At 37.8% G+C, this 104,149-nt stretch overlaps 5 protein-coding genes and 1 long non-coding RNA gene across 10 annotated transcripts; 1 reads left to right on the top strand and 5 right to left on the bottom strand.

The window, feature by feature from the left end:
• Window positions 1-8,044: 8,044 nt before the first annotated feature.
• Window positions 8,045-29,415, bottom strand: LOC144665308 (scavenger receptor cysteine-rich domain-containing protein DMBT1-like). Of its 2 annotated transcripts, XM_078526535.1 has the most exons (5): window positions 28,946-29,415; window positions 28,806-28,858; window positions 24,323-24,375; window positions 22,638-22,720; window positions 8,045-9,032 (listed from the first exon to the last, which is right to left on the bottom strand). In XM_078526535.1, the coding sequence occupies exons 4-5, from the start codon at window positions 22,693-22,695 to the stop codon at window positions 8,083-8,085; spliced, it is 1,008 nt and encodes a 335-aa protein (XP_078382661.1). In that variant the 5' UTR covers window positions 22,696-22,720; window positions 24,323-24,375; window positions 28,806-28,858; window positions 28,946-29,415; the 3' UTR covers window positions 8,045-8,082. The 2 variants fall into 2 exon arrangements, with proteins under 2 accessions (XP_078382661.1, XP_078382663.1); XM_078526537.1 differs by lacking the exons at window positions 28,806-28,858; window positions 28,946-29,415 and adding an exon at window positions 24,466-24,472.
• On the bottom strand, window positions 12,779-17,543 carry LOC144665445 (uncharacterized). The gene is made up of 5 exons (XR_013572938.1): window positions 17,344-17,543; window positions 16,886-17,018; window positions 16,201-16,278; window positions 13,851-13,897; window positions 12,779-12,877 (listed from the first exon to the last, which is right to left on the bottom strand). It is a non-coding gene; the product is annotated as an uncharacterized LOC144665445 (long non-coding RNA).
• A 9,858-nt stretch (window positions 29,416-39,273) lies between the features above and the next one.
• Window positions 39,274-57,296, bottom strand: LOC144665193 (uncharacterized). The gene is made up of 18 exons (XM_078526380.1): window positions 57,004-57,296; window positions 55,472-55,546; window positions 54,499-54,848; window positions 53,889-54,053; window positions 51,678-51,791; window positions 51,135-51,257; window positions 50,768-50,864; window positions 50,067-50,285; window positions 49,403-49,779; window positions 48,355-48,522; window positions 47,581-47,691; window positions 47,284-47,400; window positions 46,544-46,634; window positions 44,933-45,313; window positions 44,456-44,581; window positions 43,949-44,071; window positions 42,779-43,135; window positions 39,274-41,122 (listed from the first exon to the last, which is right to left on the bottom strand). Exons 1-18 carry the CDS (start codon window positions 57,065-57,067, stop codon window positions 40,476-40,478), a joined length of 3,705 nt encoding a protein of 1,234 aa, XP_078382506.1. The 5' UTR covers window positions 57,068-57,296; the 3' UTR covers window positions 39,274-40,475.
• A 15,092-nt stretch (window positions 57,297-72,388) lies between these two features.
• LOC144665274 (uncharacterized) lies at window positions 72,389-79,193 on the top strand. The gene is made up of 13 exons (XM_078526489.1): window positions 72,389-72,447; window positions 72,842-72,980; window positions 73,189-73,279; window positions 73,415-73,505; window positions 73,972-74,057; window positions 74,722-74,815; window positions 74,949-75,028; window positions 75,553-75,650; window positions 76,657-76,796; window positions 76,932-76,997; window positions 77,503-77,549; window positions 78,023-78,174; window positions 78,405-79,193. The coding sequence occupies exons 1-13, from the start codon at window positions 72,424-72,426 to the stop codon at window positions 78,617-78,619; spliced, it is 1,323 nt and encodes a 440-aa protein (XP_078382615.1). The 5' UTR covers window positions 72,389-72,423; the 3' UTR covers window positions 78,620-79,193.
• A 744-nt stretch (window positions 79,194-79,937) lies between these two features.
• LOC144666540 (uncharacterized) lies at window positions 79,938-82,454 on the bottom strand. The gene is made up of 3 exons (XM_078527960.1): window positions 82,350-82,454; window positions 81,555-81,644; window positions 79,938-81,391 (listed from the first exon to the last, which is right to left on the bottom strand). The coding sequence occupies exons 1-3, from the start codon at window positions 82,452-82,454 to the stop codon at window positions 80,606-80,608; spliced, it is 981 nt and encodes a 326-aa protein (XP_078384086.1). The 3' UTR covers window positions 79,938-80,605.
• On the bottom strand, window positions 81,998-100,417 carry LOC144665305 (uncharacterized). 4 transcript variants are annotated; one of them, XM_078526529.1, is made up of 11 exons: window positions 100,241-100,417; window positions 100,083-100,148; window positions 99,253-99,811; window positions 98,713-98,774; window positions 98,524-98,592; window positions 85,394-85,444; window positions 83,836-83,871; window positions 83,455-83,586; window positions 82,639-82,773; window positions 82,350-82,412; window positions 81,998-82,101 (listed from the first exon to the last, which is right to left on the bottom strand). In XM_078526529.1, the coding sequence occupies exons 1-9, from the start codon at window positions 100,262-100,264 to the stop codon at window positions 82,732-82,734; spliced, it is 1,041 nt and encodes a 346-aa protein (XP_078382655.1). In that variant the 5' UTR covers window positions 100,265-100,417; the 3' UTR covers window positions 81,998-82,101; window positions 82,350-82,412; window positions 82,639-82,731. The 4 variants fall into 4 exon arrangements, with proteins under 4 accessions (XP_078382655.1, XP_078382658.1, XP_078382657.1 ...); XM_078526532.1 differs by having other exon boundaries at window positions 99,253-99,880; window positions 100,241-100,308; XM_078526531.1 differs by having other exon boundaries at window positions 99,253-99,851; window positions 100,241-100,308.
• Window positions 100,418-104,149: the final 3,732 nt, after the last annotated feature.

The raw sequence follows: 104,149 nt of genomic DNA, 5'->3' as shown, positions 1-104,149 counted from the left end.
AAAACACTGGTCGGATTGACGGATTACGCCAGACAATTGCACAGATCGGTTGATTTGCATAACCCTATTTAACTTCTCGTGACACCTCGCGGAATCGCCTGACATCATTTTATTATCCTTCAATTTTCTTTAAAGTGATTAGTAAAAAAAAAAGGTTTGACCCTGTAGCTTTTTCATTGTCTCCCGGATTTGTCAGTCCCAGCAATAAGAATGTAGCGTTTGCTCTAAAACAAGTCGACAATTTTAAAGACATTTTGAAGTTATATAGCAGGGACTCGCAATTGGATAGGTTCCTGTTGCCCCAAGAGGAAACGTCCGCCAGCTTTTGTGTTTAAAAGGAAAGGGTCAAATATTGTTCCGCGAGTAAGTTCCGTCGATAATCCTCGGATAACAATATTATACCTTGTAATCTTGGATATAACCTTTTATATACATGTGCCACTAATCACGACTAACAGATCTAGAGATAAGGAGACACATAATATGTAATTTACAAGAAGTTTAACAGAGTTGGGTGCCCAGAGTATACTCCCGATTTTTAAGTCAATAAACAGCTAGATACATTTTTAATAAGTTCCCCCAGTTCTTCTGAAAACGGACATTTTTTTTAACAGTTCTTGAGCATTATAGACTGCTTTTCTTGCGGTTGGCAAAATTAACAGGGGATACATATCTGATGAGGTTCTGCCGTTTTAATTTATCTCGAAACGACAAAGAATGGTCAACACGTCTTCAAAAGCCTTTGTGATTTTTCACCGTTTAATCGGTTCTTAGTCTGACGGACAAATTAAATAAATAACATGTAGTTGACTTTGGCTGATTTCATTTGCAATTTAAAGCGAATTTATATGGAATATTAATGCCAATTTATGTGTAATATAAATTTAAGTTAATGCCACAACCATAAATGTGAGATCAGAGAAGTAAAAAGAGCACCCCAGTCAAATATACAGATCTGTCACGCAATATGCTGCAAGACTAACACTCTTGCATTACATTCAAAGGTCAAAGTCGCCTCTGCACCAGTATGTTGTGCAGTTTCGGGCTGGCCAATCATATTGCCCCTATTCTATCATGTCAATCAAGACCATGCGGTTTCATCTAGACATCATTAATTTTACTTCAAATTCTCTGAGCTCTAGAATGGTTCTGACAATAATTCCCACCCACCCAACCCTCTTTGGTTTTCTTCTAGCATAGTACTTGTAGACATCTAGGCAATGTTAAAATTCTACACACAAATACTGCCATGTAGAGGGTTGTCCTTTATTATGATTATGATTATTATTATTTTCACACATTAGCCAGAGCCAATAGACTAAAGCAGAAAGTCTGCTTATATAGACACTATTATAATTGTTACCTTTCGCATGCTTCTCAAGTTTCAGTAGAACTAATGGACTTAAGCAGCATGCCTGCTTATAGAGACATTGTGTTTATATTGTTACCATTTTGTATGCTAACTCAGGCTTAGAGCTTATGGACTGAAGCAGCATGTCTGCTTATAGAGACATTGGTTTTATATTGTTACCATTTTGTATGCTAACTTAGCCTTAGAGCTTATGGACTGAAGCAGCATGTCTGCTTATAGAGACATTGGTTTTATATTGTTACCATTTTGTATGCTAACTCAGGCTTAAAGCTTATGGACTGAAGCAGCATGTCTGCTTATTAAGATGTTACTATTGTTAACATTTTGTATGCCAACTCAAGCTTACAGCTGTTGGCCTTGAGCAATATCTCTTCTTCTCGAGACATTGATATAACTGTTTCATTAAGTGTCAAGCTGGCACATACTAACTCAACCATTCTGTTATTCGTTTACTGACCTTTATTTATGATCTTCTTCGATAGGTTTAGAACATCTTACCTAAGTGTTGTTTTTTGTTAAAGTAAATAAACCACGGGAAGGGGTGAAGTGCTCCATACAATTCGCCCTTTTGCCCCATAGCCTCACAGGGTCAGCTTTCCCTGTAGAGTGGGCCCTCAGTGTTGCTGTTGTTGGCTGTTGTGTTTGTTCCCAAGGGTCCTGGAGATTAGGACCCCAGTTTCTTGGGAACCAGGGAATGTGGTTGTGTTTGTTCCCAAGGGTCTTAGGACCCCAGTTTCTTGGGAACCAGGGAATGTGGTTGCGTTTGTTCCCAAGGGTCTTAGGACCCCAGTTGCTTGGGAACTGTTCCCAAGGGTCTTAGGACCCCAGTTGCTTGGGAACCAGGGAATGTGGTTGTGTTTCTTCCCAAGGGTCTTAGGACCCCAGTTGCTTGGGAACCAGAAATGTGGTTGTGTTTGTTCCCAAGGGTCTTTGGACCCCAGTTGCTTGGGAACCAGGGAGTGTTGTTGTGTTTGTTCCCAAGGGTCTTAGGACCCCAGTTGCTTGGGAACCAGGGAATGTTGTTGTGTTTGTTCCCAACCTCTCGTTGCCAACCAACTTACCTGTAATACTCTGCATGATTCCTATTGGCAACTCGAGCACTTCACCCCTTACCCCTTTTCTCCCACTGAACTTGTTGTCTTGTTTTCATGTCATGGGTTGGGAGCATTAAATTCACATAATCACACAATTCACATAATCTGCCAGTTTTAGCCAGTATAAGCAAAACTTAGCCAGTCAAAAGTTGATATGTTACATGCTGGACTATAACTCGCAATTATTCAATGATGGAAGTTAGATACTTCGTAGGAAAGTATTCATTGCATAAAAAACGATATGGCTTGCAGGACATTCTTCAAGAGATTTTCCTTTCAACGAAGAATTATAACTATCGCATAGTCTATATATTTTGCGTTGATCTGAAAGATGTTAATTTAAAGTTAGAGTTTCGCCCCATTACACTGTCTTGTCAATATTTTGTGCTCTGTAAAACACTACTGAGTTACCGACATTATCGAAGTTGAGACAAACATTTACTTCAAAGAAAACTACATTCTGTTCAAATAAGACAAATAAGCCGGTATCGAAAAGAAAAATGGCGAGCTTCTGAAAAAACGTTTGTCTATAAGTGAATGTGTGTCCAGCAGTAGCAATGAAATATATATATGATAGATGCAAATGCAGCCTATACTACTAAAGACCTGAAAACTATTTTCAGGCTCTAAGCGGGAGTCGAACCCACGACCTTGTTTGTTCGTTTGTTTTTTTGGTTTGTGATCCAGCTCCCGGATTATCCAACGACACGTTAAATCGCACATTGTTAGTGGTTTTTTTTTAATACAGCACTGTACGTCATGATCAGACTTCCTGAACAAAATAAATGTATTTCAGAGAAACAAAGAGAGAAAATGAAGGAATAGGAGATCCAAAATTACCGAAGTTTATTTTTGTCTTTCGAGATCAGTCACGCGACACTATCAGTTGACAGCAAAAGCGGGGATTCCCCGGCTCTTAATGGAGCAAGAGGTTAAGTGTATTACCGAAGTTTATTTTTGTCTTTCGAGATCAGTCGCGCGACACTATCAGTTGACAGCAAAAGCGGGGTTTCCCCGGCTCTTAATGTAGCAAGAGGTTAAGTGTATGAACCACACGCCAATAATTAATTACAATAAAAACAACTTCCTTTATTAACTTTCTTGCGAAATCAACATTCAAAAACTACTTTTTAGAGATATTTTCCCTACGTTTCAACTACAAGGAGGCTCAAGCATCGGTTTACAGAAACGGCAACAGTAGCGACAATGATTTACAGAAAAAAATGCAGTTAAGTGGCACGTGCGTCATACATGTGTTCATTCCTTACCAGTCTACTGGTAAAATCGCCAAATTCAAGTTCTTTGAAACGTGGAAACCTCGACTGTAAATATTTTATACAAGTATCTCTATTTGGAATTGGACGCTGCCTCTACATTTTCGCAAAGTAAAGTTCTTAAAACCATCTTCAGTAATTATGTCTTACAAAATTCCTACAAAATTACACGTCTTCTAAAATTCTAAATTCAAAATGCATTTATGTTGCACAAATGACGCGTAAAATCCCCAATGCAAACATAGTTAATTACTTAACTGATAAAAAAAGCTTCTTGCATAATATAGTAAAACTGCAAATACAATTGCAAAGGAAACATATTGACTTAAACGTTTTCTTTGTTTATCATAATTCCGTTTGTTTGAAACCTCATGGTCTTGGAGTCTTAGCGGATAGCTAAAGTTCCACTGCCTTATTTAACATTGGATTGAAATAAGCATATTAGCAAATTATATACATATAAAATGGAACTTAAACGACCTTTTTTACTTAGTTGTAAACCGAATGCGTTTCGTATTTGCTTTCTTTTACAGCAAATCACGCTAACTAAATTAAATGCAAGAACCAAAACAAAAATAATAATACAAGAAGTTCGTTCCCTTTATAACAATGCAGAAAAACAGTTAGTAATCCAATTAAATGAAAAATGTCTTTTCTGAAAGCTTTGTCGTGGTTACTGTTCAGTATGGCGTGAATGTCATTAAGGAGGCGCTTGCGTTTTGACGCTTAGCTCTAGCCTTTGCCTACTTTCAATAATGACAAACTACACTCGAGTCTTCAGGTGACCAAAAGGACATGTAACATTGAAGCCTCCGTTCCTATACAATGTATCTGATGTCGCAAGATTTCCCCAGAGGCCTGACCATAATTATGCTGCACTGCCCTGAGCGAGGGTTGAGCCAGAAAAGCCCAGTTCACGACACGCTACATTCGCATCATTTATATCCAAGTAATCATCACACACCGTGCCCCATTTCCCGTTCTCGCATATTTCAACTCGGCCATAGTTGCCCCTACCGCCCACCAAACGAATCGCAGGATAGCTATAGCTCTGAGAGCATTCTACACTGGCGTCTTCATGAAGAGTACAGTTATGTCTTTCCCATCCACCGTAGCGGCATTCAGAGACTGAGCATCATTATATCTGGCCGGATTCCTGACCATAGGTTGCGCTGCCATGAGCTTGTAATGCTTTTGAAAAACCAGTCTGTTTGCATACCACGTTGGCCTCATGTATATCCCAGTTGTCATCGCAAACTGTGCCCCACTGACCACTTTAGTAGATTTTGACTCTTCCAGATAATGGCGTACTGCCAATAAGGCGGATGTCTCCTTCTGTGGTCGCTTAATAGAAACAAAATAAATCATCACGCACAATAAACATAAGCAGAGAATGAGATAAATTCCACTGTACATTCTTTGCAAAGCAATCAAGATGCACGATTTACTAGTCGACTCTAAGAAATTCGTGCATAGACTAGCTCACGCCAAACAAGACAACAAAGACAACAAAGTCACTTAAGTCAGTCAAAGCATGCCGAAATTTGATTGGTCATCGCTTCAGCAGCAGCAGCAGCAGCAGCAGCAGTAACAACAACAACAGTAGCAGCAGAACCGGTAGCATGCAACAACAACAACAACAACAACACACCTACAACAATAAAATTTTGAACTTGTTTAACTTGTACGCTTTGTAATTTTTGAAAAAAAAAATGAGTTGATTTTCAGTCAACATATTGACAATTTAGAACAAATAGTCGCGATTTTTTTTACTGTTGCGGATAGTCATATAAAAGCAACCATTCTTGAGGCCGTTCTGACGCTTTGCAGTGTACTTTGTTACAATAAATAATATGAAACATGGCATGTCAGCTAACATTGAAGAAAACAAAAAACTTATCATGTTAGTAAACTAATGTTTCGTACTTCTTTTCAACACTGAAACGTTAAATCCCGATGATTTCTCGTAGCTTCGTTTAAATTATAAAAAAAAATTATATTTATAAGAAGTACATGATGGCTGAGCATCAGGAAGCAAACAGCAGTAACACGCTGTCCCTCGCTGAGAACATTTCCGCCGGCTGGATGTTATTTCGAAGTGGTCACTACACCGTGAAGTGAAGAATCTAACGTGGAACGGTTAAACTGGGTATAATTATACAAGTGGTAATACAATAACAGGAAATCCAAGAACTGTAGTCTAATCCTACGTGCGCGCAAACAAAGACATTCCATACTAAGTGTTTTAGCGCAAACGGAAGGTAACAGTGCTTTGACAAGGTCATGAAAGAAACGGTACAAAGAAAAAAAATATAACAATACTAAAAAAAAAAAAATACAATACTTAAAGAAACCAAGCACGCAACATAAATCAGTCTTCTTGTATGGAGATTCGACGTTTCCCCTATGTTCTATCAAAAGGAGACTGATTTCTGTTGCCTGCCTGTTTTTAGTTTAGTTATGCAGTTGTTTTTGGCTTGTATGTTTTTATCATTGCTTTCTTGACCTTGCCAAAGCAGTATTTGCTCCCGTTACGCTAAAACACTAAGTGGGCGATATCCTTGCATGCGCATACGCAGGATTTCATGCAATTGTTGGATATTTTGCAATAAGTGCTGAGTTTGTTCACGAGGTGTCTTTTTGTCAGTTGCAAGGGAGCACTTTCTTTCCTTGCTTCCTTGTTTACCCACGTACAGTATGCGCATATGATGCGTATGCTTGTTTTTTTTTTTTTTTGGATACAGACACGCTGAAACGTACAGGCAGTGTCAGTTATTGATGTTTCCATTATTTAAACTTATCGGAAACAAAGTGCTTCCTTTTAACGACAAAAATTCAGCTGCTCAAATGCTGAGTGTACACATGCAAAGCAATCAAATATTCACTCCAAGCATTAAACCCAACAAACAACGTTTTGGTGAGGTAAAAAAACAACGAATAAGCTGATAAACGCATACGGAAACGAGCCTCTTCTTGAGCCGTGTGCGCATAAACGGAAGAAAACATGCATACGTGGCTTTAGCGCGAGAATTAACCACAGCATAAAAATTAAACAAAAGTATCTTAACTTATCTTAACTTAACGCGCGTGTAGATTTTTCTAGTGAAAACCAGGCTTTAAAGACATCACTTTAAAATAGATGACGGTTGAACATTTTTTGTCTTAGCTCATTGCATTAACAGTAACAAAACTAAAAAAAGGAAAATATAGGGAAATAATAGTAACAGAACTAAAAAGGGAAAATATAGTGTAAGCTGAGGGCGATGGGAGGCTTTTGTTGCACATAAAGGCTCGACGAACTGCACAAGGTTACTTAGAAAAAACTCCAGCCCACCATTCTAACAACTGGAATCTCGAAAACACAGGGTACGACGTTTGCAGCTGAGTACTTTAAAACAAGACAAAAATAAGGCGTCGTGCGTGGTTCGCAAACCCATTTTCCCACCCCCTCCCACCACCAAAAGAAAACCCCTGCCAAATTCTGCGTAATATCATGAATAAAACTAATTGAAAAAAAAAAATCAAGTTTAAAATGAAATAATAGCAATCTTCCTTATTATACTTAAGATAGCTCTGACGGTGACTGATTGAAGGATTATTGCGAGATCCTTAAATTTAACCCTATCCAGACCGGGGGGGGGGGACGGAAAGTGCCCGCGCCGACTTTGTGACGTCATCATTCCACGTGACATATACCAAAAGATAGATTTTGGGACATTCTATATATCCTGTAAGTTTCATTTTGATTGCTTAAATATTCTGGAAGTTACGGAGGGGGGGGAATACCCCCCCCCCCCCCTCCTCCCTGTCTGAATAGGGTTAAACATTAGTTTTGCAGAAGCTGGTTCACGTTTCGCGACTAGTTTTCTGCTGTATTATTTCAAATGATATATTTCTTGGGATAGTCTCACAAAAACCGTCCAAAAGTAATAGGGGTCCTGCAAACACTACCAACACTTACAACTTACAAACACACACACTGCAGAGACTACATTTCAAATAGCACAATTGAAAGCTTATAGTCACCCCAACATAACCGTTAGGTAAAATACGTTTCTACTAACCACTGTTTTACGATTTTTCTTTACAGCTTTGTTATTAGATCAAGTTTTGATTAAAAAAGTCTAAACAGTGTTTTATCACATTATTTTTTTTTTTCATACGCGTCGAATTTCGTCAAAAATTCCCAGTCGTATTTTCAAATAATTTTGCACTGGTTGAAAACGTGATTAAACACTGTCTGTTGTGTCTGATAGTAACATTATTAGTACAATTTTTTTCAGGTAACTAGAACTATGATTGCGTGTCTATTATTGTTTTTGTAGCATTTAGCGTACATCCGCTAATAACAAACAACACTCGAGTCCTCGCTGTGAACACAGTGGCCCGGCGTAACCTGGTCAGCGGTACAACTTAATAGTGAAGCCTCCGTTCCTACACATCTTATATGATCTCTCAAGATAGGCCCACAACCTTCACCGTATGCTGCATATCTAGGGGCGGAGGTTGCACCAGAGAAACCAAGCTGACGACACGCCACATCCGCATCATTCATATCCCATGCATCATCACACACTGTGCCCCATTTTCCGTTCTCGTAAATTTCAACACGGCCAAAGTTAGCTCCCCCGCCTACCAAACGAATCACAGAACACTCTACACCGGCGTCTTCGGAGTGACCACAATTGTGGCTTCCCCATCCATACATCCATCCTCTATTTCTGCAGTCATACAGATGAGGTTCGCTTCCTGAACAGGCCAAGTTATCCAACCATATCGGACCGGTTCCTTGTCCATGCGTTGCGCTGCTGAAAGCTTGTAAAGCTTTTGGAAAACCAAGATGCCTGCACACCACGTTAGCGTCATTTATGTCCCAGCTGTCATCGCAAACTGTGCCCCATTGTCCGTTCGCACGAATTTCAACACGGCCAAAGTTAGCTCCACCGCCCACCAAACGAACCATAAAAGAGCCATAAGAACACTGCACGCTGGCGTCTTCGCTATGAGAACAACTATGGCTTCCCCATCCACGATGTCCGCAATCAGACAGACGAGACTCATTTCCTAAACATTTCACTGAATCCATCCATATCTGACCGGTTCCCTGACCATACTTGGCGCTGCCATAAGCGTTTGAAGCTGTTGGAAAACCAAGCTGTCTGCACACCACTTTAGCATCATTTGTATCCCAATAGTCATCACAAACTGTGCCCCACTGACCATTATAGTAGATTTCTACTCTTCCAGTTGATCGAGTACTGCCAATGAGGCGGATGCTTCCCTCTGTAATGGCTAAATATTAAATTATATAAATAAGTAAATTATCACGCAATTAATTAAATATATAATTGAATACAAAAGAAGTTAGCGAGTGTGTGAGTGATTAATAATTACAGTGGCAGTAGCAATAGTCGCGATGGCAGTAGCAACAGTAATACTTATAATTATAGTGATAGCGATATTAATAGTGAAAGTGATAGTATATCTCTTTAGTGCGCCTTACCCCCTCCCCCAAAGGGAGGTTGGTCTCGTTACAATAGATGTTTCAGCATTAACAAATACTAATAAGAAAAAACTTTCACTAGCTTCTAATACAATAAATTGGAAAAATTGTAATGCTCATTACAATGGTGTGTTCAGATTCTCGTTTCTTTTTTTTTGAAGAATCAAAATGGATATATATTTACCTATTAATTTTTGATGTGGTTTCATTTTCAGCTCTAAGAGTACTTAGTTATTTCGTTATCACTCAAACTTTCGTAAATTGCATCCATGGTTGTAATTTGGGAATTAATGTAACTCACGTCTTATGTTAGCATTCTCCTGGCATTACATTAAGAAAAGTTGTCTGCGTTCTATGCATCAGATCTTTCTTTGCATAATAAGCATGTTTTCTTCTCTACTCGAATAAATGCCCTCTACTTTCAGATTTTCCAAGGAAAGGGGGGAGGGGTGATGGACTTCCTAAGATTTTCGTTTTATTAAGGTGCAGCAAAATTAATTTACCCGACACATTAAAGAAAAAAAACTTCATCATGCCAGAACGCTCATTTTTTTTTTTTTAATTATTTTCTGAATAAAGCATAAAAGTTTCAACCAGATAGACAACAAGTGCAGTCTTCTGGACTGTAATGAGCATCACGTATGTCTCTTGCGTAATCATGACCTTGTATAGCAACTGTTGACAGCCAGTCTATCGCTAATACTATCGGTCATGCTACAAAATTAAAAAATATTGGTCTACGTGATTTCCATAAATCATGCCGTTTGTCCCTTAGGATATAACAAGCTATTAATTTTGATGCAAATCATTGGTTTGGTAATTAGTCCATGAGCCAGTAGGTTTGTCGGTATCATCTGGGGGGAATAACCCAAATGGTGATTTTTAGGAAGATGGAGTGGTAAATAGTCAGAAAATGCCTGATAGCAATTGATCAGTGGTAGCTTGTGGACTTGGGAGCTTTTAAAAGTTTTCTCTTAGCATGGAAACGAGGCTAAGGATGAACTGTTGAAAAAGAACCCGGTAAAAATAACAAAAAAGTTCAAAAAGCTTTATAATATCTTATATCGTATCCTAGAGACTCAATTTAAGTATATTTGCTTCTTTTAAAAGTCACATTATCTGTCACGTGATCATAAAAGGTTTTTTACGAATATACTGAGGCAGACTTTGACTGTTTGGTGTAACATTAAACTTTTGCATCCGTTTATCTTAAATTTGTAAATTATCCGTCACAATAGACATATTCCTGATAATTTAGGAAAGTTGAAAGACCTTTAATCACACCTTTTACATTAAAACTTGCCGCTTTTACAATATTGGTCCAGAAAAACTAGTCGATCTTCACAGTTGGACAGTCTACCACGTCTTTGCACCTAATTCAATTAGCTAAGCAAAGGCATCTAGAACAGATCAGTTTCTATTTGGGTTGCATGAGCACAGGTTTAAGGGGCCTCCATACTGCAGCCCGTTTTAGTACAGAATTGCTGGTTTTGCACTGTCACGCAAGTAACCATACTATCACGTGCTGCAAAAAGATAATCCAAAGCTATTGAGTCAAAAAAATCAAGAATATTACAGGTTGTGGAAAATTACTAGATATTACTCGTGTCCAAGTCTCAGGTCTGTACGGTATTCCGTACTCGAGATATCCGTTAAGATGTTCCACACAAATTTAGAGAGCACAGTATGGAGACGAAATGTTGGAGTCTGTGTGAAGGGGCCCCAAGATGGTCGCCGGAAATCAATAAAAACATCTAGCATTCACTTCTGCTATAAAAAGCGGTTAGTTCACATTCATGAACACGTAAACATAACATAAACACTTCTCGTAAAACCTCAACTGTTCAGATTGTTTAAAATAACGGGATGAGGTTTTTTTTTTAAACATACGTGACAGCCTTCAGGCGGTCATCTTGTTGCCGTGTGGCGCAAAACTCCGAAATTCAAAATGTTATATCTTAAGGACGGCGGATGCTATCGACCTGAAAACCTTCAATAAGATATATATTAAGGACGTCTAACAGCCAGTGAAGGATAAAAAGTCAGGGGTCTCGCGAGTCCGGATTTTAGAATTTTGATGACGTCACGTGAAAACCAAGAATAGCTGATATTTGAGTTCACTGACGGCTGTAGTGCTTTTTGCAGCATAAATTTGGCGGTCAAAGCAGTTAACCTTTTTAATAAGAGTTTTCACGCCCTACTAAAGGTTTTATGGCTTTCTTTTTCACTTATTTGCTAGTTTAAAAATTTATGCCTTTCCATTTTAGGCAAACGTAAGTCCAGTTTATAAGCATACGCGCATTCCAACAACAGCCTTGCAGGCGTCACAACTAAAAGCGTTAACAACCCTGTTGATGCCATACGATTTCTGTGGTTTCTGATTCCACATCTAACGAAGGCCTTTCGGCGTCTTCAGATTATAAAAAAGCCATGCTCTAATTAGCCTGTGTGAAATGCATGCTTCATCTTGCTTACATTGTATCATAAACACTTCTTTCTTCACTGGCTCTTTGTCGTCTAGCTTCTGACTGCTTCCATTCACGTACGGCAATAAAACAGACGAGACTTGCTTCATTGTTGTTTTTTGTTAGGAAACTCCGAATACTTCAGATGCTGTGCAGCTGATGCCGTTCTTCTCTTTTTGCAAAGGTTACTGTGACTCCCCGTGCGGACAATTCTTGATATTTGTCAAATTACATAATATATAGATTTAGGCAAGCCTAAAAAGCGGAGCTCCCCAGTTATTTCCCCTTAATAATTTTTAGACTGTTTTTATTCATGTTATTTACTTTATATATGATATGTATCCCTTTTCACCATGAACAACAGCACCAAATAAGAGTTAAAAAATCGATCAATCAAAAATATCATTAGTAGTCTATGCATAACCTTGGTTCTAAAGATACACTCGCAACTCTCAAAGTTAAACAAGAACAAAGAAAGGGTTGCTCTAGAACATATCCATACCCCCATCATAACTGGTATGTAACAGCTATACATAGCATACAACTGGAAAGTTTTGCATAGCTTTCCCCCTTCTCCAAATGGGGGCCCTATACGATGGAATGGTGACAATGACAGTCTTATTATTGCCTAATACCAAAAATAACAGCTTCCTGCTAGCAAACTGGAGTAAAAGGTAGTGACAAGCAAAATATTGACATTCTGTCATTCTGCCAAATATGGTACCCAAAACGATAACACCATTTTCCTTTATATGGGTCTTTTTGCCCTTTGCTTAATTACATGTAAACTTAGCAAAAATTCTGGAGAGGCATTTTTCTAAACTCAGATATAGATTGCTTGGCAAAAATTTTACCCTGCCATTTTACCATTTTACCATGCATTAAGAGATTGATGAAATGTGTATCTCATTATCATAATTATTGTTCTTTGCAGTGTGGGCACTGGGAATTAAATGTTTAGGTAGCAGGATGATTTTTTATGTACATGATTGTACCTTATCTGGCTTTATTTCATTAACTTTAAAATTACACCTGCCCTTATAAATAAATTGTATTCTACACACAGTACATTTGTACATGCAATGAAGAATATAATATAATAATCTGATTGTTCATTTATCTCTTTCTGTGTCTGCAACTCTGTGGAAATTCTGTTACTCATGTTAACCCTGAAAAAGGCAAAAAAACATAAGATTTGTTGATGATCATTGGCATCAAATGAATGTTTATAATTTTAAATTAGCTTAAATTGTCCAGAACACTCTGCAGATGCATAAAAAAGAGATATATTTTTCCAATTTTTGCCTGGTCCAGGGACTGTGTTGGGTGATATGTTCAGAACCAAAAAATCCTTTGACCTAATGAAGGCATAAATAGTGCTATCAATAAGACCTGGCACATGAATGTGCTTTGGTGGGTGTTTTGGGGTCAATCACTGGCTAAAATTCATAATTTCCCTATTAAATGAGGTGTCTTAAGACTCTTATATTGCTCTCTGACAGGTGCTGTTGAAAGCACCGTGATTAATTCCACGAAAGCTTACATATTCTCCCCTTTCTTAGCGATGTACCGGTAGCTAAGAAAACACTGCGCTGGCTCATCAACAAGCCCAACTGGCTTTTCTGACCTTAGCAGCTCTAAAAGTTTATCAACTTTTTGTTTTCATGTGAAATTTCAGCTGAGTTAAAATTCTATTTCTTTATTCGCCTAGTACCACAACAAGACAATTTATGTTAAGTTAGGGCTTAAGCTTACATGTAGATAATATGGTTAGCTGTTAACAAAATAATTACAAGTATTCCAGTAATATGTCGGGTCAGGTAGCAGATCTTGTTGGGTTTTTTGCCCTCCTACCCCTCCCCCACCCCCTCTTTTCTTGAACAATGAAAACATTACATTTTGTATGTATATTTACATGTGCTGTTACATGTAAATTGTGTATATTAAATTCCTCAGTAGGAACCACGATTTTAAGGAGACATAAACTTACCAAGCAGTTAAAACACTTATCATATTTCAAACCCCAAAATTTTACACTTAAAAAACAAGTTTCATGCACTAATGTAGATTCACATAAACTAAACTCTGTCACAGAGCATTTAAAGAAATAAAGGTATAAACTGGCACCAATGTAATGCCTACCTTTATCATCACATTAACTGCACCCCTTGAATTCCTGTTTTCCCTCGCTAAAAACAAAATGTACACATATCAAAAACCCATAAAAGGTATGGAAATCCTAATATAGCAAAATTTAGAAATGCAACAGATTTGCTTATATGAAATTAATGATAAACTCAAACTGCCTCATACAAACTCCATAAATACCGGTCACTCAATTAACCTCGTAAACCTTGATGTAAATTTGAATGTATATGTATTTTAAAGTTGCTTTAAATGATATTTTCCTCATTGCAGACAGGCACATTTTAAACTTTTTTTTTTTTATTTCAGGATCGAAAACTAACCTGCTACTCTTGTAGAAAAAATAATTCAGGCAAAAGTATCTGATAGTCACTGCTTTAGGCTGGAAAATTTTGAAAGGATTAAAAAAATGTAGCAGTCACAACCATCAAGATAGCAATGCTAATAGCCACAATTCCCCTCTGGTTGTCCGGGGCAGTAGATTTTCCTGTCAAGCAATTAATTTTTCATGCCTGCTTGCATAATGGGTAAAGGCCCAGGCATGTCATGATCATCTGACTACAAGTTAATTATACAGTCACAAGTTTGCTAATTAATACAGTGTCACATGCACCCGGGGGGGGGGGGGGCACTCAAAAAAGTTTTATACGGGGAGGCTCCGCCCCAAGCTCTTACCCCTTACCCTTTTATATACCATTTTCACAGAAATTGTACCCCTTTCGTATACCTTTTACTGAAAAAAGGTACCCCTTTCATATACCTAAAAGACTTGGCATAAACTTACAACAGGACGTTTTCTTGTCATTTTCATGTTGCGCTTTATAAATTAAAATAATACAGCCATAAAGTGCGTCTGTTCGAAATATTGTAATTCAAGGCCCTTTAAAAAACCTAAATGACGGATTTTCATACCCTTTCATATACCTAAACTTCTGAAACCCCTACCCTTTTATATACCTGAAGCCTGAAAAAGTACCCCTTTCGGGCGGAGCCTCCCCGTATAGGCCATTATATGGAGTAGCCCCCCCGGGCACATGCACTGTCCTAGGCCAGCAAAATTTGAGAGCTGCTTATCATATATTATAACTGATCAATTTGGTTGTTATAACATAAAAAAAGTTCATGATCTTACATTTAGAATCTGTGCTTTTTTCTTTATTGTAATTTATAAGAATCCAGGCATAGTCAATCGATAGAAATCGATATCTCAAATCTGTTGATACAATCGATATCTATTGATATCAATCACAAATTGATAATCGGTAATTGATAACAATAGAACTCGCAAAAAAAATATCATCGATTGTTATCAATTGAGAAAATCGATAAAAATCGATAGCAATCGACAGTAATTAATAACAATCACTAATCCCAAGGAGCCCCTGGAGGTGTAAATGTATATTTGTTTTAAGGTGATTCCCTAGTATTGCATTGCACATCCTTACTGCGCCGAATTTTACGCGTAATTAGCACACGCACATAAACGAAATGGCGGCTCTTCTCTATGTGGCTTGGCTCGCGCGCGAGAGAAATCATCATTTTCTCGTAAACGAGTTCAGTGACCTACATGTATCAATTTTTTCTCTTAGTTCGAAAGTAGCGATCAAATTTTTTCTATAAAATGAATACAGATCAATTTCTATGGCAGAATAATACATTATCACCGAAAAGGTGCACTTTCAGCAGTACGCGCAAAGGAAACGAATATGGTGACCCCCCTTTTTAATTCAAATTTCAAAATTTAACTTCCCAACTGGCAAAGTTTAGTTGGAAATCTATGAGCAGTTCTATTTCTAGGGAATTACCTTAAAGATATTAGATGGCGTTAGTATTAAGTAAAGCAATACGAAGATTGATATCGATTGCTATGGATTGTTATCGATTATCGGTTTATCGATTGTCTATGCCTGGAAAAATATGAATAAAATTATCAATTTATTCCCAGAACGGCTGTTATCAGATTATAAATACAAAACTTTCACAAAACATTTTCACTCACTAAAATAAGGAAAACTAAGCAAAGTTCTCAGTAAAAAATAGCATAGGTCATTGAGAAAACTATATTTCGCTAAGGCTGTCAGCTAGCAATGTCCCCTACTGTGTCTGACTCGAAACATTCTTACAAATTTGCAACTACACATGTAAATTTTGATCTTGTACTGTAGTGTAACTGGAAATTTGCTCTTTCCAACGTTTTAAAGTGCTGTGTTCCTCCTACTTCGGTGAATTAATTACAGGATAAACAAATTTATCGCAGTAGAAGCTGTCTGCTTTGAATACAACTCGTGTTTAAGACAAAACGAATTTCAATAAGGTAAAAGGAACATCAATAATAAGCTTAGCTTACCTTGTTTTCGTAACGGGATATAATCTTTGACCGTCTTTGCTTTAAACTCAGCAAGTAGCTTGGAAGATTTACGATAATCTATTAAAAATCACCACACCAGCTCTAATTAAAGACCCTGTTTATTAAAATAATAAACAAACATTTCTGTCTTATCTAATGGCCCATCACATATTATTAGCCTCTTCCATTTATTCACTGTTAGTGACACTTTCTACTTGGTGACGCTTTTCTACTTGGGGATTTTATTGGAATACTGGTAAACTTTTAGTTGATTTATGTTCCATTGAGCGCAACAAACCAAAAAGCCCTGTCCATTGGCCCATGACATAAAGCCATGACACCATCACTTAAAAATTAATGATAGTATTTCTTACTGAACATGTTAAGTACAGTAAGAATTTGTAAGTGTTTCATTTTATGGGCTACAAATTTATTTTTTAAGCCTTGATAAGAATTAAGTAAAGTTATAGCAACATTGACGTATTATACTAAGTTTTTCAGATGCACGTCCAACACTGATTGTAAATAACAAAAGTCAATGTATTAAAGTTTGCATACACAGCTGCATGCAGTGTCTAAAATGGTATGAATTTGCTCACAAAAATTCCAGCTTTCAGTAAAGGAATTAAGCAATGAGATAAGTAAAGCTGTTTATTTACTCTGATTAAATGAACAGTCATTTTACCTCCATCATGAATATCAATAAACTGCATGTACTGAATCTATTTCACTCGGAGTAAACAAAATCTCAGGCGCTTCTTGCAAACTGCCATCACTTTCATTTTCATCTCGAAATTCCAGCAGCTGCTCTCCCAGCACTGTAAAACAAATAATCATATCACAAACATTAAAAAATGGTAATTTTCTTTGAAATGTGTTGATATTCTTTGTGAATTCAGTCGTCCCTCAATGGCCCAATAAATATTTGTTTACAAATCAAATTCTCCTATTTCAGTAAAACTGAATTTTAAGGAATAGTATTTTTCAACAGTAGCCATGTCACAAGCAAATACTTAGTGGCAAAACCAGGGATAAACATAAGCTTTAAGCAAGTAAAATGTGCCGTAAATATAAGCTTACTTTGGATATCAAGTGAGACAAAAGGTAGAGATAATAACAAAAACACTGCAGTCTTGTACTCACCTTCACCAGTACACTGCTCGTTTTGTCTCCGTTCCTTTGTTCTCGGGAACAGTGGATTAATGGACGAAAAAAAGTGGCCGGGTATTCTGAAGTTGCTCCCAACCAAGTACAAAATACAGCTTGTTTTCGCTTCTCTCAGCTTGTCCGAATCGTACGAAAATATTTAGCCGAGCCGACAGTCTGCCGAGCATAAATGCGTACTTCCATTTTCTCACTTCCCCCTTCATGTGAATCTACAGCAAATGACCATGGAAATGTCTTTGCGCCCGCGATTCAATGGCGAAAATTTCTCGGTCAGCGGTCAACTTTAAAAAAACATTTAACCTCGATGTGGTCAACATTTGAGCCCGCGATATGGTCATGTGATACTGGTCAGCGGAATCCTTGTTTTGACAGCTGTCAATTGACCATAACAAAGACGTTCAATCATGTCAAATATCAAAGATAAAGATAAAAGCAGTCGTTGGGGAATAATAATAGGACATTCTCCTCCCTCGGTCGGGTTGCCTTGGGACTCCCCTCCCCCTCCCCGAGAGTCTGTACGCGCGGCGCGCGTACGCACCAAATTTTTTCGGCCTCCTGGGTTTACAAAAATTCTCTCGTACCCGCATTACCCATGGTGCTCCGCTATTATCTTGGAGCACCATGGGTAATGCGGGTACGAGAGAATTTTTGTAAACCCAGGAGGCCGAAAAAATTCCAAGCTAAACAGTCCAAGATAATAGCGAACAGTCCAAGCTCCGCTATTATCTTGGACTGTTCACCTTCCCTCAGCATGCAGAACTGCATTAGCAACATTAAAGAGAGTTTATCCAACAGTCACTTTCGGAACCGAGCAAACTCCGTCAAATACCGATTAAGGGCTGCCAGTTGCACATGTTTTTTTCCGTGGCGAAGTTGCCAAAGCCGCCAAAGCTTGCGAAAGAAATCAAAAAGGGTAGACAAAGCATAAGGGCAATAGTCCCAGAGGACGCGAGAGCTTTTTCCTCGTCTGGAGATTCTATCTTTGTGTCATGAGCCTATTACAATAACTCAGCCTTATAAGAGACCTACTACAACAACATTGCTTCTCCAAGACCCTTTTTCACGCTGTTATGACCTTTGTCGTGATGCGACTTTAAAGAAGCTCGTCGAACTGTTTTTGTTTTAGTTGACCCGCGCCAATTAGTCATCGACCGCATCTCCATGCATATGTTTTACACTCTTGTACGACATAGAAATAACCCACAACATCTTCAAACCTCAGATGGAGTAATGAGCCGTTGTCAAGTGATTTGACTGAAAAGGTTTGGACATATTATGGCGTCATTTCTATGATTTATAAGAGTGTACACCAAGGAAAATGTGGTTGATTTGTTTTAGGAATCTTATTGAAATTTACCACCAAACTAGATGGAGAGCTCGTAAGGTCGCAGTTCCTGACTGTGACGAGATAGGTTTCTAGTTTTGTTACTTTGGATCATCTTGTACTAATTATCTTTTCTATTTCCGGCAAATAACTTTGAAGAGAAGTGATTTTATCATTCAACAGCTACGATTTTTTTTAAAAAAGCAGCAAACAGCTAGTCAGGCTAAGATTTAGCCTAACTTCGTTTTTAGGCGGTGACGCAACGCCTATATGCTGTGGCCCGTGGACGGGCAATGTTACGATTACTCCAACCGAGTAGCACTGGGAACTAGGCACTTTGTTGTTTACTCAGTTTTGGTACGCCATCTTTGATTGTCATGAGTACTGAATCAACTTTAAGAGCATCCATCGGCAAAACGCGTTTGATTTCTAACGTACAGTTAAACAGAGTTTTGGGTTCAAGGGAGAATGATGTACTGGATAATTGTGAGCTCGCTTAAAGAACTTTTCTACCGTTATACGTGTATTCGAAGTCGGCATACGTGATGGCAGACTAACTTGACTGATGTTGAATTTGACGAGTGAAGGCCGGTTAGTGTCATAACTTTTGAAACCTTTCCAAAAGGGAGACCGATGGCAGCAGTATCTTGATTAGATTGCAAAGGTGAGCTATCTGAAATCTTTGTTTGCTTTGACGTGCATTGTTGTCGATAATATTTAAGTTTAAGTTAATTTTCTTCTCTTTTCCCTTCGCGACTCGCCATCTTCATTTTACTGCTTTTGATAATATTTATTCGGGTATTTATCTCAAGCCATTAAAAACAAAACAGTGACGGTATCCGTATTCCTATTTGTACGAGAAGCCAGAATTAAGAAGTAAGAAATTAAGAAAGAACTTCTACCCTATTTCTAGTAAGCGGTGTTGACTTCATTACATTTCAGACCATTTCAATACGGTAGTGTCACACAATCTTCAGTATCGACTAGGTGTGGAAATAAAGCCTGGGCCTTTCTGTTGCTAAATGACGAAGTTCATAATGATTTAATGTATTTATCGTATCATACTGTAAGTTTGTAATGTATTGGAGGTTCGTTTTGTAGTCAAGGCAAATAAAAATTAAAAGTGGTGGGGATATGCACACGAGTCCAGTGCATCAGCCAATGCAAGAATATCATTTCTTCTTCCAAATTGGATATCATAAATTAAATCAATAGCAAAACAAAGGAAAAGATTGTCTATGAAATTTTATTCAGAGTATTTTACCCTTACCCATAGGTTTGGGATTATTCCAAAAACAAACGAATATCAGAATCGAGAGCGGGTCACGTGATTTGTCACGTGACCTGTCTTTAAGAACTTATATATATTTAATTATTGAAACACTCAATAACCTGAGCGTCATGCAGTATTCGATCAACCTTTTTGCATGGTATAATTTTAAGGGTCGACCATTTTTTAATAAGATTTTACAGGCGTTAGGTGGGGTGGGGAAGGGCGGCACGAAAACCTTTGTAGGTCGCAGAAACTACCACCGATTGCTTGCTATCAGGCATTTTCCAACTCTGCAGTAATAGGGCTTCCTTAAAAAAAAACAATGAACCTTATTACCCCCGGATGATACCGACAACCCAATTTTGGGGCTCTGGCTCATGGACTAAATATAATGTTTAATTCTACAAGTAAAACATTTTTAAAGAGAATACATTCGCCGTATTAATCACGGTATGTCGGCAAATGGCCGTGATCGATAACAGTTAACGTGTTAGGCTGAAATGGACATCGAAAAAGAATATGAGAAGATACACCGCACCTTTTTTTTCTAAATTAGAAGTCGCCTTTACGCCTTCGAACACTAAACATTCGAAATAAACCTGAATTGATTATCCCTGCCTTTGAAAAGAGACCTACAGCACTGTAAAGAACATAATATACAAGAATGTATAAAGGCTCTGTCAAATGCCAAAATGGAAGAGTCAGTTCATTGGAGAGAATACGTACGGCAACTATCGGAAAACAGGTATCACACCTTTTTCTTACTAACACTGTTATAACAAAAGCTCAGAAAAATAGGCTTCTCGCAAGAATAGTTACCAAAGGTCTTGATAAATTGACGAGAAATCTTGTTTTTTTATCGCGAAGGCTTTTTTTCATCACATAACGTACACGAATCAGATAATCTGCGTTCAGAAGTTTCACTCGAAAGTCCGAGTTTTTGTGAAGTCTATCACGTTGTCGCGTGTATAAGTATAAATTAATGTGTAAAAGAAGCAGCTAGTGGCGAAGCCTTGTACAGTCATTTCTATCATCAAACTGGGGCGGTGCTGATGGGTAGCTTGCACAAATGGACTTATAAATGATGTGTTCAGTTGAAGTACCTCAAATCATTCATTGCTCTTAACTAACTATTTTTAAGTCCTTTAGAATGCAATGATTCTTGCTTTACTTGAAAACGCTCTTACAATTTTTTTTTTTTAATTTCGTCTACAGCTATTCTAACCGCTATAATTTAACATATCAAAACATAATACCAAGAGTCAATCAGGCTTGTTTGAAAAGAAATCGACAATCGTTTCTATGGTAACCACTGTTAATAAAAAAACGGAAAAATATCACACTTTAGACGCTTGTGACTTAATTACAAATGTGACCAAAGGTTATTACTCTTGTGACTTCATTACATTTGTGATCAGTTATTACACTTGTGCATACAACAGACCATCATAAACAGAACTTGGTTAAGAACATTAAAGGGTAGCGATCGAATCCAGATCGAAGCAGTAAGGTCCTATTTAAAAATATAAAATAACTCAGATACTACGCGGGCCGCGCTCTGAAAGGTCAAATTGGTCAAAAAACTTATGTACTATTTACCGGTAAACTCCCGCTTCGGACCCAACATGGCCGCACTACGCTCAATGAAGCTTAAGGACGACTCCCTCTGATGGTTAAATCGGAGGATATGATCCTCATTGTGAAAATTTAGTGAAGGTGGATCACAAAACTAACTTTTCCCGCCCATCACAGTTGGAGCAAAGGAACTAGGGAAAAAAACGAAAACGCAGACGAGAAATGTTGTTTGAAAGGAGTTATAACTGCATCAAATTATATTAATTTTGGCCGCTATGATAGCTTACTTGAAATATTTTGATGGCAGAAACTTACACTTAGCTCTTGTACGCGCTTGAATTATAATTTTAGTTTTAAGTGCTTTCAGTGCTTTCTGCCAAGTCATTCGGCGAAATCGAAAGAATACGGAATAAATAAATTCATAAAAAATTTCTAAAGCCGAGTTTGCGGAACTTACCTTTATTCTCAATACATGTCCCTTCGTCAGGTGTGAAGTTGCAACGTTTTCGTGCAGTCTTTAATTTACTTTCGCGATGAATGACTCTGGCCACGATTTGCTAAATTTCCACGTCAAAGACTTAAAAATCGTTGAATGATTTTGTACTACAACAACTTGCCTTTTTCCTTCCCTTTCTTTAACTTTCATAGCTTTTAATAAGATATTGTTAAACGTTTTTTTGCCGTTTCGATCCGTGAATTTTGTGGAGCTGAACATGTGTTTTATTCTTTCAGCTGTTGTGATTGGTTTACCGCGTCATCCGATGAACTTAATGAGAATAAGACATTTGGTCACGAAATATAGAATAGATTCCTATTTCTTTGACGAACGTTTTCTATAGTAATTTCATAAACTCGAAAAATTTACAAGCTTTTCTTGTGTTCTCCCAACACCCCGCGTGGTTTTATTTCGCCAGTAAAGCCCTGAAAAGTGGGGTCTATTGCTTAAATGAGGCATTTTTTTTTTCTTAATCAGTTATGTTGTTAGGTCTCAGTTTTGTAAAGAAATTAATACATATACATTCCCAAAAGTACTGTATATTAAAAATTCACTGCTTTATACACCGCTGTCAGTGCATTGTGGGACTGTGCATCACTTACCGTCAGAAGCAGGGATTGTAGACAACAGAACCAGGACGAAAGCAAAGAAGACCTTCATTGTCGTCCAAAGTGAATGATGATTACTGAAAACAGATAAGCAAAAAAAAAAATGTTACTTTATTGATACTTTCCTAGCAAAAAAATGAAAACATGAGTATCATCGTCATCATCATCATTATCGGCAACCTCCGTTTTGTGTTATTTTAGGCGTCTAATGCGTTGTATAATACAATGTTAACTGTCTTGGATTTAGTTAAGGAACTTTCGAGTCATCGTAAAGTTATTTTTCACAAATAGCTTTGGCCTGGGGGAACTTTCAGTATGATGTACCTGCGGGAATAAATAATGAAATAAAATGCTCCCCGGTGGCAGGCCATCATGTATGTCTTGCACACATTTATGACCCGATTGTTATTAGCCTGTAAACACAGACGAATTCCAGCTGTTGTATTGCACCACCATTCGGTCTACATAAGTTTTTAATCACTCGAAGATTCCTTTCACTACAGGGGATCTGTGTGTCTCATTCAGAGCATTTTTTCCAGGTTTCTGTCAAATGATTTACATTATAAAAGATGACACATATCCCAACATTTCCATAAACGTTTTATAGGGAACTTTAGACAAAACCTGTTAAGGCAAAATTTGTTTGCGAACTTAACATTCACCTAAAACAAATCGGGCACCTGAACCACCTAGGACACTCAATTCCCTGCTTCAAAGCAGTTTTTAGGCACTTAAAAAAAGTAGCGTTCACGCCATGAACGCTACGCTTTGGATCCAAACTCCAGTGATCCGAAGAAAAGGATGGAAACAGTCAGATACCTGTTTTTTTTTTTTCAAAATTGCAGCATTCGCTTAACATGCAGTGTCTGGATAACACGGGTCGCCTATAGTACAGCCTGGAGATTGACTCGACAAATCGTTAAAAAAATATAGTCATTAAGGAGGAAGGGGGCATTTAAGGCTAGCCGATAGAAATTCTTGCTTCGCCAATCACAAAAAAGTTCCTTTTCAATGCTATAACCATTTAGGATATTATGAGAGCGAGATTTGTATCCACATCGACAACGACATTGACAAAGAACACCGCGGGTATATTTTGACTTAACAAAGATCTTGCTCTCAAAGAAATGGTAATTTTGACCGTCTGATTCAAAGTGACTATTTTGGCTCAAAATTTTTTTGGGTAGAATACAAAACTTGGCTCCAACAGACTCGCCCGAAATGTCGTCGGAACATACCGGCCTAGATTTCACAACAAGTTGTGTAAGTACTCCCCTTTATTGTACACAATTTTAATTGAAGGAAATAAGAAAACTTTAAATACAACCCTTCATTGCTACAGAGAATCCTTTTGAAACAACATACAACATACATGCAGCTTCAAAGGCCAAACGCACGCCTCGCGATAATTTTGATATAGAACGTCGGAATATATTTCTTTGCCAAAAATCTTGATGCGTGATGCGTAAAAAAATGGACAGGACGCCTTTAATTGTGTCTTTCAGCTTAAATTGCGTAAAAACGACGTCGTAGAAACGTATCTAAAGCAACTTTTCGTATCGTACTTCTAGCAAAGCCCCATAACGTGCTTGGTTTACAAAAAAATACAAAAGTGCATTAATCTGGCCATGAACAGCAATCCTATAATATCGAGATCGTTCAATTTTTTTTCTACTTACCTTGAATATCCTAGAAGTTGAAGTATCCGTGTCCCAATCGCAATGAGTACAATCTGCAGAAAATGGATGTACTCTTAGTTTTTAGTTGCCCTTTTAAATTAGTGTTAAGGGAAATAAAATGCTATAACTCAAACCGAGCCTACCTTACTCCTTCTAGCATCGAAACAGTCTATTAAAATCCCTATCGAGCTCTCGCTCACTTTATATTCTGCTACTTTGGCGCATATCGTGTTTCATTAAGTTTCAAGGCAACTAAGCGAAACGAGAGATCCGAAATTTAGCTGGCACGAAAAAACATCCTTATAAGGCAATCTATCATCCCAGGATGGCAAATACTTTTATAGCGGATGATGAAAGTGATCATAAGCCCAACGCGGTGTTATTGAAGAAAAAATGATCAGAATTGTTTCATGGGATTTGCTTACGTCTAAGTAGTTCTCACATCAGCGGGAATTGATGCTCCAATGCACCGACCTCTGAAACCGACCACAGACTATCTTGGATGCACAAAAACTGTATATTTAAAGATTAACAGAACATTTCGCGCCATTCCCTTAGAAACAGTTAGTTTGAAATTTATGTTATTCTTTCTTTTGGGCGTCTAATTATGGTGGATTGTACAATATTATCTGTCTTCGGTTTAGTTCAAATCTCTCGAGTCGTTAGGTTACAGAAATAGCTCAGGCCTTGCGAAATTTCCAGTATGATGAACCAGCGGAATTTGATATTGGAAATAAAATACAGTGGCAGTCCATCATGTCTGTCTTGCATCCCTCTATGACCCATTTATAATATAGGCTGGAAACACAGACGAATTCCAGCTGTTGTTTTGTTTTGCCGCCATGAAGACTTCACAAGTTTTTAATAATTCGGAGATTCCTTTAAGTACAAAGGGGCGGTATGTCTCATTCAGAACACATTTGTCAAATATTTCCAGGTTTCTAGAAGAAACGTTGTTTACGTTTTAAAAGATCACTCATATGCCAAAATTTCCAATAAACGATTAATAGACACTTTTGCACTTTTGCACTCTGTGGCTCGACCAAACTCACCCGAAATGCCGTAGAAGCTTTCAGGCCAAAATTTCACAAAAAGTTATATGAATACTGGTCTTTTACTTTCAAAATTTTAATCGTATGAAAGGTAAAAGCTTTAAACCTTATATTTCATTGAAACACGCAAATGTTTAACAATCCCGCGAAATGTTTATATTGGTAAAACAACGTATCAAAATGATTTTTAAACATGTTTTTGGAACACGTCATCAGAGAGAGAAATAAGCAGAACTTAGCAAGCATATAGTGTGGACTTCATCATCCAAACAGAAAGTCTTACTAAAGTGATTCCCTCACGTTTGAATTGTTTACGCCAGCCTGAACTGAAAATCAGTTCGATATATAATATTAGTTCAAAATCTTGACTCGTGTTGTAAGCAAAACTGGACAATCTGTAGAAAATAAACATACTTTTGCTTTTCTACCTGCATTGTCAGTTTAGGTTTGTGCGCAAAGAAACATCTGGAAAAAAGAATGCCACAACTCAAACTCATGCAATTTTTAATCTTATAAAGAAATAAAACTATAAACCTATCTTTTCAATGGCTCAAAAAATGTTTAGCAATCAAGCGCAATGTTAATCCTCGTAAAACAGAATACCAAAGGTTAAGTTTTATTTTTATTTTTTCAATTTGTTTTTGGAACGCTTCAATAGGGTCAACGAATCAGAGACAGGAATAAGCAGAACTTCAGTTAGCAAGCATGGAGTGTGGACTTGACCTGTCTTCGTCTAGCACACAAACAGCCTTAAGATCCTTATGGCGCTTTCACTTGTTTTATTTTGGTCTCCATTGATGAGGGGTATCAAATGGTCTTTTCGAGCATTTGCGAGCATGCGAGCACAGCGTTTTTCTTTGCGAGCACGAGCATTGACAAAAATTAGCCTTGCGAGCAACGAGCACTTTTAAAAAACCTACCTCCACTAAAAACCGAGCATGCGAGCACTTGTAAAATTGTGCGAGCACGAGCAAACGAGCACCCGCTAAAATTTTGCGAGCATTGCGAGCACTGCGACATTTTGAGGGACCATTCTTGACTCCTTTGATGTATTGGCTACATATCGGTTATCTCCTTTCATCCACTTTCAAGGCAGTTAAACGAAACTATGGATCCCAAATTTAACCGGACAGAGGTTTAAGGTTTAAAATACCATGTAAGCGGTCGATGTCGTTTTACGCCGCCATGGAGCTTAAAACGTTTTTTTTAAAAAAAGAAAAAAAAAATGGTATTCTAGAAAAAAATGCTCATGTCATAAAAGATCACGATTATCCCTTACTTTCACATAAGTGATAGACAATTTTGAAATATGCCTGTTGAGATAAACCAATTCTGCGAACTTCATACCCTTTTGTAGGAGACAAGCGCCTAAACTGTCTGGAACAATTGTATCTCACGTCCCCTCTTTCAATGTTGTGTAGAGGCACATAAGAAACAGAAGCGTTGACACGATCAGATCCAAACTACATCGATTAAAGAGAAAGAAGGGAAACAATCGGAGCGCAATAATAAAGTTATATACGATATTGTAGCGTGTGCTAAACCTGTGGCTTCTGGACAACAGTGGCCTCCTATCTTTCATTTTAGAAATTGTCTATACAATTTTTTTTTAATCAAATCGATAAGATTCGATGATCCTTTCATAAAACAATCCCTTAAGGAAGGAAAGAGAGCATTCAAGGTTGGGTGACAGAAAGCTTTACCCCAAAAAAGTTTATTTTTAATCTTCTCACCATTTAGGATAAAAAGAGAGCGAGTTCCGTATTTACATTCACAACGACATCTACTGAAAAACAGCTGGGCCACCTTTTGTTTAAATACATATCTTGCTTTCATGAAAACGTTAATTTTGACCTCTCGATCATTTAGGATGACGAGTTTGACTTCACAGCGTCACACCAAAATTACACACCATAGCTCCACCAAACTCGCGCAGGATGATGTCGAAGCATACATGTACCTGCTTAGTTTTGACATACGGTGGCATAAATAGTTTTCTTTCCTTTGCAAAATTTTAATCGTATAAAATGATAAAACTTTAAGCCTAACATTACACTGCTACGCAGGGATGATAAGCTATCCATCGCAGTGTTGATCCTGGTGAAACAACATAACGAAATGCTTTTGGAACACGTCAACCAGGTCAACCGATCAGAGTCAGGAATAAGCAGAACTTAGCATGCTTGAATTGCGGAGTCCATCATCTAAACAGGAAGCCATAGAAAGAAATTATCTCTCTCTTGATATAATGTTTACTTCAGCATGGACTGAAACAAAAATGCAGCTTCGTAAGCATGCAAAACGCACGCCTCATGATCATTTCGATAAAAAACGTCTTGATTTAATTTGTTTGCCAGATAGACAGGGTGATTTTTTTTTGCAGTTCCTTTGAGCAGAAATTGCGAAAAACGATGCGTGCTTTGTGGTGGCAAAGGTACCTTAAGCAACTTTTCTTAACGTAATTGCAACAAAGTTTCTGCATGTTACCTATAAATGAAAATACTTAAATCTAGCATTGAACAGCAATATTGAGAAAAAAATTCTTGGCAATACCGAGATCAGTCAATTATATTTACCTTCCTTGGATATCCGTAAAATTGATGTGTCATGATCAATGTATTAAACTTGATGACTTTAATCTGTAGAACACGGATATACTCTTGGTTTTCTCCCTGCTTTTTTACTTTGTGTTCATAGAAACATATTTGAAATGAGCCTACTTGACCTCGTTTTATACAAACAGCCTTACTAAACTTTCTATCGAGCTTTCGCGTACTTCATTTATTTATAGCAATAAACATACGGCTTCTGGATATCACGAGTCATCTATCGTGCATTCTGTAGACAGTCTCGACAAATCACTTTCAAAAAGATGGTTTTGGTGGTCCTTTCACAATATAGTCCCCTAAAGATCTAAAGAAGGAATAACACCTGGTCCACAATGTTGCACTGAAATACTCGCCGTTGCTCGATCAAACTCGCCCGAAATGTCGCCAAAGGTTCCAAAGCATATCAGCCTAAATGTTGCAAAGGATTATCTGCTGAAAAACCTTTCTTTCGTATGTAAAAAATTGAACGGTGTAGCTAACATTTCATTATTGCTGGAAATATTTACCAATCTAGCGCAATGTTGATACTAGTGAAACAACCAACGGAAGTGTAAGTTTTGCATGAAAGAAAAAAGTGGATAGGGAGCCATATATCGTCTTTTAGCTGGCAAATTGCGTAAAAATGATGAGCGCTATGTTGTGGCAGACGTACGTCAAGCAACTTTTCGTATCGTTATTTTATAAAAGTTCATGTAACGTGTTTAGTTTACAAATAGATGGAAGTGCATTAATCTGGGCATGAACTGCAATCTTAAGAATAAAGATTTATTTATATATTTATTTATTTTTAAACATCGAGAGTAGTCAATTTTTTCTACCTACTTTGGATATCCGTGAAGTGGATGTATCAGTGCAATGGCCTCAATGACTACAATCTGCAAAAAAAGAAATAAGCATAAACCCTTGGTACTATCTCCTTCTTTAGTTAGTGTTGAAGGAAACATATAAAAAACCGAGCCTACCTGACTCCCTCTAGCACCGAAACAACCTTACTAAAATGCCTATCGAGCATTCGCATATCTATATTTTACTCCATCGTCGCGTTGGTCCCAAGTCGGCTATCTCGTTTCATTCAGTTTCTAGAAAACTAGACGCAACCAGAGATTCCAAATTTAACTGGGGCTAAGAAAAACGCCCTTATAAGGTAATAGTTCATCCAGGGATGGCAAATATTTTCAAGGCGATGGTGAAAGTGATGATAAGACCAACGCGGTGAAATTTAAAATATAATGTTATGAAGAAAATACATTTTGACAGTATCAGATTTGTATCACGGTATGTGTTTACGTCTCAGAAGTTCTCGTCTTAGCGGGGTTTACTGCCCAGTAGCACCGACCTGAAACCAGTCTTGCGAGCATGAGAACTTCCTATTAATCTGGTATTCGTTAATTACGCGTCTTGCGAATGAATGAATGAATGAATGAAATACTTTAGGCATGAGGTTTTTAGTTAAAAAAAAAAAACTAACTGGGGATACTATTATTGTGTATATTCACTGTATATTGAGGACTCTAGTATGGTGTATGTTGTATTATACAATATAAATTTCTCGAGTTTGAAATTAGGATCTCTCACGTTATCGTTAGGTTACAAAAAACAACTTTGGCCTGGCGAGATTTCCAGTATGGTGTATCAGCGGAATTTGATAATGGACATGCCATCTCAGTTGTATGTTCTGGACTCGTTTATGACCACATTTTTAATAGCTTTAAACTTACTACAGATGAATTTCAGCTGTTGTTTTACGCCGCCATGCAGGCTTCACAAGTTGGTAATTATTCGAATATTATTTTCAGTGCAGAGGGACGGTTTTTTTCTTATTTAGAACATTTATTTTAGGAATAAAATTTATTTTTCAGGAAATCGAGTAATACTAACTTTAGTTAAACAAAAATCGAGTACTAGAATAATTTAAATATTAATCATATTGCGTTATTTCCTTTCATTTTTAAAAGCTAAAGTAAGTAATTGTCCTAGATAACATGCACTAACAACAATTTCTTATCATAGCCCGAGAAAATGAATCTTAAATTTACAAGTTACTAGGTAAAATTTCCAATTTCAAATTATAGCCATTTGTGTAAAATCGTTTTTTAGCGATTCAGTGAATTCAGTGGTGTCTGGTTTTGTTTGAAATGATTTCTTTGATACTAAGATACTCGAAAACAATAACACAAAAGCTTACAATGAGATGTGAATAATTTTAGTACATAATTTGCATCAAATTAATACTAATAGTCCTGGTGTATTCTGTCTTAATTCATTTTAGGCTCCTAGAAAAAAAAGCGTTCTTTACGTTATAAAAGATCACGCATATCCCTTAATTTCCAAATCGTTTATAATTTTAATATGCAATTTTCGCCAAATCCTTTTAACCCTCGGACGTACCCCCTTGTACGACGGTGGGGGTGCGAGTTTGCTTGAACGTCCAAGGGTTAAGAAAAACTCAGCTCGCAATTCTACTACTTACTTCGTAGTTGTAAAGGATCTTAACTACCTAAGGAAATTGTTTCGCCCTTCCCCACTTTCAATTTTGTTTTAAGGCACTCAACATTCGGATCTAAACTTCATAGATCAGATAAAAATAGTTAAACAGGTTTTGTAAAAAATGTAGCTTTCGCTTGATATACGGTTAATATACAGGTCACCTATTCGTACATTCTGTAGGTTTTCTGAACAAATTGTTAAACAACAGGCAAAACCGATAGGTTTTGATGTTAAGACGTTAATTTTGACCGTCGAATTCAGAATTACTATTTTGGCTCCACAGCGTCGAACTAAAGTGCTCTCCGTCGCTTGACTAAACTCGCCCGAAATGTCGTCGAAGCATCCCGGCTTTAATTTCACAAAAAGTTGTATAAATACTGGTTTTTATGTGGCAAAAAATCGTAGTATAAAAGGAAAAAGCTATCAACCTGACATTTCATTGTTACACAGAAATGTTCAGCAACTCAGCGCAAGGTTTATATTGGTGAAACAACTCACCGAAATATATTTTAACATGGTTTTGGAACACATCCCTAGGGACAACCGATTAGAGACAGCAATCAGCAGAACTTAGGAAGTATGAATTGTGATTATTTATGAAAACAGGAAGTTACAATGAAATGAATCCCTCTCATTTGATTTGTTAATTTCAGCCTGGACTAAAGCTTCGTAAGGAAAAAACGCACGCCATGTGATCATTTCGATATAGAATGTAGTCATTTAACATTTGTTTGACAAAAAATCTACATACATGTTGCGCGGAATGTAATTAATGGACATGGCGTCTTTTATTGTGCCTTTCAGCTTAAATTGCGAAAAACGATGCGCGCTTTCTGATGGGAAACGTACCCAAAGCAACGTTTCGCAACGTTCATCTAGCCAAGTTCCTCTGACGTGCTTTTTTGGATTACCAATAAATGAAAATTAATTAATCAAGCCGTGGACTGCAGTCTATATATGACGGCAATATTGCGATCACCCAATTATTTCTGCATACCCCATTATTCGTGAAGTTGATGTATCAGTGTGTTGAAATCCTGGTCAAATCAATGACTAAAATCTGCAGGAAATTGTTATATTCTCTCAATTTTCTACCTTGAATTTGTTTAAGTTTGTGTTTAAACAAGCACATTAAAAAAAAGCAGCCTTAACTAAACATGCTGCCATGAGACGCCATGGACACCTTCGAGGCCCGAACAGAATGTCGGGCCAAAAAAACTATCCCGACCGGGGTAGGAACCGGAGAATTGTCAGCACGAAATCTACTTGTCTCCACAGTCCCCTTCTCCGGTTCCTACCCCGGTCGGGGTAGTTTTTTTGGCCCGACATTCTGTTCGGGCCTCGAAGGTGTCCATGGAGTCTCATGGCAGCATGTTTCGAAAGCCGTGAAGGCGAGTTTAGCTGGATTCGAAGCTCTGTGGCGTGCGCTATGAGGACGTACTCGGGTTGGAATCTTATGGAAAAGAAGCGCTTAAACCTCTACTTTCATTATGGAAAGGAATTGGGCCGATTGGCGTGCTTTCGACGAGATTTTTTCAGTTCGAGCGGCAGGCAGTCCGGAATCGAGTGTTCAGCCTTTACTTCTTCTTAGCAGTGGAAACCAAAAATTGCATAACTCGCTTAAAACGCCTCGGATCGGCCTGAGAACCAAGATAACAACAGACATAACGACAGGACATTGAGGTAAGTTGATTTTATTGTCAAAATCTCATTATATTTAGCTATAAATTCGAAAGCGTATTCTCCCATACAAACCTTCATAAATGAGAACCGTTGTAACACAACACCTCCATATGCTGCCGGTCGAGAGTCACGTTTCGCATACGGTTACAAAAGAGAATTATGTTAAATATTTTAACTCCTCTAATTGTAAGCTTGGGCCGCCTGTGTTTAAATCAGCTTGCTAACGTTAACCGAAACATTCATAAGCACGTACTTGACCATTGTACGTCAAGTGATACAGTGTTAGCTAGTGTTGGCCAGTTTTGTCTTGATTTCTCCTTGCAGAAAAGCTGAAAAGTTAATCAGTTGCCGGCTGGACTATCCTCGCAATTAATGGTGATATAACTCACATACTTCTAGGGAAAGTAATTATTATTTTGAACGGTAAAGAATGGAAACATGTCTTGAAGCCTTAGCAATCAGCGTTTTAGTGAAACAAACATCAGCACGTACTTGATCAGTTAACTTCCTGTGATAAAGGGTAATTTTAGCCTGTGGTAGCTGTTTTTTTGACATGTGTTTCAGCTTTTGGGTCACCAGGCGGCATATTAAATTGCATGTTTTCAAATGTTCAATCGCATGACACTGTCTTGTGATAACAAAAGGGGATTCCCCTGTAATGGAGTAAGCGGTTAGTAAATGAGCCACACAAGGCGAGTGCTGAGAGTCAAATCAGTTTAAGCGAAATGGACTGCTTTTGTATTAGGAAGGATGTATGTATACTGATATGGGTTGTAGGTCCTTCTTTGAAAGATCCTACTTATAAAGACCCATTATGACTAACTGTGACTAGCGTTATGGCTATCGTTTGCTGATTTTGAGGATTGAGTTTTGTTATTCAAATCTGGCGGCTGCAAAATAAAACTGTAATTCATCTATGGCGTTTTTTAATTTAAATTAAATTTTGACGCATGCGACGAAGTACTTAAAGATGAGCCATTGGGCTACATTTGAAAGAAATATTTACTCCAGGAAAGAAAATAATATAAATGGAGTTCAAAGTCACCAATACGCAGATAAACGTCAATCTATGATGGTCTTTTTGACATTTTTTCGGACGATTTCACTTTTCGCGAGTTGGTGGCTACGCAAACCAGCATCCGAGGTGTCCCGTCATGACTATTCCCCAGGACAAAATAATAATAAAAATAGGTCACCAAGGGTGACATGAGTCTAATGCCGTATGGCATAGTGATACAGATTGCGCGGTTTTCGTAAGCCGGTTAAAATTGGTTAGATGTTTGTGTTCGGGAGTTTAATTTAAAATGCTTATAGCAAGCTAGGGGCATCGTGGATGATTATGTATGAAAACGAAACAGTCATAAATGTTATATGCTTCACAAAATTTAAAGTATGAACAGGAGTTGATGTTACTTCTTCCGTATTGTCCTTAAAAGCAGAAACGATTAAACATTTGGACAAGATTGCGTGACGATTTACAAAAAGCATGTTCATTACAACAAGGGTTGAAGAACTTCACATCGTTTTCTTTCAGATTTTTCACCATTTTGATGATGACTCTTGAAACAGATTTTGCAATAAAAGCACTTGAAATAGTGACTGTTACTCCATTGTACTGTAAGCACTTAGTGACAGATTTTCCTAAAAAAAGGGTGTAAATGCTCACGTCAATATAATGATGACCTTTTGAACGCTGGAAACTAGGCAATTATTATCGAGCTACCATACACAGGAGCGAAGACTGTTTATCATGATGTACAAATTTCGCGAATCATCACTTCCATATCAATGTAACCATTTTATGATTTTTCTAGCTGTAAGAAGAACTTAAGATCTCTGAGAGTCGTAAAAGCATGAAATTCGATTTCAGTGTATGGCAAAGGCCGGGACAGTGTAATACTGCAAAGCGGCCAAACAAACGCATTTTGATTTAGTCGCGTAACTTGATTTACATTTATCCATGTACATCTTTTATTTTTGAAGGTTTTTGTTTGCACTGTAAAGAAAAAATTGGTCAAAATTAGAATGACTTAAATACAAAATACGAGGTACAGTTTTCTATTTTTTAAAACAAAATAAATATTTGGTCGCATTGTGTAAATAAACGCGAGTCGCCGTCGAAATATTTTTTCTCAAAGACGTCTTGCTTTTTAAGCAAGACGAAAACACAAGTGCTTAACTGAACTGAAAACGAAGATTTATTTTCACAAAAAGCTTACAAATGTCTTAACTGGAAAATTATTTCGTCCTGTTCAAGTGTTGAATAATCGTGACTTGAGAAAGAACTTTTAATTATGCGTGGGAACACGTGTCGCTGATTGGCTGTTTTTAATTGAAACTAATCGTGCGTGTCCGTACGGAGTCCGTTCTTGCAGCTAATCATTGTGTTCTACATTACAGCGAGCGATTATCGATCCCGAACCATTCCCTTGGGATTGCTAACAGCTTTTTTCATATAACAAAGAGTCTAATGCGCATGCGCAAAGCGCACGCAAGCATTAGACTCAAAAACGATAATTAAAATCAACAAAGATTATCAACTATCGTTTAGAACAAGGCGCTGCGATTGGAGCTGAACTGTGGAAGGTGAACGTAAAGACCTGGGCTGGACTAGCTATAATGAGGTAGAAAAGCAAGCAAAAGACCGTGTAGGATGGAGGGCGTTTCTGGGTAGCCTTATGCTCCAGTTAGAGGAGCAAAGAGGATGAATGAATGAATGAATGCGATTGGAGCTACAATTGCATGACACTGTGTATCATTTGAAATGTAGAAAGGGAATTCCCTTATAATTGTGACAGGGTTAAATGAGCCACACGCCAAGAATTGATAAAGCACAAACCGCTTCCTTTATTTAATTTTCTGCGAAAATAAAACTGCAAACAAACTACTTTTAGAGCAGTTGTTACAAAGTTGCTACTACTGAGTGCAAACAAATAATAACGGCAACGTTAACGACAACAGTTTGCGGAAAATTGCGTTAAATTGGTTCTGTACTTGTGTTGTTCACCTTTATATGTTTCCTAGCCGTACATACAACGGGTGAATTCACGAAAATTATGACTTCACTGACTTTACTTCTTCAGCTATGAACTTAATAACTGTGTAAATATTTTACCTACGGGTCGCCGACGAGAAATATTCGCTGTTTTTGTATGCACTTTCTCTAATTCTAGGGACAACACTTAAATTTTTGCCCATGGAATTCATAGGCTCCTTCCGAGTGAGCTGAAGGGGAAACCGAGCAAAACACGATAGCGTTTGTTATGTTTTATAATGCATCACTGGTGGTAGTTTCAGCTACCTATTTTGTTTACGTTTTGCAACCATTAAGTGAGACAAATATTTCCTGTTCGCAATCCCGTAGTTCACGTATCCTGCAGAACAAGTTTCTGTGATTGAAAAGAGAAAAGATTGTAAGCGAACAAAAAAAATATATATTAACATAATAATGAATAATAATGTAAAAACTTGTCTATAAGCAGAATTTTGAAATGCGAAAATACCGAAAGTAGAATTACATCTGGGGTAATGTTGTTTTTTGCCCACCTCTTCAGCTAGGACGACTTTCTTTAGGTAATGAATCGTTATCTAACTCCAAAGGTAAATGCTCCGGAAATTCTTTAGTTGTGGATGAATTGGATAAAGCAATTGCTGCATGCATTTACATCAAATGAAGATCTATGCTCCCTTCACTCGAGGGTGTATATGTAATGGCTAAGCCACTTGAACAACTTCTCGGTCTACTAAATATAAAAGTGAGTAGTTAGAAAATAGTTATTCTCACGACAAAAGGGCAAGACGTGCAGGTCAGCATTCATCGCTTTGGAATTATTTTTCCACGGCAGTTTCCATGACCATAATTTTCGAAGTTTAAAGCTTCCCAGTACGTACATACAGCTAACATCGCCAAATCAGAGAAATATTTCTTTTTTGCGTTAGTTTCGCTCAAAGTCTGGTCGTTTTTTTTTCATGTTTCAAATATCACAATATTATTTCCAAGCTAAGCTAAAATCGAGGTCAAGTGCAATGATTGTTAACGGGATTTAAAACAAGCAGCAGCTCATTCATATCGCGTTTGTGAATTATCAACCATGGTGAAAAAAATTGCACGATATACAGTAAAACAAAGAGCAGAACGGAGAATTCGAAAAAGAGTACAGTAACATGACGACAGGATTGCTAGTCGTGGTCTCTTTGTGTTTATCTCACAATATATGATTATCCCAGTCTCTTTTACTATGCTTAGCATGCGTGCGTTTCGTGATCACATAGATATATTCTCCCAATATCAAGTAGCTGTCTAGGTTATATATTTTTCCATTCTATTTTTATGTTGATTACGTGCAGTCTGTCAGTGAGCCGAGACAACTGCAAGCGTTTCTGGCGACTGCTCACAACAAGCTTTAATGTTTCCACTTAGTTGGGATAAATATATCATCTCAAGTCCAAATGTATTCATTTTTAGTTATCTGTTACTCTGACAGTAGCAACGACAACAGAAGATACTCTTAGTTATCAGTTTCTACGCCTTCTTTAAGCAGGATTCACAAACCCCTACTTTGTTAGGATGCATTCTAAGTATTATTTCTAAACAATAGGCCTCTGACATTGAACAATGTTTGTGATTCCTTTTTTGCAGTTATGGATTCTATTTTTATTATTTTATCTTAATTTTTTAATTAAAAAGAAAAAAAAAAAAGAAAAATTGGGGACTGAATTCAACAAATTTGATATTCTGATCTTAGAAGTATAATACCTTACTCCAACCTTACTTATGCTCGAAAGGATCAAACTTAAAATTTCATCAGCTTCTCCGGCACAAAGTATAAATTTTGAGTAAAGCAGTACTATTCCTTTAGTTTATATCACACATGCAAGAAAAGGGCAAACATACATTTAAAGTATATTATTATAAGTATAATTTGAGCGTAAGGAATTTTTCGAAACGTGCAAACTTTAAATTTAGAATAGATTTACGCTTAATTATACATGTAAACTGAACGTAAAGGAGCCTTTATTCTGCATGGCCTTACGCTAAAGCGTAAAGCGTAATCATGTAAATTCTTGAATTTAAACTATTTTTTCCCTATTTATACGTCAAACTTTAAGCCTTTCTTTACGACTGCTTTTCGTAACGTAAAGCCGGTAAACTTCACATATGGAAAATGCAAAGCAAAGTTGTAAAACTCAGAACTCTACGCAAACATTTCATGCTGCAATTGCGCAATACGACCAAGTAAATGAGTCGAAAACAATTCTACAAACCGTGGAATTTGATGTCTGAAAGGCCGCCAACTTAATTTTGTTTAAAAATAGAAGCATAATTACTCGCGAGTATTTACCATCGATAATCCTCGGATAACATTAATTATATAATCTCCTTTGTAAAACCTTTTAGCCTCAGGTTTTTTGTGACGGAAGTCACTGCAGAGAAAGGCAACGGGTAGCCTGCGTTGGAGGCCGATATGTCACGAAATGATCAATATACTGGCGCTTTAGACTATTTGCGACGCAGGCTAGGTAACATGAAACACAAACATAACTTTGAACATCGTTGAAAGCAGATCTTTAACCCACAGCTGCACTATAACCTACAAATGGCGAGTGTTGAAAGTGAAATGCTTCTAGTGAAAGGAAGGATGCATGAATATATATTACGGTTTGTAGGTCCTTATTCTTCTGCTTCTTTGAAAGATCTGTCGTAAAAAAGAGCCATTATGACTAACTGCGTTGTTATTATTTTGTTTGCGTTTCATTTGAAGATGGGGTTTTGTTACTTGAACTGCTTGCGCATTGTCATATTGCGAAATTATTATCCCAGTCTACTCTAAAATTAGCCATAGGGTTTAATTTGCCTAATTTGAGAGAAATATTTAATGCGGAAAAGAAACTTTATTAAGTTCAAGATGTCCAATGTGCCGATAAAAGTCAGCGATAAACATATCATGTATTGCAGAAGAAAAGTAAAACCGATATAACCGAAGTTTATTTATTACGTGTCATTTATAAAGAGGCGATTGAAGTTCTATATTTCGAGTTCTGACATGACATGACCCTTTATGTCATATAGTTAAGCGGGGGATTCCCTTTTAGACCCTTTTAATGGTGACAGGTTAATTAAATAAATAGCCACACGCCAAGAATTAATACACACAAACTGCTACTTTATTTACTTTCCTTCGAAGACAAAGTGTTGTTCAAAAATAAAAGAAAATGCGTTGAGCTGTTTCTACCGATAAAGAACTTAAGCAAATAACATCGGATTTTGGGAAAAAAAAGTAAAAAAAAAAAAAAAAAAAAAAACAGTTAGTAGCTTTGTTCGTGCGTTACTCGTCGTTTTCAGCAGTTCTCTACCAAAATACCAACACGGGAACCATGGCTTCGAATATCTCATGAAATGAAGGTAACAGAAGCGGGTCCGTGTTGTTGCAATAGTAGTTGCTTGAACGCCTTATCCTGGCAGCGTTTTATTAGCTAATATAACGATAAGTTTGTAAACTTTAAAACAAACTACGTCTTTATAAACCAGTGGTAAACAATTAAAAAAAAAAACTTACATTTATGTGATTTTTGTTTTACTTAAAGGATATCATAAGTCCAAACCTTCTAAATGACATATTTACCCATTCACCGAGTCGTAAAACTGTCAAACCCCACACCACACGAACTTAATTGGCTCTTTCATTTGCCCAGTCAGGATGATTTTAGATTTTGTTTGTTTGATTTTGGATTAAGGGGGGGGGGGGGGGGGGGGGGGGGGGGGGGGGGGGGCGGTTTAATTATATTTTATATTTTTAAATACAATTTATTTTTTTTTTTATATTTTGTAATGAAAAAAAAAAAATTTATTTTTTTTTATTTATTATTTTAAATAAAAAAAAAAAAAATTTTATTTTTATATTTATATTTTTTTAATTTTTTTATATTTTTTTTTTATTTTTTTTGATTTTTGTGATTTTTGATTTAAAAAAAAAAATAATAAGAATAACTAAAAAAAAAAAAAAAAAAAAAAAAAAAAAAAAAAAAAAAAAAAAATTTTAAAATTTAATAAATAAAAAATAAGGGAGAGAAAAAGAACCCCCCCCCCCCCCCCGGCCCAAAAAGGTCAAAAAAGCCCGGTCTGAATAGGGTTAAGCATGCCTAACTTAAATACTCTAACTAATGTAAATGATGTCAGATCAATGCAATAAATTAAACGATTTAAAATACTCCGAGTCAGATTTACACTTTGTAGTTACAGAAATGTTGTGGGTACTAAAAAAAATAAAAATATTATTTCCGGTACTATTTTTTTTTTTTCAATCACACGGATATAACGTTAATTAAAACGCCTTTCCCTTTAATCTGACGGTGGTATTGTTAACAATTCCACACTAAAAGCCCTAGAGTTACATAAAAAAAGTTTTAAGCTTGTTACATATAACAGTTTCCTTACCAATACAAATGGGATACAAATGGTAAAAAGTGTCTACAACTGTTTCATTGTGTATCGTTAATTGAAATGAGATCATAAAGTGTCCCAGTCCTTCTGGCTAAAATGCCACAGTCCTAGAGTTTTAATATTTAGTCAAGAACAATTACACTCTATAACATATTTACCACAATTGTAAAAAAAGTGTACTATTTTAAGATAACAACGATTTAATGCCTCCCTCGCATTGTCAATTAAATCTGTCACGATTACGTAACTTGGACAAAAAGCATGTCTTGTTCACCCCCACGTTATAACGAGGCGTCCAATGTTAAAAACCTCCTATAGGAAACTTTGACTAACGGCAACAAGAAAAAAAAAACTAGCACCTTTGCTAAGTACCTAATGTATTTGAACACCTCTTTTGACTCTTTACCTTTTACTTTTTTTCTTCTTCTTTACAGGAAAAATCCAAAATTAAAGGTCAATCGACTTACTCTGGCGTTTTTATTACTTTAACATAAGTTGATCTATTTGTTCTTTTTTTTTCTGGAAAATTTAACTGAAAAAAAGGAGTAACAGGCTTTGTAAGCCTATACTACACAAGCATATTTAGTTTATTGATTCATAGATAATAGGCAGAGTGTCGGTGCTGTGGTGCTACAAAAAAAATGTTGGTAAAGTTCACCTACAACGATTACATATTTCTATTCTAAAGATATTTATTTTGGTTTTTCTGAACTCCTATTTTTTTTTTAATTACTGTAATATTAAAAAAACATTTATACTCTATATTATTTTCTTTATCCTCGACGTTTAATGACACTTCCCCCCTTAATTTTCGAGCTACGTAATCCAATTACTTTGCCTCCACGATCAAGAGATCAATTTGAGAACACTTCCAGTATCGCTTAAATGTGACAAACCACACCTGCATCCTCCCAATGGCTGCAGTCATGGACTCCCAGTCCAGCGTGGCTACAACTAAGAATCGAAGACTCGTCTCCTCTGCATCTTACATTATCCATCCAAATACGACCAGTACCCTGACCGAATGGTGCAGAGTAAAGAGCTAACGCTGCAGCGGTGAAGCCAAGCTGACGACACACCACATGCGCTTCTCTAATATCCCAGTAATCATCACAGATCGTTCCCCATTGTCCACGGACGTACACTTCAACGCGGCCATAGTGAAGCCCACCACCTCTCAAACGGACAACAGGAGAGCCATATTGACACCTCACACTGGCGTCTTGATTGTGGGTGCAGTCATGTCGTCCCCATCCACGGTGTCTACAATCGTGCATATGGGTCTCGCTGCCTGAGCACGCTATGTCATCCAACCATATCGGACCAGATGCCTTATCACGAGGGGCACTGCTGTAAGCGCGTACGGCTCGGGTGAAACCAAGCTGCTTACAGAATACATTAGCATCATTCATGTCCCATCCGTCGTCGCAGATTGTACCCCACTGACCATTATAGAAGATTTCCACCCTTCCTTCGGCTGTCGGTATTGGGGAACTATTATTTAGACGGATGGACCCTCCTGTAAGGACTAAATATGCAGATACACAGGTTACAAATATCAAATATAAAACGACATGGCTTAAGCGGACGTAAGGAGGAAGGGGAGATGAGGTAACAGAGGTAAAGGGGGTCAGGCAGGCAGGCAGGCAGGCAGGCAGGCAGGCAGGCAGGCAGGCAGGCAGGCAGCAAGGGTTAATAACGTGAGTATGAAGTTCAAAATGTAAATCCCAGGAAATCTGTAGTTTGTTTATGGCCTTCTTTAAAACTATCTAAACAACGTTACAGATTAAGTCTTTCAAACCAGAGTGTCATTGTCTTTTGCAGATTTAACGAGCATACTTGGTAAAAAATAAACGATATGCAGTACATGCAGAAGCGATGACGTTTCCCAAAGGGTTAAACATTATTTTGAATTTGTCAAAAACTCAACGTAAATAAAAGTAGCCGACACCTTGTGCGTGATAAAGACTGTTATGAAATTGTAGTGTACATTTTTTAAACCTAAGAAGCAATGTTGGTGATTGTCTAAATAGCATAGTTAGGATCTGATGGAATTCAAATAAATGAACATGAAGTACTGATTAAACAATACGTGCGTTCAATCCTGGACATAAGTGGCGATTTGTTGTTTAGTTAAACTTGATTTCTGTTCGATTGTGCGAAAAGGACAAAAAAATCCTGCCGATTGGCTGCATGTATAAAGCGATAATAATACATTTTCTTCGTATATTTGCTCAATTGAACAACAGTAGATTGCGTTATATTGTAGTGTGTGAATTCCGATAAATGACACACGATACGCGGGAGCTAGCTTTTCAGCTGCGAGAAAGGACAAACGGTCTCTTGCTAAAAGTGGCCCTGTATTTTATAAGAATTTGAAATTTCTGTCTACTAAATCTAATAGATGCCATCATATAAAATTTAGTCTCTTTCGTTTATACATTGTGGTGTTCCATTCTGACTGCACGGGAGTATTCGATCGCGCGAAAACGACAAAAAGACAAAAGGACAAAAAGACAAAAAGACAAATGATAATCCATTTTTGATCGAATAATTTTGTATGGTGCTGTTGCTCTTAGTGAAATAATATATAAATATAAAATAACATGAATAAAAAAAATTGATCTAGAAAAGTATAAAAGGTAAATAACCGGGGAGCTCCGCTTTTAGGCTCGTCTAAATCTATATTTTTTTTTTTTTTTTTTTTTTTTTTTTTTTTTTTTTTTTTTTGGGGGGTTTTTGCTCCCCCCCCCCCCCCTCAAAAAAAAAAAAAAAAAAAAAAATAAAAAAAAAAAAAAAAAATTTTTTTTTTTTATATATTTTTTTTTTTTTTTTTTTTTTTTTTTTCTTTTTTTTTTTTTTTTTTTTTTTTTAAAAAAAAATATTTTTTTAAAAAGAAAAAAAATATTTATATATAAATATTTATTTTAATAAAAAAAAATAAAAAAATTTTTAAAAAAATGTTAAAAAAAAATTTTATAATATTTTTAAAAAAAAAAAAAAATATATAAAAAAAAATATTATTATTATTATATTAAATTATTATTATTATTATTATTATTATTATTATTATTATTATTATTATTATTATTATTATCATTATCAAGGTAATAAATTGTTACCAAAACAAGACGGTACCATCGATAAGTTTTAAAGTTAAGAGAATATATGCAATGCATCTCACCTCTGTAATTTGCCCGAAATCCCAGGTACTGCCTATTTTGAGCAGGATCCGTTGTAAATCTTACATATAGGTTAGTGGATGAACTCTTGATGGGAAGAGGGATATCATTTCCACTGAATCGTCCAATTACAGGGGAGGAGAGTGACCCACCATCATACACGGTTACGTAGTCATCGAATTTTTCGGTGTCAAAGCGATCGAAGGTGAGTTCCACCCATGCATTGGAAGTTATATTCCATTGGCAATCCAAGTTATTTTCGTAAGGTTTTCCAGGCTGGTTCGACTCTATAATTCCATCTTTAGAAGTCAGTTCCACTGTCTTGTTTGGACACGTGCTCGTGGAATTAACCAAAGGTGCTGTTAAATTGAAAACACAGAAAACATTTAAATCTTAACTGTCAAAATGTGCATTATATCATTTCGGTGAATGCAAAAAGTGACAGCTTTATTCAAAACACGAAGCAAGAATCTATAATAGATGTACAAAGGTTTGCCAAAAGTGACAACTAAACTCAAAATAACATGCAGCAATATTTTTAATAGCGTAGTTGGCAGAGTTGTGCCATCAAATTCAGTACCCGAGCGTGGACAAAATACAAAAGTGCACGCTGTTAGCGTCAGCATGGCGTGAACAAATCGTTTCGCCATATTTTTTTCTCGCACGTGAGATTTTGGCGCAAGTTTACATCTACATTTCCACCTGCAATGTTATAAAACAATTGGTTCAATTGGTTCATGCTTTTGGCTTTGCATTATCGAGATCTGGTGCATTTGAGGAGGTTGGAGCTCCTACTTATAGAGCTACAGCTGCTTTCGTCTGTCTGCTTGAGCAACTGTTACGCTTCTTTTGTGATTTTTGACTCGATAGTGTACGCTTAAGCATGAAACGATTCCTTAAAAAAAATGGTCGTACAAAGTCCTGGAACAGCTGGGATAGTCTTCTCAGTAAGTTTGGAGATCCTACTGAAGAAGCTAGAGTTGCTCTCGACTATCGCTTCGAGCAACTTTTACGCTTCTTAAAAAAAAAGCAAAAAATCTTCGTGCTCTGCAAAATTCCTGCGTGCACCATATAACTCGATAGTGCACGCTTAAGTATAACAAAATTAAGTAGTCGTACAAACTCCTGGAACAGTTGGGATAGTCTTGTAAGTTACGTCATTAGAAACCTACCGCCACAGTATTTCCCGTCGCCTCCATATCCTGTTCCGCATCTACAATCATAGGAACCAGGAATATTCACACACTGGGCCAGTCTATGACACGAAAATAACCCCAGCTTACACTCGTCGATATCTGTTACAAGGAAAATAAACAAACGATCGTTTAACTGTTACACAATTAAGTTCGGTGCAAATAACAAAAGAGTGCACGACAATTAATAAAGTTAAACTATAACACCCTTATTTTTCTCACCATTTAATAACAGTGTAAAAAGACTGTAAAATTCATGATAATTATTTGTGTGTTTGTAAAGGACATTGAGTTTAGTCTTTGTTAACACTATATCCAAATTTAGGAACGACATGGTAATTGATGGAAACGTGTAATGCTGCTTTTGAGATTTTGCTTGGTGCAATACTCAATTGATATTGTTTATTTATTTATTTCCACTTAAGCTTGCTTCAATGAGAAAATACGATTTCTCCTAGTTATAGTAATATGGTATACTATTCATACCTGTACAGTTTCCATTGGCATCAAGACGATATCCGCTTTTACAACGACACGTGTAAGAGCCATCATTGTTTAAGCAATATGCAGTGTCATCACATTGATACCCGAAGTTGTCACACTCATCGTAATCTGTATTGAGAAAGTACATGAATTGATAAAGCGCTTTGTCTAAATAAAAACTGCCTTTGGTTAAAAAAAAAATAAATAAAAACAGAATGAGCCAGGGCATTTTCAATTTAATCCAATAAGATATGCTTTCTTCCACCAATGCTGTGTCCATCTAGAAGCTCTAGTATTTTACGACTGTTTGTGTTTTATACGGATTGTCAATACCAGCATACGTTTTTAACTAAATTTCTCAGAGATTGGACTTATTAAAAAAAAAAAAACGCCTTAAGGGCGAGTGGAATAAACGATACCGCAAACCCAAGCCAACACGAGCTTACAGAATGAAACAAGGGAGAACGTGCTTAAACCTACCTTCCTTACAGGTAAACCTGTGACAGTCTGTACAGTTGACATCATTCCATTCGTAGTCGTGATCTTTAAGAAAGCCGAGCGTATGAACACAATCCTGGTTGCCATAGTTGTTTGGTTGGTATTTAGCCCAATGATAAAAGTCGGTAGGTGTTCCATCTGTCCAAACAAACTTTCCTTCTATGTTGATATCAGAGAGGCCCAACCAAGACTTTTCACCACCGTGCAAACTTTGAACAAAGACATTTTCTTCCTGACTGTGGATGCTGGGAAGAGCAGCTCCTTGTGTCGCACATTTCCCCTGACTGTTTCCCCATGTATCACAAGAAGCGACTTTCCTGTAGCAGTATCCTCTGAAATAGAACCAGTCCTTCTTGCAAATGTCTGATGGGAACAAAATAGCAACTATTATAGTCAATCCATTAAATCCATTAAGCCGCACTAACTCAAAAACTATTACAGTCGAAGCTCTCGTAAGCGGACACCCTCGGGACGCGATAAAAGTGTCTGTAGCTGGAGCTGGCCGCTTACAAGAATGGTTCTAGTAATCGGCCACTAGAGTTGTAGGGGATAGATGGTCGCTTACGGGGGCTTGCCCAGCTAACAATTACCGGACGGACGTGGATGACGACAAAACAAAAACACTAATATGTCACTGCAGTTACTGTAAAATCATTGTGACGAACGGCGATGTGAAGTTGATTGATAAAAACAAGATATAGAGGACTGTTTTCGGATTTTCTTTCGGTTGTCCGCTGACTGGAGCTTTAAAACAAAGAAAAAGTCTAAGTCGTAACCCGTGAAAGTGTTCGCTGCTGCTTACGGGAATGTCCGCTTACGAGAATGTAAAAATACAGAGTTTGTATGGGAGTTAAAACGGGGTTTCAGACAAGGCGGCCGTAAGTAGAGCTGTCCGCTTACGAGAGTGTCCGTTAAGAGAGCTTCGACTGTATTATGATCTTAACGAATGGCAAATGTCCCTCAAGTGTAACACCTAAGCTGGCGTTCTCCTTTTTTTATGCAGAAATATCTTATTAAAAAGGGCCCAGTCATTTTTAAAGTGTTCTTTTGAAAAGAAAAAGACATGCAACAAGTGTAAAAAAAACTATAAGAGAAATGTCTTGTTGATGATCTTTCGTGTCTGATATATTTATAAAAAATATACTTCCATTTTGCATTGGTACACACAACTGCAAGTATATAAATATACAAGCAAGTTCATTATCTAATATTAATTTTAAACTCAAAGAATACATAGAGGATATTACATGGCCGCGCGGGGATACGAAATTTCTCTTCGAGTCTTGATAAATATTTCCCAAGTGATGAGGGCAGTTTCTCGACGAATCTAGTAGCACTTGCCTCCGTTTTAGAATAAAACTTCACTTCGACTCGCAGAAAGACGAACGCAAAAACTTCCGAAAGACCGAACAACGAAAAAACCGTGAGTGCTTGACCGCGTTGACAGCGCGCGAAAATACAGCGAGCTGATAGGTCAAAATGATTACACACGTGTGAATACTATTGAGATCCACACTTGTGTAATACCATTTTTCTCGTTTTGCATACACTCGCTAAAACACTGAATTTTATATAATAAAATTGTTTCCTTACCGGATAATACTGTATATGAAACTGTCAGTGGATCAAAGCGTTGAACGAATAGTTCTTTGGCACAGATTCGAAAGCCTGACTTTGTGATAAACTTGATGAAAGAGAAAGAAAAATGGAGAAAAAATTAGTTCAAGCTTAATTTACACCTATCAGATAATAGCTCTTCTTCATAGCAGTGAAATTGTATGAAATGGTTTCTTACATTTCAACCGGTGTTTGGCAAGGAGTACCTCGTCACAAGCAATCGTGTGTCAAAATCGATCATAGGTATGGCCTAGTTTTTATGGAATATTAAAGGGAATATGTCCCGGCTGAGTTAGTTTATTTTATCAAATTTTGCAAATACTCGCTATGAAACTTAACTTTTTGCAAAGAAATTTCTCCTATGGATTTAAATGACATAACCATAGCTTCATTGCAACCAAATTTGTCTTCCGGGCGTTACAATTTAAAGTTACAGGCAAACAAGATTAACTTTGAAAACTGGTCAGACCAACAATATTTCAAAAACCCATATCGCAATCCGTTTTAATCTTCGTCGCTTTTGGACATCCGCACCTTCTTTTGTATTTGATGTGTTACTGAAATGTTTTGGGTTATTTTTTTTATATTTCAGCTAAAATCTGTGACCGTCCCTTTTCTCTCCCCTAAACACCATTCCCGTCATTTATTTAGAAAGCAATCCATGTGAACGTGTGTGCTGAAAAAAAAAAAGGAAAATGCAAATGATATCAATGTACCTCAACCCAGCTTACGATTCCATTACACTCTGCGGCTGCATTTCCTCCGCTGCTAGAATGCTTGGCTGTTAGCAACACTGTCGGGGGCTGGCGGTATTTCCAAGCAAATGTTACATCCTGTTATCAGAAAAAAAAATATGCCCATGACTTGAGCAAGTTCAATATTAACAAGGAATGTTAAGTAAAATATAATGCGGCTTGTTTCATTGTCAGAAACATTGATGCTATCCGTGCATCGCCACCATTTTAATTGTTAGGTCACCCAATCCCTTTATGTACCCAGCATATAAGCCTTACCTGGCAGAAAGCGTGGCTATACTTCTCCGAAGGTAACTCGTTATTTGGAAAGCTGATGTCACGTGATTCCTTAAACAGTGGTCTATAAAGAGTTTCGAACGCCAGCCAGTTCTGTTGCAAAAAAAAAAAAAGAAAATCAAATATTAAAAACGTTTATTGTTAAATGGATAGTTTTACAGATGAAGAGCAACGCCGTTTATACATATCAGATGCATTTTAGGACCAAACAGGTAAGAAAATGTGTAACAAGAGTTAAATGGACGGGTCATTGAAACGAAAAAAATATGCGAAATAATATCGGGTGTAAAATTTCGCGTCATTCATTTGGAATGACCGACTGACTGACAAACTGACTGACTGACTGACTGACCGAAAAACATACTGACTGACTGACTGACTGACCGACTGATTGCCTGACTGACAGATCGGCTGACTTGTTTTTTTTTTTTCATTGACTGATTGACTGAGAGACTGACAGACATACTGACTGACCGACTTACTGACTGACTGACTGATTGACTGACTGATTGACTAACTAACTGACTGACTGACTGACTGTCTGACTGACTGACTGACTGACTGACTGACTGACTGACTGACTGACTGACTGACTGAATGACTGACTGACTGACTGACTGACTGACAGACAGACAGACAGACTGACCGACTGATTGATTGACTGACTGACCGACCTACGGACTGATGCAAATTTATATACCCTGGAAAAGATAGACAACGAATTAGCGGACGACAGTGTATCTTAATGAAACCTACCACTGAGATGTCGTCATGAACCCCTGCAAAGTTTTGAAGCTCCCTGAGACAAATCTTGAAGGAACTTGCTGACACATCTTCCAGCCACACACTGGTAGCATCGTGCTTAAGCCTTGTCCGAAAGTGCTCAGCTGTTGTAAATATCGTCGGTGATCGCGAAAACTTTCCCTAAAAAGATCACTAGTTTTAGATACAGCTAATCAAAAACATTGCTTGAATATTATAAAAAGGACACGGTTTTTTCCTTGCATTATTTAAGCGAAGTTCAATTAAGCAAGTAATCATGATTGGTACGGTCTCATTTTTGTTTTTGCTCTCAGTTATGGGCCCCTCAGTCAATTATCGGCAATTTATAAGTTGTAGAAAGCATACAAAGGAGAGCTACTCGTTTTATATTAAGGAATAGTAATCTATGTTATAAGGTTCGTCAAATCAAGCTTTTAAAGTTATTACCGCTTAATTACTGGTTAGAATATCTTGACTTAGTCTTCTTTTTAAGGTGCCTTTATGGGCATATAGACTTCACTCGTGAATTTAGTTATTATTTTTCTTTTCTAAAAGGAAACACGCGCCGTGCTTCATCAGGGCTGCTTTTAAAGACAAACGCTTGTCGTACGTCTTCCTTCCGAGACTTTTACTTCTACAGAATAACTTTGATATGGAACAGTTTACCTAAAAATATCAAATATTCCGACACTATAAGCTCTTTTAAAAGTTAACTTAAGTCATTATATTTTACTAGACTTTTAAATGCTTTTGATGGTGACAATTTTCGTTCTTTTAAATTAATTTGTCCTAAGTGTCGCCGTGTTAATATTTTCTCTGTCTGTACTTGTTAAGTTGATTAGTATATTTCAAATTGTATTTGTGTTATTTAGATTTATTTGATTTGTAGTTTAGTCGGGTCAGGGAAGGGTTTTTTCGGGATATTTTTTAGGGGCTGGGTGTGGGTGTTTTAACCAAGTAGGGGACTTATGTCCTATTGTTAAGCACCTGTACCTGTACGAATCCTTAAATAAATAAATGACCACCAAAACAGTGATCCTACCTGCGGAAAGGAGACAGTTTGACAGCTAGTCCCAGTCCACCATCTGGAAAATATTTTTTCTCCTGCGACTCCCCAAGGCGGAGCTCCTTGGTAGGCCACCCAATCTATTGAGGCAAAACTATCCGAGGGGTAGTCGTTCCTACCAGCTCGAGTAACACAGGCTGTAAACTGAGTGCTGTTAACGCTTTCCACCCATGGCGTTGTGGCCTCGTGTACGAATGTGGCATCCGAGTAGTTAAAATGGTTAACTGTAAGCTGAACGTATACTTTCTTGAGCGGATAAAATATGAACGGTTCAAATTTGATGACATCACACTGATCCTCTGCCCATGAGGGAGAGTTTTGGAACTCGTGCCTTCCTTTTTGAACTGGAAAACCTAAGCAAGTGAAAAAGACAGCAACATTTTACTGTACTGATTTTGGAATCTACACTTGAGCATTTTTTCGTGTATCCCCTAACTTTTAGTATTCTGTCTGTCTGTCTGTCTGTCTGTCTGTCTGTCTGTCTGTCTGCCTGTCTGTCTGCATTTCGGTATTTTAGTACCCTTTTCCTAAATATCAATACAATTTTAAACTAATAGTGTTTTACGTTTCTCATAGAATATTATAGAAAAAATCCATGTAGTAGCAATGTAGTTAAAAAAAAAAACCTGTCTTTGATTACCTGTGCAACTTCCAGGATGGTAATATGAATAATTTGCACGTCTTGTGCATATGTCTTTCTGTAACAAACAAAGGTTCTTGAAGGTGCGACCATTTGAACCGCAAACCTGTTCTTCGTATGATGGGCAATGTTCTTGACAAATGCAGGCATACCGGACTGGAGTATAGGCCTTGCAGTAACTATGGTAGGTGCAGTTAATATCCCTACACGGATCAAGATCTGAAAATAAATGAGCAAGTAAGCGTTAAGCCCTTAATGAACTATGGCCTAAGTTCTTTTTTAATGACTTAGCGAAGATTGACTTAATTAGTAAAGGTATCTTTTTTTTTTTATTTTAGCGCAGGCCTATCTGTGCTAAACAAAACATGTATGTTTTTTTTTCTTTCATTCCTTTTTTTTAATCAGCCATGACCTGTCAAAAGAAAACCGTTACAGCTCGATATATGTTTTCTTCTAAATTAAAAATATACCAATAATGAACTGATGTATAAATGGAAATGTATCTGTTAACAAAAATTACCTGAACTAACATTTATATCGTATGGACCTAAACCACGGAAAGAGCCCCGACCCTGGTATCGCCTCGATTTGCTGCATACCAAAGTGTCAGATAAAATAATAATAATAATTTTAATAATAATAATAATTTTTAAATAAAAAAAATCATAAGAATGATGAAGAAAGGATTTTTCCATTTTTACCTCCTATTAATAAATAGTTCACAATTACATCGCTTCGCTGGCCTTTGTACCCTACGCTGTCCCTGATGCACACTCGGCTGTGAGTTTTATTAACTTCCTATATCAGGAATAGAATAATACAATAAATAAAATGTTGCTACAATATGCTACAGATAATCAACGACATTGACCAAAAATGTAATATTCTTAGTTCCTTGCCCCCTGGTGGGGGATAGGGCCGGAAAGGAATGTAATATGGACACATGATTAACATTTTGACAAACCTTTTTTTTTTTTTTTGGGGGGGGGGGGGGCAGTTAATTTTTCTAATGACCTTTTACGTTATTTATCCTTTAATTAAATATTTATTTATAAGTGTATACATCACCTCTAGCCAAGTGCTTAAAGGACCTATATAAAAGCTGGGAATGTTTAGCTCGTTGCCGCCGCCATTGAGGACAGTTGCGAGTATCACGGGTGGCTTAAAAAATGGTTCCTTGAACTTTAACGTCTGCAAGATAAGTACAAGTTTTATATTAATAAGTTGCCTAAATCTGGGTTATTGTTCACACAGAACATTAAATGCTCAAGGAGGCAACATTGTCAAGCTGACTGTTAAATCAGCAGTGTTCTTCCCCCAGGGTCCCTGCACTGGTTACCGAACTGTTATCATTGAGCTTTAAATTTGGTTGATCCTACATTTCAAGCAAGATCTTAAAGCGGTTAATTTAAGGCTATGTATGGATAACGCCAACCTTTGTGCAAATATATAACAATGAATTGCAATTAACAATCATTAAGTGCTATTTTTTGTTATTAATTTCAATCAGTTACGTATATTGTAATCTGAGTATTGTACATTTTATCAGTGTCTTTTTCGTGTCTTCTTGTTAATGGTAAAGGTCAAAATTAAACTGCCAGAGATACGTACCTTGCAAAGGGCATAATTCTTTTCTGCAGTCGGTACCTCGTTTTTTGAAAACACAAGCTTCAGGGACTCTTTAGCGTTCCAGGACGATGAGTAATTCTCGTACGCCAACCAGTTCTATAGTATGAAATCACAAAACAGCTTAATAAGTTATCGATTATTAATTAACTTCAAAACAATTACCGTATTTATTTGATTAAGTGCCCTGGGCGCCTATTAAATTTTTGGAGCTTGAGAGTGGGCGCTCATTCGAGGATGTCGCCTATTCGAGGCTGAGCGCTTATTTAATTTTCACCATTTTCAGTAAGTAGAAATCTGAAGTTGAAGATGCACGAAAGATGATTTTTTAACTGTTCATTGGATCGTCTGTACAAAACTATCAAGAAACGTAGAAAACCCGGTCTTCGGGGAAGTCTCTTAGTAGTATTTACTCAGTTTTAAACCAATTGTCACTAAAGGCAAAGAGCGAACTCTCTAGTGCTGCCTCTACGATGTCTAGATAAGATAAGATAAGATAAGATAACTTTATGTATACACTGTTTTTCCATCAGTCAATTAAGTTACTGGACTATCTACCTATCTAACTAACTACAAAAATTTAATAATAACAAATTCAAAATAACAAAAGAAAAGTCTGCTTTTCATGGAGGCCGTGTCTAAAATTTACTTAAAATTTCGATATCACTTTAAACTGTGCCGACTTAATTTAGATTTGAAATCGGCCAGTGAAGATGCTTGTCTTAGTTCTACATGTAAGTTGTTCCACAACTGAGCTCCGCTGTACGAAAAACTTTTCTTGAGATAATCAGTTCGAGGTTGTGGAAGAACTAATTTGTTTTCGGTATTCCTTAAACGATAAGCATTAACATCGTCACGATACACGAATCTTGATCTCAGATAATCAGGAGTCATACCATGTAATGTTTTATACATTAGGATAGACTTCTGTTCCAATCTTTGATAATAGAGTCTTCGCCACCCCAGTGTCCGGAACAAATCATCTAAATTACTATCATAGCTCGCAGACATTAGGGTACGAGCTGCGCGGTTTTGAAGCCTTTGCAGTTTTTCAGCAAGGCCCTTGTTACAGCTTCCCCACACTGCGTTGCAATAATCAAATTGTGGTTGAATAAGGCTATTATAAACTTTGATTAAAATATTAAATGGAGTGAGATGCCGAATTCGTTTAATTGCACCAATGGCACAAGCTATCTTCTTAGAAATGTTTTCAATATGACACTCCCAGTTTATATTTTGATCAACATAAACTCCGAGGGATTCAGCGGAGGTTACTTGTTCTATTGCGTTCTCATTTATAGTAAGAGAGGGACTTTCTGTAAATTGTGATAACTTCTGCCTTGATGCAATAAGCATAAACTCAGTTTTCGTCATATTTACAGTAAGCTTGTTAGCAGACAGCCATTCGTACACATTTCTCAGGTCGTGATTAAGGCGATAATTTATATGCTCAATGTCAGTGCTAGCAAGTGTTAGGCTAGTATCATCTGCGTACATTCTCGGTTCCGAATATGTCAGACGGTGTGGAAAGTCATTAATATATATCAAAAACAGAAGAGGTCCCAAAATTGTTCCCTGGGGAACACCACATCTTAGACATTTCGGAGTTGACTTACAAGAATTAATATGACAAATCTGTGTTCGATTATCTAAATAAGAAGCAAACCATTGATGACTGGTCCAACAAATCCCATAGTATTGCAATTTTCGCAACAAAATATCGTGATCTACTGTATCAAATGCCATTTTGAGATCTAAAAAGACTACGGCATTAACAAGACCACGGTCTATATCCACGGCCCAGCTATCTGTAGCTTCGATAAGTGCGGTGAGCGTGGAATGCAGAGACCGAAAACCAGATCGATGGCACGAGAGAAAGCTGTTTTTTTGTTAAATAATGATAAGGCGAGGAGGGTGGGCGCTTATTTGAGACAGGGTGCTTATTAACTTTTCCTACCTTCAGGCTGGGCGCTTATTCGAGGTTTGGCGCTTAATCGAATACATACGGTACTCATAATATAAAAAAATAAAATAAAATAAAATGGACTCGATTCTATAACAGAGATAATAAATAATTTGAATTTATAATTATTAGTTGAAAAGTCAAATGCTGAATATTAAACAAGACTTCTGCATGTATTTGTGATTTTCTCATTGTGTACGTTTTGGAATATAACACACATAATTATGACTTACCACCACAATATTACTGTGCCCTCCATCTAATGCCCTGGACTCGCGCAAACAAACTTCAAACTGAGTTGAGGTAACATTTTCCATCCAGACACCCATAGCATCCCGCTTTTGTTTCTCTATACCATGTTGCACAGTGACGTGAACTTTGGGAATCGTTGAAAAGGGCTAATGGTAAAGACAAAAACAGTAATGATAAGAAATTCAGATAAGGAAGATAAAACCTTACAGCTAATAGAGGCAGAGTGGACTCTATGGAGCGCTGAAAGTTACCCATCTCTATCATGGAAAAAATCCAGATTCATAGAGTGATTTAAATAAATAAATAAAAGTAACTTCAAGGAATGCAGATAACTGAATCAATGATAAGATTTGCTGTTGTTGCCAAGATCGCAGCAGCAACAAAATGCTGGTGGGGATTATTATGATAAACTTTTGAGTAGTGGGAGAAAGTTCCAAATGCCAAATGCAATGAATTTAATATTACAAAACCAGGTGCGATGTTTGTTGCTGCATGGAAACGAAGCCCTCCTGAGAGAAAATGTTGGCGACCCTTTAGATAAATTATCATCAGGAGAAGACTATATCTTACTTATTTTCTTATTAATATTACCTGGGGAAATGTCACCGTTTTGCACTGCGTTCCAGTTGTAAAGAAATCATAACTTTCGGCTCCATGATAAGCACCCGATTGGGAACCTTGGAAAGCAAACCAATCCATGCTGGTGTTGCCTGCATTGCCTTGGCCGCCTACCACAAAACAAGGTCTGAAGCCGCTAACTTTCACATCTTCCACCCAAATAAAAGTAGTATCGTGGACTGCTAGTGGCACTTCTCCATGGTTAATTGACGCAAATACTCGGACGGGAGATCCTACGGAGAAACTGTTGGTGAAGGACACATCTTGGCAGTAAAGCCCATTTTGTCCGGTTTGGGGAATGTGAACTTTTCCCCACTTAGACTCTAGAAAAAAAGAAAAAAAATCCCTGGTAAGTCAGTATTTCTCTAATTGAAACCAATGATACAAGCTTTGCAAAACTTAAATTCTACAATTTTAGAGGGGCACAATTTTATAACCTTACAGACTGATTCACTCTCCATATTATTTAGACTGGCGCAATATTCCGAGTTTGAAGACTAGCACAATTTCTGCAATATTCAGACTGGCGAAACTTCCACAGATTCTAGCTAGACTGGCACATTTTTTAGTTTGTAGACTGACGTAATTTTCTCAGATTTAGACAGACAAAACATCCGCAACTATAAGACTGTTGCAATTTCACAGTATTTAGACAGGCGCAATTTTCACAGTATTTAGACAGGCGCAATTTTCACAGTCTGTAGGCGGGCACAGTTCTCTCAGTTTAGACTGACAAAAAACACAGTACCTAGACTAACACAATATTTACAGCTTTTTTAGAATGGCACAATTTTCTTAGTTTTAGACTGGCACAATTTAAAAAGTATATAGACCGAGTCATCACACCAATTTTGCTTCAAATCAATTAATAATGCGTAAAATATTTTAGCGATGAATGAATTGATATTCTGAAAAATAATAATGTAAATTGATCGCACCCACGTACCATCTCCACCATCGTCATTTGATGGATCTTCCAATGTGTCAGGTACTGTGGCGATTTCATAACTTGCTCCTGGGACTACAAAAAATATGAGAATTTATCAACACCATCTGGCAAATAAAACTGCGAAGCCAAACGATTCGAAGTGAACGAAAATGACAAAGGTGAGGCATTCATTAAAGGAACACGTAAATTTCTGTTCAGCCCCGGGGTCGATTATTCGCTTTCGAGACCTGAGGAGTGGGAGTGGGGGGAGCTTGATGGGTAGGCGGGGTGTGGGAGTTGTAAAGAGGGGGCCCTACTTAAAATCTAAATTATTATTAGTCAGGATAAAAACGAAGAAATACGGTGGACCTTTTGATGTTTTCTTAGTGCTGTCGAGAAACACATTTCCACAAAATAGTTACCGTTAACAGAGATTATAAAGTGGGTAAATAATTTCAAAGTTTATAACTTGTGATGGTCTACAAGTTACATAGAGGGTGGAAACTTATTAAAAACGATTAGAAAGGGGCCCTTCAAAATTAGATAGGGGGCGGGGAAGCTATTACTCTTCACATACAAAACAGATTGCAACACAGTAATTAATAAAACACGACAAAAAGATTGGAAAAAGATACGTTGAATCGGATGAATAACGTAAAAAAGGATAATAATGTAACAGATAATACTGATGAAATAAAAAAAAGTAAATAAAAATGATGCAAAATAGCAATGGTAATGAAAGGAAGGACGCTCGAGTATGATAAACCACAGAGTGCTAAGCTAGATTTTTGATAAGGTATTAAATATTGGTAAGAAAAAGCTTAGTACTGGCCCTGAAGAAGACAAGGTCTGCTAGTTAAAATGTTGCCAAAATATTTGTCCATATTGCCGTTGTTACAGCCTTGCAATCCACAATGATCTGACTTTATTAACAGTCTGGTAGTAGCATTTCTTAAACAAGTGATCCGGCAACAGACAAGCCAAGTAGTTTTATCCTTCGTTGCCTGGTCCCCTGGCATCCAAATTGTTATTGAAAGCTTAGGTTTTCAACTTACGGTTGTCCGTAATAGCTCATAACTGCGACCGCCGTATAATCAATGTTGACGTCTCGCTGCAGTTATATGCATGCCAAATTTGCTCAGCTGATTGGGAGCCATTAGTCATAAATATTGTTCGCACCAACACCCACCAACCCACCCCACCCCCCTATTGCTATATTGCAGTGAAAACAAAGTTAACGGAATGAATGATGAAAAAAAGTAAATTTAAATAATTTCATATTTGGTCTTTTTGTCATTACCTTGAATTCCAGCTGTTTAATTTGCACTGTCTGTCGGTAATATTAATTTGTTTTTGACAAATATTTGCACTTGCTTAGTTAAATTCACAATTTGTGTTATCGTATTTTTTCTACCTCTATTAAACAAAGGTAAACTTTCTAGTTATTTTCGTTGTACTCTTTTATTCTTTTGTTCGGAAAGGTCAAAGGGAATCGATGCAAGTTTGACAATATCTTGAAAATTATAAGGGGTAAAAGTGTAAAAGCTTACCTTCGAAAGAGTTCGAGAATGCACAGTGGAATGAAACCAGGATAAGAAAACCCGGCAAGCGCATCTTGACGACCTGAATACTGTACAGCGCCCAAGTGATAAAAGTAGGAAATGGACCGAGCTTATCTACCAAGCGAAAGCCTATCGTTCAGTTAATATTGTGCTTGCAGTCATTACAAGAGGGTTATCATTGTGAATCTTTAAACCGTGAACGCCTTTAAAAGCTGAGTAATTTTACTCTTAACGTCCTTAACATTAGAAAGATTGCAGGAATGATAACCTTGTGTGTAGGGTAATATATTAGCACTGCAAAAACTCGCCTTAGATGTGCAGTGGAACCGTGATAACATGAAAGCGTAGTTGTACTAAAGGGTTCCTTAAAAAAGACGCTTGTTTACTGGTATTTACTTCTGGCCCAAAACGTGCTCGTCATAATTCCCGTCATAATTAGATAGAGGTCTGTCATCAAATCTTGATGACCAGTTATCTATCTTTCTTTATTCCAATATACTGGTCTTGCGTCTATACCGCCTGGTGTGCCTATATTCGTTTTAAACCTGCATGCTTAATTATTCATTTCATTTTTGGGGCGGTTTCTTACAGGTGATTGGAAACCACATCAATGCGCCTACAAAGTAGCCCTGAATACATTTACCTCGCCTATTTCGGGGAAACATGCCTTATTACAGGATCCAACGTTTCACTGTAACACAACTTGATCGTATGAGCTCTTAACTGACTCCCGATCAGATAATGCAGAAAAGATTCATACATAATCATATGATATTGGCAGTTCAGACAGCTGAAGTTTTCGAAACGCACGCTATGAAGATACATTATATACAACTGTTTGTTCACTATAAACAATTCGACTCAGGAGAGCCTCAAATTGAACGACCAGGTGTTGGACTGACGAATCTGACTTTTTCAACACAACTTTTAGCAGCTACTGGCTTAAACAGCTTGGGTAAAATAAAGATCTTTTCTTCACCTTTACTCGAGGGTGTAATGGTTATGGCACTTGAACAATTTATCGGTCTACTAAGTATATAAGTAAGTAGTTAAAATATATATTTTTTTTAAAGGGTAAGACGTGCAGGTTTACATTCACCGCTTAGCAGTTATTTTTTTTTTCCCAAAACAGTTTCCGTGACCATTGTTTTCACATGTTAACTCTGCTGTACCCAAAGCTCACAACCTCATATCAGAGGGAATAGTTATTTTCTGTGTTAAAGTCACCAAAAATATGATTGTATCTTTTCGTGTTTCTTGAATGATCGTAAAGTTATTTCTAAAAAAAATAATAAATTCCACAATGCCACTTTCAAGCTTAGCTAAAATCGAGGTCAAGTGCACTGATTGTTAACGAAATTTAAAACAAGTAACATTCCGTTTATATCGGCGCCGGTCTGGGAATTTATGATCATGGTGTAAAATTTGCACGATAGCTTAAAGTTAAATTAAGAGTACAACAACGAGTAGAACGGACGATTTGAAAAAGTGTACACTGGCGATAAGATTGCTAGTCATGGTCTCTATCTCATGGTCTATCTCACAATAAATGACCAACCTCTCTTTTACTGTGCTCAGCATGCGTGCGTTATATAATCACATATATTGTTCCCAATATAAAGTATTCATGTGGGTAACATGTTTTTCGATTCCATTTTTTTGTTGATAGTGTGATGTTAATCATAGATTTTATATTTAGAGTTTTTGTGGCATATAATATATAAAAAAAAAAAATATCTGTAACATTTCCACACCTTCTCTGTGAAAAAGGGCAGGGTATAAAATCTTTGTTGGATCGAAGTCATAATAACTTAACAAAATCTACGCAAACAATAAACGAATAGCCGATTCCCTCTGGGCCGCGGGTCACGGTAGTGTATTCATCATCTTGCGCGGCTCGCCGTGCGTCTCGCGCACGATTGATGAATCAACTACCGTGATTCCCTGCGGCGCGCAGGGGTCGGGTATTTCATTGTATAAAATGTAATTAATAATAATAATTAATAATTTAATGCTTATTCGGCGCAAATTAGCATGTGGATATTTTCAAATGCGCCTTACATCAAAATAATTAAAAACCTAAATATTTACAATAAAAATATATAAAAATACAGTTAAAAACTTTCCTAGTATAAAAATTAAAAACTTAAGATTAATTTAAAACAAAATCTAAAAACTAAACTTCGTGAGAAGTCATGTTCTACCTGTAACAAGAAAATGCTATCTTATCACTCAAATGTAAAATTACTGCATTGAATGCCAGCACTTTTTAATGACACATTTGCATTTATTTCAATTAGTCTCTGCATATTTTTGACATATAAGGTTAGTGTGTAGAAAGGTGCAATGTTTCTTGGTGCCTTCTGAAACACTCAACTCTGAAGTTCAGAATGTAACTAACGATTGAGATCCTGTTTGCTTTGCAATTTAATATACAAAATGCAATTTAAAAGAACACTGAGACAGGGATTTTAATGCTTTTCGACAAAGAGTACTTAATTAGCGAATAGGACTTTTCGTGCATGAAAAGCACCCAGTTAGTACATTAAGATTGAGATGCTGTTGAAGGAAGAAGGTAGCCATAATAATTTTTGGGTATTTTGTTTAGTCCATAAGGACAAAACTTGAAAAAAATCAGTCAGCCTGACCGTTTTTCAAGTTTAGATTTTAAGTTCACGATGGCATCACCATCATATCACTTGCTGATCGCTTTAGTACACTTGCACAGTAGTTTTTAACAAAATTGGACCACTATTCGTAGTTTCCAAATGTCTTTAGGCTCTTTAGCTTTTGATGTAAAACTGGTGTCAGAGTCCCTTTAGCTGTGATAAACTACCTAAGGGAAAATGGTCAAAATTGACCAATCACAACCCATAACCTTTTTACTATTAAAGTTAGCTGTTTTGTTTATTTCTGGGGAGGAAGTTTAAAATGCAAACAAATTGATGTTTTTCATGTTTTTTCTCACATACAAATCCTCGCATTCCGAATGCTGCAAAAAAAAAGACGCTAAGTTATCGAGCCTAAGCAACCTGTGAATAAACGTAATTCGCAATGTAAAGAAGTCAGGCAAGCATTTAACATTTACCGTCACCATTTTACTCTTGCAAAAAATGGTATTCATTAACCCTTAAACTACAAACAACGCAAAGTCATATTTGCGTAGAAATACTAGTAGTGAATAAAAAACCTTGCAGCTTTCACATATCTGAACACATGCTAGTAATGATCCCCTGTTATGGAAAAGTGATAATTTTCATAGCTTTAAAGGCCAAATAACTAACTAAAACTCTATATTTTCGTTTTTTTTTTTTTTTTTTTTTTTTTTTTCATTCCTGCAGAAAATCCGAAAATGCCGTTTTTTATCCTTACTTCATAAGACAACAACAAAAAACACGCATGTTTTCCTGTAATGTTTTTACTGAACAAATAATTCTGAATCCAATTTTCTATTTAGATTAGAGCAGTGCTTGTAAACCTGTTTTTTTCCTTATCGGTTACCGAAAGGCTGGGTAAAATAGCCTGCGTTGCAGCTGGACGTGTCACAAAATCCTCGTCGCGGGGTTTAGGTCGTCTCCATCGGAGGCTAGGGAAAAACGACTTGTCAGCGTAATGCAAAGCCACCTACAGTACCTCTATTATCTATTCACCTACTGCATTTTTTGGAAGTCAAAAGTTGCCCAAATTGCCTTGGCAGATCTCGGAATCCATCCACTAAACGGCCAAAGAGACAACTTCACTCATGGATCGGCGCTATGTTTCGTTACAATTGATTTCGACGTTCCAATCATCGTCAAATCATCTCTCACTTCAGGTTACTGTTAGACGTTTGCCTTTACTCACCATTCTAGCTTAATGATGTTAGCCTCGTGGCGTCTACACTGGAAAATGACTCTGACAAACACTTATAAACGAAAATTTTGCCAGATTCAGGCCCGTGTTCTCGCTAATCAAGAAAGCAGCGGCTGAATACTGACGTCACAATAAAAATTTGAGCCCTCGTGCTCAATGATTTGAAACAACACATATTTTACCTTGAGCTTCCTATATGCAATCACGAAATTAAAATAAAAAATGCCTAAGCCTAAAGCACTTAAGCGCAAAATCCTTGCTAAACAGTCAATACAGGGCAGCAGCAAGGTCACACGCAACTGACTGGAAACAGCGACGATAATGCGAACTAAGCAAACATAAATACACGTCCAATAGTCTGTATATGTGGAACCCCGTATTAGGACCATACAGTTACCTCATTATGACGACCAATTCGTTTGGGCTCGCACAGAACACAAAAACTCAATCAGTCACTTTAAGTCTCTGTGGCCCGTTGGTGACGGGATAAACCGAGCTAATGCACTAAAAATAAGACATACAACTTTCAAAGAAAGACTGTTTATTTCCAATTTAGCGTCAATAAACTCGATCATCCCCTGACTACTGTCTATTATTTCCTTCCATTTTGCGGCGGGAATGCCTTTTGATACAAAACCAGCTTCGCTCCGGGAAAGACTATAAGTGAAGCACTGTGGGAAGAATCATCGAACAATATTTTGGGGGGATTGAATCCTAGGATATTTAAATCGTCGTATTTACTTATACGACGTTCCTTGAAAGAAACGCTAAAAATGTTCCACTAGGCAGCGGCGAAAATTCAACTTAGTAAATGTGTAGGAACAAAGGAGTGATGTACAAATTACTTCTGGAATTAAGAACATCCTCAAAAAAAAAGCGCTCTAGAATAGAAAACAAAGCAGAACAAAATCAAAACAAGAACAAAAACAAAACAAAATCAGCGATGGTTAAACAAACAAAATGGGAGCGTTACGACCAGACACAATTTATTAGATGTATTACGAACAATTTTACTGTATATTTTAATAAAATGTGAATTTTGACGTTCAAATATAAAGCCGTGATGATAAGTTCCTGTTGCTTCAAAGGAAAGCCCGCCAACTCAATTGTGTTTAAAAATAGACGGATAATTGGTTCGTAAGTACTTTCCGTCGATAATCCTCAGATAATAATACTATTTTATTTTAGAAAACTTTTTAGCTGCAGACGGTTTCATGTGACGCGAGTCACGACAGACAAAGTTGAGGTAACTGGTAGTCTCCATTGCAGCAGGGCATGACACAAAATCCTTGATATACCGGTAGTTTCCACTATCCGCGACGCAGCTTATGTAACGTAACATAGGCTGTCACGTTAACATGTTACATGTAACGCAAAAAAGACTTTAATCATCTTCAAAACTAGTTGTTTTACACACTGTACAATATCCCTCAAAACGCTAGTGTTGCAATACAAGTACTACGAGCAATTTAAAGGCTTGCTTTAATATTAGAAAATATGCATAAATAGTGCAGATTGTAGGTTATTAATTGAAAGATTGACCGTAGGAAAAGCCATTATACTGTGTTGTTTATATTTTTTTGCGTTACTTATACCGATGGACCTCTCCATTATTTGGATTTTTCCGCATACAATAATAAGGGAATAAAATGACTTTTTGAGGGGATATTGTTTATTTGCGACCGCGTAGTGTCATTTGTGGCGCAAGGGCCACAAGGGAGCAAATATACAATATCCCGAAAGTCATTTTATTATCATTATTATCAAAACAAGGCCAAATAACATCCAGATAGGTAACAAATGCATTTAATGAAGTAACATTTTCGATTCAATAAAAAGTCGAAATCACATACTACTGGGGCTATGTCTTATTGTGCAGTTGTAGTATAAAAGCTGCTGAGTGCTCTGAAAAAGCTGGGTTGATTCATGGAATATAAAACTACATTTTCCGATTGGCTTCGGCGTATCCTGACTCTAGCTTGTTCGCGGATACAATTCAAGTGAAGGGTGTTTCGTTTCTCGCAGCAGAGTTGCTCTCTTTGTCTCTTCGCCTTGTGCATTTGCTTAAATCCGATTTTTTGGCCGCATTTTGTCCCATTTACAACAAATAACTTTCTTTCCGAACACATTCTTCGCGAGAAATTGTTCGAGGCTGCGTTCTTTTCAAAGCCTGCTGTACGCGTACGCACCTGAATGGTTTTCCCGCGCCAGCGACGCTGATTGGTTAAAATAATGGGATGATGAACGAGAACCAATCAGCTGTAGGGCCGTTTGCATTAACGGCCCGCTAGGAGTCATTTGCGGCCCGCAAAGCGCGTGTTTTCACTAGGGCGGTTTTTAATTTGGCCGCGTGTATTGATAATAATGTGAAATAGTTATCTCTGTACTCTGGATTAAGGTTACTGATAGACTTTTCGGGTTCCTTTCAAAAAATGTGCGTTACACGCGCCATTTTTGATGAAACCAGGGCTAACTACATATCAGATACAAGATCGAACTCTGTAAAATGTAAATGGCATGTATTTGTTTAGCACGCGCTGGCCTTCAAACTTGAATCCGTCGATGTTCGACTCGCTGACTTGCCCGCCATTGCATTTTCTCTAACAATAAAACAAACTGCACTATATCGATCAGCACTTGTAAGTCAACCGAACTGTGTCGGGCTTTATGAATCTTTCTATTGGTTTCTCGAAAAAAAAAAATAGCTTGCTTGTCGTTTCGCCGACACGCAAAAATATGTCACAGTGAAACCCGACAGACTCTTGTACATCAATATCCTACGATAATTTTGGACAAATTCCGTAAAAATCCGAGAAATGATACATGTCCTATTAATTCAAGTGAACATCGAAGGTTTAGAGTTGCATAATTGGAAGGCTCGTGTGCGCTTACCGAAGCCATCAATTTTAAAATTGTTAATATATTTTGTTTTCTATATTTCATTATTTTTCCATAGATGTATAGCGGTTTTCCCGAAAATGAAGCGCGTACGAAAAAAATTCTAAGGCACCCGAAAGGGTTATTAGTAATCTTAATTTGAAACAAATAGAAACAAAAACAAGTGACCAATATGCAGGCAAACATCAATGAACGAGGGATTTTATGTCGTTGTGCATATTAAATTTTTTCAAACGATTTTATTAACTTTCCGCGATTTGCTGAGTACGAAAACCAACAAAGGAGTTGTCCCATCATGACTAGACCCCCTGAACAAAAAAAAGGTATTTCAAAAGAGAAAAGAAAACCTAAATTAATAAATTTCATACGCCATTGCTTGATAATAAGGCGATTAACCCATTCAGTGTTAAATTTCTCAAAACAAGACACGTTCCTGTACCGTTAAACTGAATTTTTGGTGCCACGATCCTGAATTTCCCTTAACGCGTTTGCTTAAAATCTACTTTTCCACAATGTAACAAGACTTTGATGAAAATTCTACGAACAAGAGTATAAAACTGTACTCCGGCGAATGCTCAAATAAGCCAAAATTTGGATTTTTTTTTGCGAAATCGTTCCCATTTTTTCTTGCTCATTTTTCTTTCTTTTTTCTCAGCTTCGTTATTCCCGCTTCTTTCCACTCTTCGCATTCTTTCTTTAGGCCAAACAACTTTTGATGAAATCATTGGTTAGCCCTGAAAAGAGGACCACGATTAATTTCACGTGTTTTGGCCAGTTTAAGGAACGATTTTGCACCAAAAACTGATTGTGTTTTTCTCGATCAGCTGTGTCAGGATGCAACCGATACGCAAAATGAATAATTCTGTGAAAAGGTCAAACCTAGCTCTATCAGTTGCTTATTACCAAAATCTGCGGACCCAAGTGATAAAAATAAGAAATGGATCGAGCTTATCTACCTAGCGAAAGCATATCGTTCGATCAGTTAATATTGTGCTTACAGTCATTACAAGAGGTTTATCATAGCGAATGCTTTAAGCCATGAAAGTGTTTTAAAAGCTGAGTAAATGTACTCTTAACGTCCTTAACATTACAAAGATTGCAGGGATGATAAACTTGGGGTAACACATTAAAAATGCAAACTCGCTACATTCGCACTGCAAATCTTGTAAAATGGAACCGTTATAACATGAAAGTGTAGTTGTACTATTGAGTTTCTTAAAAAGTCGCAGTTATTTTCGTCTGGCCCAAACCGTGGTCATAATAATCGATATAGGTCTGACACCAAATCTAGATGATATGTTATCTATCTTTCTTTTTTTTCCCAATATAATGGCCTTGCGACTTTACTGCCTGGTGTTCCTATATTCATTTTATCTTTCAACATAGGTATTTATCCATTTCATTGTTTTTGGCGATCTTGGGACAAGTGATTAGAAAGTCAATCTACTTGCCTGTAAAGTAGTCCCGAAACATGTAATTTTACAGAACCCTACGTTTCACTGTAACATGACTTGATCGTGTAAGCTCTAAACTGACTCTTGATCAGATAATGCAGAAAAGATTCATACATAATCTTATGATATTGGCAGTTCAGACTGAAGTTTCCGAAACGCACGCTATGTAGATACATATATACAACTGTTTGTTCACTATTAACAATTCGACTCAGGGTAGACTCAAATTGAACGATCGGGTGTTGGACTGATGTTTCTCACTTTTTCAACACAAGCAGCTACTGGCTTAAAAAGGCTTGGGTAAAATAAAGATCTATGCTTCACCTTTACTCGAGGTTGTAATGGCTTTGCCTATGGCACTTGAGCAATTTATCGGTCTACTAAGTTTAAAAGTAAGTAGTTAAAAAGATACATTTTTTTAAAGGGTAAGACGTGCAGATTTACATTCACCGTTTAGCATTTTATTTTTCTCAAGACAGTTCTCATAACGATTGTTTTCACATGTTAACGTTGCCGTAAACAAAGCTCGCAACGTCAAATCAGCGGAAATAATTATTTTCAATTCTGTGTTAAAGTCACTAAAAGTATGGTTGATTGTTTTCGTGTTTCTTAAAATATCGTAAAAAATATTTCTAAAAAAAAAGTTTCCAAATCTCACAATATCATTTCCAAGCTAAGCTAAAATCGATGTCAAGTGCACTGATTGTTAACGGAATTTAAAACAAGTAACATTCCGTTTATATCGGATCCCGTCTGGGAATTTATGATCATGGTGTAAAATTTGCACGATAGCTTACATAAAGAGTATAACAAAGAGCAGAACGGACGATTTGAAAAAGTGTACACTGGTGATAAGATTGCTAGTCATGGTCTCTATCTCATGCTCTTTCTCACAATAAATGACTAACCTCTCTTTTACTAAGCTTAGCATGCGTGCGTTATATAATCACATATATTGTTCCCAATATAAAGTATTCATATGGGTAACATGTTTCCTATTCCATTCTTGTTGTGATAGTCAAAGATTTTATATTTAGAGATTATGTGGCATATATAAAAAAATATCTGTAAATATCTTTAAAATTTCCACACCTTCTCTGTGAAAAAGGGCAGGATATGAAATCTTTTTAAAACCGAAGTCATAAAATCTCAACAAAATCTATGCAAAAAATAAACGAAATTCATTGTATAAAATGTTATTAATAATAATAATTAATAATTTAATGCTTTTTCGGCGCAAATTAGCATGTGGATATTTTCAAATGCGCCTTACAACAAAATAATTAAAAACCTAAAAATTTACAATAAAATATATAAAAATACAGTTAAAAACTTTATTAGTATAAAAATTTAAAACCTAAGATTAAATTAACACAAAATCTAAAACTAAAGTTCGTGAGAATTCATGCTCTAGCTGTAACAAAAAAATGCTATCTTATCACTCAAATGTAAAATTATTGCATTGAATGCCAGCACTTTTTAATAACACATATTATATGCATTTATTTGAATTAATCTCTGCATATTTGTTTACATATAAGGTTAGTGTGCAGAAAGATGCAATGTTTCTTGGTGCCTTCTGAAGCACTCAAACTCTGAAGTTCAGAATGTAACTAACGATTGAGATCCTGTTTGCTTTACAATTTCATATACAAAATGCAATTTAAAAGAACACTGAGACAGGGATTTAATGCATTTCGATAAAAAGTACTTAATTAGCGAATAGGACTTTTCGTGCATGCAAAGCACCCAGTTAGTACATTAAGATTGAGATGCTGTTGAAGGAAGAAGGTAGCCATAATAATTTTTGGGTATTTTGTTTAGTCCATAAGGACAAAACTTGAAAAAAATCCGTCAGCCTGACTTTTTCAAGTTGAGATTTAAAGTTCACGATGGCATCACCATCATATCACTTAGTGATCGCTTTAGTACACTTGCATAGTAGTTTTTAACAAAATTGGACCACTATTCGTAGTTTCCAAATGTCTTTAGGCTCTTTAGTTTTTGATGTGAAACTGGTGTCAGAGTCCCTTTAGCTGTGATTAACTACCTAAGGGAAAATGGTCAAAATTGACCAATCACAACCCATAACCTTTTTACTATTAAAGTTAGCTGTTTTGTTTATTTCAGGGGAGGAAGTTTAAAATGCAAACAAATTGATATTTTTCATGTTTTTCCTCACATACAAATCCTCGCATTCCGAACACTGCATACCGTAAAAAAGATGCTAAGTTATCGAGCTTAAGCAATCTGTGAATAAACGTAATTCGCAATGTAAAGAAGTCAGGCAAGCATTTAACATTTACCGTCACCATTTTACTCTTGCAAAAAATGGTATTCATTAACCCTTAAATTACAAACAACGCAAAGTCATATTTGCGTAGAAATACTAGTACCGTGAATAAAAAACTGCAGCTTTCACATATCTGAACACATGCTAGTAATGATCCCCTGTTATGGAAAAGTGATAATTTTCATAGCTTTAAAGGCCAAATAACTAACTAAAACTCTATATTTTCGCTGTTTTTTTTTCATTCCTGCAGAAAATCCGAAAATGCCGTTTTTTATCCTTACTTCATAGGACAACAACAAAAAACACGCATGTTTTCCTGTCATGTGTTTTTACTGAACAAATAATTCTGAATCCAATTTTTTATTTAGATTAGAGCAGTGCTTGTAAACCTATTTTTTTCCTTATCGGTTACCGAAAGGCTGAGTAAAATAGCCTGCGTTGCAGCTGGACGTGTCACAAAATCCTCGTCGCGGGGTTTAGGTCGTCTCCATCGGAGGCTAAGGAAAACGACTTGTCAGCGTAATGCAAAGCCACCTACCTCTATTATCTATTCACCTACTGCATCTTTTGGAAGTCAAAAGTTGCCCAAATTGCCTTGGCAGATCTCGGAATCCATGCACTGAACGGCCAGAGAGACAACTTCACTCATGGATCGCTATATTTCGTTACAATTGTTTTCGACGTTCCAATCATCGTCAAATCATCTCTCACTTCTGGTTACTTTTAGACGTTTGCCTTTACTCACCATTCTAGCTTAATGATGTTAGCCTGGAGGCGTCTACACTGGAAAATGACTCTGAAAAACACTTATAAACTAAAATTTTGCCAGATTCAGGCCCGTGTGCTCGCTTATCAAGAAAGCAGCGGCTGAATACTGACGTCACAATGAAAATTTGAGCCCTCGTACTCATTGATTTGAAACAACACATACATTACCTTGAGCTTCTTATATGCAATCACGAAAATAAAAATAAAAATGCCTTAGCCTAAAGCACTTAAGCGAAAAATCCTTGCTAAACAGTCAATACAGGGCAGCAGCAAGGTCACACGCAACTGACTGGAAACAGCGACGATAATGCGAACTAAGCAAATATAAATACACGTCCAATAGTCTGTATATGTGGAACCCCGTATTAGGACCATACAGTTACATCATTACGACGACCAATTCGTTTGGGCTCTCACAGAACACAAAAGCTCAATCAGTCACTTTACGTCTTTGTGGCCCATTGATGAAGAGATAAACCGAGCCAATGCACTAAAAATAAGACATACAACTTTCAAAGATAGACTGTTTATTTCCAAGTTAGCGTCGACAATGCAATCGATCATCCCCTGACTACTGTCTACTATATCCTCCCTTGCAGCGGCGGGAATGCCATTTGATAGAATACCAGCTTCCCTCTGGGAAAGACTATAAGTGAAGCACTGTGGGAAGAATAATCGAACAATATTTTTTGAGGGATTGAATCCTAGGATATTCAAATCTTCGTATTTACTTATACGACGTTTCTCGAAAGAAACGTTAAAAATGTCCCACCAGGCAACCGAAATTACTAGTAAATGTGTATAAAAAAAAGGAGTGATGTACAAATTACTTCTTTAATTAAGAACATCCTCAAAATAATAGTGCTCTAGAATAGAAAACAAAACAGAACAAAAAAAACAAAAACAAAACAAAAGCAGCGATGGTTAAACAAACATAAAAGGAGCGTTACGTCCAGACACAATTTATTAGATGTATTACGAACAATTTTCCTGAATATTTCGATAAAATGTGAATTTTGACGTTCAAATATAAAGCCGCGATAAGTTCCTGTTGCTTCAAAGGAAAGCCCGCCAACTCAATTGTGTTTAAAAATAGACGGATAATTGGTTGGTAAGTACTTTCCGTCGATAATCCTCAGATAATAATACTATTATCTTTTAGAAAACCTTTTACCTGCAGACGGTTTCACGTGACGCGAGTCACGACAGAGAAAGTTAAGGTAACTGGTAGTCTCAATTGCAGCAGGGCATGACACAAAATCCTTGATATACCGGTAGTTTCCACTATCCGCAACGCAGCCTGTGTAACGTAACATAGGCTGTCACGTTAACATGTTACATGTAACGCAAACAAGTTTGGATCAATTTAGGTTTCTGGCCATGGGAAACTGCTCACCTACCCCTCCCCAAACCTAACATTTTGCCCAAAGCGATAAGTAAGGGTTAATGTTAGGTTTGGGGAGGGGTAGGTGAGCAGTTTCCCAGAAACCTAAATTGATCCACAAGTTTTTGGTCATCTTCAAAAATAGTTGTTTTACACACTGTACAATATCCCTCAAAAGGTTAGTGTTGCAATACAAGTACTACGAGCAATTTAAGGGCTTGCTTTAATATTAGAAAAGATGCATAAATAATGCGGATTGTAGGTTATTCATTGAAAGACTGTTCGTCGGAAAAAGTCATTATGACTAGCTGTGTTGTTTATATTTTTTGCGTTACTTATGCAGATGGAGCCTCGCGCATTATTTGGATAATCTGCATACAATAATAATGTGAATCGTTATCCCTGTAGTTTACTGTAAAATGAGCAATTGGGTTGAGGTCCCGGGGGGGGGGGGGGGGTACTTGGGTAAATTTTTGTTGGGTATGTGCCGCTGGCCTCTCAGAACCCCTACCCCATTATAGTCATATTCTATGGCCAATTATAGACCCCATCTTAGTCACTTTTGGGTAAATTTAATTTTTACGACCCCAACTTAGTCACTTTCTGGGAGCCGTTTGTCAAATATTGAACAACAGCAATAAATACGGTAACCTTTTTTTCGGCGAATATTTCCTTTCATAAATCACAACTTGCCAGATTTTCGTACTCTCAAAATCCCGGAAAAGTGTGACCCCATTCTAGTCACCCTATAAAAAATGCTTGAAATGGCGACCCCATTATAGTCAGTCCAGTCGTGAAAATGCGACCCCATCCAGCGGCACATCCCCATTATCCCATTTATAGGAAGTCCCCCCCCCGGGGTTGAGGTTACTGGTAACCTTTTCGGGTGCCTATCGGAAAATGTTCCTTACGCGCGCCAATTTTGATGAAACCAGAGATCGAGATCGATCTCTGAAAAGGTAATGACGTGTATTCGTTTAGCACGCGCTGGCCTTCAAACTCAAATCCGTCGATGTTCAACTCGCTGACTTATCCGTCATGGCATTTTCTCTAACAATAAAACAAACTGCACTATATCGATCAGCACTTGTAAGGCAACCGAACTGTGTCGGGCTTTATGAATCTTTCTATTGGCTTCTCAAAAAAATAGCTCTGGAGTTCGCCATTTGAACATTTTCGTTTCACCGTCACGCAAAAATATGTCACAGTAAAACCCGGCAGACTCTTGTACACCAATATCCTATGATCATTTTGGACAAATTCCGTAAATATCCGACAAATGTGCATTTCCTATTAATATTTTCATAATTGGAAAGCTCGTGTGCGTTAACCGAAGCCATCAATATGAGATGAGATAAGCCTTTATTTAAATAGGGTTACTCCATCAGCTTTACAATCAAAAGCCCTCTGGGCTTAGTGTCTCGTGTCACTTTTTAGAGTTTATTTAAAAAAGAGATCGCTTTTCACGTCTATTTATTGCTTGTAAAGTTGATCAGTTATATAACTCTAATAACAGCAGAAAAAGATGACAGACATTGCACTGTATTGCACTTTGGTTCACTAAGCATACATTCTACTGTATACTTATACTATGACTTCCATGTGCTTTCTTCACGCTATATGAGATATCGCTTTGGGTGTTTATTCGTGAACGCTTAGCCTGTTAAGTGATAATGACATGCGAGTGGTGATGATTTTGTTAATTCTTATAACCTCTTCTCCTGATTTAGTATTGATATTGTGAGGAGAAATTTGGTTTTGGTCACTCTTGAGCCGGTCTTAATGTTTTTGTAACGCCAAAGCTACAACGCAGCGGCTGAAGAACGTGTAAATTACAGTCATTTTCTTCGCTATTTAAATCTACTGAATGAAATATTCTGCTAGGTTCTGCTTAATAGAAAACATTCGATCTTGCTTGACATGTGATTCCGCGCGAACGTACGCAATAAACTATGTAGTAGTGTTTAACTCGCACAAATCTCACTTTTAAAGAGAGACTTTAACTTCTACACAGAGCTTACTATGCTGTACCATAACTGGTCATAACTTTAAAATGGTTGGGTATTCAATCGACTAACTACGGTGGCTCATATAGGACATAGATATATTTTTATATCAACTTAATTCTCAACTCCGATTTTTAAAGGCAGAAATCCGAGTTATATTTTCGTAACTGTTAACAAGTGGTATTTTTGATGTAAAAATCCAAGATTTCTGTTTAAGAATCGTTTAAACATATTTTCTTGTCGTAAAAATCCCAGTAATTTTTTTTTAAATGCTAAACGGACGGAATTTAAATGTAAAAATCCAAGTTTTTTTCCCAGATATTTAAAACTTGTATTTTTTATGTAAAAATTCGACTTATTGTATCCGAAAATTTTGAAACTCGGATTTTTGATGTTGAAATCCGAGTTTTTTGTTAAGAAACTGTTAAGCCTTTTTTTTTCTTGTTGTAAAAATCTTAGTTATTTTCTATAGGTTTTTCACGATATATTAAAATCGTTTTTTTTTTTTTTTTTGTAACAATTCTATTTATTGTTTAACAAATACTTAAAACCTATATTTTCCTATTTAAAAATCCAAATTAATTTTCTGATACAATAAAAACTCGGATTTTTACTGTAGAAATCCGGGTTATTTTTTTGGTAAATTTAAAACTCGGATTTTTGATGTAATGTAATCCGAGTTGACCTGTTGATCAATTTTACACGTGTTTTGGTTTTGCCGTAACGCATGTATAGCATCTTCTAGGCGCATACATGCGTAAGTCCCTCTTCAGGCAGGTAATTTTGTTAGTTTTCTTAATACTAAAGATGCATAATTTGTCTGGTCTAACTTGGAAAGATTTTTATTTTCGCTTGTTGTACCTCGTAGTAAGCAGATTGGATTTAGCGCCGTCCGAGCCTGCTTTAGTTCGTCCTCAATGATCTGTGACCTCAGGGCTTTCTATGTCTGACAGTTCGTCCTGTTGAATGCAATCAACAAATTCCCATTCATGATACTTCATGATTTATGTTGCACACCAGTTGACTAACAAGGAAGATTGGGCTTTACTGAGCTGACTATAGTTCCTGTTGTTCAAAAGCGCGGAGGGGGAGGGAGAGGGTGCGTAGAAGCGGATGTATGCATTATAGGCGTCCACTCAAACACAGTAATGATTGCACTTTATAATTGTAGGTTTATGATGAGAGTGTGAATTCGAAGATGAGTATATCAAATACTGCATTGTCATTTCTCTTTCTTGTGGACTTCATATCTTTTGCTGGAGGTGTTCTACCACGGTATATAGCACCACTGCATCAAAGCGGTCAGTCATGTATCCTTTTGTCACATAAATAATACAACTTTACAGGAACATTACCCGCTCAGCTGCGTGATTGCAACTCTTTTTGTTTTTGTAACTGTGAATAAAGAAATTTTTACAGGAATCTATAACTAGGTGATATCTGTTCTTTTTTTTTCTTTTTTTTTCATAATTTGTTCATTTTAACAATTTCCTTGATTCGCATATCTCGTTACCTCAGGTGAAGAACTTCTTAAACACTACTTTTATTTGGGGTTCTCTCATTCCGAGATCTATGCACTCATGGCCTTTGTTCATGGCGTCAATTTCAGGTAAGATTTGTAAGCTCGAGGCCCGTTCGGTACGCATCTGTCTCACAGTTATCCGTGAAATTATCTGTACTTACTAATATCATTACATATAGTCCCCCCCCCCCCCCCCCTAATTGTATATTCTCCTTTTGTCAGCTTGCGTCACATTAGACGAATGCTGAACAAAATGGGTCTATACAGAAGAAAACAAAAAATTAATGCAAGTGAGGTTATTTCTGCAGTTTCGGTAAGTTGTTTTTGTTTTGTTATTGACAGCGGTGACCATGCAGTCATGACGTATTCTTCATTATCATTTAAATATGTTGTAAAAGCTCGAGCTTAAATCCGCGAAATGGTTTACTTTTTGCTAATTTATGACTCAGCTATGGCTAAGATTCTAAACGTACGTCATCGAACTGATGACATGGCCTTTAGTTTCCATTGGACTAGATGCAATTATAATCTAGCACTTAAACTTATTTTTTTTACTCGGGAATTGTAACCGGCTCTTTAAACAATAGTCACTAAGTCTATTCTTAGATGTGAATCAGTAAATAGCGTGACATCTATTCATACTGCACAGCGTTTCTGTATCTGTGTGTAATCGGTTTAATTAAATATTTAGAGTAGTATCTAGCTTTATACCCAGGGTAAAGTCACCTTGTTGAGTAAACACTAGGTTCGATTCACCGGTATATATACACCTCTTTTAGAGCGAGCTGGAAGGGGCAGGGAATTGTATTGGTTACCGACAAATGCACCAAAGACTAAGAAATGACCACCATCTTGTCATTGATAGGTAAGGGGAACGTGGTTTCATCTGTTTATTACTAAATTTTAAAAGGAAGCTTGTTTGAACATTATGCTGATAGCACAATAACACCATGTGGACACTCCAGGACTAGTACCGGGTTGAGATTCCCACGACAACCATTTGCCAATGTGGTCAATCATTTAACCTTTGTCTATCTATGCCCGTCGGTTTTTATGACATTCCATAAGATATGATTTGCCGTCTTTAGCTATTCTCTTCTGGTTTAAAGAAGAGACAGAAGTCATATAATTATTTTTTGAACCCCAACAGACAGTCGGTTCCCACGAAAGAGCTTTCCAAGTTGATAGTGGAGTGTTTCTGTGCCAATGGAGAAAACTATTTCCTTCCAAACATACCCCCAAATCAGTCAAAAAATCACAAACAAGCAACGTGTAGTTTGAGCAGATGGCAATAGAGCTTCTGTAACGATATTTTTTTCCTTAAAACTATTTTAGCTGATGGCGTAAAATGGCTCAGTGATGGCTGTCGACAGCGAAGCCAACTTAACATTTCGTGAGATGCTCAGTACTAGGGAAATATGTGGCGTTCTCCCCTCACTCCCAATGATACGTCTGCTTTTATCCCCCTTTTCCCTTTTTTCTTCGTTCATTTGCGTTGAACGTAATTGAAGATTTTATTTCTTGGATAGAGAAAGTGTTCGACTGGCCTTAAAAATTTTAGATCCCAGTGGAGATGCGCAGAGGAAAAAACGACGACTAAAGAGGAGGAAATACTCATGCAAGGTATTCTTTATTCCAAAGAAATCAAAGTTGTATTATGGAATGACCGTTTCTCTTTTAAATCAGGTTTTAGACATCAGTGAATCACGGTTTTTGATACACTTCAACCGATTGTCGTATGTATTTTTTATCATAGGGGCCAAATTATCTGTGGCATATCGACGGGTATGATAAATTAAAACTGTATGGATTCGCTGTCCATGGATGCATCGATGGGTAGGAAACTCCAGTTTTTTAATGCTGCGTACTATTGGCTACATTTTATTTGAACGTACCAGCAGCCGAGGCACTTGTCCTTTTCGTAAACGTTTGATGGCCATTTCACTATATTTTAAATTTTATGCTACTTGGAAGAAAAACGAAAACTGCATATCGGTATCCGCAATCGAACCTTCTAGCGCAACACCACTGCGTTAATCCGAGAAACCCCAAACAACTAATTATTTATCTTGACTGCTACACCTATAATATATGGACCTACCCCTATCCCTTACCTAAGCGCGAATTTAACTTAGATTTAACGATCACCTTATCTAAGCCTAGTTTTATCTCATGATCAATGCACAGTTTCGACCCAATGCAGGCCTTCACTAGAGCAAATATGGCATCTTCTATTCCGCATAGCTAAGAATGGCATCGACCGTTTACGAAAGGGAAATCCGCACCGCCGACTGCGGACTGTTCATTTCATCCTTTGTTTCACTCGCCAACATTTCAAGGCTTGCTTGAATCTTCCTCAGGTATTCTCGACGAATCATGTGGTTGGAAGTCAGGTGTACCAACAATGATCCTGCTGTAATAGCAGATCACTTTTTAGACTGCGTTCATCAAATGAAAGGTTACCAGTAATCTATTTCAGTTAGCATGTTAAACTTTCACCTACATACAACCCCGGGGGGGGGGGGGGGGGGCACCCTGTAAATTTTTGGGTGGGGGTGTGCCGCTGGGAATTTAAAGCCCTTACCCTATACCAGACCATATTCAGCTGATTTTTGCAACCCTATACTAGACTAGACACCGAAAATCCCTACCCTTTCCCAGACTTGCATTTATATAGAATTGTATCACTATCAGTGTTTTAATGGAAAACCATCTGTCAAAAACGATGCCAGGATGATTTTATTTACGTTTAGGAAAGCCTCTTTCTCTTCCGAGTTTTTATTCCTATTCTGAACTTAATTCGTCATACCACCGATCAGTTTCCCGGCAAATACTACCCTTTTCTAGACCAAAACTCTCTGATTTCTATACCCTATCCCAGACTAAACTGCTTGAAAACCATACCCTTCACAGCGGCACATACCTATATAGCTCATATATGGGAGTGCCCCCCCCCCCCCCGGGCATACAACTGAACGCACATACTTACATAGATCTCTATTCCAGCTTAAACATAAATTTGAAAACTAAGGGAGTCTAGAGGTCGTCCCCATATAGTTAGGACTCCCTTAATAAAAAACAATTCAATATTTAAAAAGTACGATAACAGAATTGCCGTATTATATAAAAACTGAGATTATTAATTTAAGTTAATATATGTATTATTAATTTTTTTTAAAAAGTCTCAGTCTAAGTCATTTAAAATGTTTACGGTTGCCAGCCTCTACAATGTCCTTAGGTAAGCTGTTCCATAAGCTGACATCAATCCTAAAAAATAATGCCTCTAACAATTTTTTTCTAAGTAGTTTAAATTAGCTCGAGTTGATCTAACCTTGGCAAACTCAGATTACTCCTTGATATGAAGGTCACATAAGCCGAACACTAGCTTCCAGTACTCGAACTGCTCGGTAGTCAGTTTCTTTTTCTAGTGAGGAAACGGTATTGTTTTGTTTACATAATGTTAGGAACTGCCAGAATTGTACGTGCTGACCGTGGAACGGAAAATGTGAAGGTGGAGATTCTACAAAAGTTTTTTCGGGCTGACGGTCGAGATAGTTTTGCAGCGGAAAAGAGTTTTATGTACGGAAAGTCGACAACAAATCAGGTGAAACTAATTTCTGTAGCTTGGTACTTGTAGACGGGAGAGATCACAATAACTTGAGAGTGCAAACGTCGGTATCGAAAGTTAACAAAACGTTCAAAATATTACAGGCTTCTTATACACCTTTGTTCTCACCAGCGCATAGAGTCTTGGTGGTCATTTTTTAGGAAGTCTAACATCGATTGGTGGATGACTTTCTTCAAGGTAAGTATTGACCATTTTGCGACTGTCGTAATAATGCAGATAATCGTAGATTTTTTTGAACGCTACATTCAGCCGACGTAGCAAGTAAACAAGGGGTTGGTGCTTACCATTTTACCCAAAAGCCGTCAATTTCCAGTTGGAAAGCAAGTTCAAGCAAATTGAAATTGTTTCGAGTCTTCCATCAATGAAAGAAACCGAAACGCTAGATTATAAATGATATGCGCATCTTCTTCAGTCAGTTTCTTGTTTTTTGGAAAACACTTACCATAATTCAAGGGGCATTTAGCGTGCTGGTAAACACCCCAGAACGTAAATAACTGTCTTTTAATCAACTCCTTTGTGTCACTAACGATGCTGTATTGTATTACACTCACAAATGTTCATATCACGTAAGAAAGTTGAAACAAATACAACCAAAACGGAAGAAAGAAACGTTTGAGATATATGTTTGTCCTTCGTGTGTGTATCATCAGAAACATTTACCATTTTACTTCGTTTTCAACAGGACTTACGAGACAGTGGCGATTTCGATGAGTGTGATCCATTGCACTTGTAAGTTTCGAATCTTTATAGCGTTTTTGGTTCCTTTTGGTTATCTTTAAGAGAGCACAGTGGTTCATTACAGTGCAGGTATTTTTTTTTTACCAGGGAGGAAGGTTTTTTAAATGCGCGCTAGCTAAATGCCGGTACCTGCCCGGTATCTGCGTCTCGTGCGCGACGCCAAAAGTATGACACGCTCCTGCACTTTTACCTCGCGTGTCTAACACGAGAATCCCTCAGCGTGATATATGCACGCCTGACAAGTGTAAGATAAAGGAGGTCCTATAAGTGCGTCTTTCAATTTGCCATAGTACTTTTTTTCAAAGTAGAGTTCCAGTTTATTGGCGGTCATGAAATGAAATGTTTACGTTTGAAAAAAGATTTCAGACTAAGGAAAAGGAAAAATCAGATCAAATCAGGAGAGAAATGATTCTCAGCATCTAAACTAATGCCCTGTCTGTTTTCGCTTTTTACATCTCGTCCAGAGAGTGCTTGAGGTTCTGTTTCATGAGAGTAATTCAGGACGAACTTAATAGGGTAGCTAAACATTGGAACCTGCATCGCATTCGTCATCAACATAACGTCGAGTGTCCATCTGGTCGACCAGATATCCTTTTTCTCGTTCCGGAGCTGGAAGGTGCGTTCCTAATACATCTTACGTACTGTGTATGAACATTTAATTCGGGGACATCACTCTTCCCAACCTTTTATGCACTTTTCATTACAGTGGCATTTACATGAAGAAAATACCCTAACATTTCAAAACTATTTCTCAGGGAAAGGTGACCTAAAAAAAGTCAAGTAAAATGAAATAATTATTTTATTGTCGGTCACTTCCTAGTTACATCTGCATTATTTCACATCCAGGTACATCAAGCTATCTCCACCCAGTTTCTGAAGACGAGATAACGGCTGGAAAAATATGCTGTTCCTCAAGGAGGGTTGATCTTCTATGCCTGCCCGAATTCGCAGATGTTGCTGTGGAAATCATGGCAGAACACAAACTAGAGCTCCCTTCCACACCGTCCGAGGCAAAACGTCTTTTCCTTGTCCTAGTTCAGCTGTTGCAGCACCTAATGTAACGGTCTTGTTTAAGTTCTTAACTTTATGAACTTCAGGGAACAAAATATATTATTGTCTAACTTTTGCAAATTTGTCTTTCCACGTTGCGTGCATTGACGATAGAACGACCGCGCAATTTCGTTGAAAATGGTTGTCTAGTCCCTTAAATTTTGTCTATATTTGTGCAAGTGTGGAGAACCGTATGTGCCTTTGATGTCTGCTGCGTGACATTTCTAGATTGTCAGTTATCTTCTTTTCTCGAATTTCGAATCCGATGATATAATCGTACGCGTCGGTTTTGCAAACCGTTTTTGTATACTCGGGCGTATAGTTTCTGTTTCTGACTATAGTTCCTGTTTCCGTCGATTTTAACAGTCAAAATGACGCGTTGATCAAAAGCGCGGAGGGAAAGGGAGAGGGTGTGAAGCGGATGTAGTGGCAAGTTGACAGCCCATGGTTGCGAAATGAAATAAAATGTTAGACACAGCCGATGGGGGATGACAGGTCCTGAAATGTCTGAAGACAATGCGCTAAAATACTTCGAGAATGAACTGAGAAAGTCGACACAGCTAGATAAACCTTTGAAAACTTCCTTTAATTAGTTAATTTAAGGAACATTGTCAAACGTAATTAAAAATGAAAGTTGAATTTATATTTTTTTTTGTGTGGGGGGGGGGGGGGGGGCAAATTAAGGAGATTGGGAGAGTGCAGCTTGAAGGTCACTCGCCCAGATGGCAAGTACTCTGGAATTTTAGTGTCCATCTCGTACCACGTGTATGGGAGGCAATAAAAAACGTGTTGTTTGCGTGACTTCGAATCTCGAATCTCGATCAGTTATTGGCTCGTAAGCTCGAGTACAGATCAACATGGCCGTGGCTCTTTACAAAAGGTTTATTTTTAAATAACCCCAGCTCCCCTCCCCGTCCCCTTTATTAGCCACTCCGTTTATAAGCCCACCCAAAACCTCTCACGAAGTAGTATAAGAGCCCAGGGCTTATAACGTCTATACCCGGAATTTTACCGGCGTATCCAATCAAACTTTCGGCTTTCAAACTCAATAGAACTCCAGTCATTCGATTAATTTTGATGGAATCGAACATTTCTTTGATCGAAAAAAATGGAACTCTTGGACCTTCGCCTGCCCTTTGTCAATTCAAACCGGTTTCAGCTGCGCACACTCGCTATACACCTGATACGCGGAAAAGATGTCGCACTGAGTGAAACTGACATATACAATCTTCTCTGGGTGGATCATTGGACTTTGGATATTTATGACTCCCGTCTTGTTTTACCTCAACGATTCAGAATTCATTTATAAATTTCATTGGATATTTATAATACAATATTAATTCAGGCCGATAATAAGCCTTATATCTAGCATTTGCGTTATATATCGATATCAGATAGATATTTCAGTGAACTGCTTTCAGGTTTCTGGAGCTGCAAATAGTAGGGTCTATCGTGAATAAGGAGTCGCAAATTGTCGTTTTAAATTCGATTTTATTCTAACTCTAAAATGTCTATCGGAAATGAATCATATATATACAAAAATCACGTGATAAATGTCAATCATAGTCGCAAAAGTGCACTGTCCCGGATGTGCGATCCAACAGAAACGAATTTAAAAAACGAAACAATAGAAAACTTCACGACAGGGTCCGCCAGAAACCCTAAATGTCAATACAGAACGTTATTACACCTCTCTGACCCCTCCAGTTTAGTGTCGATATAAACGCACTGATAACGAATATGTCTGGTCAAAGGGAGCCAATAGCTAAAGTAAAGAGCTCTTCTCAGCCTAATTATAACAAGAACAACAGTCTAATTATAACAGTCTAATTATAACAAGAAGTCACAGAAAACGCCTCCAACGCCAGCGTTCAGCAACACCATTTGCCCTTTTTTTTTTCGGCTGCTATACATAAAAAAGCTAAGGGGTATGGAATAGTTAGAAAATATAAAAAAAATCCACATTTATCTGTTCAGTGAGCAGTTTTGAGATAATTCTAAATAGCAGTGTATTCGAAGCTTTCGTCCTTGGTCAAAACTTTGTTTATCTCTTTGGAAAATGCCGCAAACGATTCGTATTCAGTGGAGAGATCAATGCGGCCAGTGCATGTGTGCACGATTGGACGCCGCTGAATTCCGGCAAGGCTCGTAAACGCCACTTCAATCTTGGGGACCAAAAGGAGGTTGCTGCCTGTTATGAACTGCAGGAACACGGCGACCTTGTCCTTTGTCAGGCTTCTTATGTAGCGCCTAAAGAATTCCAGGACGCGTTCCCGTTGAGCTGTCAGCGGCATGTCATCTGGACAGGTCTGAATAATTTCCAGCACTTTCCCTGGAGTTGGATCCAGACGGGCATAAACCGCTCTTATAGTATTGGCATCCAACTCACTCCACAACTCCGGGTGGGTTTCCAACATGCCTTGTTTGAAGGCCGCCATGAGGACACTTGGCTTAGTCACGAACTCGCATCTTGCAATGCGAAGGAAAAGTGAATTAAATTCCGCCATAGTGCTCGGAATGGTTCTAACGTTGAATCTGGAGAGGATGTCTATGAGTGAATCATCTACACAGACATGTCGCTTTTGAAGAGCTTCTCTGGCCGTTTGCTGCTCACCCTCGGTTAGAAATGAGAGGAAACTGTACATGAGATCAGTTTCTCTTAGGTTATCAGAGTCAAAGACACTGATAACTGTGGCTGGTGCGATGCCGATTGGGAAGAAACCGGTGAGGAGGAAGGCGTTGAATGTAATATGCGAATGTAATATGCTTAAAGTCTTATTTTGCTGTAATATTGTAAAACTACTTAACTTACAGGCTCAACTGTTAACAGAAGAAACCCTTTCTAAGCCTTCAGAATAAATAAAAAGAAAAGCCGAAGAAATATGACTAGACATTGTTACACTGAGTGTGACATCAATCGATCCTGTTGGCCGGGAATGGCTCTACCTGTGACTTTGAAGATTTATCAATGGAACACAGAATAATCCTTTCGAAAATCACACTGCAAACAGGACACCCAATGCCGTCCGGTTCCACCTATGAAAATGAAATGGAAGTGCAGTTTTACTTTACAGTTGATAATACACGCGTACACAAGGATGATCAACAGACAATGTTGTTACTGACCATGAATGGGCAACATTTGTGACGATTTATTCGGAATGCATTATGAAAAACTTAACAAACGTTAGCCTTATACAGTTTTCAAGTATGTTTTTCTCGATTTGTATTAAGTTGCAATAAAATGACTTTGAAATCATTCTGGTTTCAGTGCTATGTGACCGTAATCTGGTAAAAAAAAGAACTATTAATGAACGGGGAAAAAAAGGGAACATTCAAAGAATTTGCTAAACTGATACCAGTGACCTAACGAAGAATGCTACACGCTTACCTTCAACCACTGATCCAAACAGTCAAAATGGAACATATGCAGGCAATTATTAGGGCGTGCCACCTTGTCACGAGGAAGAAGGCCCTGTACGCAAATGGGACACTGCGGAAACAGTTTTCATTTAATTTTTTGTCACTTGTATTGTGCAGTGAAGCACTTCTCTTTCGCTGCAATATCACTCAAGTTTTCGAGGCTTGGAGGTCTTACCTACTTAAAGAAGGGAGTAACTCCCGTACGCATGTACAAGAAAGTTTCTTGGGGCTGTTTAGGGAAGAGATACTGTTGAACAGTAATAAACCTACAGGTTACCTGGTTAGCTGGAGCATTGTTAATAGAGAAAAAAACCTCACCTGACATTTAATTTCTGAGGACATCAGAACTCTATTGTCATATACGACATCAGGTGGTATTTGCTGGAGAAAAAGAATAAGATCTCTGTGTGAGTAGTTGTACATATGAATATAATTCAAATAGTGCTGTGTCAAATTTTGGACCTCTTGTCAGTAGCCGATGAAGATTAAATCTCAGGGGGCCTTGTGAATGTTTGTTTTTAGATGTAGATGAAGTCACATGGCAGCGCTTGTCTAATGTTATCTCTACTTTGGGGAAATATTCTGCTCCACATTACGTAAGACTCACCAGAACTTCGACAACAAGTTTGTTGCCAATGTGGCAAAGGGGCAGATTTAGATCTTTTAAAATTTTCCCGCTGTCCAGAACTGCCGAGAAGTGTCAAGGTACTTTAACGAAGCTTCCAAGCCATATATACAAATCCTATAAATCAAGAAAATGATAAAAAATATCAATAAAGTTCAATGCAACGCACAATATAGCTGTTTCTGTAGGATGATTGTTGGGTACCTCACCGTTGTTTAATCTTCATACCACGATATATTTCACAGTGTTTCATCGGCTATGCACTCACCTCGAATTTCGTCGAAAATAATCCACCGCGCTTCGTATTGTAACTGTCTTATCGGTGTTTGGATGTCCTGATAAAACACTGTCTCTCGAGTGTGGGATATACATCATAGAAACTACGCTCACTAAATTTCGTCAGGAATAAGAACGAAGCGCACGAAAGGAAAGTTGGTTTAATGCCGTCTATTATACAACGTCTTCACTGTAGCTTTATTTCTTTGAAACAGCATTTATCCGGCTTTATGTCGATCAACTGCTGCTTTTGTTTTTCGAGTAATATCTCTTAGGCATGAAACTTTATTTTCCAATTGATAAAAACGCATTCTTTGTTTTATTTCTATTTTATATATCTTTATAATTTCAGTTCTTAACGGAGTGTAAGTAGGTAATGCCATGTAGTTTTTTTTTTTATGGAAATACCTCAATAAATTGTTGTTGTTGTTGTTTTTTGATTGGCTGCATTTTCTATGCCACGGTATAAATCTTTGATTATCGAGTCCTTATATATTTATAACAACATCAATAATGACACACCTTCACAACAGCAGATGGCTTGAACGTTCGGGAAGTGGTGCTTTGTACAAATTTGCTTGGGAAGACTACGCCCACAACATGAGGTCCGGACAGGGGTGGTTCTTCCATGGCGGACAGTTGTTTGGAACACCACTATGGAAAGAAAGAAGGACAGTGGTAGTCAAAAGGGAACTTCATTCAAACAAGAGTAAATTTATTTGGTGGAAATAGACCGCGCGGTTTTCAAAAGAAAGTGCGAGCCGCGAGCAATATCAGTCATTCTGGTAAACCTAAATAGCTCTGGATATATATTAGCCATAGTCTGATTCCTTTTTTCTTTTTTGGGGGGTATGTCATAATTTACAAATGTCCAACTTCTACAAAAGAGTAATAGATACATACTGAAACCCGGGATATGATCCTCTCACCATCTGTTACCTGCAGGACAATGTAACAACGTGATTAACATAAGCACTAGCCTGTTCCAGGCGTCAGGCGTTCGGTTAGTGGGGAGCAGCGCGAAATTCGGGATTGCGTGACGAACGGCGAGCGGGAAAATGACGAGGGGGCCTAAGGCGAGAAGCTTTCTCATCACTTTCTCACTTTCTCCCCTGACACCCGTAGACTCATTTCTCGCTCGCCGTTTTTTCGCGCTGCTCCCCACAAACCGAACGCCTGGAACAGGCGTCATAATCGCACAAATAGTTAACCAGATTGTGCAATTAGTTTTTTGTTACATGGCGGTGTAATCAATTGATTTTTGGGTCATTGTACAGTACAGGCTTTTTTCCTTTCTAAATTGCATATTCCTCTTCATCCGTGCTTTAAAATTAAACTACAACTGTGAAGACAGTCACGCGCGATCAAAAATTGTCTTGCTATTTATACCTAATCGTACCTTTTTGGTACGCTTCGGCGGTATATCAGGCGAGTTTGGTCGAGCCATGGTTCGTATTTTGGCGAGACGCAGTCGAGCCAAAATACCCATGGCGAGACCAAACGAGCCTGATATGCAGCCGAAGCGTACCAAAAAGGTACGATTAGGTATTTACCGTACCCAAAGTCAGCCAACACTCCGGTTATATTTATCGCACTGTTGAAGCCATGCTTGCTAGGTACGTATTGCAAATTGTGTTGACCTGGTCTTCAACACTTTTACCAAGTTCTTCTTCTGCCTTTTTTCCACTCGTTTGTTTATAGTTCTATTCTCTAAATTTGCAAAATCAAAATAAAGCGAAAAATTTTGAAATTCCGACTCCTTTTTTTTCAGCCTGAAGGTCTCAGTACTCGTCGGCAAACAATGCGCAATTGGCGAACGCGCTCAAGTTTAGTTTTGGTGGGAAAGTTTTTCTCTTTTTACGACCGCTAAACACCGCTAAATTTAAATTTCGAAGTTCTGTTTTATTGGTAAAACCTCTTTTCAATTCATCGTACAGTAACACTACTTTACTTCAAAGTGACCGTGATATGGGGGCATATCAGGTCAGTGACTTGATATCGTAGGATATCAGGACAGTAGATCGCGCTTCTGATTGGCTACTTGCGAATTTGGGTACGGTAATACAGATAATCCGTTATCGTCATTTCATTTTTGGGTTAAAAAATGTCAAATGTTTCCCGATGCCATGCACCGTTAAGCAGTCGATGGAAAGAAGTGCGATAAAAAAAAGAACTGAATACAGGAAAGACTAAAGGAATATATTGGTTAAACAAAATATACCTCTGTTTGGGACTTTTACTCTGCATTTTCCGCTTTAATACACATCGCTCCCCTAATTAATCTTTTAAGACCCTTATAGGTTGCAAAAGAATAGTGTTAGATAATTCAATAACAAGTAAATACACAGGATGGAGATACCCGGATTGCAGCTAAAGATTTTATTTCTTGCAGAGACCAGCCTACATATAATAACCGTTGTCATGACTGGTAGTTTTGGACCCGCTTAGGAATTTAACTTACTGGTATCCTGGCATCAGTGTCGGCACTTGAATGTTCCTCGAAGTTATCGTCCTGGAGATTAAGTATTTGCTTAAGTTTTCTGACATACAATCATCTGCAATTACTTATGTATGAACCGGTAAAGCTTGGTATGCACTTGAATTTAGATGCTGCTTTTCAGTGAGTAACTGTTTTTGGCAAAAAAGATCAACGAGTAAAATTAAAAGATTGAAAAACAGTATTTGCTTTACCTGTCTGCGTGGAGTCAATTGCCGGATTGGTACATTTTGTACAATTTTATTTCCCCCGAGCTAACTTATTGGACCCAAACAAAAGCGCCAAGTAATCTTTAGCGAATCCAGTTCGACAATACCGTCAAGAAAAGAATTGAAAACTAACTGCAAGGTTTATTTTCGAAATGTCTTTGTTTTAAAATTGGTTTTGGAGCTTATTCGTTCCCGTTCAAATCGAGATATATGAATAGACAGGGACATACTGAACGTACTTTATCAATGCACACCCTTGTAAGCAACATATAGTATTAGACATCGAAAGTATGTGACACAATGTTGCTAAAAGTGGGAAATGAGAAATTTAGATGGGGCTACTTTGTACATGTGTTCAAAGTTTCAAGGTGAAAGGTTTCCTTGTAAGCGTTCTCTTTTCTTTTTGCAAGAAGCACTCCTGACAGCAAAACAAAAAATAATTACAACAGCGTCTTCGAAAGTATACACTTCCAATTAAACCCACGTTATCAGATCAAAAGCTTTCAGGTGGGTTATTTTTAACGAAAACGTTTTGCGTACGTGACCTTTGGCTCTTCTTCAATACTGTTTTCTTTAGGGACGGACCATTAGAAAAGTGATGGGGGGGGGGGGGTGGGGAATTTTCGGCTTGCACGAATTTTTTTTTCTGTCCATTTCTTGTGCAGGAATTTTTTTTTCGGGTGAAACCCTCTGCTCGAATTTTTTTTTTTAGACAAACGTTTTTTTCTTCAGACAAATGCCGTGTTTTGTTACTTTATATCATAAAAATGCTGTTGTTCATTGACTTCATCCTTTAGGGACTGTCAAGAAGTACCGAGGGGGGGGGGGGACGGGGGGGTGGTCAAAGAGCGGTGCAATTGGAAAAAGTGGAGACCCACCCCTTCCTTCTAGCTCAAAACACTCACCCCTGGGCGGGGGGTGGAAATTACATGATCCAACCCGGGGATCCACCCCTTTCTACAAAATATAGTTACCGGTAATAAGGAAAAAGTCTGTTTGATTGTCTGTAATGGATTAGAGGTTTTTGAATTGATGTCAGCTTTTAAAAAGCGATCCCAATCATACGCCACCATAATTGTCCCTAATGGACACTGTAATTCTGTGACGAGCTTAGGCCTTCGAAAAAAATATGCAAATTAGCTTAGCGGAGATTGAATCTCCGCTAAGGTAATTTAGATTAGTAACATAAGAGCGTAGTTAGCACGTTGAACTACCGCAACGTACAGTGAAGTGTCAGTCATAAACGTCGCGGCTTCTCTGTAGAGAAAGAAAAAAAAGATATTAACTGGAGTACGGGGTTGCCTAACAAGAAAACAGCAAACATCAAGGCAAGTAAGACAGAATAATCATTTAGCGCGAGGCTAATATTCTGCCCACAGATAACAAGAGCTCAGTAAAGAACTCACCACCTAAGTAAGACAGAATAATTAAGCGCGAGGTTATATTCTGCCCACAGATAACAAGAGCTCAGTAAAGAACTCACCACCTAAGTAAGACAGAATAATTTAGCGCGAGGTTATATTCTGCCCACAGATAACAAGAGCTCAGTAAAGAACTCACCACCTAAGTAAGACAGAATAATTTAGCGCGAGGTTAATATTCTGCCCACAGATAACAAGAGCTCAGTAAAGAACTCACCACCCAAGTAAGACAGAATAATTTAGCGCGAGGTTAATATTCTGCCCACAGATAACAAGAGCTCAGTAAAGAACTCACCACCTAAGTAAGACAGAATAATTTAGCGCGAGGTTATATTCTGCCCACAGATAACAAGAGCTCGGTAAAGAACTCACCACCCAAGTAAGACAGAATAATCTAGCGCGAGGTTATATTCTGCCCACAGATAACAAGAGCTCAGTAAAGAACTCACCACCTAAGTAAGGCAGAAACAAATTAGCGCGAGGTCAGTAAAGCCAAATAAGTCAGCGCGCGATTATCAAGGTTTAACCGTTTATAGCACTGCAAGCTGATTATTATAGCAGTGCTTGACATAAGCGATCATTGTGAAACTGAAAATCCAAGTTAAATTTTATATTCCAGAAATAAAAAAAAATAAGACTTACCATTGTGCGGTGTTTGTCTTGCTTCTATCTTGGATGAACGGCGGGCCGCGCTCTTTGCGAATTGCGTTACCTTATTATTTCCCGCCAGAATAAATTAACCCGGTAAAAGTAATCATTTAGACGAAAATGCCGAATCTCTTTTCGTTTATTAGGCGAAACCCTTGCAAAATCTTACAGGGCTTTCCTGTTTCGCATTTATCCACACGAGTTTTGCAGTGTAGCGAGTACCATGTAGCAAAAAATGAAATAAAAACATGTCTTAAATTGGTAACAATGCTACTCAATTCATGTCGTGAAGACTAGCTACAACATTAGACTCCTTGAAATCCCCGATCTTCACACATTCAACTTGTTTCCGCGTGCAGAATTACTGTTGATCTCGCTCTTACCGATATCATTTTCGTCGACTCGCTTTTACATTTATAACTTACCAAAGTCGACTCATACTTGCGGCTGTCCGTCGGATATCCAATGTCGTATAGCTGATACAAAAACACCAAAACGCCGCCTCAAACTTGACCGTGTTGCCAAGAAAACTTATGAAACAGGACTGAATCATTTAAGGTCGCAAACAATACCGATATCGACAGTTTAGCAAAGAATATTATTAAAGAAGATACACCAGCACGTTTCGAAACCTCAAAAGCAAAAACTGCGTGACACAAGAAACATCACGTACACATAGCTAGGACCGGTTTCATTTCACATTTCCTGGCATGCGGTGACAAGTTATGTACAAGATTAAAAGACCTCCTGGACAGAATTTTTTTAGGGCTAAGCTTGTCATTAGTTTCTTACACACACCAAAGCAGGATGAATTTCTCAATCACTTCGTATAATAGATTTGTGTTTTTCATATATTTCTGTGAAAAGTCCGTGGGAAAACTTAGACATAAACATATGCAAAAACTAAAACTATACGTAATAAAAATTCATAAATAATTACTGCAGAAATCCTATTTGACCGGAATTGACAACATAAACTAAGACCACTGTATATCGTACCATTCATGTTTGCAATCTGTTTGAAAATGAGTTAAGAACGACTTTCAGCAGATTTCAATCAAAAAATTGAATTAGCGGCAGAAATTGGAAAAATCGATTTCCCTCATTTTTTTGCCCACAAATAGCCTTGAGCTAGCCTTGAAATTTGATGTAGTTTTTTTCGTCTTAAAGCGCTTTACATCCGTGAAAAACAAGAAAAAGGAATTTCGCCCACAAGATCGCCAAAAATGGCCGAATACAAAGCTAAAATTTGGCAAACTAAGTTTTAATTTAGTTCGCGTGCAAAGAAATACTTGAATTTTTGGATACGTTTTCTTAAAAGGCAAGGTATTCAGCTTCTAAAAATAGGTAATAACTTGACTTGAGCGTCATTCGAGAATTAATTACAAATTTTGTAAAACTACCATTATTTACTTATGGGAAAATCCCTAATTTATTGATAAAGTTCAGAATTTTTTTTCGCCATGTGCCTTAACTCCAAATTTCTTCAAACTTCGGCTGTGGAACCCTTTTATGCTGTTATAAATTATGTATAAAATTCAGCTTGGGTTCTCTTTCGAGAGATTTTCGACGCGCCGCTGAATTAACCAAATGTTAACGAAATTATCAGCAAATGTAAACAATGGTTGCTGGTTGTTCATTTCAGCCGGCTTGTTGAAACATCCAATATATCTTTTGAAATTCCTTTACAAACATGTCTCCGTTCTTAAGATATAAATTGGTTCTTAAAATTAAAATATCATGGCAAAAAAATTCATTCTTGGATAAAACACTGTCATCAATAGAAGAAATATTTATTTTACCCGTACGACGGTAATTAATTTTGTGGTCGGCATTTCGTGATTTCTGTAGATTCCTTGTCGCCGTAATGTAAACAGTATGTGTAAAACTGCTTCGTGAACGAACACTGTTTAAAAAGGATGGCAAGATTATTTAATGTATTTGGCAGATAAGATGCTAATAAAATGCTTACCTTTAAAACACGATACGTAAAACACATCACACAGGATACTTTGGCGTACTTTTTACATTTGGTCGTTGATAATGATCTTGATTGACGTTTACAAATTAGAAAACCTTGATACTAGCGCGGGAAACGCTTAGAATGCGAGTTTGAAGGAAACGTGTTTTTTATCATTATTTCTGTATGGAAGCGAAGTGTTCTTTTAGCGCTATTGTCGGAGATTCCTGCACCTACGAGCGAAGAGATAAGGCGAAGAAGACAGAAGTTATTCCGTTGTTATACTGTACTCGAGAAATAGCGGGACATAAGTCTACATGGGGGATCTCAGATGTCGAAACAGAGGTTGATTTGATTCTTGCCAGAGCAGCAGTTTTTACCTTTCCTGAAAACATTGGTCAGTTCACTATTTGTCCCTACCACCGATCTTCCTTGGGAACTGGATGGCGCCGTGGATCTCAGCGATGCCAGGTTCCTGAGAAATTATCGGGCCATAGCGAAGATAGAAGATGGCCTAAAGCAGAGAGAGGCCTTGGAAAACGGGGAGCAAAGATGATACATCAGAGGACAGGTGTATTTGTTGCCGTCGGATCAGGTTTGTACAGATTACAATGAACATACATTGCTATTAAACAAGTAGCAATTTCCTTTACAAACTAAAGATCATTTTCATAAACAAAAGATTCATACTCCGAGGGATATGCCAGCCTGGTCACGTGACTTTGTTGTCAAAAGTAGTTCTTCTTATCACACGGGAAAAACAAACACTGATGACAATGTCCCATTCAATGTTAATATTGATGTGAATTTTTATTTGTTTTAGGTGTTTGTCGTAATTGTCGTATTTTACTTTCAAAACTCGATTGTGAAGCAAAATCTACAACAGAAAGCAGAGAGGCACTTGCTGAAGAGCTTAGTGACAAAACAGAAGTGCTCGTCCCCATGGAGAATCTTACCATCGTGAGTCTCTAATACTGAGCTCGTTTTACCTTTTTTGTACTGAGCGTGGTTAACAGTGTAAACCAATTCTAGACAAGATACTACTAGTGTAAAATCCGAAAGCCCCCACCCCCCCCCCCCCTCTCTCTCTCAGGAAAGTCCCTCCCTCCAAGAAATAAGTTCCCTAAAAACCTAACGCAAGAACCTTTCAGATAATAAGCGCTCTCGATTTAAAGCCGAGAAAGTACAATTTTTCGGATTGTAGGCTGCTGCTCTGGAGATTGTTTTGTTAGTTATAACAAAAAATGCCCCCCCCCCCACCCCACTAAACGAACTGTTTGGGGTTTTAAAGTGTTATATTTAAAAAGCTTTGCCTTCTGGTATTGTATACCCCAAAAAGAGAACGTACGGAATCACGTCCCAATAGAAACGCAAATGCATTGCAAAAATCCATTCAAAAATAACCTCGCCTCACCTCCCCCCATCGTATGTAAGCCCTCCCCGGAAGTAAGCCCATTTGAAAAAGAAATACAACTGCTTACAGAATTTCAATAAAACCTCTGTCTATGGGTTGTTTACTCACAGGAAAATTAGATTTTGAGATAAAAAAAAGGCGTGGCACCATACTGGGGATTCCACTCTACCCTGAGAATATTTTGCCGGGTTTTTTTGCGATCTCTGTTGCCTAAAATTTCAGAAACACAACTGTTTTTCCCGTTTGACGTTCCCAGCTTTATTTTCTTTTTGTTTTCTTGCTCCAAATTATCTTGAACTGCCCATAGATTTGCAATCAATCTTTGCATGTGAGTTGTTTACCTTGAGGGAACGTAAATTTCAATCATCATTCTCGTTCTTCCGTACATATATAATCCAATCAGACGTCAACGGAAAGCTGTCCTCGGCTTCTGATTGGATAATAACTGCACGGACGAATGTTAACTCATTAAAAGTGGTCACACTTTTGGGCTATCTGCTCTAATGTATGTTTCATGATAAATTTACGCACCTTAAATCCTGGTTTTCACTAGCGACGCAAGCACAAGCGCAAACATAACAGCTCTTATTTCATAGTGAAAACGGCTTCGACGCAAGCAAAAGCATAAGCACGCGAAAAGGAAAAAATGGTCCTTGTGCTTGTGCTTGCCGCAAGTACAAGCACAAGCATAAAAATTCAATGCGCTTGAGCTTTTGCTTGCTTTGAAGCCGTTTTCACAGTGAAACAAGTGCTGTTATACTTGCGCTTGTGCTTGCGTCGCTAGTATAATTATTATTGCCTTTCAGTCAGGACCAAGAAGTCAAGCTCCTGTTGCAGCAAGTACTCCTTTCCAATTGCATCGTGACGATATCGAGAAAGACGCCTCTGAAAGTATCCTTTCTATACAGTTAGATGCGTCGTATGATGATACATGGAATTTGACGGAAAACGTTTCCACATCGACGGTCGTAAACGCCCCTAATTCCTTAGCGCTTTTGAACACCTTTTTGGAAAGTAGAGATGTCAGCCCTATCAGGTATACACTGCGAACACCGTGGGATGAAGCTAGTGAGCGGACAAAACGACAGCATGTGCATAAAGCTAGGGAAGCCGTTTCAGCTGTTTTAAGTGAAGTAGCACCAGAGGAGCCAAGTCAGTTATGGCACGCACTCTCCGAATCTCAAGAAACGAAACGGTTGTTTAAAGTAGATGCTGAGAGGCGTTCTGCAACTACAGATGATTCACTCTTGGAAGCCCTTGCAACTTGCTATAACAATGCGGATCAATGGGATACTCGCAGACAGATTCTCTCCATCATGGCCGACAAAGCTAGTTTTGCAAAGATTCAAGAGTGGATACTTGGATTAACCAGATATCGTTTCACGGTGGCTAGACAGCATATTCTCCTCCACGGACGAGGTGCGCCAGTTCCGCCGCCAAGTTCACGAACAAGAATGGTGGTTCCAGAAGACAAGCTGGCACATTTTCTGGACTTTATTACTAGTCCTCATATCATACAAGACCTTCCGTTTGGAGAAAAGGTGGTCACACTATCGACGAAAGAGGTAATCAAAATACCAAACGTGGTACGAAATATGATACCTGAGCGCATTGTTCAGCAATACCAAGCCTATTCTAAAGAGAGTGGCTTTACTCCTATGAGTCGCAGTACTCTTCTACGTATTCTTAAAGTGTGCCCTGCTTCCACCCGGAAGTCGTTACAGGGAATAGATTACATTAGTTCAGCTGGTGCGGAAGCCTTTGATATCCTTGGAGGTGTTGCTGACCGTTTGGGAGAGATGAATATGGGGATGTCGTGGGCAAAAGAACAGAAAGAACATCTAAAGAAATGCAAGCGTTACCTAAAGACTGATTACAAGGTAAGTGTACCCATTTTCCTTGATCTGTCTGTTTTCTACAAACTGAAGTAGAAGCTTACGTTACTTTTCAACTCCATATTTTTCCCTGGATGTTGAAAGATGTAGTTTATAATAGATCTTAGCTTAAAATCTGGGAATCAAACAATCGGTGTACTTTATGGCAACCGTGGAAACAAAACATGGAACGAGAAAGTGAAATATCAAATTAGTTGTTCTTGTCATGTACACGCTCTAACCTACTTTTGTTTCGAGTTAACAAATTAACATCAGTTTTTTCTGCGTTTGTCCTGTTATTGATGACAAATTGTGTCATAACATTGTCAAAGTGTTGCGGCGAGTGGATCTACAACAAACTTGTTTTTTACAATAACAAAAAGCCAAAACTGATTTTAAAACGAAGGAAATAAATGCACGAGGAAGATGCGATTGCCGTACGGCCGCAGAATTTAACTGAATTTCGTCGCTGTAATTCGGAGAATCATAGGCTCGTAAATTAAAAGTTTGGTACAAATACGGCCAGAAATACAAGAGAAAATTCGAATTGTTCAACTGACTTTCAATCCAGTGAAAAGTGGTCACAAAATAATCCGCAAAAACGCGGTTCAGCTTCTTAACTGACAGCACACATTCCCGCTCACCACCAATTTTCAGCTCTAAATCCTCGATAAACATCCTCATCTTTTCGCTCTCAGGCTGCAATAGTTTCTTAAGCTTTAACCGATAAATTGTAGATGATTTCCTCATTGAAGACTACTTGTTTTGTGGAATAATTCTCGCCTCATCAAGAATACAGCGCTAAATCAGTGCTGAAAAGTTTGAAAAAACCTTCCCTGATTTCGTCAGCGACGCGTTTTATGCGTCTGTCCTCTTATTGACAATGAAAATTAGCCAATCAGCGCGCGAGAATTCGCTCAGTTATTGTAAAAAAATATTTCACATAGTTTACTTGTGACGTTAAGCCTCGGCTAAATGATCAAACATTTTCGTCCAACATCGTGTTCGTGGCACACAACATGGAGTGGCTAAACGAGCAAACAATGTTTGATTAAAAACATCTACCAAAGAGAGCTTTGTGCATATCACCGCTGAAATTATGGCGCGACGTCACAGAGTTTCGGTTTCTGATTGGTTGCTTTTTACCGCTCTGACTTGCTTTCTTTGCAATGGTGGCTAAACGGTCAAACATTTGCGCGTGAAGCAAAATGTTGGATGAAAATGTTTGATCTGGATCAAACAGGGGAAACCATTTAAATGCAATATTGAGAGAGGCAGCGAAACGGTCAAACATGCTCTTCCAACATGATGTTGGACGAAAATGTTTTATCGTTTAGCCGGGGCTTTAGTTTTGTATGCTTCAATTCGCAGGTTCATGTCTCGGCGAGCTCGAATGTCGCTGACCACTGCAGAGTCTACGCACTCAACGACCCTAAAGACCGTGATTACCAGTCCCAGTGTTCACATGAGCACAACACCAGCTGTGACAATTGCGATGATCTTACTAAAACTATGGACGAAATCGAGGCTGCAATAGAGAAGCTGGCTTCTAGTGATGTAAAAGAAGAGCTTTGTTTCGTGATGAGAAAAGCTCGGAAAGACATTGTGAACTGGAAAGCGCATCTGCTGCGGTCAGTAAATCAAGAAGAAGCAAGGCTAAGCCAACTGGATGCACTCGACAGCACGTCCATTGTTTTAGTCCAAGATTGGGCTATGAAATTTCTACCCCGCAAATTTAGAGAAAGCCAGACCGATTGGTACGCAAAACGTGGTATTTCGTGGCACATAACTGTAGCCATCAGGAGAGGCGACGACCAGAGCCTCCAGATGATGACGTTCGTAAATGTATTCAGGAGTTGCAACCAGGATGGCTGTACAGTACTCTCCGTCATGTCAGATGTGCTAAGACAAGTCAAAGAAGCTCAGCCTCAAGTTAAGAAGACCTATTACTGGCAAGACAACGCAGGCTGCTACCACTGTGGCACAACCATAGTGGGAGCAAAACTAATCAGCCAACAACATGACGTTTCTATCAAGAGGCTGGATTTTTGCGATTCGCAAGCAGGCAAAGGAGCGTGTGATAGGAAAGCAGCCGGCATTAAGTCCCATATGAAGATTTATCTCAATTCAGGGAACAACATTGAAAGCGCAGAGGAAATGAAGGATGCCATTCTCTCAGCGGGTGGATTACCATCGGTTAACGTTACCGTTTCAGGACCCCCTGAGCCCGAGACGTTCTCAGCTATCATGTTGGAAGGTGTCAGCGCTATTTCAAACATAGAGTACACCGACGAAGGGCTGATTGTATGGAGGGCCTATAAAATTGGTCATGGGAAATTGATTCAGTGGGACAATCTCGACTTCCAGTCAAATACGGAACTTCCAGGGCTATCAGCAGTTGACAGCGTCACTAACGGACAAAAAGCGAACTTTACAACAATTCAATCTAAGAAACCAAAGATCCCTTCGAAACAGTCTGACACACCGGCCCCAAGCGATTCACCAAACTCTGACGAATCCTCTTCTGATGAATCAAATGTAAGTCTCTTTTCCTGTCCTGAAGAAGGATGTATTAAACGTTATCAGCGTTTCTCCTCACTTCAGCGGCACCTTGATTGCGGCAAACATCACCGCGCTATTGAAAACGAGAGTCTTCTTGACAGAGGAATTACTGGTTATTCAGAGAGACTTGAAGTGCAATCTGGTATCGTCCCAAACATTCCAACAGAAGTACCTAAACCACGACCGACAGGAAGCGTGTCTCTTCCCATGGGCTGGGCATTGCGGTCGTCGCAAGTTAAAAGAACTAGATTCAATACTAGTCAGAGAAATTACTTGACAAAGAAATTCGATCTTGGAGAGACATCAGGGCGAAAAGAGGATCCAGACGCTGTTGCAAGAGCCATGATGACAGCCAGGGACAGTGAAGGGAATCGTCTCTTTACAAGCGCCGAGTTTCTGACTTCCAAGCAGATAGCAAGCTTTTTTAGTCGCCTGGCTGCTAAGCGACGCCAGCAAGATGTAGCAGATGTTAGTGATGAGGAAGTGGACAACGCAGAGAGGGAGAGTGCCCTTCAAGAGTTGACCAATACAGTCATGCAGGAAGTGTCGCTGGAGCATCCAATAGTTTATGACTGCTATAACCTATGTGAACTCGTCCGTTCCTCGAAGCTGTCTTCTTTTGCTATTCAAATGCTAAAAGAAATCTGCAATCACTTTGAAATCGACACCAGTCATATTAAGGTGAAACGAAAGAAGCAATACGTGGATCTCTTGGTTTCTTTTTCGAAGAATTGTTCCTGCCAGAAGTAACTGTGACCAACATTGTTCAAGGCCAGGAAGAATATTTACTCGCTTTCTTTATATAAGAACCTTTAATTTTTTTAAGAACGTTGATGCTGGATACAGAACGAATTTTATTTCAAATCAGGTACGAAATAATTTTTTTTTTCAGGAGCCATCGATTATGGCCCCTGATCGTTTCAAATTCGATTATGGCTCTGATCTTTTTAAATTCTGACCTGAAACGACCAACAATTTGCATTACTAATTACCGACGTAAACATGTACATTTCAGTAAGGGATGAATTTACTGCAGTACCAATTTCATAGGTGACGGAGCAGGGGACTGTATTCCCCCTCCCTCAACAAAAAATTGGGGCAAGCTCCCCCTAGCCCCTCCCATCTTTTAACGAAACTTCTCTTCCCAAAACGCTACTAGGAAAGGTCCACAACCTGTAAGATCGTATTTGAAATGGTGGCATCGGAGACTTCAAAGCATACATGTTCTGCTCTCCGACGTCTAAAGAATTACCCCCCAAAAGCGCCATGAAGCAGGATCGTCTAAACTACCTAGTATTTACCAATCGTTTATAGACACACAGTTGTTGAAATAATTTGGGAAGATTGAGTAGGGGTATGCGCCCACCTCAGTGGCGGGGGGGGGGGGGGGTAGGAATGGGCTTGGCTTGTTTCAAACGGCGCTCTGTTGCATCTGACTTTGGTTTTAAAATTTTTAAAAAGGGCATATCTCCTAATTTTATTTTTTTCTGCCGGTTAACTCTTTCCATTGACCATCAAAAACGCGCGGTCTACTGAACAAAAAACCACGCAAAGATATAGTTTAGTTTAATTTCGCTTCGTTCCTAAATATGTGTCGAACAGTTCAGTTTGTAAATTGGTCATTTCTTACATTTTTCTTTAATTTTCGCTATGTCACACAAAACTAAAAATTTTATACCATTTATTACTTGAAGTGTTTACGGAAGACCTTAGTTTTCTACTTAACATTTGATTTGGAAAATCTTTCTTTCGGTATTGTGTTACTTTAAATGCATTAATTGCAGTGGGCCCACAATACAAATTAGTTTCTATTTTCGTCTTGCGACATGAAATCGACAACTCGTCAAGATATGTCTCACACTCGAGAAATTCATTCAGCTTGTTCCAGTTAAATATTGTTACTTTGGCGCTAAAATCGAGTTTATTCTACCTGTATTTACTAAACAAGATATTGGCTTATGAGTACTAAGAACTCGTAACACAACTGTCGGCTTAAATAAGCCTTTTTTGACAAGACCGCTTGGCGCCAAAACACGGCAACAGTCCGCTGTTTACCGTTTGCTGATGTTATTTCGTTAAAATTCGGTTATTTCAGATGCGCCTCAAAAATCACTCGAAAGAGAACCCAAGCTGATTTTCATACATAAGTTACAATAGCATAAAAGGCTTCCACAGCCAAAGTTTGAAGAAATTTGGAGTTATGGCACATGGCGAAAAAACATTCTGAATTTTATCCCTAAATAAAGGATTTCCCCATCAGTAGATATCGGTATTTTTACAAAATTAGTAAATAATTCTCGAATGACGCTCAAGTCAAGTTATTACCTAATTTTAGAAGCTGAATACCTTGCCGTTCAAGAAAACGTAATTAAAAAATTCAGGTTCTTCTTTGCACGCGAACTTAGTTAAAACTTAGGTTGCCAACTTGTAGCTTTGAATTCGGCCATTTTCGGCGATCTTGTGGGCGAAATTCCTTTTTCTAGTTTTTCACGGATTTAAAGCGCTTCGAGACGAAAACAACTACATCAAATTTCAAGGCTAGCTAAAGGCTATTTGTGGGCAAAATATGAGGGAAATCGATTTTCCAATTTCTGCCGGGCGATATTTGAAATTTGCTGAAAGTCTTTCTTAACTAGTAAGCAATCTACGCAGGCTAGAGAGAGACGAGCTAAAGAAATGTTATGATCACAATCCATTTACGGGGGGTGTGGGGGCATGCTACCTCAGAAAATTTTGAAATTTCTAGGCTCGGAAATGCTATTTTCAGCGTTCTCCACAATATATTTATGATGGCAGGTATTTTCAGGTATTAATAGGACCTTTCCTTCTGCACGAATTTTTTTTATTTGCCTTCCCCTTTGCACGATTTTTTTTTCTTGCCATTTTGGCTTGCATGAATTTTTTTTTTGTTTTTTCCCCACCCCCCCCCCCCCCCCATCACTTTTCTAATGGTCCGTCCCTTAACTGTCTAAGAAATGTATCTAAATCTTGAGTAATGAGTGCTACCTGCATGAAGTTATCTGGCAGTTCAGATGGAATTTGCAGCGGTCCAAGACCTTGGTCGACAACAAGAACCTACAGCAGATAACGAATAAATCTTTCAGTTTAAGAAATTGAAAACATCACAACATTCATTTCAAACTTTCTAATGAGCAGTTTATAGCAAAAGAAGAGAGAAAGACATATTTAGCATACCTCGTTACCTGTCCTAGATCCATGTCTACCTGCGTGGAGTGTTTGTTGCACTCCTTGAAAGGCTGAAGGAAAACAAGAAAACTGGTTAATCAAATCAATAACCACACCGAAGCCTGTGCGTTAGAAAGGAGCCAGAGAAGCCATCTACAGTTTTATTTTTTCGCACAGTTATCTGATTTAGGGTTAAATAGATTGTCAACAGAAAATTAAAGATAAAAGAGCCGCCCTGATGGGCATGATATAAAAGGTATCATAAAACGTACATAACGATATTTTCTTGTTTTGGCGCCGTTCGTAAAGGAATTGTAAAAAAACGCCGCAACATTTCGTAATATTTTGCAATAAAAATGGGACAAGGAGGCGGGATTCACAATAGAGACTTGGAAAATGGAGGGGGGGGGGGGGAACCGGGAGAAAAAGGTACAGAAATCACCCTGTGCCCCCACAGTTGTGTTAGTATAATGGCAATCATAATTTTCGATCTTTTTGACGCAATGATCTCTTTACTAAAACATGTTAAGAACACTGCAAAGCGCATACCTCTGTCTTTGATCTTGGCTGCCTTTGTCATCAAGTAAACCCGTGGCAGGTTCATGCCGGTGGCCTTCCGATAGTTTCCAACGCTGAAATGATTATCATCGATTGGCTCGGCATTGTAGTTTGCCAACCGTGCCTCCATGTCAGCGTAAATGCCATATTGGCTGCTCATGTCGGGGAAAAATAGCTCCTGAGCCTTCTTCAAACACTCATCGTATTGCGCATTTCTCATCAACTCCACGGTCCTATTGCCACCTCCTTTGTTTTTTCTTATCTGAACGTATTTCCCTCCTAAATGGTGCTTCCATCCGAATTCGATTTTGAGGGTTTCTTTAGGTGCTTTCTTCAGCCTCGGAGCGTGTTCAGATGTGGTTCTTTCCGGATCACCGGGCCGCTTTCCTTTGGAACCCAAGGCTTCCCTAAGTCGTTCAATTTTTTCATCGAAACTCGTGCTTTGAATAGGGGCACAGAATGCCTGTAACGCAAGTCTGTCACCCATTGCCCTTAAACCAAGCGTTTCGAAGTGGCTTTTTGACATTCTGCTCACTGCAGTACCGTCAATCTAAAGTTAGAAAAGCCATATAAGTCTCTGAAGTCTTCATCTTAAAGAGCAAATATAAACAGTAGTTTTCTAAAAGACGATGTCTGCAGGTAAAGTGAACAAGAATAAGTGATATCAGTTCATAACTTGAAGTTACAGCACAAAGCATTATGCAAAATAGCAACAGGGTCAGCTAAGGAGTACTGAATGTAAACTGATTGTGAATGTACAGGCTTTTTACCGCAAGCAAGTAAAATAACGCGTTTCGTATGCATCAGCTTTCATGACTTACCTTCTGGTCTTCGAATTCTTTGATGATCGTCTCATCAACGTCGCGTTGACGAAGAAATTCCAAAACCTGCAATAGGATGAACACCCATTTCTGAGCGAGATGGATACAGCTAGCCTTATTTAAAACAACGGGGAAGCGGCGATTAAGTGTTCACCTACCTGCTGTTCCGTGATGGCCGCCATTTCGGTAATAGTATAGTAGAGACACACTGTGCCACACCTTTAACCACTTAACCACGTGACTTGCGATAAAAAAAAAAAAAAAAACGATTTTTACATCAAAAATCTGGGTAAAATATATCTTAGAAGAAAAAAATCAGATTTTTACATAACAAATCCCGGTTAAACATATCTTGAAAATTCGACAATTGTGTTTTGTGTTTTTGAAAATTTAACAACTCGGATTTTTGTGTTAAAAATCCGAGTTGTGTTTTCAAAAATTTAACAACTCGGAATTTTGTGTTAAAAATTCGAGTTGTGTTTCTGGAAATTTAACAACTCGGATTTTTGCGGTAAAAATCCGAGTTGTACATTGAACGATGTTTACAACTAAGATTTTTTAGTATAAATCCGAGTTGTACGCTTAGACAATTACACAATACGGATTTTTGTAACTGAAATTTGAGTTAAAATTTCAATCTAAAAAAAAATTGCTCATGTCCTATATGGGCCACCGTAACTAACGATTCAAACGATTCAAACCTTTTGTTCAAACGACATGTGTTATGTGTGCAAAAGCGCAAGATTAACTTTGACATTCAATCCCGACCAACTAATTGCTTAGATTACAATCCCTCTTTAACCCCGATACAATCTGTTGCCGCGGCTAAATTTAAAAAAAGTTGTCTACACAAAGATAAGAACAATGCTTACCGATCGAACAACTGATATTTACATCGTCCTCTCTTTCAGCAACATTTTTACCATATCTGCTATATTCCACGACTGTAATCTCTATAAATACAGTTGTTACAGTAAATATCCTGTTGAAACATCCACCATTTTCCTACGCTTGGTAAACAGAAATGATTTTCAACTACTTTCCAAAACTCTCAAGATAAAATAATAGATATCAAATGAAAGCACGCTATTCTTTAAATTGGCAACGTGAAGCTGTTATTCTGATACATCTCACAATTGCACAAATTAAAACTTTACAAGCGACCACAAGACAAGACACTCCAAAGAGATTTTAGAGCTTCATGTTAAAAACTGCTTTTCTCGCTCAATTTAAGTTGCGGTATACTAGCGTTATATGCACAACAACGACAACGAAAAATTTACAGGCAGGTCCATCTAATGACATCTTGTTGATTATTAGACACTTCTGCTTTTCAGATCCGTTCTAAAACTCATCAATATAATTTCTCTCTTTCGGTTAGTACATTGTATTATGCGTTTGTAATAACCTGGTGTATTTCATTCTTCTTCTACGCGTTTTCTGCTTGAGTTACAATTAATTTCATTGATTTTCAGTACAATCTCGTCGGCAAAGGTTAGAATGTTATTTTAAGAACGTAAAACTTGTCTGTATTTTTCTTGATAACTGCTGGCTGCAGCTCAAATATATCCAAAATTGAAAAGCGTACAGCTAATTTAAAGAAAAAAATGCGTCACATCTACGTGTATTCCTCTTAAGAGCTTCATTCATGCACTGAAAAGGCTGTTGTTGTCGTCTATAAAACTTGTGTCCATTGTAGCGTGGAATTCACAGCAGGATATATGAAGCTACATGTAGTGCCTCTTGACTCAGGTCAATCTTCGGGTCAAAAAAATAAAAAAGCAATGTATGTTTTGCGCTTTAGATTGACATTTCTGCTCTTCAATCCTAAGAAAACTCATCAAATATAATTTCCCTCTTTCGGTCATACATTGAGTTCTACCTTTACCTCAGAGCCGAGTGTAAACGAGGCTTTGCAAATCGAAAGTGTAAATGTTTCTCTCGATGAATCAGAACCGCCTGAAAAAAGAAAGGCAAAAAAGTACGACTCCAGACTGGCAGAGTTCTTTTATTGAAATGTGGGAAAAAGTATGGAACAGCACAACGCTAGATTTGAACAAACAAACGCCACAGTTGACATTTTTAAAGATATGGCATCAAAATAATTGTCTTTATCTAATCGTTTATCTTCTGTTATTAAATTGTTGTTATTCATGCCACAAAGGTCACCCCTTTCAATACAAAGTTGTGCAAAAGTCACGTAGCAATCATAGTCTTTTTTAAAATGCTCGTTTTTTGTTCAACCTTTTTCAACGCAATTCTCCAACGAACTTTCAACATGCCAAATGCTCGTTCCACTACAGATCGTAGCGCACCGAACTTTAGGTTTTAAACTTTCGCTGCTCCTGAGTCAGGCGTCCTCTGTCCGGGTAGGGTTTCACTAGCCAGTTCGTTAGCGGAGAGGCACTGTTGCCAGCTAAAAGGGGCCTTATTTCTGTTCCATTTTTATTGCCTGTTAGACCACTAAAAATTTGCTCGTTTGCTGCAAGTTCAGAAAAAAACGTCATCTCTTTTTTATAGCGTGCCTGTATTTTTATATAATAAGCCCTTTACAATAAATACTCCTAACTTACTGTTTGATAAACCAGCGCTTTAGTTGCGACCTTTGTAAAGAAACAATTATTCTTTGATAACATTTGTTTTGTGATCGGATGCCGCCGGAATTTCATAACATGGCGGGAAAATTCCGCGGCCTCACAAAGCAAATGTTGACATGGCGGGAAAAATATTGACATGGCGGGAAAATATCCCCCTGTACAATTATCTCGTGTCGTCATGACAACGTCGTGACGACACGAGACAATAAAAACTGTTATCCTTAGAGGCCCTAGTAAAAAGTAAAAATTAAAAAGTCGCTAAAAGTCTTACAGTGTACAAAAAATGGAAGTTAAAAAGATTAAAATATAAGGGAGAGCTAAAATAAGCTAAGATTATGTTACATTTGTATAAAATCGAAAAATTTAAAAATTACATATTATTTTGATAAGAGTTACAAATTTAGCAACCGGAGTAATAAAAAGACTTTTCCGCAGCTTCTGTCCGTACTTTAGGCAAATGCAATAAATCAGCCTGCCTTGTTTGTCTTAGTGCTACATCTCTATTAAAAGTAAAATAATTCTTAAAAAATTGGGGGACTTTTCCGAACTAAATTATAAACATGTCTCTGGCGTCTTGTCTCTGTCGTCTCATAGGCAGGATACTTTAAGGCCTCATCACTGTTATGATGTTTTACGATCAGCCGTGCAGCCCTCCTGTGCAGTTTTTCTATGAGATCAGAAGTTCCACACCGTGTCACAGTAGTCAAGTACTGGGATAATAAATGACTTGTAGATGATATTTGCAGTGTTTGTGGCGACATCGCACCTTATTCGACTCAACATGCTCAATCTCTTGACAGCCTTGACCAAAACATATTTAACATGGGCATTCCACGAGAGGGCATCGTCTAAGACGACACCGAGATACTTATATTCTGACACACGCTTAATGAGGTCTCCCGAGACATAGATAGAGAAGTTGGTTTCAGAGCTCAGTCTAGCTGCTGTTCCAAATAGCACACACTCTGCTTTCGTCTTGTTTAAGAAAAGGCTATTGTCACCTAGCCAGTTCTCGACCACTTCAAGATCACTACTTAGAACTTTTTCAATTGCATGCACATCCCTACTTGAGTGAAAAAGAACAGTGTCATCAGCGTACATTAATGAACCACAGATCTTTAAACGTGAAGGGAGATCATTTATAAGTAACACGAATAGCAAGGGGCCAAGTATCGATCCCTTGGGTACCCCTGATGTAATGTTACTAATTTGGGACAATTCATTCTCAATGCTGACTTGCTGTTTACGATTTATTAAATAGTCTTTAAACCAGCTTAGTTCGGTTTCAGCAATTCCAACTGCATTAAGCTTAGAGACGATAATTTCGTGATCCACAGTGTCAAAAGCTTTACGTAGGTCAATAAAAACTGCGCCAGTAAGGAGTCCTTGGTCTATACCCCGTCGTATCGTATCTGTAAAGGATATTGCTGCTGACTCAGTGGAGTGATTTTTCCGGAAGCCACACTGATA

This window comes from Oculina patagonica, chromosome 9 (genome assembly GCF_052425735.1).
Source record: "Oculina patagonica isolate OP01 chromosome 9, crgOcupat, whole genome shotgun sequence".
NCBI lineage: Eukaryota > Metazoa > Cnidaria > Anthozoa > Scleractinia > Oculinidae > Oculina > Oculina patagonica.
Note: the sequence above shows the minus strand (reverse complement) of the source record. Positions and strands in the feature narration are given on the sequence as shown.

Excerpts from the sequence above, each read along its gene's own strand:
- LOC144665308 (XM_078526535.1), bottom strand. The coding sequence starts at position 22,695 with ATGAAGGTCTTCTTTGCTTTCGTCCTGGTTCTGTTGTCTACAATCCCT. Across the intron at positions 9,033-22,637 it reads TACAATCCCTGCTTCTGACG|CCATTACAGAGGGAAGCATC; the intron begins GTAAGTGATGCA and ends TTTAATATTTAG.
- LOC144665193 (XM_078526380.1), bottom strand. The coding sequence starts at position 57,067 with ATGCGCTTGCCGGGTTTTCTTATCCTGGTTTCATTCCACTGTGCATTC. Across the intron at positions 50,865-51,134 it reads CTTTAAGCACTTGGCTAGAG|GAAGTTAATAAAACTCACAG; the intron begins GTGATGTATACA and ends TTCCTGATATAG. Across the intron at positions 48,523-49,402 it reads AAACTGTCTCCTTTCCGCAG|GGAAAGTTTTCGCGATCACC; the intron begins GTAGGATCACTG and ends TGATCTTTTTAG.
- LOC144665274 (XM_078526489.1), top strand. The coding sequence starts at position 72,424 with ATGCGTAAGTCCCTCTTCAGGCAG. Across the intron at positions 72,448-72,841 it reads GTAAGTCCCTCTTCAGGCAG|GTTTATGATGAGAGTGTGAA; the intron begins GTAATTTTGTTA and ends TTATAATTGTAG. Across the intron at positions 74,816-74,948 it reads GGAGGAAATACTCATGCAAG|GGGCCAAATTATCTGTGGCA; the intron begins GTATTCTTTATT and ends TTTTTATCATAG.
- LOC144666540 (XM_078527960.1), bottom strand. The coding sequence starts at position 82,454 with ATGTACAACTACTCACACAGAGATCTTATTCTTTTTCTCCAGCAAATA. Across the intron at positions 81,645-82,349 it reads CCTCAGAAATTAAATGTCAG|GTGGAACCGGACGGCATTGG; the intron begins GTGAGGTTTTTT and ends TCATTTTCATAG. Across the intron at positions 81,392-81,554 it reads ATAAATCTTCAAAGTCACAG|CAAAATAAGACTTTAAGCAT; the intron begins GTAGAGCCATTC and ends ACAATATTACAG.
- LOC144665305 (XM_078526529.1), bottom strand. The coding sequence starts at position 100,264 with ATGGCGGCCATCACGGAACAGCAG. Across the intron at positions 85,445-98,523 it reads TGCCAGATAACTTCATGCAG|GACGATAACTTCGAGGAACA; the intron begins GTAGCACTCATT and ends CTTAATCTCCAG. Across the intron at positions 82,774-83,454 it reads AGCCATCTGCTGTTGTGAAG|GATTTGTATATATGGCTTGG; the intron begins GTGTGTCATTAT and ends CTTGATTTATAG.